This window comes from Engystomops pustulosus, chromosome 3 (assembly GCF_040894005.1).
Source record: "Engystomops pustulosus chromosome 3, aEngPut4.maternal, whole genome shotgun sequence".
Classification (NCBI taxonomy): domain Eukaryota; kingdom Metazoa; phylum Chordata; class Amphibia; order Anura; family Leptodactylidae; genus Engystomops; species Engystomops pustulosus.
The window spans coordinates 146,789,464-146,933,642 of NC_092413.1; the positions used below are offsets into that span (position 1 = coordinate 146,789,464).

Below are 144,179 nucleotides of genomic sequence, written 5' to 3' on the forward strand. Positions count from 1 at the left end.
GGATCACCTAGAAAAAAAAAGATAGAATTAGGAGGCCGGAGAGTGGGGACAAGATGTCCGGCAGCCCTGGGCTGCTAGTTATGCATGCCCTCGCTCTGCCCTGTCCATGCTCGAAATTCACACCGCTCACATTATCATTTTGTGTTGTGTCATGTATGGTGCAGCGTCTGCCACAATTGTGTCGCTTGCACCAGAAATGTGTCTCGGACATATGTGCAAGCAGTTTTACTTTGTTAGGTCTACATTACCTGTAAATACCCATGCAGTGGCTGAGCTCAGCATTTAACCCTTTTATTTTATTTGATTTAAAATATTATTTATAAAAAACTATAACCATGTGAAACTTCCATTAAAAAGGGTTAATATAGTCATGATTGTCATAAGATTTCAAAACATGAAGGATATTATCAGCATGTGACATTTCACTTATTGTGGGGGTATTTATCAGGATTTCTATGGCACAAAAGTGATGTAGAAATCCTGAAATAATCGCAAATGCTAAAGTATTGCCAGCACTAATGATTATTTTCCCCTTTCCGCCACCTTCACGTCAGGGACCTGCCGTACAAATACAACCTGCACAGCCACCCAGGGGATACTTGATGTATCCGGCTGCGCAGGAGGAGCGGCAGCCGGACTTAGATAAAGTTTCTCTTGGAGTTAAAGAGTTCATACCACAGACATCATTCCACCTACATAGACATCTAAGTGTCAATGAGTTCATAGATTGTCATCTACATGTCATCAAGTTCAAATGTCATTCACCTGTTGATTTGATGTCCTTTACTTGTTAAAATAAGTAATGCCACCCAAAAGCAACCAAAAACTAATTGCGATGCAGTTTTAACTGCAACGTGTGACCGTACCCACAGGGTGCGGTCGCACATTGCAGTTAAAACTGCATCACAGTTTTGAGGTGGTTTTAGGTGCAGTTTCTTAATTTAACATGTGAAATACATTAACTCAACAAGTGAATGACATTTGTGGAGCAGGTTTCCCCTTCAAAATCAAGTTCACCCATTCAGTTCATGTCTTTCACCTGTGAAATGAACAAAACTGCACCTAAAAACACCTCAAAACTGATTGTGATGCAGTTGTAACTGCAATGTGTGACCGCATCCACAGAGAGAAGACAGCAGCTACAACTGATTTAAACAATGAGACCCATATCTGCCTGATGGAAAACCTGGTGTGCAGTTGCTACTATGTAGTTATATGTGGAGTATTCAATGCTGGTATATTTTTTATATTTGTGGTATATTTATTGATGGTATATTTTCAGTATTTTACAGAAATATGGGTATTGTTTATAGGGTGCAGGTATATAGCAAGTACAGTGAGTGTTATGGACCCTGATTCAATGTTTGCATCAAGGCTTTTTGGAATCTTGTAACTATAATGTATAATGTAGTACAGCACTATGATACATATTGGGGCAAAAAAAAGAATAATGCTACAACTCCTACTGAACATTTATAGGAATCGAATAGTACTACTTAAGCCATCATGTCTGTATATGGACCAAATACAGGACTATTAGGGAGCTACCACACGTTCAGTTTTTCATATGCTGTTTTTGATGATAAGAAGGAGTAGCACTTTTTAATGATAAGTCTTCAACCTTGTGTCAATAGGTTTTCTCAGTTTTTTGTGTTAAAATTATGTACCTTGGTTTCTACTTGGGTCAACTTATATAAGTATATACTTAATTAAAAAAGCCAGATTGGTGGATATAAATGGAAGTCTTCCCTTCTGTATTTACCAACATGAACAGAAATTTAGGATTAAAAGGTACTTTTTGATGTGTTGTGTTGACAAATTTACAGGTTACAAAAAACCAGGGAGGCGCTTGTATGATAAAAGTGAGGAAATGTGTATAACCAGTAACTACTACTTTATGGATACTATATAGCTGTATATACTATATAGCTCCTACTATATGGGATATAGGAATAGGTGGATGTGAGTGAATCCATGTCACCTAGTCTACGTTAGAGTGGGATCTCACCTGCAAAACTTATTTTGAAGTTTTACCATATAGATTCATATCTGTATATTTTAAACTAGTATAACATTTTAACCGGTTAAGGACCGGGACCTTTCCTGTTTTTTCAATTTCCATTTTTCACTCCCCACCTTCAAAACTCTATAACTTTTTTATTTTTACACGTAAAGAGCTGTGTGATGGCTTGTTTTCTGCATAACAAATTGCACTTCATAGTTATGGTATTGAATATTCCATGCCATGTACTGGGAAGCAGGAAAAAAATTCCAAATGCAGTGAAAATCATGTAAAAATGGGTTTCACTGAGCGCTCCAAATGACATGTCTTCTTTATTCTTTGGGTTGGAACAATTATGGGGATTACCATAAATTTGTATAGGTTTTATAATGTTTTCATACATTTACAAAAATTAAAACCTCCTGTACAATTTTTTTTTTTTGATTTTGCCATCTTCTGGCACTAAAAACTTTTTTATACTTTGTGGTACAGAGCTGTGAGTGGTGTCATTTTTTACGACATTTGATATTATTTTCAATGATATCATTTTTAGGACTGTACAACCTTTTGATCACTTTTTATAGATTTTTTAAATAATTTTCAAAATGGCAAAAAAGTGCCATTTTCCGTTACAGGTTAAATGCATTGAAAAACCGTTAATAAATTTTGATAGATCGGGCATTTATGGATGCTTCGATACCTAATGTGTTTATGAGTTTTACTGTTTATTTATATTTATGTCAGTTCTAGGGAAAGGGGGGTGATTAGAATTTTTGGTTTTTAATTATAATTTTTAAAAAAACTTTTTATTTTTCTTTTTACTATTTTCCAGACTCCCTAGGGTACTTTAACCGGTTAAGGACCGGGCCCTTTCCCGTTTTTTCATTTCCATTTTTCACTCCCCACCTTCAAAAATCTATAACTTTTTTATTTTTACACGTAAAAAGCTATGTGACAGCTAGTTTTTTGCGTAACAAATTGCACTTCATAGTGATTGCATTGAATATTCCATGCCATGTACTGGGAAGCGGGAAAAAAATTCCAAATGCAGTGAAAATGGTGAAAAAACGCATTTGTGTCGTATTCTTGTGGGCTTGGATATTACGGCTTTCACTTCACGCCACAAATGACGCATCTAATTTATTCTTTGGGTCATTACGATTACAGGGATACCAAATTTGTCTAGGTTTTATAATGTTTTCATACATTTACAAAAATTAAAACCTCATGAACAAAAAATGTTTTCTTATTTTGCCGTCTTCTTGTGCTTATAACTTTTCCATACTTCGTTGTATGGAGTTGAGGGTGGTCAGACTTTTGATGATGTTTTCAATTATATTGTTTTTAGGACTGTACGACCTTTTGATCACTTTTTATAGAATTTTTAATTTTTTTTTAAATGGCAAAAAAGTGCCAGTTTTGACTTTGGACGCGATTTTCCGTTACGGGGTTAAACGTAGTGAAAAACCGTTATTATATTTTGATAGATCAGGCATTTTCGGACGTGGCGATACCTAATGTGTTTATGATTTTTACTGTTTATTTATATTTATATCAGTTCTAGGGAAAGGGGGGTGATTTGAATTTTTAGTTTTTTTTATTATAATTTTTTTTTTTTAACTTTTTTTTTTTTAATTTTTACTATTTTTCAGACTCCCTAGGGTACTTTAACCCTAGGTTGTCTGATCGATCCTACCATATACTGCCATACTACAGTATGGCAGTATATGGGGATTTTACTCCTCATACATTACACATTGTAATGAATGGGTTAACCCGAAGTAGCTTCGGGTCTTCGTGAGACCCGAAGCTACCATGGCGACGGATCGCCGCTCCCCGATGCCGACACGGGGAGCGACGATCCTCGGAAAGATGGCGGTGCCTGCAGCGATCACTGTGATAACCCGTGATCCCTCTCCATGCAGCGGGACCCGACCGTCACCGTGAATACACGGCTGGCGGTCGTGAACCAGTTAATATACTTTTTATGCTTTTAAGTATCAGGAGATCATTTCTATGATCCGGTGTGCGATATGCAGATTGGCTCTGCTACAGATACATTCCTGCAGTCTTAACTCATAAGCAAAATTTACTATTGAGCGCATGGGAGCAGGGAACATGACTTTCTATGGATACCACTACCCTATGAATTGAGGGCATTGAGGACACTTGCTCACCTCCGCTCCTATTCATCTTGATCCCGGAGCTGTCCGTTGCTAGTCTTGACCTGCTGGGATCACCTAGAAAAAAAAAGATAGAATTAGGAGGCCGGAGAGTGGGGACAAGATGTCCGGCAGCCCTGGGCTGCTAGTTATGCATGCCCTCGCTCTGCCCTGTCCATGCTGGAAATTCACACCTCTCACATTATCATTTTGTGTTGTGTCATGTATGGTGCAGCGTCTGCCACAATTGTGTCGCTTGCACCAGAAATGTGTCTCGGACATATGTGCAAGCAGTTTTACTTTATTAGGTCTACATTACCTGTAAATACCCATGCAGTGGCTGAGCTCAGCATTTAACCCTTTCATTTTATTTGATTTAAAATATTATTTATAAAAAACTATAACCATGTGAAACTTCCATTAAAAAGGGTTAATATAGTCACGATTGTCATAAGATTTCAAAACATGAAGGATATTATCAGCATGTGACATTTCACTTATTGTGGGGGTATTTATCAGGATTTCTATGGCACAAAAGTGATGTAGAAATCCTGAAATAATCGCAAATGCTAAAGTATTGCCAGCACTAATGATTATTTTCCCCTTTCCGCCACCTTCACGCCAGGGACCTGCCGTAAAAATACAACCTGCACAGCCACCCAGGGGATACTTGATGTATCTGGCTGCGCAGGAGGAGCGGCAGCCGGACTTAGATAAAGTTTCTCTTGGAGTTATAGAGTTCATACCACAGACATCATTCCACCTACATAGACATCTAAGTGTCAATGAGTTCATAGATTGTCATCTACATGTCATCAAGTTCATATTCTCAGCAAAAAAAGGAATTAAGGACAATCATGTAAATGTATCATCAGAAAAAAGCTTGAATCAGGTTTTATGATGAATATATATATTTTTTTAAATATGCAGTATGGAGGGGCTCTGGTAACGCTACCCAGAGCCTTTATGAATTATTAGCAAAATTTTAAAAGTTGACTTTAGAAGGAGGAGGCCATGGATCATAAATATAAAAAGATGACCAGTCATGATGCCTGAATCTGTGAGTTATTGTCCCTGGTTTATCATTCTTGATTTTGATGGTAGATTTCTGTTAAACATTGTGGGACACATTTACTAAGGACCTTGCTCCAGTTTTCTGTCGGACTGCTTCCACCTGTATTTAAGAAGTGTCAGCGCCACATGTGTGTCGTACACAACTCATTTGTGTCGCGGCTGCACTATACCTGAAACAACACAAATTTCTGCACATAAAGGGTTGTTCTGGTTCTCAATCGGAGTGTGCACCACATTTATTATGTAGAAAATCTTGTAGCAATGTGTCACACACTTCAACTCCTAGGAGCTGCAAACAGTCAAGGACCGATCCAAACAATAGTCCGAATTAATAATAAAGAAAAATAGTTCTGACCGAACGTGTGAAGCTGGCGTCCCAATTTAATTTTAACTATACGTTTTGTGAGTATCTTTTATATTACAATTCCCAACTGTTAAGAACATACTTTGCTATCCCGTGTGCATATTTCTTCCAGCGAACTACTATGGTGAATGGTAGCGAAGAGGAAAGATAAAAACGCAAGGGTGCTGGTCTGAATGGTGACTCTCAGTTTGTGGAGAGAAATATACCGAAGGGAAGTTTGAGGATCATTATACCGAGAGGATTAAGGGAAAAAGTTGGAAGATGTGGAGCTCAGGTCAGAACAATTTTTCTTTATTATGTAGAGTCTGAAAGAAGTGTGTCACACGCCCCATGTTAAAGGTGCATCAAATAAAATGTCATGCACTCTGTTGGAGCAGCGCAGGCGGCGCCAGTTTGATGAAGAACGTGCACCATAATTCATAAATCTGGTGCTACCTGCACTGTGTGTAGTGCAGTGTGCACTGTTTTTGATAAATGTGGGCCTGTATCCTTCCTATGGCGATGTTCTTCGCAAATTCTGAGGAGACCACATAATGCATCAATATGTTTCTGGCAAAATTAAATGTATTTTCATTGGATATATATGAAAACATAATGCTATAATAGGATAGATCCCACATATGTAATGCATTCTAGCTAGCCCTAGTGAATACTGTACATAAAATGGGAAAATACACTATGGGGAAGATTTATCATCAAGTTTTTCTGAGGTAATACTGTTCAAGTTGCCCATGGAAACCAATCAGAGCTCAGCTTTAATTTTATAAACAGCTGTGGGAAAATGAAAGCTGAGCTCTGATTGGTTGCCATGGGCAAATAGAACAGTTCTGCTCTAAGAGACTTATGATAAATCTCCCGCTGTATCATTTGAATTTATTTTAGATAATTATGGGATACTTATTGCATTCTTGATGTTCCCTTATTTGCCATTGTTTCTTGCAGTGATGCTCTTTACTTTTCAATAAAACATAGAAAATGATGGATGAGGATGAGTGAAGTTTTTGGGACAAGTGGGTTTGTAACCATTATTGTATGACGGCTATGTTATTATCTTAGTACTAATCTCTTACCACTGTCATACTTGTACCTTGCACATCGTTTTATTCCTATGCTATCATGTTTCACCATTTTTCACCTGAACAATCCAGAGCCTATCTTGTGGTTTCCACTGTTCTATGTAGACTTTTTCACAGTGGTGACAAGCTGTACAACCTCACGAATGAAGAAAATGAAGTGGTCGTGTTGTTTGGCTGTCGTGTTCATGTAGGAAGAAGCAATGGATTCGTAGAGAATTTATCAGCTGAGTTATGAATCTTTTGTTATTCCTACGAATTAGCTGCAATAAATTGTGGCCGCTGCAGGAAGTCCACTCTACATCCAGCTGTAAAGTCAGCCTAGCACATAATAACACATGAAAATGATGTTTTAATTAATCAAGTTGGCAAAATTCCTGGATTATATCCCTCTAATAAAATGTTCATCATGGGGCGTGGCACATAATGATATCAGGCAAATGTTGTAAAATGGAAATGACTTAGTTGGCATTATGTTCAAGGTAGAACTGAGATAGAAGTCCAATCCCACTGAGGGATTGGTTCCTTTTGCAAGTTTGTCAGCCACAGAGACTGATCAAGAGTGAAACAATGGATCCCACTATTGTGAAGCTGGGGATATTGATCAGTGTCATTTCAGCCACTCTCACTGCTACTATTCCAGGTAAGTAATAGTACTGCATTCTATTCTAACTGGTACTCCTCACGAGCAACATTTGAAGATAGAGCATAATAATGTATGACTCAGCTATAGGTAGTGTCAGATTTGAGGAGTAGTATGGATGATAAGCAGTCCGGGGTAAAAAAAACTCCTTATGGAAATTTTGCAGGCCACAGGCAAAGCTCGCTCTACTGGAGATTCTGAGAAGGAAATATACAAATATGTTTTCCTGGGCAGGAAAAGGAAAACTTTGCCCCAGTGCAGACATAATGGTCTCAGTTGTAGATTATAATATAGGCAGTTTGGGTGGTAGCCCAGTACCCAAGCTTTCTATGGGACCCATGGCCAGCCAATCTTTTACTGAGAAGGGTCTTCACCTGAGAAATGTTGATACTCATGTACATAAGAGCCATTTCAGGACCTTTGAAGGCCTACAAAGACCCTGAAACCACAGATTGAAAGCAGGGAGAATCCTCCATACTCCCAGAAGTTTGATTCTAGGAAGTCAATTCCAGAAATGAATGGGCTAATATTCACACAGCCCAGGGACCATGACAGTTGTAATCTGCCCCTCAATGGTGTGGCTACTATCCCATATTATGTTATTAGGCTTTTTGTAAGACATGCATTCATGTATAGAGAGATTCCTCTGAAGGTAGCACTGAGGCATAGTTTTTCTCTTTCCACCCAGGAAATCGTATTTGCATATTTACATTTTAGGTTAAATTGCAAAGAAAACGTATGTGGCTTGTTGAAATGGTACTATTGGGACCTAATGTGTAAAAAGTTATGCCAAATTGGGGCCATTTTGTTTGGATATTGCTTTACCTGATATATAAGCTGAGTGTATGTGTTTGTGTATGTGTGTGTGTATATGTATGTCCACTTAACCCCTTAAGGATGCAGGGTTTTTTTCGCTCATTTCTCACTCTCCACCTTCAAAAATCCATAACTTTTTCATTTTTACATGTACAGACCTGTGTGAGGGCTTATTTTGTGCGTAACAAATTTTACTTTCCCGTAATGTTATTTATTATTCCTGGGAAGCAGGAAAAAAAATCCAAATGTGGAAAAATTGAAAGAAACCCGTCATGTTCTTGTGGGCTCAGTTTTTACGACTTTGAGTGTGCGCTCCAAATAACACCTCAGCTTTATTCTTTGGTTTGGTATGATCGCGGTGATACCAAACTTATACAGGTTTTATTGCGTTACAATATATTTTCAAAAATTAAACAAATGTGTACAAAAAAGAAAAATGTTTTTTTGCCATTTTCTGACGCTAATAACTTTTTCATACTTTGGGGTACAGAGCTGTGTCAGGTGTCATTATTTGCAAAATAAGACTACGTTTTCATTGATGCCATTTTGAGGTCTGTGCGACATTTTGATCACTTTTTATTCCATTCTTTATGTGATGTAAAAAGGTGTAAAAGTCGCATTTCGGACATTTGGGCGCCATTTCCTGTCTCGGAGGTCACCACCGGCAATAACCGGTTTTATATTTTGACAGATTGGGCATTTTGGGACGTGGCAAGGCGCAGAGCGTTAAGGGGTTAAGGAATCTGCACAGTCACATCTACAATCACCAAGTTTTGCACAGCCACTCCCTGCAACTCGGGGAATGTCATAGATTAGGTTTTGAGTTGACATTTTTTACATGATGCTTTCCAAAATCCACTTATTAACCACCATATACAGGAGTCATTAACTGCTGGCTGCTATTTTGCCGCAGGTCATTAATAGGAGCTCTGGGCTTTGATTGGTTACAATAGGCAATAAGTATAATACAGCTTATGTATGAGATAATATGGATAGAGATAGCATGACAGAGAGACTGAGACAGAGAGAGACAGAAAGAGAGACAGACAGAAAAGAAGAGAGACAGCCAAAGAGACAGACAGAGAGAGAGACATACATACACAAATAGACAGACAGAAAGACAGAGAGAGACATATATAAAGAGAGAGTGAGAAAGACAAAGAGAGATAGAGAAAGACAGCCAAAATGAAAGAGAGAGAGAGAGAAAGACAGATAGATAGATATAGAGATATACATAGATAGGTTTAAAATATTTTTTGTTAACCCATTCTATTTTGTTATAGCTAAGAGCAGGTATTTACTATCCCCGTCAATGGGTGGAGCTAGAGCTAGCGAGTTCACTACATATTAAAATAGTTCCACACCTTTCTAATGTGGTTTGTGTTTCATGCAGAAAAGGAATAACTGTATCTCTTTGCATTCTGGACCTAAAGTTTCTCCACATAGGGTCAATGAGCAAAAAAAACTTTGTCTCACATTTACTAAGGGTTGTGTGCCAGTTTTCTGTCAAACTTTGCCTGTTATTTTCAATGCAAACTGCATGCGCAGGTATTTAAGACACATTTCTGGTGCATGCAACACTTTGTGGCGCACCCTGCATTATACGCACTTTTGGTACACTTTGCACTACTCTTAGTTAATGTGCCCCGTTGTGTTTTAATCACATCTACTGGGCTTTCAGCGTCAGGGCAAACTAAGGAATAGAGGAGGTATGATGTTATATTCATATGCTGTCATGTGTAGGCTGCAGCCTATTATGTATGTAATAGTGCACATCATAGTACAGAGCTAAGCCAGAAAAAAAAAATGTTGCGAGAGGACAGCAGAACAGCATCTCCAGCCATCTACTTTCCCAATGTGATCTGCAGCTACTAGGCAGCATGAAGGCAGATCTGTGGCTTCTGACACCACCTGGGATATAAAGCTTGTATGTGGGTATCTGCTGTTTTGTGCATTTTCTGTTTGTGTGAATATGACAGTTGGCAGTTGGACAGGTGTACCTAATAAAGTGGCCGGTGAGTGTATATATATATGTTTTTTGTATATGCTGTATGTATGTATGCTCTATATCTGTGTTTATGCTGTACATACTGTATATACACTCACCGGCCACTTTATTAGGTACACCTGTCCAACTACTCGTTAACACTTAATTTCTAATCAGCCAATCACATGGCGGCAACTCAGTGCATTTAGGCATGTAGACATGGTCAAGACAATCTCCTGCAGTTCAAACCGAGCATCAGTAAGGGGAAGAAAGGTGATTTGAGTGCCTTTGAACGTGGCATGGTTGTGGGTGCCAGAAGGGCTGGTCTGAGTATTTCAGAAACTGCTGATCTACTGGGATTTTCACGCACAACCATCTCTAGGGTTTACAGAGAATGGTCCGAAAATGAAAAAACATCCAGTGAGTGGCAGTTCTGTGGGCGGAAATGCCTTGTTGATGCCAGAGGTCAGAGGAGAATGGGCAGACTGGTTTGAGTTGATAGAAAGGCAACAGTGACTCAAATCGCCACCCGTTACAACCAAGGTAGGCAGAAGAGCATCTCTGAACGCACAGTGCGTCGAACTTTGAGGCAGATGGGCTACAGCAGCAGAAGACCACACCGGGTGCCACTCCTTTCAGCTAAGAACACGAAACTGAGGCTACAATTTGCACAAGCTCATCGAAATTGGACAGTAGAAGATTGGAAAAACGTTGCCTGGTCTGATGAGTCTCGATTTCTGCTGCGACATTCGGATGGTAGGGTCAGAATTTGGCGTCAACAACATGAAAGCATGGATCCATCCTGCCTTGTATCAACGGTTCAGGCTGGTGGTGGTGGTGTCATGGTGTGGGGAATATTTTCTTGGCACTCTTTGGGCCCCTTGGTACCAATTGAGCATCGTTGCAATGCCACAGCCTACCTGAGTATTGTTGCTGACCATGTCCATCCCCTTATGACCACAATGTACCCAACATCTGATGGCTACTTTCAGCAGGATAATGCGCCATGTCATAAAGCTGGAATCATCTCAGACTGGTTTCTTGAACATGACAATGAGTTCACTGTACTCAAATGGCCTCCAGAGTCACCAGATCTCAATCCAATAGAGCATCTTTGGGATGTGGTGGAACGGGAGATTCGCATCATGGATTTGCAGCCGCCAAATCTGCGGCAACTGTGTGATGCCATCATGTCAATATGGACCAAAATCTCTGAGGAATGCTTCCAGCACCTTGTTGAATCTATGCCAGGAAGAATTGAGGCAGTTCTGAAGGCAAAAGGGGGTCCAACCCGTTACTAGCATGGTGTACCTAATAAAGTGGCCGGTGAGTGTATGTGTGTATATGCTGTACACACTGCATGTGTGTGTGTATATGCTGTATGTATGTGAATATGCTATATGGTGTGTATATAATGTATGTATATGTGTATATGATGTCAATATACTGTTTGTGTGTATATGTTTGTATGATATTTATACTGTATACATATATAAATGGTTTAGGTGTATATATATATATATATATATATATATATATATATATATATAGTATGTTTGTATATGGCTGGTTTATTCTTTAACTTTGTGTACATGTGGGGGCATATTTACTAAGATTAGTGCAAACTTCACTAAAAGCGGTTTGCCTGTGTATAATGCGGGGGGCGCTTCCCTGCACTGGCCCGACAGAGTTTACAAACTTTTTGTGGTGCACCTTTAGCATAGGGTGTGAAAAAGACTTTGCATGTTAAAACTGGCGCACGGTCCGACTAAGCACCTAGCTCGTGTTGCATGATGACTAGTGCAGCTGGGCCAAAAAACGGTCGCATGCAACATATTTTTGGTGCAAACTTCTTAAATACCTGTGCAATCAGATTCCACTTGAAAGAACATGCAAAGTCTGACAGAAAACTGCCGCAATGCCCCAAGGCATCCAAGTTGGCGGCGAGGTCTTCTCTGGTGGCGGAGAAGCGAAGCAGCAGCAACAACGAGCGTTCCGATGAGCCTCACGGAGCCTGACTAGGGAGTCGACCCCCCACCTCAGAGCCGGCTACCTGGTTGATATGCTTGTTTTAAAGATTAAGCAATGCATGTCTAAGTACTGACTATTCTTTACGGTGAAACTGCGAATGGCTCATTAAATCAGTTATGGTTATAATACAGGGTATAGAGGGCATATAGTGACATTCCCGGGGTCAACAGACATGATACAGGAGAGTGCAACAATACTGTATGTCTAAGTGTATGATGCATATTGACTATGTGTGTAAAAATGTGTATATGCTATACAGCAGTGATTTTCAAACCTTTTTGAGCCGCGGCACACTTTTTATACTTAGAAAATCCTGGGGCACACCACCAACCAAAATGACACTAAAACAGTCATATTATACATATAGTTAATAATATACACTCACCGGCCACTTTATTAGGTACACCATGCTAGTAACGGGTTGGACCCCCTTTTGCCTTCAGAACTGCCTCAATTCTTCGTGGCATAGATTCAACAAGGTGCTGGAAGCATTCCTCAGAGATTTTGGTCCATATTGACATGATGGCATCACACAGTTGCCGCAGATTTGTCGGCTGCACATCCATGATGCGAATCTCCCGTTCCACCACATCCCAAAGATGCTCTATTGGATTGAGATCTGGTGACTGTGGAGGCCATTTGAGTACAGTGAACTCATTGTCATGTTCAAGAAACAAGTCTGAGATGATTCCAGCTTTATGACATGGCGCATTATCCTGCTGAAAGTAGCCATCAGATGTTGGGTACATTGTGGTCATAAAGGGATGGACATGGTCAGCAACAATACTCAGGTAGGCTGTGGCGTTGCAACGATGCTCAATTGGTACCAAGGGGCCCAAAGAAAGCCAAGAAAATATTCCCCACACCATGACACCACCAGCCTGAACCGTTGATATATGGCAGGATGGATCCATGCTTTCATGTTGTTGACGCCAAATTCTGACCCTACCATCCGAATGTCGCAGCAGAAATCGAGACTCATCAGACCAGGCAACGTTTTTCCAATCTTCTACTGTCCAATTTCGATGAGCTTGTGCAAATTGTAGCCTCAGTTTCCTGTTCTTAGCTGAAAGGAGTGGCACCCGGTGTGGTCTTCTGCTGCTGTAGCCCATCTGCCTCAAAGTTCGACGTACTGTGCATTCAGAGATGCTTTTCTGCCTACCTTGGTTGTAACGGGTGGCGATTTGAGTCACTGTTGCCTTTCTATCAGCTTGAACCAGTCTGCTCATTCTCCTCAGACCTCTGGCATCAACAAGGCATTTCCGCCCACAGATCTGCCGCTCACTGGATGTTTTTTCTTTTTCGGACCATTCTCTGTAAACCCTAGAGATGGTTGTGCGTGAAAATCCCAGTAGATCAGCAGTTTCTGAAATACTCAGACCAGCCCTTCTGGCACCAACAACCATGCCACGTTCAAAGGCACTCAAATCACCTTTCTTCCCCATACTGATGCTCGGTTTGAACTGCAGGAGATTGTCTTGACCATGTCTACATGCCTAAATGCACTGAGTGGCTCATATACTGCAAAATAAAGGGGTACAATGAGAAGTACTATGGCCATGAGGCCAGAGTACAAGTGCCAGCTCATATACTCAGCATATGAGCTGGTACTTGTAGTACTCCAGCACCTTGACTATAGTATTTCTCATTTTACATTTCTCATTGTTATATGCAGTATACTGCTGGAGTACTAAAAGTACCAGCTCATATGCTGAGTATTCTGCCAACAGTTCATATACTCAGGCAAAAGCTCATATAGTCAGCATTATTGGTGGGCATTACCTTGGCGGTGGGCAAATGCGAGAGTCTCTCCGCTCTCAGGATGATGCGCCGGCCTCGGTGACGTCATTTTGTCGCGCGAGGTTCAAAGCTTGCGCATGTGTTATTGTATTGCGCATTGCCAGGAAACAAAACACAGGTGGCACCATAGTTTGGGGAACTTTCCCGCGGCACACCCGACCATGTGTCGCGGCACACTAGTGTGCCATGGCACACTCGTTGAAAATCACTGCTATACAGTATATGTGCATACTTAATGTGTATATATGATATACATATACTGTATTTATCTTTAGGCAGGATTTTGAGCAGTTGTCTATGTGTTAGACTGGCAAGTTTCCACCAGTCTTATTCATAGTGCGGTGAATGTGCAGTGTTAAATGCCAGCTGTCTGCGTGAATAGACTGTACCAGCCACATGTATGTTTAACATCTGCTCAATTTCTGCCTTTTTGCGATGTTTTTGCACAGGAAATTCTCAGATACCTCAAACATAAAATTGAGCAAAACCTTTAAAATTGAGCAAAAACTTCAAAATTGAGCAAAATCTCCCCCCTGTAGAAGCAATGGACCCACATACACCTACTCTTATGTGGCGTAGTTTTGCATTTAATTTTCGTTCTTTTGAAAATTCTCAGTTCATAAATGTGTTGCACACTCTGTTGTTTATTTTTTCCGCCATGGCGTGACTTTGGAGTTGCGTTTTTTTCCTTTAGTGTATCGCTGCAGTTCGACACACTACTAGATCAAATTATCCCTACTTCTTATCACTACTAATAAAATTGCTAACGCTCATACAGCCCCCCCTGGGGGTTTAGTGGTGATAAGAAGAAGGGCTAATTTGATCTAGTAGTGTGTCGAACTGCAGCGATACACTAAAACTAAGGATCAGCCAAGTAGAGAGGATCTAGGAATTTCTTAGGGTTAGTGGAGTATCTAAAGACTAGCGGAGAATGAGTGAGCCGCGTTGAAAAGTAAAAAGAGTGTTACTGTGTGTGTACGGACTTTAGGAGTCATCCTCACAGTAGAGCCTATTACTTAAGAAGGGGGATATTTAAACATCCCACTCATCTAACATACTCTTATACAAACGCACTGGTGTAAATACACTCCTACTCCATCAATACCCGAACTTCATCTCTCCATAAAATGAGAATACAGCACCTACTCCCACCACACTACGGTTTTATCTCACCTTTTTGTTGGCTAGCACATAACTATTGATCAAATATCAACACAGACATCGGCTTCATTTTACCAATATTAAATAATAAAAGTTATATTTTAATTTTGGTCTAAGGACCTCTTTGTCTTGCCGAAATGTAAGTAATGTGAAAATACTTTTGAGAGATAAGCAATGAAGTGTCTATAGTCTTTAGTGCGGTGCTTAAACTTATTCAAAAGTAGTCCACGTACAACATCTTCAAAGCATATAGAAGGAGAAAGTTGGCACTTTTGTAAAATTTCTTTCTTAAAAACGGGCATACATAACAGGGGAGAGTAACTGGAAAGGATGTGTTCTAATGCAGGGACGAATCGTTTCGCGCACAGGTTAGCACTTCATCTTGCCACGTTTCCTTTCCTGTCACTCTCCCCTGTTATGTATGCCCATTTTTTAAGATGGACCAATAAAGAAAGAAATTTTACAAAAGTGGTGAGTGCTAACTTTCTCCTTCTATATGCTTTGAAGATGTTGTATATATTGTATGTTTGAGTGTACAAATGCATATCACAGCATGCATATCAAATGTGTACAATGCAGTGTACAAATGCATATCATAGCAATGCATATCAAATGTGTATCAGGAGTGTAGAACTTTAAGTGTGAATATAAAGTAAGTACATAAAGGTGTGTAAATGAGCGTATAAGTGTAATTGTATAAACATGTGTGTGTGTGTGTGTACAAATATGTATATATTTTTTAAAAGTAGGTAGGGTTCCCTGAAGAAGTCGGCCTAGATATTCCCCCTCGCCAGGACCAATGTCTTACCAGCATTGAATGAGTTTAAATGGAGTTTCTGGACATGACCCCATCACTCCAACTGACCCTGAGACATAGCCTTGGTTGTGAGATGTAGCAAGATAAATACAGAAGAAAAGACCTACGTGTAAAAGACCTTCTGAGAGCCTCTCTTGAGGCCATTCTGACTGTGAATCATAAAGTATAGTTTATTTATGTATATTGGTACAGCAATAAAGTTAATATGGAGGCAATGATAAAACTAAGCTTTTAAATAATTGGATTATGACCTTGGTGATTTTTTTTTTAAGTGGAAGAGAAAACTTCAAAGTTCTGGAATGACAAAATGGCTTCTAGAATAAAGGAAGCTTTAAAACTAAAGCCTATTGAGCACAGGGCCAAGAACATTATTCTCTTCCTGGGAGATGGTAAGCTTGTTATGTAAGTAAATTGTAGATTGATGGCACTTAACGTTAAGAAAAGCTGTATGTGTAAAAAATGTACCAAATTAATGGAAAAACACAATGGGGTGGGGGGATTTATTGATTCTCTCGCAACCACGACAGTCGGCATCTGAGATCTGACGACGGAAAGCAAAGCCCGATGTATTAACGTAGTGCACAGCTCTAAGTAGTTTATGCGCAATCGGAACTAATCAGTCGGGCGCCATAAAAACTGGACTCGACTCGAATGAGATGTGCACCAAAATCTTACATGGGCTGCGCCTGTTTTTCTTTTTCTTTTGATTTCGGACCACTTTTTTCCTGATGGATGATGTGGAAAATATAGGCCATGCCCACTTGCGGCAAAAAAAAAGACGGACGAGTCAGGATAGTGGGAAACATCTGTTCTTTCAGTTTGGAGTCTTTTCCGCACCACATGCCACTTTTGGGGCACGCATCGCTAGATGGGTCGTGAAAAAACGGCTGATACTATATCTAAATTCTCCCCCAAGTCAGACCTGGTTTAAACAGGTCAACCTGGAGGAGATCCCTTCTCGTCCTCCAAAGAGGGCGAACCTTTTAGTAGACACCAACCTGCTGCTGTGCCGGCAGCGGGTTGGGGTTGCTTTTAAAATAAATTCCCCCCAATGATTTCAATTAACAAAAATGCTAAATAAACAATAAAAAGAATATTCTAAAATGTGTTATTGTTGTATTATATATTTCCCACAGGCATGGGGATTCCCACAGTTACAGCAACTCGAATCTTAAGTGGACAGCTTAAACAGATGCTGGGAGAAGAAAATGAATTGACCATGGATACTTTTCCTCATATTGGCTTATCCAAGGTTCTCAAGTGTTCATAATGCTACTTTTCAGTTCAGATATTTCTTATGTACTCAATTTATGTGCATACTGAGGCACATTTACTTACCCGGTAATCAAAGTTCACAGAAAGTGCATGATCCGACTATAATGCACTGTGCCGCGATATCCGCGCCCGATATCCTGCATGTGTCGCTTCCCCACTCAGGTCCGACAGAGTTCACCTTCTTTTTAAACACAATTAGCCACTGTCTATGGCCATAATTGATGAAGCATTGAATAAAGCCTGTGGTCTTACCCATCAAACAAGCATTAGTCCTGGGCCTAAACAGCAGTTGAGATTTATAACAGGAAATTAATGTATATATTCTATGTATAGTATGCTGCAACATAGTGCCCCTACATGTGTGTCTATGTGCCATTCTCAATGCAGGGAATTACAGCACAACTTGTTTCAATGGATGGGGTTGTGTTGCATCTCCTTTAGTGCTACAAAAGTGGTGGCATTTACAAATGATATATCCCTTTGTGGGATGCTTTTAACCTTTTATTCAATTTTTTAACATGTGTTTTCACAGACTTATAACATAGATCGGCAAGTTCCGGACAGTGCAGGCACAGCTACTGCATATCTATGTGGAGTGAAAGGGAATTATGGAACCATTGGTGTAACTGCTGTTGTTAATAGATCTGACTGTAGCAATCAAGCTGGAAATGAGGTGGAATCAGTACTCAAGAGAGCAAAGGCAGCAGGTACATTATGACAAAAGGTTATGCTGCTTTAGAACACCTTTAATCTTATCAGGGGAGAAACAACCATGAGGCGACTAGAGCAAGTTGCCTGAGTTCTCTTTAGCTAGTCGATTATAATCTATAACCCTAAGGAGGATAGAGCCAAATGACTGGAGTTTCAAAGCATAGTGGCTGATATGGAAATGCCATAAAAACCATTACTTCATTGTCTATATAACTATATTTAACAGGGAAGTCTGTGGGGGTTGTGACTACAACACGTGTCCAACATGCCTCTCCTTCTGGAAATTATGCTCATGTTGCTGATCGGGACTGGTATTCTGATGCTAACATGCCACAAAATGCTTTGGATTTAGGGTGCGCAGACATTGCTCATCAGCTGATTTCCAATGTTGAAATAGATGTAAGTACAGGACGTCAATTGTTAATTGCTATCTGTAATTGTTGAACTGTTCTCCAGGATATTTATATTGATGAGGCAATCAACTTCCTACAGTCCCATATTAGCTGATTGATCAGTCTTTTCGGCTCCAAATTAAGACCAAGAGTGGATCCTCTTTTTGTGTTCTCCAATTGTACTCACTTAAAAAAAAAAAAAAAAGCGCTATAAAAATTATTCTTTAAAGAGTTGAAATCTCAAAATTGTAGTTAATTTTTATTGGACCAAAATGTTTGGTGCTAGGTCATTGATGTCCCAAATATCAAATTATGGTATGTGTCAAGGTTTGTTAGACTTCCCTTCTATTATATACAACTCAATACACTGTTCTAATTCACTATTCTAGAAACCAACTGTTTCCAAATGTTATATTGTCTATACATTTTTTTAACATTTATGGATAGGTATTCTATTTCGCCTCATATGATAGTTTGTCAGTCGTGTTTGTTATTATTCGCAAAATCCAGAAAATACCCAGGTAATGTAGAAATGAACAAGCAACAAGGTTATTTGTAATGGCCCAAGACAAATTTGAATGCACATAAAAATAACCATATTTTTCAGACTATAAGCGCACCGTTTATAAGGCGCACCATCAATAAATGCCTGCTAAAATGTCTAGGTTCATATATAAGGCGCACCGGATTATAAGGATGAATGGCCAGCAGGTGGCAGACCTGTGCACAGTTCAAGAAAGCTGTTGCCTGTAAGTATGGTTCATATATAAGGCGCACCTTTGATTTCTGAGAAAGTCAAAGGATTTTTTGTGTGCCTTATAGTCCGAAAAATACGGAACATCTTTAGTTGTGGGTCTGTGGGTGACCACTGCTCCATGAGTATTACCATCAAATGTGGCTTTGTTCAGAGAAAGAAGTTCTTTGTCAAATTTGCACTTGCAAGAAACGAGAGCCAACACGCACCTTCCTACAAAAGGCCCTGGGCTGCTTAAGTCTGCATAGTAAGGCTGTAGCATGGGTCTAGCATGTTGTTAGATTTGTTTGTGTAAAGATAATGGCAGAATAATGCCGTGCCATGAATATTAACCTTGTCTGCACTTTATTGCACCTTTATTATTAGCTACAGTATTCATCTACTCTGAAGAATGACCTTTTTTACAGCCTTATAAGTTAAATTGCTTTGTTTGTATATGTTGTTTTCCCTTGTATCTCAGTCATTCTGCACCCAGGAGCCCTTGTACACAGGTAGTATCTCTAGTGGAACTTGCACTTCATCAGTCATTTAAACCTGAGTTTCACTCCTAGTAATCTTTTCTCCAGATGCTGGAATTGTCTCGAATGTCTGGCTTTATATTGTGTCATAGAATATTTTAACTATTCAGCAGATGATGGGGATCGGGCATCTTATATCACAAAGAATATTATTACCGTATATACTCGAGTATAAGCCGACCCGAGTATAAGCCGAGGCCCCTAATTTTACCACAAAATACGGGGAAAACCTATCGACTCGAGTATAAGCCGAGGGTGGGAAATGCATTGGTCACAGCCTCCCCAGTATATAGCTAGCCAGCCCCTGCCCCAGGGTATATAGCCAGCCAGCCCCTGCCCCAGTGTATATAGCCTGCCAGACCCTGCCCCAGTGTATATAGCCTGCCAGACCCTGCCCCAGTGTATATAGCCTGCCAGACCCTGACCCAGTGTATATAGCCCGCCAGCCCCTGCCCCAGTGTATATAGCCCGCCAGCCCCTGCCCCAGTGTATATGGCCTGCCAGCCACTGCCCCAGTGTATATAGCCTGCCAGACCCTGCCCTAGTGTATATAGCCTGCCGCCGCTGCCGGACAGATCGCACAGAAGATATACAGGGGTCACTGGAAAGGTGAGTTTAGATATATTTATTTTTTTGACTCGAGTATAAGCCGAGTTTGGGTTTTTCAGCACATTTTTTGTGCTGAAAAACTAGGCTTATACTCGAGTATATAAGGTAGTAAGAAATGGACGTTGACTGCACAGCTTTTGAGTGATTATCACCTCCTTGAGGCTGGGGCTACAAATAACTCGTACAGTAACTTTATTATCCTGAGTTCAAAAAGTTACAGCACATGCTGTGTTCCTGTCCTGGTGGCTTGCCCATTGTATTATCCAAAAATATTCCTTGATATTCTCTATCCATCTTATCCATCTCTCTTTTGTGATTGGCTTCCACGGTAATCTGCAGATAGTGCTAGGAAATAGCTCTGGAGAGCTTACTGTTCTCTGGAGTAAGCCTGTCCCCTCCGTTATACATAGGAACTGTACAAGGAATTTGGTTGAATAGTTACAGCAGTCACTCAGAGAAGTGGGGAGGGCTGTGGAACAGATGATTTGAAAGAGCAGAAAGCTTTTCAGTATGAAAAACCCTCTCAGTGCACTTGTCGGAACTGCAAAGCATTCACAGTTCACTTTCATTGCCCTGCTGCTACTTATAACACGCAAAGGTATGGTTACACAGATCTCCAGGGCCTATACCTAAAAGTGCCTGTAGTTTATTGTGGTCCAAACTGATAACTGTTTCCCTTTAAATTAATTTTTTAAAATTCCTCATTATTTATCCCTTTCTAACACTGGATTGCTAGCTCAGGAGAGGAATAAATGGGCGATTAATTATTTCCTATTTCCGTATTGGCTTACGTGTACTATAAATATCATTTATTGTACTGTATATAAAATTGAATGCAGTAATGAGAAAGTAAGCCTTTTTTTAATTCTATAACAGGGTGTATAAAAATTTGGTCCTTAGAAGTTCTTAAAATTATGTTACAAAAACCTGAGACTAACATCAACACAAGACAGTTTACATTGTATTTTTATTTGTTGATATTAAGATGAGTATTTCAAAAAACTTTAGGTGATTTTGGGAGGTGGCAGAAAGTACATGACTCCAAAAGGAACCAAAGATCCAGAATACCCCAATGATTTGTTACAGAATGGGCTTAGAGAAGATAACCGTAATCTTATAACTGAATGGCTTGATAAATATAAGGTAGGTTAACAAACCAGCAGCTGATGTAGTCTATGTTTAGGTTTTAGAATTCAACGCTACCCCCATACTATCTGATTGACCATACACCTAAATGACATTGGAATCAAACTTTTTATGTGTCTCATATGTTTCAATCTTTCACCTGTTTCCTTCCTTTCTGTTTCTATCACTATATGTGACAAAATAACAAAAATGGTTTCTGCTTTCACTTGCTTTCTGTTCTTGACCAATGGAGATGAGAGCCAAACTTCTCATGTACTAGAGCATCCTATGTGATGGATTTTACCAAACAGATTCTATATGGAAAAGACTTATATAAATTAGACAGGTTCTTGTCACAAAGTTGTAAATAAAAAGTGCATAGCTCAGCCTCCCTGACAGCTTTCTTATGGAAAGTGCAACATGCCCCACCGAGGATTAGCCTTTTCTTGTGGCCTGGAGGCAGTCGGGGCCCAGAATACCGGAGTGGCTGGCAGTTGTGGCCTAGGGAGCGCTGATGTCATGGTGCTTCGTATTGGGACTGGAGGGCTGCCCTACAGCCTGGCAGGTCTACAGCAGGTGGTGTGTGCAAGAAATATGGAGGGAGAGGCTGTGGTACTGGTTCTCCCTGGGGCAACCACTGAGTGTCTGTAATATATGTCCCTGGGTATTGGATGGGGAAGCTCGTGGTGGTAGACAGCCGTATCCAGGGATCAGACGGAGGCAACATTGTGCAAATCAAATCACCGTTCTGTATTGAACAAGTCACAGGCAACGGGTCTAAATGGTAACAGCAGATTCTGGTACTGGAGGGTTCGTGGAGAGGGTCCTGCAATAGTGCACCAGCCTGGTAGTAGATGCAGGCTGGGAGAATTTGGATGGAGCTGTGTCCAAGCTGTGGAAGCTGCAGCTCTGGATTGGAGTCTCCTGACTCTGGTCCTGGGATTAGGTTAAGTGTCAGTACTGAACATGCACTGAACACTGTCTCTCTCTGTTCACTCTGTCATGTGGTAAGAGCATGTGCTCAAAAGACCTTTTATGTTCCTGGTCAGGTGGTAACACCTCTCCAATCACACTCCAATTTACAATGCAGCAACATAATTGATCAATAACTTCTTACACCCTCTTAACTATTGCCAGGCAGGGTCTACAGCTGCTATTACCTGCATTATCTCCTGGGTGAGTTGCACAGGCTCACCAAATGGATCCTGACAGGTAGAGGGCCCTATTCACAACTACTCCCTTGCCTATACGTTGGCAGGGGTGTTGTAAAAGTAAAAAAGGAAAATGTAAAAATCATGGCGGAGTTTGTTCTAAAAGGAAACTTACACAAAGCTTTACATCACCAAAAGACCAAAATGCCATGTAAGGTGTGAAATGTCACTTATCGAATTCCATCTTTTATATCAAAACACCACCATTTACCTATGAAGAATTAACTCCACAAACATATAAAAGAGATTTAAAAAGTCACTGTTTACCAAATATGGCTGTTTAGGGGGATTGTCACTTTATATGCCCCTATCTTGGTGTAATTGTACAGATGAGAAAAAACATAATTGTGATTCCATATGCTACAAAATAGGAGATATGGGCAGAAATGAGCATGCACAGAACTCCAGCTTCTCGTACAAGGGCACGCAGCTACGAGGAGCTGCACAACCGAGGATCTCAGGTTAGGAGGAGGAAAAAGAGCTATCCTCACGTCCCATACATGCACCTACCACCCGTTCTATCTTTATAGGTAAAATTGTGGTGGTAGGTTCCCTTTAAGTGATCCTATTGCTCCAGCATCAACCTAGCAGCAGTATGCCAAGTACAATACAGGGTGTGATACAAAATCAGGTGGGGTGCAGGAATAGAAAGTTGTATATAAACAATAGAAGAGGGCTACAAAACGTTAAATTATTATGAAAATTGCTAAATGTTATAAAAATCCCACTGCTGAGATCTCCATAAGGTTCATCTGCACTATATTGCAAGACTGTAAAACATTGTTGTGAATGTCTAGTCCATGCTTGGTATTAGCATAAAAAGCAAATCATTTAGCATTAGGAACAAAATAAAAGGTAAATTTGTAACCAAACAGTATTGCTCTTTCAGGGCGCCCAATATGTGTGGAATAAGGAAGAGCTGAATCAGATTAATGAATCCACAATCACTTATCTAATGGGTATGGATCTACATGTAGTACATGAAATCTACATGGAATATGCAGATTTTAAAATTGCTAAATTAACTATCATTATCTTGCAGGTCTTTTCGAACCAGGAGATATGAAATATGAATTAAACCGTAATGATTCATCTGATCCTTCTATCGTGGAACTGACAGAAAAAGCCATTCAGATCCTTAGCAAAAATCCCAATGGATTTTATCTCTTTGTAGAAGATAAGTCCTGTTCATTTCCTACTTTACCTTTTCTTCTAATTTATTATAATGTTGTCTAATCTGAAGTGCCTCACACTTTCCTATTTTCCTTATATAGAGAGAACGGGTAGTCAGGTAGGTCTCTTGGCCTTTGAGTTATACATTACCTTGAAGCTCTATGCAACAGGGAAGGGGGATATGTGAGTCCAGCTAGGTCTCTTCCCACTCATCTTAAAGGGAACCTGTTACCAGGGATGTATTTTTCACTAAAACAGGTTACAGAAGCCCATCACACCTGCATTGCAAATATGCCTTTCTGCTTTCTTTATGTATTTTCATTACAATATTATTGTGTGTTTTAACTTACCTTACACCCTTAGAGAATCCTCAGGTAAGCCCCATAGGTTGGTTTTGGATTGGATGCATTTAAAAAAAACGACAGATGACTTGTTTGTCCTGCAGACTCCTCAGCTCGTGGCCCCCACCTTTGTGCTCCTGTAAAGCTCCGCCCTCCTGCTCCTTCACAAAGCTCACCGAGTAGTGAGGTCACATCAGTCGGGTAGGAGCTGTACAGGAGCACAAAGGTGGGGGCTGAGAGCTGAGGAGTCATGTGTTGTTTTTTTATAAATTCATCCAAACCAAAGTCAACCCCTAGGTTCCTGTCAGTGTGCAAGGTAAGTTGAAACATACAATTATATTGTAATGCAAATGCTTAGAAAAGGCAGAAAGGCATATTTTCAATGCAGATGTGATGGGCTTCTGCAACCTGTCTTTAGTGAAAATTAAGTTCCAGGTGGCAGGTTCCCTTTAAAGAGACCTCCCATAACAATGCCAAGCATCTTAGCTGTGCTCCTACTCTCTTCTAAGGTCTGCTATATCCTTAACCCTGATGGTATGTTCACTACTATTCTCACCCATTATGATCCACACCTGATTTTGGCTTTGAAAACTGCATCTAAAAAACTGAACATGTAAATGCACCCTTAACCCACACAGAACTCGTAAATTGCTCTGAAGGGATCAGATTTCAGACTTCTGTGCTTGAAAATAACACCCACTGCAGCCTTGATTGACAGCTCCCTTTCAGGGTGAAAGTGTGAGTTTGAGTTTAGTTTGTGTGCAGCTGTAGCTTGAATGATAAACGGCTGAATCAGTCATTATCCATTACTCCCTTTATATTCTTCCCATTCTACTCGTTATTCTCTTTGCTATATCTAGTGTTAATGCTTTGTTTGCTATTTTGTGTATCCCACTTCAGCTATGTATTTTCAACCATTCTATTGCTTTCTGATTCTGTACTTTTGCCCACATCTTGGTTTTGACCCACTTCTGACCGACTCCACTTGTTTGTCTGTATCCATTGTGTGTCCCTCAGTTTCATATATTTCCTTGTGTGACCCAACTTTCCCTGTCTCAGAGGAGTGTTTGTAATTGGCTTGATGCTTTCCTGTGTACTAGTGCGAACACTGGCCTACAACTGATTTCCTGTTATCTGTAAAGACTGCAGTAATGAGAGTTAAAATGACTAGAAACTGTGTTATTCCACATGTACACACACTGGGCTATTGATTTTTGTTGTCTTATTAATTAATTAATTAATTAGATAACGAAATAATATGGCATTCACTTTAAAGGACTATTCCTATTAAGTATAGCATTTCAGTTATTTGTCTTTTATTAAAGTGCAGGCAGTCTCCATGTTACGTAGAGGATAGGTTCTGTAGGTTTGTTCTGAAGTTAAATTTGTATGTAAGTCGGAACTGTATATTCTATAATTGTAACCCCAGCCAATTTTTTTTTTGGTCTCTGTGACAATTGGATTTAAAAAATGTTGGATTGTCATAAGAACCAGGGTTAATAATAAAGCTTCATTACAGACACCTTTGATAACTGCTATAGTTGATTATTGTAGCCTAAGGCTAAAGTACAGTAAATTCCCAACATCCAGAGGTCCGTTTGGAACTATGGGTCATCTGTAAGTCGGGTGTTCTTAAGTAGGGGACCACCTGTACTGTAGATTGTAAAAATTAATGTTTTTTTATATTTTACTAATCTAACCAGACAAGAATCTCATTCTCAGCAGTGAATTGATTGCATTGGGGTATGCTGATTACTTGTCCTAATATTAGGTTTAGAGTTTCCTGATTCAGTTTTTGAAAAATCTTTATAAAAAACTGAATGGGGTCATTACACATGGCAACAAAGCCAAAAGTACATAAAAATTCCATGAAATTTCCATGACAAAGTGTTAGTGTAGTTAAAGTGAGCCTGTCACTAGGAATGTAACTTTTGGCTGGTGACAGGTTCCAATAGCCTATGCTATACTGATTTTAAAAATGCCTTTGTCAGCCTTCTGAATCATTTGAGTTTATTTTTAGAGATGAGCGAGCACTAAAATGCTCGGGTACTCGTTATTCGAGACGAACTTTTCCCGATGCTCGAGTGCTCGTCTCGAATAACGAGCCCCATTGAAGTCAATGGGAGACTCGAGCATTTTTCAAGGGGACCAAGGATCTGCACAGGGAAGCTTGGCCAAGCACCTGGGAACCTCAGAAAAGGATGGAAACACCACGGAAATGGACAGGAAACAGCAGGGGCAGCATGCATGGATGCCTCTGAGGCTGCTTAATCGCACCATTATGCCAAAAGTATGGGCAACAGCATGGCAATGACAGAGTGACCGAATGAGGCTAGATAGCATCTAAAACATCCAATAATTGACCCTGACACTATAGGGGACTATGCAGAGGCAGCGGCAGCAGCGGCAGGCTAGAGAGTGTCTTGGCAACATACCCCAAATGGACTCAGGCTTAAAACCAATGGGTGGCAGAGAGGAACCAAAGGAGGTGAGCAAGAAGCGCTCAAATAATATCGGTAAATGATAAAAGTTTGCCAGTATATTTTGTGGATTACACAGCAGGGTGGCGACAAAGTTAACAAGTTTGATGAGGAAGCCATGAAAACAATCCAAAATTCTGCCTGACACAGCTCGTTTGATAAGGGGACCATGTATGGAGGCAGTGAACTAGTAGTAGATTAAAGGTGCTGCAGTTAAAACTATGTTAGTTGGATCTTGGGATGGAGCTGGCGCTCCGCTGCCAGGCGAGCTTTCGCCAATCCAAGCCCCTGTCTCTAGGCTACTCCCCAAACAGCACTTCTAAGAACCTTTTGTATAAGATCAAGTGTAGTAGCGTTCTTATAAGTTTGGGTTCTGGTGGGTGAGGGGAATGTAAACAGATGCGCAAGAAGCGCTGAAATAATATTGGTAAATGATAAAAGTTTGCCAGTATATTTTGTGGATTACACAGCAGAGTGGCGACAAAGTTAACATGGAAGCCATGAAAACAATCCAAAATTCTGCCTGACACAGCTCGTTTGATAAGGGGACCATGTATGGAGGCAGCTATATGGACTACTTTTGGAGGCAGCTATGGCGATGACGTGTGGAGGTAGCAATGGAGACAACGTGTGAAGGCAGCTAAAAAGATGACGTGTGGAGGCTGCTACGGAGACAATTTAATTTGGATAGTGCCTGTATGTGGCAGTCCAAAAAAGTTTTCAAACCAGAGGAGCAGGTAGCTGGTCCTCCAGAAAAATTACATAGATTGAGTGCCTGTATGTGGCAGTCCAAAAAAGTTTTCAAACCAGAGGAGCAGGTAGCTGGTCCTCCAGAAAAATTACATAGATTGAGTGCCTGTATGTGGCAGTCCAAAAAAGTTTTCAAAGCAGAGGAGCAGGTAGCTGGTCCTCCAGAAAAATTACATAGATTGAGTGCCTGTATGTGGCACTCCCAAAAATTGTTTAAAACAGAGGACAGGGTAGTTGGCCCTCCAGAAAAATTAAATACATAGAGTACTATAGCCAGAGCCAGTTGGCCCTGGCAAAAAAATAGCCAGTTTCCTCTGCTTTAGTGTACAAAGAGGAGGAGAAGGAGGACAATGAGGAGGAGGAGTGCATACATTATTCAGGTTCAGCTTCTTTCACCTGGTGGAGAATGGAAATGCGGAGAAATCCAGGCTTTATTCATCTTGATAAGCGTCAGCCTGTCAGTGCTGTCAGTCGACAGGCGTGTACGCTTAACGGTGATGATGCCACCAGCTGCACTGAAAACCCGCTCGGACAACACGCTAGCGGCAGGGCAGGCAAGAACCTCCAAGGCGTACAGCGCCAGTTCGTGCCACATGTCCAGCTTTGAAACCCAGTAGTTGTAGGGAGCTGTGTGATCATTTAGGACGATGGTATGGTCAGCTAAGTACTCTCTCACCATCTTTCTGTAAAGATCAGCCCTTCTCTGCCGAGACTGGGGACAGGTGACAGTGTCTTGCTGGGGTGACATAAAACTGGCAAAGGCCTTGTAAAGCGTACCCCTGCCAGTGCTGGACAAGCTGCCTGGTCGCTTACTCTCCCTCGCTACTTGTCCCGCAGAAGTACGCCCTCTGCCGCTAGCGCTGTCAGAAGGGAAATACTGTTTCAGCTTGTGCACCAAGGCCTGCTGGTATTCATGCATACTCACACTCCTTTCCTCTCCAGGGATGAGAGTGGAAAGATTTTGCTTGTACCGTGGGTCCAGGAGAGTGAATACCCAGTAATCGGTGCTGGAATAAATTCTTTGAACGCGAGGGTCACGGGATAGGCAGCTTAGCATGAAATCTGCCATATGCCCCAGAGTCCCAACGCGCAAGAATTCACTCCCCTCACTGGCCTGACTGTCCATTTCCTCCTCCTCCAACTCCTCTTCTTCTGCCCATACACGCTGAACAGTGAAGGACTGAACAATGGTCCCCTCTTCTGTCTCGCCAACATTCTCCTCCTCTTCCTCCTCATCCTCCTCCACCTCCTCCGATATGCGCTGAGAAACAGACCTAAGGGTGCTTTGGCTATCAACAAGGGAATCTTCTTCCCCCGTCTCTTGTGACGAGCGCAAAGCTTCCCACTTCATGCTGACCAGAGAGTTTTTCAACAGGCCAAGCAGCGGGATGGTGAGGCTGATGATGGCGGCATCGCCACTGACCATCTGTGTTGACTCCTCAAAGTTACTCAGCACCTGACAGATATCAGACATCCACGTCCACTACTCATTGTAGACTTGAGGAAGCTGACTGACCTGACTACCAGTTCTGGTGGAAGTTGACATCTGGCAGTCTACAATCGCTCTGCGCTGCTGGTAAACTCTGGATAACATGGTTAGTGTTGAATTCCACCTCGTGGGCACGTCGTACAACAGTCGGTGAGCGGGCAGTTGGAGGCGGCGCTGCGCTGCCCTGAGAGTGGCAGCATCTGTGCTGGACTTCCTGAAATGCGCACAGATGCGGCGCACCTTCGTGAGCAAATCAGACAGATTGGGGTATGTCTTGAGGAAACGCTGAACTATGAGATTTAACACATGGGCCAGGCATGGCACATGTGTCAGTCTGCCGAGTTGCAGAGCTGCCACCAGGTTACGGCCGTTGTCACACACAACCATGCCTGGCTTCAGGTTCAGCGGTGCCAGCCACAGATCAGTCTGCGCCGTGATGCCCTGTAATAACTCTTGGGCGGTGTGCCTTTTATCGCCTAGGCTCAGCAGTTTGAGCACCGCCTGCTGTCGCTTAGCGATGGCACTGCTGCTGTGCCTAGAGCTACCGACTGATGGCGCCATGCCCACGGATGGTAATTCGGAGGAGGAGGTGGAGGAGGGGTGGGAGGAGGAGGAGGCATAGTAGGCCTTTGAGACCTGGACCGAGGTAGGCCCCGCAATCCTCGGCGTCGGCAGTATATGACCAGCCCCAGGGTCAGACTCGGTCCCAGCCTCCACCAAGTTAACCCAATGTGCCGTCAGCGATATATAGTGGCCCTGCCCGGCAGCACTCGTGCACGTGTCCGTGGTCAGGTGGACCTTGTCAGAAACGGCGTTGGTCAGGGCACGGAGGATGTTCTCTGTGCTTGTGCAGGGCTGGGGCGGCACATCGGGAAAAGTAGTGGCGGCTGGGGACCGATTACCGAGGGGCGGCCGCCGCCATGAGGTTTCGAAAGGCCTCGGTCTCTACCAGCCTATAAGGCAGCATCTCCAGGCTAAGCAACTTGGAGATGTGGACGTTGAGGGCTTGGGCGTGTGGGTGGGTTGCGCTTTACCTCCTTTTGCGCTCCAGCGTCTGGGGTATGGAGAGCTGAACGCTGGTGGATGCTGTGGAGGATCGTGGAGGCGAAGATGGGGTTTTCGCACGGGAGGTGTTTGGGCCGGGGTCCTGGGCAGGGGGCTGACTAGCAGATGACACAGGGGAAGGAGCAGTGGTGTGCCCGGCCGGAGGTGAACGGGCTTGGTGCCATTGAGTGGGGTGTTTAGCATTCAGATGCCTGCGCATACTGGTGGTAGTTAAGATAGTAGTGGTGGAACCCCTGCTGATCCTGGTTTGGCAAAGGTTGCACACCACAGTCCGTCGGTCATCCGGTGTTTCTTTAAAGAACCTCCAGACTTCTGAAAATCTAGCCCTCGCCACGGGAGCTTGACTACGGGCAACATTTGGCGCTGATGCACCAGCTCTGGCCCTGCCTCTCCGTCTGGCCCCACCACTGCCTCTTCCAACCTGTTCTGGTCGAGGACTCTCCTCCGTCTCAGAAGCACTGTGTTCACCCGGCCTCTCAACCCAGCTTGGGTCTGTCACCTCATCATCCTCCGATCCCTCAGTCTGCTCCCCCCTCGGACTTCCTGCCCTGACAACAACTTCACCACTGTCTGACAACCGTGTCTCCTCATCGTCCGACACCTCTTTACACACTTCTTCCACTACGTGAATAATGTCATCATCACCCACAGACTGCGACTGGTGGAAAACCTGGGCATCGGAAAATAGCTCAGCAGCAGCAGGACAAGAGGTTTGTGACTGTGGGAAGGGTCCAGAAAACAGTTCCTCAGAGTATGCCGGTTCAAATGCCAAATTTTGGTGGGAGGGGGCAGACTGGGGGGAAGGAGGCTGAGGTGGAGGAGCTGGAGGAGTGCCGATTTCGGTGACATGGGTGGACTGCGTGGAAGACTGACTGGTGGACAAATGGCTAGAAGCATTGTCCGCAATCCACGACATCACCTCTTCGCACTGTTCTGGCCTCAACAGTGCTCTACCACGAGTCCCAGTAACTTGAGACATGATGAACCTAGGGAGTGTACCTCTGCGGCATTCCCCTGCTCCCCCATCAGCAGGTGGTGTCTCACCCCGCCCAGGACCACGGCCTCTGACCCCTGCAGTAGTTGGACGCCCACGTCCACGCCCTCGTCCTCTACCCCTAGCCCTCGGGTTAAACATTTTCCAAATGAAAAGTGTAAACTTGAAAAAAAAAAAAAATTGTGTTTATTTTTTTTTAGTTTTTTATTTTTTTTAACAAAACGATGCTATCCTATTGCTATAGATAGTTTCTAACCTACACTGACAGCACACAACTGGATTTTGTGCTTTGCAAGATGAGTTTGAGCTATAAAATGAAATAAAGGTAAAAAAAAAAAAAAAATCAGCAGACTCTGCCTAATTCTACTCAAACCCCTAATAAATTGTCCCACTTCGGTGTTTGAGGTGGATATGCGTGTCACTAAGAGCTAAACACAACGGTGGCAGGTCTCCCAGCAAATTCCTCACAGTATGGTACTAGCTGCACTACTAGTGCCAGCAAGCCCAGCCACAAGCAAACAAAAAAAAGGAAAATATAACGCTATTGTAGGCCTAAGTAAGCCGTTGGGGTTCTCCTATGGCTATTTTGTAGCCTACAATGAGAGCACACTGCTTTGCAAGATGAGTTTGAGCTATAAAATGAAATACAGCTAAAAAAAAAAAAAATCAGCAGACTCTGCCTAATTCTACTCAAACCCCTAATAAATTGTCCCACTTCGGTGTTTGAGGTGGATATGCGTGTCACTAAGAGCTAAACACAACAGACGCAGGTCTCCCAGCAAATTCCTCACAGTATGGTACTAGCTGCACTACTAGTGCCAGCAAGCCCAGCCACAAGCAAACAAAAAAAAGGAAAATATAACGCTATTGTAGGCCTAAGTAAGCCGTTGGGGTTCTCCTATGGCTATTTTGTAGCCTACAATGAGAGCACACTGCTTTGCAAGATGAGTTTGAGCTATAAAATGAAATACAGCTCAAAAAAAAAAAAAATCAGCAGACTCTGCCTAATTCTACTCAAACCCCTAATAAATTGTCCCACTTCGGTGTTTGAGGTGGATATGCGTGTCACTAAGAGCTAAACACAACGGACGCAGGTCTCCCAGCAAATTCCTCACAGTATGGTACTAGCTGCACTACTAGTGCCAGCAAGCCCAGCCACAAGCAAATAAAAAAAAAAAAAGTATAACGTTATTGTAGCCCTAAGAAAGGCTGTTGGGTTCTTGTAGAATCACTCCTGCCTAACAGTAATCTACTAGCACCCTAACGCTGTCCCTGACCAGCAGCAGCTCTCTCCCTAGCGGCATCCAGGCACAGAATGATCCGAGCAGCGCAGGCAGGGGCTAGTCTATTCCAGGGTCACCTGATCTGGCCAGCCAACCACTGCTATCGACGTGTAAGGGTACCACGTCATGCTGGGTGGAGTGCAGAGTCTCTTGGCTTGTGATTGGCTCTGTTTCTGGCCGCCAAAAAGCAAAACGGCGGGAGATGCCATTTTCTCGAGCGGGCGAAGTATTCGTCCGAGCAACGAGCAGTTTCGAGTACGCTAATGCTCGAACGAGCATCAAGCTCGGACGAGTATGTTCGCTCATCTCTATTTATTTTCCATTATCTGGCTCTCTGCCAGCAGCATGTGGTGAGTCCCGAAGAGGAGCAGCTTCAGCCTGTTTGTGCCTATATCTCCTCCTATATTCTTCCTATCCTCCATACCTTCCGCCTCCCACCTCTACCTGCTCATTGGACAGGAAGTGGGTAGGGGGAAAGAGCTGAATGAGTGTGGAGGAGAGACTGACAGACACACACACAGACTGCAGTTGTCCCCAGGCACCCCTCCCCTCACGGGACCCACCAAATGCAATGTAAAATAAACTATTATAAACAACTGAAATAATTCTGAATGCTGACAAAGGCATTTTCAGCATAGGCTATTGGAACCTGTCACCAGGCAAAAATGTCAAAAGAGGTCACAGGTTCCCTTTAACCTCTGGTGCGCATTATGGCTGGCACAGTATGCAATCTATGTATGCGCTTATGGCGATATTAAAATTTATAATAGAAAAGAATAAAACTTTATTTACCCCAATGGGATTTTATTTCACAGAAAAGTAAGCAGTAAATGATGTGCCTCATTGTATACAAGAGATGTGTGTGGGGGGTGGGATATATTCAATTGTCTTTTAAATATCTGGTGATATTGACTGCTTTTGTTGCTCCGTTGGTGTAGGATAATGCTAAGCAATGGGTGTCCGGTGTTTGCAGCTACAGAATTACATTTCTCAATGTAATGTTTTGCCAGATCTCCCCAAAGACACACAGCATTTCCCCTATTGTTCATTGATCCCCCAAACCATTTTAGTAAGGCTGCAATCAAATCAAAGGTGTACTTGCCCAGCCGTAGCCAGTTTGCTCCCCAGGATACGGAGGAAACAGTGCCGCCTGGCCTTTCTTACACCCGAAGATAGAGGAGGCTCAATCTTTTTTGTGGCGGCGGCATGGTACCGTACCGCTCTGGGTTGCCATAGGCATCTATGGGGACATATATACGGCTGCAAACTGCCGGGGTGGGGGGTCATAAAGTACCTGCACTAGAGTACAGTAGGAGGTATATATTAACTCATTATTGACAAAACCTTGCTGAGGTGCTGCTATTGCAAGAATTTATGGTTTTAGTGGCTATGTCTGATACCTACTGGATACCTTGGATATCATAGTTGTACTTTGCTCTACATTTCATAAGATAAAATACTTAACACTGTGCTGCCACAAGTCCCTTTTCCCAGGAATAAAAGTGGTGTCAGGTGATTCCATTACTTCCTCATCAGGAGGGGGACAACCATAACCCCCACCAACTTATAAAAGCTGAGGTGTTGCCACACAGTCATAATGTGATATCACACCATAGAGATGCTTTATCATGTTCTGTGGTTGAAATTCCAGCCCATAATATTTAATCATGCGTCAGTCAACTCTATCCCGTGATTGTCACTTTGGCACTCATCATTGTATACTGGTTTGGGTAGGGCAGTGGTTATACCTAGCCTATCAGAAATAATAATTAACAGATATCTCTACATTATACAGTACAGACCAAAAGTTTCTCATTTAAAGAGTTTTCTGTATTTTCATGACTGTAAAAATTGTAGATTCACACTGAAGCCATCAAAGCTATGAATTAAGACATGCGGAATTACCATATATACTCATGTATAAGCCGAGTTTTTCAGCACAAAAAATGTGCTGAAAAACGTCCCCTCGGCTTATACACAAGTCAATACGTTTAAAAAAATAATTAAAAATGGACTAAAAAAAAAATAAACTATTTACTTACCCTCCGGTGGCCCCGATGCGCAGCGCTGCTCCCCCGATGTCATCGCGGCTCCTCTTCTGGCTTCCCGGCTCCTCTTCTTGCTTCCGCGCCGTCTTCTGTCTTCTTTAATATGGCGTTGGGCGCCGCCATTGTTCTTCTCCCGTGCGGCGCCTAGTATGACGTCAGCAGCGGCGCGTCATACTAGGCGCCGCACGGGAGAGAACAGTTGCGGCGCCCAACGCGATGTTAAAGTAGACAGCGCGGAAGCAAAAAGAGTAGCCGGGAATGGTTACCACAGCATCTTGCAGCGGCATGCTATTCCATCTGGTTTTCATTTGGTTGGACCATCATTTATTTTTAAACAGGACAATGACTCCAAACACACCTCCAGGCTGTTTAAGGGCTATTTGACCTAGAAGGAGATTGATGGGATACTACACCAGATGACCTGGCCTCCACGGTCACCAGACCTAAACCCAATCCAGATGTTTTGGGGTGAGCTGGACCATAGAGTTAAGGCAAAAGGGCCAACAAGTGCTAAGCATCTCTGGGAATTCCTTCAAGACTGTTGGAAGATCATTTCAGGTGACTACCTCTTGGGGCACATCAAGAGAATGTCAAGAGTGTTCAAAACAGTAATCAAAGCAAAAGGTGGCTACTTTGAAGAAGCTGGATTATAAGACATATTTTCAGTTGTTTCACACTTTTGTGAAATTCCACATGTGTTAATTCATAGTTTTGATGCCTTCAGTGTCAATCTACAATTTTTATAGTCATGAAAATACAGAAAACTCTTTGAATGAGGTGTGTCCTAACTTTTGGTCTGCATGTGATATAATTTTTTTTAATACAAAATATAAACAAAAAACAAAATGCCTTGTTTTTTCTGATATGATGAACATTCCAACAGCACAAAATTATCCCTATTTTCATTTTTTATTGGAGTACCATTGAATGGAGTCACAGTGTGCATGTCTATCCTGCCGCTCCATTCATTTGGGGTTCTGTGAATCCTCACTGATCAGCAAGTAATTCCCTGTCCTGCTCAAGGGTATAACCAGTAGCGGCTTATAATATAGGCGGTTTGAGCCGTAGTCAGGGGCCCAAGGCTTCTAGGGGGCCCATTTCAACACAGACCACCCATCAAATTTTATCTGAATTTTATATGAAATCCTCATACATCTGTTACTGTTATCAATACACATGTACCCATTGTATGACCTTTGACGGTCCTCCATTCCGCAAGAAGCTGATTCTAGTACCATATGTCAGAAGTGATTCCAGACTTGTAGGGGCTATAATATTCAAACAGCCCAGGGCTCATGGCAGTTGAGGTGTGTATTATGAGTTTCTACAGCAGCTGAATTATGTATTATGATGCTATGCAGCACATGAGGTGCGCAACATGAAGCACTACAGCAGCTGAGGTGTGTATTAAGAAGATTTGCAAAAGCTTAGGCGTGTTTTTGACAAAAAAACCCAGTAGATATATATATATATACCGTATATAATCGAGTTTGGGCAAACTAGGCTTATACTCGAGTATATATGGGCCGGATTAAAGGAGGGGCTCCTGGGGCTCTAGCCCCAGTATATATATATACCGTATATACTCGAGTTTGGAAAAACTAGGCTTATACTCGAGTATATATGGGCCGGGGCCCCCACCACTTTCACTTTTTAAGGGGCCCCCACCAGTTTCCAACAGTCAGCGAGTCGCTTACTGTCTCTGTGTGCAATGCACAGCGGCCCATGGCCGTCCGCATCGCACATAGGGGTCTAGGATGTCAGCTGTGTCAGGGAGACACAGCTGCCATCACTGGGGAGTTCACTGATGCACTGTTTTGGTGGCAGCAGGTTGTGATGGGACACCGGCAGCGAGTGATGACGTCACGCTGTCGGCATCCGATCACTACATGCTGCAGCCAAAACAGTGCCTTTCTCCTGCAGCGATGGCAGCTGTGTCTTCAGTGGCCGGCGTCTGCCTGAAGAGCGAGGAAGAGCCTGCAGCATCATGGGATCACTGGAAGGGAAGGTGAGGGTAAGTATGAAGTTTATTATTTTGTGGCCATTTTCTACAAGGGGCTGGCGGCTAAATTCTACAGGGTGTTTGTGGCTGTATACTACAGGGAGCTGGTGGCTAAATTCTACAGGGGACTGGTGGCTATATACTACAGGGGACTGGTGGCTGTATACTACAGGGGACTGGTGGCTGTATACTACAGGGGGCTGCAGGCTATAAACTACAGGGTCTGGCAGGCTATAAACTACAGAGTCTGGCAGGCTATATACTACAGGGGGCTGGCAGGCTATATACTACTGGGGGCTGTCAGGCTATATACTTCCAAAAACATTGTTGGAAGGGCCCCCACCCCCCTTAATCCGGCCCTGTGTATATATATATATATATATATATATATATATATATCCATTGCTGATTCCCCGGTAGTACTCCCTAAATGCCACTGGCACCACAAGCACTGGGTATGGTGAAGCTTTACATACTTTCCGTACAATTTTCTGCAATATACTGCAGACATTTAAGCCTAGAGAGTAGTTGACCTCTAATATTTACCAAGCTAAAATTTATTTGGTGAAGTAATAAAAATATTCTTCTTATAATTCTTAGCACGTGGCAGAATAGATCAGGGACATCATGATGGGAAAGCCAAATTGGCGCTGATGGAAGGTGTCTTATTTGATCAAGCAATAAAAAGAGCCGGAGATCTGACAGATGAAGAAGACACATTGACTGTGGTCACTGCTGACCATTCCCATGTTTTCAGTTTTGGTGGCTACACTTACAGAGGAAGCAGCATCTTTGGTGAGGTTTATCTTATATTACATTTACCAGTTTAATTATTTTTTGTCATTAGATCTAATCAATTGTGGTAGGCACACTGCACATGGAGGCGCATGCACAGGAGCTGAGCTCGTGTGATCTCATAAGGGGCAACTATCTGAGAGCTGATCTTCTGCTGCACTAGGCCTCGTGTTAACAGCAGTAATGCTCTTTTAATCCTAAAAGGTTCATTGAACAAGACCCTCCCCCCCTCAACAACTAGCCTCCTTCCCCAGCGTGTAGAGATTGGTGCACCTTATGAAGGCCGCATGCGAACCAATATTAATCCTTTATTAGGTCCCATTAAAATGATTAAAAAGAAAACTTTTTTCGGTATTACAATATCTGTACTAAACCGGTTTTAAAAGGAATCTTTAGTACCATTTGACATCTATTCATCACTACTTCTTCATGGTAGATCACAGCAGCATTATTGTAGACATATGTAGACGATTGCTCTTTTATGAAAATGAACAGAATTGCTTTGTGGGGTGTTACCAGAGCCCCTCCAAGCTCCAGCTTCTTTGGCTAATTCAACCCTCAACCTCCCCATGAAGAGCTTTTACCCCTACTCCTGCTCTTCCATTGCTACTTCATTGCTACAAAATTCCAGCACAGAATGGTGATGTCATTGCAAGGCGTAAGTGTCATGGAAGAAATCAGGCATGGTAGCAGTTCTTCAGGGAGCACGAATTAGCTCCCCAAAGAAAAACTTTATTTTATAAGTACAAAGGAGCAATCCTCTATAATATGCCTGCAATCACTCTCATGGGAGCTATCAAGCAGCAGTAACAGTTACTAGAAGTCAAATTAAATGACAAAAGTGTCAATTACAATTCATTTAACTACCAGAAATAGAAAAAACGTAAAGTAAACATACATTTTTTGTTGGTTGTCTGTAGGTCTCGCTCCTAAAAAAGCATTCGATAATAAGTCCTACACATCCATCTTATATGGTAATGGTCCTGGCTTTTCTATTACACCAGAAGGACGTCCTGACATCAATGAATCTACAAGTGGTAAGAATGGTTAGGAAATGCTGATTTCATTGTAGCATCAGCAGGCTTTTCCGAACAAGCTGGATATGTTACCTCTCCTCATATTTTTTCATTTTGATAAATTATTGTTTTCCCTGTGGAATAACAATGTTAGAATGTATATTATTCTCCAATAGTCTCCAACTAGTAAGAATTTCTAAAAGAAGCAACAACACATAGTTTTAAGGAATGATGTTCCAGAACTGTTATTTCATGGGTAACATGTATTCTTAAAAAATTGTCTATATTTATTTAGTTTGTGAAAAACTATCTGTTGCCAATCATTTATTTTTTTACTTAACTATGACTAAGCCATAGGTTAGGTTTATACAAATAAGGTACATTTTTATGTAATCAGTTAAAATATAGAAGTGAATAATCAAAAGAGAAATGTAAATCAATAAATATTTGGATTGAACACCCTTTGTGTAAGTAATGCTAGAAGATATATGGTCCCCACATTTCTCTGATCTTAACACTGAGCAAATGTTTATTCATTGAAGATTTGGGGTTAGTTCTCCAACATGTTTGGAACAAATTCCCTGTTAAGTTCCTTTTTAAGCATTTATGTTTTTTTTTTTTTCATTATAGAGGACAAGAACTATAGGGCACAGACTGCAGTACCTCTAGATTCAGAAACACATGGTGGAGAAGACGTTGTAATATTTTCTCGAGGCCCCATGGCACATCTCTTCCATGGTGTGCATGAACAAACTTATATAGCCCACGTCATGGCGTATGCAGCATGTTTGCCACCATACACTGAGTGCCCACCAGAAAGACCAAAGAATAATGCATGCTATATCGGTAATAAGACTAGCTTTCTCCTGATGACTGCTCTGTGTTTGTTATATTTTCCACTGTGGAATGTGTGATATTCATCTATGAAACACTGCACCCACAGATAGGTTGCTATTTGCATAAGGACACTGAGCATCAGTAAAAACATTAAACAACTGTATTGGAAAAATAAAGCAATGTCTTAGAGTGTTGATGATACCTGTGTCTTATACAAGCGATCATTACTTTTAATCGCAGAGAAAGAAGTCAAAAAGGTAAAATGTAATTAATTGTTTCATCCAGCTTGTTTGCCCCTGCATTACTGATAATATGATACACAAATAGGAGGAGGCCTGCAATCATTTATCATGCACAAATAGGGGAAAATCAGGCACACCAGTATCTGCCAGAAGCCTGGGGTAGATTTGGACAACAAATCTCCTATCAATGAAGAGCAGGAGCTGAGTGAAGAGATCATATATATGAACAGTCAAGGCCTGATTATGGGTGGGGCATCCAGGGAAAGTGCTCTAGGGCTTCCACCGCTGCCTCTTATTTTGTCAACATGAGCTGAGGGGAGCTGTTGTTATATGGATATCAGGAGTTGAGTTTGGGTATCCTCTAAGCTTTTTGCAGAGCCAACACTCCCATGCTCCTGCTAAAAACAAGTTTCATCATGTTATTGCTATGAATAGTGGGGCAAAAAGCAAGTGAAAGTGTGCCCCCAAATTTGGATGGTTGAATGGTGCTCATAGTAGGCTCCAAACCTCACTTACTCATTGGCAGGACACAATTTCTTTAGATGATCCTACGGTGCAGCACTCACTTTCCCATGTTCCAGCAGCGGTCCCTTCACTCTGGGGGGCGCGCCCCCGATTACAAGGGTGCGCACTTGCTGCCTTTTTGAGATTTAAAGAACCAGCGTGTCGATAGTTGGCGCTGACCGACCACATTCCGCATTCTCGGCCCCTTCCTTTGTCCCCTGCTGGATCTTTGTGCTGATTTGCCTTTGACTTTGATCCTGTGCTGCCTGTCTTGACCTCTAGCCTGTCCCCGACCACAGTTCTGCCTGACGACTCTGTACGTCACCTTGGCCGCCACCGCGGACAAAGTCCTGCCTGTGGAGCAACCTGGTGGTACCACACTGCAGCAAGTTCAACCTGCTTTGCGGTGGGTTTGGTAAAAACCGGGTACCGTAGACTGTGAATGTATTCAATAAGTAAAAAGGGATCATATGAAAACCACCGGATAATACTAAAAGGAGAAACATAAAAAACCACACCAGTTACTTATAGAAACAACGCACAAACAGGAGGGCTAGAGGGAAAAATAGGAAGAAAAAATAAGAAAAAGCGAAAGAGAGAAAAGCTAAGACTAAGGAAAAAAGAAGAGATGATAAAAAAGGTACTCAAGCTATGGTGAAAAAAGGGGGGCAGGTGAAGAGACAAAAAGAAAGAAAAACAAAAAATCACACCAAACGTGCTAAGAAAAGGGGCAAATAAATAAAAATATATATGAGTGGACAGACAAAGCATTGCTGTGAACATGGAGGGATCCCCAGATGAACAGGAAGTGAAAAAATGAGTGTAGCACATACTAGAAGGAGTGAAGTGCATCATTCATATTGTACCAGATATCAAGTTGAAATGTCCAGAGAATCTGTAAAATAACCATAGTGACAGTATACAATATGTGATAAGGATTTGTTTAGTTAAAATGACAAATGAAATTAAACTTCCAAAGTTTTCTAATGATCTCAGTCTCACTCCTTTCTCCATCCCCTAGTATTCCCACATAGTGTAATGCCCTTTTCATGTAACCTAAACTGTATAATGCCCTCCTGCTGACCCCATATAAAAACCCTTTAGTATAGCCCACCATCACATAAATCCTAAAAATTGCTGAAACTTTTCTGAGACAGTTGGGAGCTATGTGAATGTGTCCATGTTAAAAAATAGAAATGTTTCTAGTCCTGTCTAAATTCGAATAAATGAGCCGCCAGATCACACTATTAATTACAGCAGCATAAGCTATTGACCAAGTAGGAGCCAAATATGCAGTAAGAGAAGTTTGAGATTTAAGAGTGTTGAAATATTTGCATAAATTTGCAGTCTCTGATCCTAGTGTACCACGCTGTAAATAAATAGTAGTTTTTAGGGTTCTTTGTCACCATCTAGTGGTAGATTTTATGAATTACAAAGCCCTATGATTATAAACTGAAAAGTAGGAGTCCTCACATCAGATCTTTCTTCCTTCTTATAGAATAAATATTTAGCATAGAAAGGTTAGGTTATCTTCACACAGTCAGGATTTGACCAGGAGTTTGCTTAAGTAAATTTAAGTTAAAACCACATGTGAAATCTACGTACGAAAAAGTCATAATGGAAGTTCTGCATATGTTACATGTTTTGGATGATTCCTGGTTTTGGCTTTAAAATATGCAAAATCCTGACCAGATCTTGACAATGGGCACATACAAGTAGATCATGAAAAGAAATCTACCACCACGATGAAGGACTGTAAACTAAACACACTTACATGCTGATTTGTGCCTCTATGGCAGGATCTGATCTTCTTTTAGCTTCTTATGACCTTGTTTTCGCAAAAAAGGATTTCAAATTATGCAAATGACCCTGAGGGGCTTCAGGTTCGATTTACAGTTATGGAGCTTGGTCCAGGTGGAACAGGCCTAATCCATACCAAGCAGGGCCCGTGATGGAATGCAAGAGGAGGGGGAAGCCGCTATAGGAAGGAGGTTCCCCCTTGGGCACTCCAAGTGTAGGTGTGATGTAGGAATCCCCAGGTAGATGGTAGAGGGGAGGCCCAAGATATTAGGGGCAGTCAGGGATCACACGTGGAGACAAGGTGAAGAACATTAAGCTCACTGTCCCTTTATTCCAAGACTTCAATATAGCAACAGTAATAGGGCTCATTCACATGTACGTCCCCACAGACGGCAATAGCGGCACGGTGCAGATACGATCCGGGCCACACACCGCAAAAAGATAGAGCATGCTCTATCTGTCGGCGTGTGTGTGTGACCGTGTGCCGCTATTCTCTATGGAGGGAGGAGGGGCCACCCATAGGCTAAGGTAGTGGTCCTTTTGAAGTAGCTGGTTGGATGCAATCTGGTATAAAAGTTCAAAGCCAAGATTCAGGAACTTGGGGTGGGAGAAGCTTCTGGGGCAGCAAGTTTAGGTCAGGCTCTGTACGGGGAACCTGATGGAGGGAGATTGCCCTTGGATGGAGACAGCAACAGCAGGCAGCTCTCTCTGCTTTGCATCTGTAGGAAAGGATCTAGAGAAGTCTCCCTCTCAGAACTTAGTTAACTCTCTGGAACACCAGCCAGGAGGGGTATCAGTTAACTTCCACTCTGGGTGGGGTTCCAGGTATCCACCAATTAGAAACCTCAGGGCAGAACAGGATTGACAATGATGAAACATTGGGTATAATTGGTTAACAAGTAAACCCTCCTTGCAGGCAGATAAAACATTACAGCTGCATTACCAGTTATTCACAGTAGATGGCATCAATCACAGAGGTGATCAGGTTCCATGGGACACATGGAGCCTTATGGGAGCACATTATTTCGTAAAGACCCTACCGACTGGGCCATTATATTAGCTTCTATGTTTACTTCTTGTAAAAGGTGCTCATTAGTATCACATAGGTCTGACAACTCTCTGATTGCACCTGTGTGACATCTCATGACCATGACCAGGAGCAAATCCATGGCCCATTGAAGACAATGGGGATATGTGCTAGCATTGTGTACATGGGACCTAGGACTGAACCTCTTGTCTTCCCATCACCTACTAATGGACTAACCCTGACATCTTCCTTTCCGTCTGTGATCGTAAGAAGCTGTATCTTTTTGATTTTTCACTTTAAAAGGCTCTATGAGGACTTTTTATTTGCAAGACAAATTGCACTTTCTAGTTGCATCGTTTAATATTCTGTGACTGAGAAACTGAAAAAAATTACAAATGTGGTGAAATTAGCAAATAAATACAGGTGTGTCATATTCTGATGGCCTTTACTTTTATATACAGTCGAGATGACACCTCCTCTTTATTCTTTGGCTCAGTACTATCGCAGAGATAACAAATTTGCATAGTTTAGTTATGTCTTAATATTAAACATTTAATAAAAGACCTGGCATCGTCATATTCTATCATTTTATTTTACTTTTGTGTCCGGTGTTATGGGGGCTGCCTTTCAAGGTTGTAAAAGAAGGCATTGTTTTCGATTTCCCATCTTAGAAAATGTATTTGCATATTTCCCAGGTTGCTAGATAGTGAGTTGCGGGGCAATTTTTCACTGTAGATATGTGGATACTGTCAGGGTTTGAGGTCAGTGGACCCCCTGGACCACCGCGGGAGATAGTACTAGCGAAACACCTGGAAATGGAATCTAAGTGGCACCTAGTCTTCACCAGAGCCCGTCGAAAAGCGTCACCAGGTCGTTCCACAGGTGTGATTAGCCGTGGTGGCAGCCAAGGTCGAGGTACAGATTCAGACTCAGAGTCAGACACAGGCAGGTAGTCAGGGCAGGCAGCAGAGATGCAAGGTCACAGGTCAGGCCCGGGGTCACGACAGGAGATCAACGCAAGAAAGGAACACAGGAGCAAGGGAATCACAAAGGAAGCTTTCTCTTAGGCTGGTGGCTCAAAGATGTCCATGTTTGACACCGATGTGCCCAGCCTGGCACCAGCAGGATGCTAGGTCTTGTAATCACCTTCTGATGCGGCACCATAGAAAGGCATTGTATCAGAAGCAGTACCTTTAACGGAACAGGGCTCTGTTCAACTACAACATGATGCACAAACAGAAAATATTTTAAACAGAGAGTTCAAAAATATAAAACTTTATTATTTAATCCCTATGTACACAAACTGTAGGTTATACAATCATGCATCCTGGATCGCAGTGGGGTCACCCATACTGTACTTTACAACTCTTATCGTAACAATGCAGAAGATACCTAATACAGTGCGCATGGTGACACAGATGAGACATCATTCATTGCAAATATTGGATAGTTCAGGTATATACACACATTTCTCAACATAGAAATCACGTTCCACTAAGGAATATTTTACTAAATCAATTCCAGTGGAAAATATATTGACAACTTATTGGAAGGTTTAACTCTCCTAGTAAACAAATCCCTCCCTTTAATGAGTTTGCAATTTTTGTACAGTACCACAAATTAGTGGCATAAATATACAGGCGGTCCCGACTTACATACGACCCCTAGTTACAAACGGACCACTGGATATTGGTAATTTATTGTACTTTAGTCCTAGGCTACAATAAACAGCTGTAACAGTTATCACAGGTGTCTGTAATGAAGCTTTATTGTTATTCCTGGTTCTTATGACAAGCCAACATTTTTAAAATCCAATTGTCACAGAGACCAAAAAAGTTCTGGCTGGGATTACAATGATAAAATATACAGTTCCAACTTACATACAAATTCAACTTAAGAACAAACCTACAGACCCTATCTTGTATGTAACCCGGGGACTGCCTGTAAAGTCTAACTTTTATTAGTACATTAAAAAATAAACATTTGTTAAAATCAAGCAACATGGTGGACGGGCAAAGTCTATTACTATCCCAATCTTCATTAATCTATGTTTTAGCCACTGCAATGTCCCGGTGATTTAGACAGAGCTAGCACATTTTTTACATTCTTTTATAATGGACTTCTTGTTTTTAGCATTTGTTCATTTTTTTATATCATGATACAAGTTTTTTTTATACTTTATTTGTGGTGCTGTGCAAAACACTCAATATAGCAGATACATTCCAGTTTGGTAAAGTCCATAAGACATCTCTGTAGTAATTGAATATATTCCATGTCAGATATACCTCCATGTCAGAATATCTTCACATTTATGTGTAAGAGAAGGTATAAAATGTCCATGTAATGACTCAATATGATAAAGAGAAACATAGACTACACGTTAGCATGTGTTCACATATAATAGTAGTGTGTAGCCAGCAGTTTTATGAGTGTGTCTGGAGCCAGACACAACTGATAACATTATGGTGTGCTAGATGCCCCCATCTTGCACCAATAGGAATACTTTAGCTGGATTAAAAAATGTTTTTTTGATTAAGCTTCTGTATAGATATAATGAGATATATATTGTAACACCTGTGGCATCTTTTGAAATAATGGAAATCATGGATGAATATACCCTTAAAGGGATCCTGCCATTAAAAGAAACCCACCCAAAATAAATACTTCATAAAAGCTTTGATTAAAAAGCATTGGCCTGTCACTAGATGCCGCCAAGGCTTTTGATAGTATAGAATGGGAGTACTTATGGGCAGTATTAGAAAAGCTAGGGTTTGGTCCCAATTTCATACAGTGGGTCCGGTTGCTATATAAATCACCGGTGGCGAATGTGAGGGCGAACGGGGGGGTCTCGGAACAATTTCAGTTACAGAGAGGTACAAGGCAGGGGTGCCCCCTATCGCCCCTTTTGTTTGCTCTTGCTATTGAGCCCCTGGCTTGCATAGTCCGACAACATCCAGCCTTGAAAGGGTTCAGTTATACAGGGGGGGAAGAAAGGATTGCACTGTATGCGGACGATGTCCTTTTATTCTTGGCGGAGGCGCAGACGGCAATGCCAATAATAATGGAGGTGCTGGAGCACTTTGGGAGCTTCTCCGGTATCCGGATTAATTGGCCGAAATCGGCGTTGCTTCCTCTATCCAGCAACTGTCCGGAACTGCTGCAGGTGGGGGAAATTCCAGTGGTGGAGGAATTTAAATATTTGGGAATCCGGGTTACTAGGAACATATCGGATTACGTTGAGTTGAATTTAGTGCCACTGCTAAAGGAGGCACGCTCTAGGGTCCAGGTATGGAATAAATTACCTATATCGGCCCTAGGTCGGGCAAATTTAATTAAGATGATCTTAATGCCACAATTTTTATATATTTTACATAATGCTCCGGTGTGGATACCGAAATTTTGGTTCAAAAAGATCCATAGCCTGTTTCGGGATTTAATTTGGAAGCAGGGTGTGCCTAGAATAAAATTAGAGAAACTGCAATTACCTAAGCATAGAGGGGGGTTGGCAGTCCCGGATGCGTGGGCATATTATATGGCAGCTCAATGCCAGCACTTCGGAGGATGGGAGAGACCGGGTGAGGAGTCCTGGTGCCCGGTGGTAGTTAGGCATTATGGGGGAGCGTTGGATCCAGTGGCTGTATTAGAGGCGGGTAAATTGGGGAATAAAGGGAGTCGATACCCAACACTAGTATTGATGCAAAAAATCTGGAAGGTCTACAAACAGATAATGGGGATAGGATCTTGGACAAAAAAGCATTGGCCTTATCCCTAAGTGGCTCCTTTCCATGGCTGCAATGTAAAAAAAAAATAATTTGTAAACTTATATGCAACTCACTTGATGTGAGTCGAATTATATTACTGACAGGGTCTCATTGACAGGTCTCACTTCTACTAGTACTTAGGGTACTTTAGTAAATACTGTGTCAAATGCTTTACAAAGTGCCTTGCTGCAATGATTAGAGAGAACTCTGAAACATCATTCAGCACTTCATGTCATGTGACCATTGTGATGGTCATTTTCAAATTCCACCCCATGTATGTATCTGATCACATGAAATCATAGTATGTGTCCATAGAGGTATTGGGACAACTAGAAGTCAAGAAGGCATGCTGTGATTTCATCGTATACATGAGGTAGATGTTACAAATGTTACGGGGTAAAGGACCTTAGATGACATCACCCTGTTCACATGACACGATGTGCTGGATGGAGAGAAGCATGAGGCATGGAAAGAAGCCGCTAGAATGGGTTGAGGATGCCATACACCCTCTGACTTGCAGCTGTATGCCAGGTAAGAGATCAAAGTTGATTTTATGTGAATATGAGGAAAACATTTTTAGCTAAAAGAAGATTGGCATTTAGTTAATTGGGCTCAATGTAAAAAACTGGCTGTATTTGTGAAAAATGTGCTAAAAGGTTCAAGAGTCAGTTAAAGCAAAACATTCTATATATACAGTATAAGCTGCAGGTAAAGTAATAGACAGAGTAGTATATCACAAGTAGTATATAATAAAGTGCAAATAAAGATAATACAAATGTACTGGGAATAATTACAAAAAAAGCAGCAATATGATCTGGAAGAACAGATTAATATATGAATGTAAGGTACAACTAAAAACGTATTAACTGTATTAATCAGGTATATTAAGAACTGTGCTCCTGATCTTAATACACAAATCTTCAGGAGAACTGGTAGGCTTGTGCCTGACGTGTGCCCTTTAAATCCCAGAATTAAAGGGTAATACTACATTTAGCCAACCACAGTTTCCCCATTCAGCTAGTCACTTGTTGTTTCTGAAGCTGGATTCATAGTGATAACCATCATTACCAGGCCAGCTTTTATTTCAAGGGGTGTTCAAGATTTCAAAAATCTATCACCTGCCCTCTGGTCGTCACTGCTTTTGCCACAGACTTTTCACATGATCAGTCATTTCTGATGAGTTGTGTTTATATTCATTTCCTGCTATGTCTTTCATTTGTGACCTCATGTACAAGATTTTGGATAAAGCAAGCTGCTTCCAGACTCTTCGCATACTAAGTGTATATTACACCCATTAAAACTCATGTTAATGATGTTCACTATAAGATATCAATTAAATGGAACACAGAAGGGCAGTGACATTTTATAGTGAAGTTAATGACATACTGCTATATAGAGAGGACAATAATTAGTATAGATAATCAAGTAATGGTATTAGGAGAGGATGATGATACCTATAATGATGCCACATTGAGTCATATAACGTATGTTCTAGAACATAGAGAGGAATAATATAGTTAATGATAATAATGACATAATAGAACAAGTAGATGCTAAGAAAAAGTTAAAAAAAAACGGTATGTTAGCTAATAATGTAGGGGAACATTGGGAAGCATGGTTATGAAGAATATCATAGTTGCATTTAATTCTTGACTGCATTGCTTTAATAAAACAAAGTATATATTCCGATTGTGTTCCATATATACTGTATGCCGACTACTAGATCACTTCAAATCCAACCTGTCCACAAAGTGCATATTATTACTGTATATTGTGTAGCTTTGAGGCAATTCTTTAATAACATACAACATTTCATGGCCAACTAATATGGTGAAAACATCTGAGTGAACATCAATGGATCTATTGACACACTGAGGCTCATTTACTAAGGGTCCGTCGGACGCATTTTCGCCAGGTTTCCCGATGATTTATGTTTTGTTCCGAATTGCTCCGGGATTTTGGCGCATTGGCGCCAACGTGCACGCAACAGAGATCGGGGACGGGCCATCGGACAGCCCAAAGGATTCAGACAAAGCGCAGGATTTAACATTTAGAAATGTGTCGCAAGACACGCGCTTACATGCATCGGGAAGGAACAGGTGAACTCCGGCGGACCTTGGCCCAGAAGGGACGGATGCAGGAACTGGAGTGCACGATCTTAGTGAATCGCGGCATACCCGAATCCTTACCGGATAAGTAAATGTGCCCCAGTGGGGCAGATTTACTTACCTGGTCCTGTCGCAATCCTGTGGTGCGTTGTCCGACAAGGATTCGGGTCTCCCGCGATTCACTAAGGTCGTGCGTCCAATTTCCTGCATGTGTGGTTTCTGCGCTGAGGTCCGCTGGAATTCACCTTCTTCTTCCTGGTGCATGTGAGTGCTGATCTTGCGACACAATTTCCTTTTTAAATTCCGCAGTTTGTCTGAATCCGTCGGGTTGTCCGACGGCTCTCCCCCTGATTTCTGTGACATGCAAGCCAGTGCCGAAACCCGATCGTGTGTGACAAAAACCCGGGGCAATTCGGCGCAAATCGGAAATATTTGGGAAACCCGACAGAATCGTGGTCCGCTGACCCTTAGTAAATGAGCTCCAATGTAATTAAAAATATATACAGTTGGGGAAATTTATCAAGAGCTGCCTGACATATAACTGCGTGATAACCTCCCGGGCCAAAATATCTCTATATTTTTTTTTTTACGGATACATAGAATATGCTGGTGTCTTATTATGACTTAGAAACCATAATGCTGCTGGTTTATCTGTATAAAATATATCTAAAACTCCCTTTTTCTCTCCCCAAAGATGAAAATGACTACAATAACATGCTCTTTATAGTAGCTAGAAAACACATTGTGGTTTACATTTCTGCAACATATCATTCACTCATATGAATATCATAGAAAGTAAATGTTTATTCTTCAAGTAAATAAAAATAGGCTTTTTAGATGTTACATGTCACCATCACATGGTGGAGTCTTTCTTTTGCTGATATGAAGAGACATGGCACACTACACTACACATATGCAAACAGTGTGGTTACCATCAGTGGAAATGTAGGAAAATTCTGGGTGTAAAGTGCTCAATCAACTCATAGACTTCGTTTTCTCCTTAGAGGGTGGCTATGACCCTCTTGCTACCCGCTATTTGTTCTGGTGGGAAAGCCAAGGACTCTTAGTAGTATATTTCTGGCCTCAGCTTCTGATGTTGGGTTACAGGACAATCCATTATTAAAGGTTTCCAGTTTCCAACAAGGTCATTGAACCAACAGGTAAAGTAGAAAACACACCATCTTTTCACTGCTGTGCGAGTTACTTGGCCCGAATCACTTGTGGGAATAGTTTTTTCCACAAGAAATCGCAAGATATTAAGATGCTATTTTGATACTGATTTTCTGTGTACATCAATGGTCATATACTTCAGGGGGTCAGGGGCTCAGTAGCCGTTAGTCAGTACAGAAGGCACACTTAGACATTCTTCTCCTGTTTTAGGCACAAGGAGCATTTGTGCTGTGGTGGAGCTAATATTCGCTAATCCCTCTTCGGATCACCACACTGAACATTTCTGAACCGGATTCATGGGGGAATTTCTTGGACAGTGGAATACTCTTCCAAATTCTTCAAACTGTGAGACGCTGCCCATAACCCTAAAAGAAGTAGACAGAGCTGGTGAGACACTAACATAACAGACCTCAATTTTGTAGAGCAACAATGTAAGGTAATGATGGTTACAAGGTGAACAAACATGTGAGGTTGTGTTCAAACCTTACTTGCAGTCTCTGTTCCATTACTGAGAGGTATAGAATGGCAACATTCTTAATCCTGCAGATCTTAAAGGGGTTGGCCACTTTACAATACAATTGTATTTTTGTAATATGTGGGGAGCAGGTTACTGGGTAAATTATTAATTCACACCCTTTAAATGTTCTACATCTCTTTCTTGAAATGTAAGGTAAAAATTGCCTGTTACAACATTAGCCAGCTACTTCTGTCCATACAATGAACGGAGATGGAGGGTCATGTGATTTCTAATGTCCATATCCAGCAATGACTGCTGGATGAGGTAGAAGACATTCCTGAAGCAAAAGGATTTACTTTACATTTTAAGAAAGTGATGCAGAAATTTTAATAGATGTATATTGTAAATGACCTGATATCCTATCTCCACACATTGGCCCACACAAAAACAGTGCAAACTGCATCTAGTATAGTGTGTAGAGTGCGCCAGATTCATGAATTGTGGCGGATGTTCTTTGTGAATCTGGCACTCCCCGCACTGCTCCAACATCTTTTGGTGCACCTTTAAATTAGAGTGTGCAACACAATTCTGTTGGACAATGCATAATATATGTGTCGCACGGTCCGACTGTGCACAGGAATGCCATTTTCAGTGCAGAATATAGTGTTGTGTCAGGTATAGTCACTTTATAAATACATGTGCAGGCATTTGACACTAAAAAGAATGTGCAAAGTCAGACAAAAAACTGGTGCAGGGACTTTAATAAATGTGGACCATTGTGACCAGCACCTGTAGGTTTGTATTAGAATCATGTTTTCATAGACATGCATAGAGAAATTGACTTTTGGTTTACTGTTTAGATAAACAAGGCACAAGCAATATTTTTTTAAGGGCATGGTGTGGCAACTTAGACTATGCCCACTTTAAATGAAGCCACAGCAATTTCGTAGCTGAGACAACATACAGAATACCTACAGAGTAAAATGTATTATTTGCAAGTAACATGCAAGACAACCTCACTGACTTCAATACATTTTAGCATTTCCATCAAATACATATTTATATTGCCTATGAAGTTTTGTTACACCTCAAGTGTACTATAGATATTAAGACATTGGGGCAGATTTACTTACCCGGTCCATTCGCGATCCAGCGGCGCGTTCTCTGCGCTGTATTCGGGTCCGGCCGGGATTTAATAAGGCAGTTCCTCCGCCGTCCACCAGTTGGCGCTGCTGCGCTGAAAAGCATCTGAACGCGCCAGAGTTCACCGGCTCGGGCTGAGTGAAGGTAAGCGCGTCCCGAGCAACACATTTTCAGTTCTTAAATGCGGCGGTTTTTCCGAATACGTCGGGTTTTCGTTTGGCCACGCCCCCGATGTCCGTCGCGCGCATGCCGGCGCCGATGCGCCACAATCCGATCGCCAAAATCCCGGGGCAATTCAGGTACAATCGGCGCAAATCGGAAATATTCGGGTAACACGTCGGGAAAACGCGAATCGTGCCCTTAGTAAATGACCCCCATTGGTCCACATTTAACAAGAGTAGTGCAATTTTCACTATGTGCTGTTTTCCTTACGAGTGTGCAGAGTGAATACTGGCGTACAATAATAATCTTGTGCACCCTACAGTGTTTGGGAAGTGCAGCTTTAACATGCACCAGGCACCATTTGTGGCGCAGCGGACACAGTGCAGCCATGGCGCATACACTTTCTAAACGCATGTGCAAGCAGTTTGCATGTTCTTTTCACTGCAAAGTCAGACAGAAATCAGTTGACATATGGTTTTATCCAATTGCAATCCTTCCTTATGAGATTATAGCATACAATGTTATGTATGACTTGATTTAGAATGCTATAAAGGCAGGGGCGCCCCAGCCATAAGGCGACTTGAGAAACTCACCTCAGGGTGGCAGCACTGGTGCTTGATGGAGGGGGCAGCATCTTGGGGCAGCGCTGCCCCCCTCTGTAAAATACTATCTGGCTGCGACCCGGACCTAGGCCAGTGAATTTGCATGTTATCCTCACCTTCGGCTTATTCTCTCCACGGGCCCGTCTTCTTTCTGACCTTGGCGCACAAATCATGACGTCATGCGGGTGATGTTATAGTTGCGCGCTCGCGGGCCGGGAAGAAGACAGTGAGTAGCAATTCTGCCTTGCAGCACTGGGGTCCTGGGTTCGAATCCCAAACAGGTCAACATCTGCAAAGAGTTTGTATGTTCTCTCCGTGTTTGCATGGGTTTCCTCCAGGTACTCCGGTTTCCTCCCACACTCTAAAACATACTGTTAGGTTGTTTAGATTGTGAACCCCATGGGGACAGGGACCAATTTGTCATGCTTGTGCAGCGCTGCGTAATCTGTGTGCGCTATATAAATAAAGAATTATTATTATAAGACAGAGACGCGGAGAGAAGAAGCAGAAGGTGAGGATATTGTGGTTTTTTTTTCAGGGGCCCTGCTATGGATATTTAATTAAAGGGGGAGGGGACTCTGCAGAGGACATAACATTAAAGGGGAGGGTTCTGCAAAGGACATAACATTAAAGGGGATGGCTCTGCAGGGGACATTACATTAAAGGGAAGGGCTCTGCAGAGGACATTACATTAAAGGGGGGCTCTGCAGGGGATGTTGCATTAAAGGGGAGGGCTTTGCAGTGGACATTACATTAAAGTGCAGCTCTGCAGAAGAAAATTACATTAAAGAGGAGTCCTGCAGGGAACGTTACATTACAGGTGGAATCTACAGGATACATTTAATTAAAGATGGGACTCTGCAGGGGACGTTGCATTACAGGTGGAATCTGCAGGATACATTTCATTAAAGGGGGGCTTTACATGGCACAATACATTAAAGTGGGGCTCTGCAAGAGACATTACATTAAATGGGTGACTCTGCAGGGGACATTACATTAAAGAGGGGACTCTGCGGGAAACATTTCATTTAAGGGGGGACTCTGCTGGGGACATTACATAAAAGGGGGTCTCTGCAGTAGACATTACATTAAAGGGGGGCTTCACAGTGGACATTACATTAAAGGGGGGGTTCTGCAGTGGACATTACATTAAAGGGGGGCTTCACAGTGGACATTACATTAAAGGGGGGGTTCTGCACCGAACATAACATTAAAGGGGGACTCTGCTGTTGACATAACATTCAAGGGGGTCGCCGTTGTGGAGATTTCATTAAAGGAAGGCCCTGCCATGGACATAACATTAAAGGGGGAACTCTGCAGTGGACATTTCATTAAAAGGGGACTCTGCTGTGGACATTACATTCAAGGGGGAACTCTTCTGTAGACATTTTATTAATGAGCGGCTTTATTTCCCTTCCTAGGCTTATACTCCAATCAATAAGTTTTTCCATTTTTCTTGTGGAATAATTAGGGGCCTTGGCTTATACTTGGGTATATACAGTATGTATAGTAGTAAGTATATACAGTATGTATATATACAGAATGTATATACAGTGTGTATATATACAGAATGTATAGTAGTATGTATATGTACAGTATGTGTAGTAGTATGTATATATAGTATGTATAGTACTATGTATATATACAGTATGTATAGTAGTAGGTATATACAGTATGTATAGTAGAATGTAGTATGTATATATACAGTATGTATAGTAGAATGTATATACAGTATGTATAATAGTATGTATATATACCGAATTTATAGTAGTATGTTTATATACAGTATGTATAGTAGTATGTATAGTAGTATGTATATACAGTATATATAGTAGTATGTATGTATAGTAGTACACTTAGGTATAGTAGTATGTATATATATACTGAATTTATAGTAGTATGTATATACAGTATATATAGTAGTATGTATGTATAGTAGTACACTTAGGTATAGTAGTATGTATATATACAGAATTTATAGTAGTATGTATATATACAGTATGTATAGTAGTATGTATATATACAGTATGTATGGTAGTATGTATATACAGCATGTATAGTAGTATTTATATATACAGTATGTATAGTAGTATGTATATATACAGTATGTATAGTAGTATGAATATATTGTATGTATAGTAGTATGAATATATACAGTATGTATAGTAGCATGTATATACAGTATATGGTAGTAGTATAGTAGTATGTATATATACAGTATGTATAGTAGTATGTATATACAGTATATATAATAGTAAAAATATACAGTATATATAGTAGTATGCATATATACAGTATGTATAGTAGTATTTATATATACAGTATGTATAGTAGTATGTATATATACAGTATGTATAGTAGTATGAATATATTGTATGTATAGTAGTATGAATATATACAGTATGTATAGTAGCATGTATATACAGGATATGGTAGTAGTGTAGTAGTATGTATATATACAGTATGTATAGTAGTATGTATATACAGTATATATAATAGTAAAAATATACAGTATATATAGTAGTATGCATATATACAGTATGTATAGTAGTATTTATATATATAGTATGTATAGTAGTATTTATATATACAGTATGTATAGTAGTATGTATATATACAGTATGTATAGTAGTATGAATATATTGTATGTATAGTAGTATGAATATATACAGTATGTATAGTAGCATGTATATACAGTATATGGTAGTAGTGTAGTAGTATGTATATATACAGTATGTATAGTAGTATGTATATACAGTATATATAATAGTAAAAATATACAGTATATATAGTAGTATGCATATATACAGTATGTATAGTAGTATTTATATATATAGTATGTATAGTAGTATTTATATATACAGTATATATAGTAGTATGTATAGTAGGTATATAAAGTATGTATAATAGTATGTATATACAGTATGTATAATAGTATGTATACATACAGTATGTATATAGACATTATAGATGGTACAGATCTGTGACATCTTAGATGTTTGGGGCTATAGAAATAGGTGTATTATAGTGTCCCCTTTTCGGTAGACCTTTCTTTTTAGACAAACAACAGAAAAGGGAACACTATGAGGAGGGGCTGCAGGAAAGGGGGCATTTTAGACTAAGGGCTGCTGGAAATGGCACATTATCGGGCGGGGAGCATGTGTCACTGGCTTCTCTAGATATTCTGTGATCCGTAGGTTCCCCAATTCATTATTACCACTAAGCACAGTATATAACTCCTTGACCTTTTGTGAGTGGGGCCTGTTTCTATAATTCGCCTCAGGCAGCAGAGACTCTGGGTACACCCCTCTATACAGGGTAGGAGTAGTCAGGATTGTGTTCTGTAATTTTGCTACCATTACATCTGGCATTATTAGTCTGTCTCTTTCTCGTTCTTTGTATTACGTACTATTATATTTTTGCTACTACCATATTTTTCGGACTATAAGACGCAATGGACCATAAGACGCACCTAGGTTTTAGAGGTGGAAAAATAAGAATTTTTTTTTCCCCCCAAATAGTGTGCTAAAACATTTAATAAAGTAACAGTAAAGTAACAGCGCCATACGGGGTGGTGCAGCCATGTTTCTCTTTGGAGAGGGGTAGGCGAGCAGCCCTCACCCCCTCCTCTCCCGGGCATCGTGTGCCCGCCGTGCTACGTACGGGGGCACACATTCATGTGAATGTAGCCTAAAGGGACTGTGTAGGGGATACTTTTATTAGGGGTCATTGTGTGACATTTGGTGAAGTTATAATAGTGTACTGTGTTCGGGGAGAATAAATGGGGAGACTTTATTAGGGGACATTTTATGGGACACTGTTACCTGGTGCTGAAGGATGACTCCGGTGCCGACACTACAAGTGTTCTGTCAGATTCAGCTCTATACAGAACACTTGGTGGTCGGGGGAGTGTTGTTCCTTTGACCCAACACTAATTGGCTAGGGCTTGGCTAGCAGCAAGCTCAGCAAACCAGTGTTGGGGGCAGAATTAGTGATGGGAATTACAGCTCTTTAGATAGAATTATGCTGACACCTAGTCAGGGGGTCTCAAGAGTTACCAGGGCTGTATAGGTATGAGTATATGTGACAATGGTCACAAGAGCTTACAATCTATGAGGAGGAGGGGACAGGAGGTGACAATGCTTGTACAATGGCCACAAGAGCTTACAATCTATGAGGAGGAGGGTACAGGAGGGGACAGTGCTTGTACAATGGCCACAAGAGCTTGCAATCTATGAGGAGGAGGGGACAGGAGGTGACAATGCTTGTACAATGGCCACAAGAGCTTACAATCTATGAGGATGAGGGGACAGGAGGTGACAATGCTTGAACAATGAACACAAGAGCTTACAATCTATGAGGAGGAGGGGACAGGAGGTGACAATGCTTGAACAATGAACACAAGAGCTTACAATCTATGAGGAGGAGGACACAGGAGGTGATATAGACTGTAAGCTCCTGTGACCTTGCACAAGCACTGTTTGGGAATTGTTCAGTTTCACACACCTGTGAGAACAGCACAGCAGGCACAGGAGCAGAGACTCCAGTACTGGTCACATTTCCTGTCCCATCTTTAGTGTTATCTGATGCCCCTGCAGCACCAGCAGCTGGAACTCTGGGAGAAGACAGTGACCTGTCCGGCATCAGTCACGGTGAGAGCTCCGTGCTGAGGGGGCGTGGCTTCTGCTTCCCTTCATCAGATAACCTGGAAGTGGATGTCACAGCCAGTGTACACTGTGTGGAGCGGAGCTCAGCACTGCCCCTGCGCTTACTGCCATGTGCCGTCCTCCATTCCCTCCTGCAGTGGAGGGCTGACACGCGGGCACATCTACATTCGGACTATAAGACGCACCACTGTTTTTTCTCCATCTTCTGGGGAAAAAATGTGCGTCTTATAGTCCAAAAAATACGGTATATGTGAAATTAAATAAAGATTGAGAGATTTATATACAAGCTCTGTGCAGTGCTGTGTAATCTGTGTGCGCTATATAATTGAAGGAATTATTATTATATTTTTCTAATTTGGATCAAGGCTTCTTCATTTTGCTTTGTTTGGATTTTTTATTTCCCTGCTAAGTCAAGTGCCCCTTTTAAGGAATATTATTTTCCCTCAAATTATGTCAAACTTCTGGCACATTTTGCTTAGTTGATCTTCCCCTGTTGCTTTTTATAAACATTTCTCATGGCAATTATTGTGGGAGTGGAATCATCGTAATCACTGATGTTTTGATAAACCTTTTGCAAGTAGCAATAAAATAATGTGAGTAATCTGTGACATTATAAGGAGACGACACATTCAGTGGGATGCGTTCACTTTCCAGGCATGAAATCAATGATTACTGTAATTGTGTATTAGTCATACCGGTAATGTTCAGGAGCGTGTTTATCAGTCAAGACTTGCAGGTATATAGACTGGGACCTTCTCTTTATACACCAGTTCTAGAAAAAGAATGTTTAAAATAAACTTATTCATTTCTTATTTTTGCTTGATAATCACAATAACCAAATAATACCCAACATTATGAATATACACATCAGAAAAAGCATCAGAATTTCAATCAATGAGAGTCTGGTTCCTGAGATTGTTGTCCCGTTCATTGTGTTTGGCTATACTAAGCTCTCACTGGGGACACAGGCGTTGTGTTACATGATGTGTGTAGGAAGCAGTTATGCTGCCCATAGGAGGACTTACGTTTTTGTTATTTTTTAGAATGATTGGACTTAGTGGAATATGGATACTTATGCATGAGGTATTTAGGGAAGAAGCAGGCACCTGGCATTCTATCTGTAATGGAGGGGCCAGTCCAGTCACCAGATCTCAACCCCATTAAGCTGTTGTGGGAGCAGCTTGACCCTATGGTACTCAAAAAGTGTCCATCAAGCCGATCCAATTTGTGGGAGGGACTTCTGGAAGCATGGGGAGACATTTCTTCAGATTACCTCGGCAAATTAACAACTAGAATGCCAAAGGTCCGAAATGCTGGAATTGCAGCAAAGGGAATTTTTTTTTTGACAAAAGCAAAGTTTAAAGAGAAAAATTATTATTTCAAATGAAACCTTGTCAATGTCTGGACTACATTTTCTATTCATTTTGCAACTCATTTAAACAATAAAAGTATGCATTTTCATGGAAAACACAAAACTGTCCGTGTGACCTCAAACTTTTGAGCGGTAGTGTATATGTGCAGCTCTGGTACAGTGGTGAGAATTTGTTTTCATATACTCATGGGCTTCTGTCAAATCATTAATGTGTGATATGAGGAAGGGATAACACTATCTATCTCTACTGTATTTATGTCACAGGCGGACCACCTCTGTAATAGTGGCTGCTACAGGGTCTGCCAAGTGGGGCCCAGTCCGTATTTGGAGTTGAGTGACCTCTGCCATGGCCATGTATAGAAGAGGCCTTTACCTTTAGTGAGATTAGTGGGAAGCAGAGTCAGACTCTTATGAATGAGTAGATAATGTTTTGAATTAATGAATAAAGTATTTTTATAATTTTGCTCTCAAAAATAATACAAAATCTAAACATAAAACAGGAAAAATAAATAAGTGTATATTTCTAACCTGTGCGAATGCAATAAAAAACAGCTGGTCGTGAGTGTATTTCAGGCGAGGTAATGGACGTTCTGGACCATTTTCTCTAACCCACTTCTGGTATGCCTAAAAAAGAAAGCTGTAAACTGTAAAAACCTGTTTTTGTTGAGTAAACATTGGATAGTGCAAATATGACAAAAAAAAGTGTTCATTTATCATAGGTTTTTTCATTGATGTATTTTGACAGGACACAGCAATTGAGCAGATCAATACATTTGCTTCTCTAGATAAACAGGATATCAGTCAATAATACATTTCAAAACAATAATTACATAACAGTAATTGATGAACATAAAACTAAAAATTAACCCCTTGGCTCCATTTTGCAAGTAACTTACTGCAGACAGATGTACATTTATGTCCAGCATCTAGAAGAAGAAGCAGCAGGTGTCAGCTCTATATCACAGCTGACACCACACTTTAACACTTGCGATCAGCACTGCCTCTCATTGCAGGTGTTAACCCCTTACATGCCATGGTTATGTGAAAGGGGAAACTGACTGTAAATTGTCTGGTCATGTGTCTGCTTGCTTGCTTGTGTGTGTTGGACTTGAACCAGCAATCAGAGCATCACTGGTTGAAGCCAATTGTGCATAAAGTAGAAAAAAAGTGAAAAAAAAGTTTAAAACATTTTTAAAATAAATGAACAACGTATAAGTTCCAAACATTACACATTCCCATAGAAACAGAACTGGCTGGGCACTGGGAGCTAAGGCTAGTACACTCCAAAGTAGCATCTGCATTTAATTTACATATTACTAAAATAAAGTTTTTATCAAGTTAGATTAGGTTCCAGTATTATTAAATTACAGATTAGGGCAGAGGCAAGCAGGAGGAATCTCCATCGGATCTACTTCTGATGGTAGATTCCTCAAGGTAGGGTTCCTTTAAGGCCAAAACTGGCTGAAGAAGCAAGATGTTAAAGTAACAAACACTGTGATAGCCAGCCAAAGGAGACACAATAACTCTGCATTAACATTAAATATTATAGCAATTATGACAATGTCAAGGGGGATATATTCTGAAACATAACATACTTACATAATATGCTAATTTAAGGCCACCCATATCTGCAATATTCTCTCCCATAGTTAGTCTTCCATTTACCTGGAAAACATACAACAGCATTTTATTACTTTTTAGAAAGAAGGATTGCAATGATTCCAATCTGTCTACTGATTCCACACACAGCAACAAACATCTTAGATGATAAGTAATGTAACTGATGGACCCAGGATTGGATTTTCTCCATTTATCCTGCACAGAACACAACAATCATACCCGGGAACATTAAACCATATGTATATTTATTGTGAGATTACAAATCTGGCTATGCTAACCTTATTGTAATATATTAAAATACTAGAATTACTCTTCAGGCAAATGTATAGATTGCTAAACCTATAACTGTATAACTTGCTGTGTGACGATTTACAATACATTGCATTGCTAGTAAGCCATGAATATACATGGAATCTACTCCCCAGGACAAACTTAATAACTGTCTGGCTGTGCGCAAAATATAATATTTGTCTTTGTGTGCTAGATGTAATAATACTACTTTATGCATCATCCTCTTATCCCCAGGGGCTTTGTATTCATGTGTTTGAGGTACCTGGCGCATAATTCTATACCAATCTCGTAATTGGCACTGCTACAGAAAATGTACTTTATAGAGAATTTTAGACCTAATCATGTCCCACAGTTTATGACACTGAAGTTAACCATAAAGTTGAACTAATGAAAGAGGAAGTGAATTTTGCTTATTTTAAGGGGTCTGAAGTACTTGGCAACAAATAAACAGTTATTGATGTTTTAAAAGCAGGAAAATGGGTGTCAGATGTTGAGCATGTTTGACAAGGAACAAACTATGAAGGTGGTCCATGGAATCACAAGCTGTGAACTGGTGGCAGCCAGGGATATTCTTTTGCTTAATTTTAATTTTATCCACAGAATAGATGCGGTTCTTGAGAACGGATATCAGCTGACCTACTTTCGATGACCTTCATTCCTTTCACCTGTCCTAGGACTACCAGGAGAGGGGTGGGAGGAATGTTTTGGTTTCAACATGTTCAGTATAATGGTGAAACATGGAGACATTCTTAGGCCAGCAGCCGTGATATGATGATATCATTGCAAATGTTGGCTTCAGAGCTGCTCACAGAGATGGCAGTGTGGAGAGTAGAGCAGCGGTGAGGGAAGAGGAGGGATGACAATAAGGCATATTTCATGGTCATAAGAATTTAGACCCTTTGCTCAGTATTGAGTAGAAGCACCTTTTGAGCTAGTACAGATATGCGTTTTCTTGGGAATGATGTGACAAGCTTTTCTCAACTGGATTTGGGGATCCTCTGCCATTCTTCTTTGCAGATCCTTTCCAGTTCCCTCAGTTTGGATGGTGAATGTTGGTGGAAGCCATTTTTAAGTCTCCAGAAATACTCAGTTGGCTTTAGCTCTGGGCTCTGGCTGGGCCAGTCAAGAAAAGTCACAGAGTTAATCTGAAGCCAATGCTTTGTTATGTTAGCTGTGTGCTTGGGGTCATTGTCTTGCAGGAAGGTGACATTTGGCCCAGTCTGAGGTCTAGAGCACTCTGGAAGAGACTTACATCCAGGATATCTCTCTGCTTTGCTGGATTCATCTTTCCTTCAACTGCAATCAGTCGTCCTGTCACAGCAGCTGACTAACAAACCCATAGCAGGATGCTGCCACCACCATGTGTCACTGCTGGGATTGTATTTGGCAGGTGATGAGCATTGCCTGGTTTTCTCCACACATACCACTTAGAATTAACACCAAAAAGTTCAATATGCATTTCATCAGACCAGAGAATCTTATTTCTCATAGTCTGGGAGTCCTTTTTGTGTTTTTTGCAAACTGTATGCGGCTTTCATATGTCTTGGACTGAGGAGAGGCTTCCAGTGTCATACTTTGCCATAAAGCCCTGACTGGTGGAGGGCAGCAGTAATAGTTGACTTTGTTGAATTTTCTCCCATCTCCTTACAGCATCTCTGGAGCTCAGCCAGCCACAGTGATCTTGGGGTTCTTTTTTACCTCTTTCACCAAGGGTCTTATCCCATGATTGCTGTCTCTGAGCTCCTTGGGCAGTTCCTTACACCTCACAAGTCGCATGTGCTCTGACTTCCACTGTGAGTTCTTATATAGACAGGTCTGTGCCTTTCCTAATCAAGTCCCATCAGTTTAATTAAACACAGCTGGACTCCAATAAGGAAGACCTTCTCATTACAGTTTAGATGGAAATAGCATGTGAGTTAAACAAGAGTGTCACAGCAAATGGTCTGAACCCCTATGACCATGTGATATTTCAGTTTTTCTTGTTTAATATATTACAGCAAAAATATCTACATTTCTGTTTTTTTTCTGTCAAGATGCGGTGCGTACATAAATGAGTAAAAAAAACAAAACTTTTTTGATCTGACAAATTTGCTACAATGAAACAAAGAGTGAAAAATTTAAAGAGGTCGGAATGCTTTTCGTACCCACTGTATGCTTGATTTACTTAGAACTATAATAACCTATTAAAACAACTTTCATATGATTCTCAATTGATGTCAATTGAATTCATATTTTATGACAACTGAAACCCTGAACTCTTCTAGGCAAGTCATGACATGCAGTGTGTTCTCACCCGCTGGTTGTACACAGTAAAGTTTTCATACAGATCCACAATGCATTCTGCTTTCTTTAGGAATTTGCTATAGGATTCTTCTGTCCACCAATGGATGAGATTCCCAAATGAGTCATATTGGCCTCCTACAATGAGTTAAGAAGAAAGAACTAAAGCATAACACAGCACTTACCGATAAGATGAAATCTGAAAAATGAAATCTATATTTTGGGATAAAATTATCTGGAATTAGAACCTAGATGTATTGTTGTACAATAGGTTTCTGTCACTGATAACTACTCCTAACAAACCACTAAATATACACAAATACAAAAGCAGATGTTTTTGTCTTTTATAACTGAAGTCATATTTTCTACATTTCCTAATCATGGGAGCCAGTCTAAACAACATTGTATGATTTGCTGATGGATGATATCATCATATCTTACTATTTAGCATCAGATAACTGATAACTTAGGTGGAAGGAGTAAATGTATTTAATATCATACATACAGACTAACTGGACCATAAGTATCTGACAGTGAATGGTCTGCTTTATATATTATTGTATTATTCTAAAATCACTGTACATTTAAATTTCTCTATACCCTGACAAAGATGAAAATGTTTCTTAGAGAAAATGAAAAAGTTACCCCAGTCATCATATCCATGTGTGAGCTCATGCCCAATAATGGTGCCTATGCCGCCATAGTTTACAGATCTGTAGATATTTCAAAAGTGACATTGTCTAAAACATATTTTTGCAAATGTGGGCAATTTTAGGACAGATACAGATGGTTTAATTTGAAATCACTTACTGAGGAAAATATGGATCATACAAGGTAGGTTGCAGGATACCAGCAGGAAACACTATGGAAGACCAAGGTGGCATACATTATACAAACAATGCTAGAAGTAGCATAAAATATATCAGGTATTGCATCTCACTACTCACCCATTTGGTTCTTGTTTGGGAGGTAGTAGGCATTAAGGGCCTGTGGAGGGAGAAGCCACCTGTAAAAAATTATGGTGCAGATTTATAAGAAGTCTGGTAAAATAGAGTTAAAATAGACAGTCTTATGCTGCATAAGATTTAGCAAAGCTAACATACAGCAACGCACACTAAAAAACACATAAGACCTGTGAAACCTATTCTGAATTTTGCATTGGGGCCCAGTGTGCTTCTGCCAGTTAGACAGTAACTTTCTCCATCCAAACTGATGATTCTTGGTATTTCAGAAACTGCACGTATAGAAAACTGATGTGTTCTTTAAGATATATTTGTAGGTGGCTTGTAAAAGTATGTGCAGTGTGCAACTTTCCCATTAGCCTAACTAACTTTTCTGCTTTTCCACAGTAGTGGAAGTTTGGTAGTAAAGCACATGCCTTTACAGATGCTTGTTTTTGTTCTATTAGATGAATATCTGTGCTAGTCTGCCAAATATGTATGTTTTCCTCTATGTAGAAGTGTTTTTGAATGAAATTGACCTTCTAGACCATTTAGGCTTGGTGCAAAGATCGTAAGGTATTTAATATGTTATTTAGCAGCCTAGGAACTTAAAAAGCTAAACCTTGGAAGATTTTTTTTTTCATTTTAAAAATGAATAGAGTAGGTAATAAAAGTAAATGTTTTATTATACTTCATTAAAGGGGTTTTTTCCACAAAGACAAGAGATTCGTAAATATACTCAGGATAACAAAATAACACTTTCTCTAATTCACTGTTATTAACAAAAATACAGCATTTCACAGATATAATTCCAACCTGTCTCTATAAGTCCTGATGTACACAATTTTGGTTGCCCATGGTTCAGATTCTTAAACTTCTGACTTTAGGGTCGGGAGGGCATATTGTTCTCCTGTCTGACCTTGCACTGAGCTCATCCCCACCCTTACATTCCAGGAAGAGCCCACACAGAGATTTCCTGTCAGCGTGTGAGGAGAGTAAAGCTACAAGCTGCAAACAGCTAAGGTCTTTATCCAGGGGAAGGGGAGGGAGGCACATCAGATCTGACAGTGTGTGTAGTTGAGATGTCATCTCTCTTTCTATATGTATAGTATATATAAACCTGTACCCTGATCATTGTCAGCACACGGCATCTTACACAACTAGAGGGATCATAATGTGTCTACTTAGAGAATCTCCGCTCACACTCTGGAATCTTACACTGACCATCACTGAGTGATAGGAGCTAAAACAGCAATAAAATAGAGAATTTTCTCTCATGGGAAAAGTGATTTTTTTCTCTGATACTTCTTTGTGCTGCAGTAAGCATCATATTATGTATACATCATAGAGATAATGAAAGAAGGCTAAAGAAGGTGGTGGGTGTCCTTTGTGTACCCCTCCAACCTCTGATATGAGGGTAATCATCACATTAAAGACTGATATGAAGCAAGCAATATACAAGATGGCACGGGAAGTTCAAGAAATACACAAACTGCTTCCATAAGGTAAAATGGGAATGATAAAAAAGGACATAGGAACATATTTCTTCAGTAAAATATATTATGAAGTTTACTGTTACCATCTATACCCGTAATTTAAAAAAAAAAACATTTAATTATCCTTTAATAATTGGAAAGCAAATTGCATTGCCTGTTTTAGTTACTTTTCTATGGAATACCAAAGGGTATACATACGCTGACTTATCCACTTCTTGGCGGATCTTCTTTACTGACTGCTTGATGCTGAACCGTATGCTATTTAGAATGTTCTTGAAATAAGTCTTCTCATGAACGTCAAACTAAGAGATAAAGGTAGAGAGGAAAATAGCGAATCAGAAAATGATAAGAGAGCTGGCCATTAAACAAACAGAGCTAATCAGAATAGACATCGGCAAGTAGAATAGATGTAAGAAATAGTGTATATGATTAGTATCTCACACATTGCACAAGAAACATGTTAGGCAATTGTCTCCATGAGAAATATAAGGTATAAGGGTATAGGGCAGCGATGGCGAACCTATGGCACGCGTGCCAGAGGGGGCACGCAGAGCCCTCACTGCTGGCACGCGGGTCCTTTGAATTTAACTCAGCTTTAAGCAGTATCGGAGCCGCGCTCCGATACTGCTAAAAGCCATGACAGAGCAGGGCGCTGACGCTGCCTGCTCTGTCTGATCACTACAGCGCACAGGACAGTAAGCGTCCCAGTGCTGGCAGCGTAATGATGTCATTACGCTGCTAGCGTTGGGCACCTTACTCTGTGTGCAGAACAGAAGAAGCCGGAGGAACGCGGAGTCTGAGGTAAGTTAATTTTTTTTATTTGGGGCATAATATACCAGCAGGAGGGATGATTTTCTGCTCGCTCCCGCCCCTCCCCTAAACTCCGCCCGCAAGCCGCAAAACTACCAGCACAAACTGTGCCTGCAACCACAAGCCCTCCCCCCGCCCGGACCCCAGCCCGCTATCGCAAACCCACTATTGCGAACCACCATGCCCTCTACCACAAACCCCACCACAGCCCAAACCTCGCCCGCTACCGCAACCAACTCCGAACGCTACCAAACGCCCCCCCCGCCCGGACTCCGCCCGCACTCCGCCCGCTAACCCCCCCCGGCCGGACTCCGCCCACTGCAATTCGCCACTGCAATTCGCCCGCCCGAACTCCGGACGCTATCGCTACCCCCCCCCACCCCAACTCCGGTCACTGCACCCCCCCCATCACCCCCTCCCCTGGAACTCATGCCTCATAAACCCACTGCCCAGATCTCCATATGCCGCATTACCCCCCCCCCCCGCAGCCCTAACTCTGGCCACCCGCCCTCTACCCATCTACCCAACCGACCCCTCCCCCCCTCCCCCTCTGGAACACCAGACACCTGAACTTTTGCACGGCCGCCACCTTGGACAACCAAATAGCAAGTAATATATGTATTTCTATGTTTGTATGTATGTATATACATATTATATTATATATTTATATGTGCATTTATATATAGCGGTGTGAGGACTTATTTTTTGCGTTATTTATTATTCCATGTCGTGTACTAGGAAGCTGGAAAAAAAATGGTAAAGATGGCGGAAAAAAAAATTTGGAACGCTTTCTTGTGGGATTAGATTTTAATACTTTCGCTGTGCGCTCCAAATCATTTGTCTCCTTTATTTTTTGGTTCGATGCAATCGCAGTGATACCAGTTTTGTAGGTTTTATTGTGTTTTAAAACTTTATCAATAATTAAAACAGTGTACAAAAAAGAAAATGGTTTCGCCATCTTGTGAGGCTAATAACTTTAGTGCACGGAGCTGGGGAGGTGTGATTTTTTGCTTAATGAGCCGTTGTTTTCATTGCTACCATTTTGAGTTCTGTGCGACCTTTTGATAGCTTTTTATTACTCTTTTATATGATGTAAAATGGTGTAAAAGTGGCGTTTCAGTGTGTATAGGACTGCTGCCTCTTCCTCAATGTATGAAACAAGTATAGGAGTTTTGAAATGCAAATAAAACGCAATGGGAGGGAAGCTGCCTCTGATTGGGAATGTATCATTTTATTGATTCTAAACTAAACCGTCAGTTTTCAGGTTAAATTGCCGTACTGGCACTTTGCGATAAGTAATTAGGTTTTGGGTTGAAGTTTGGGCACTCGGTCTCTAAAAGGTTCGCCATCACTGGTATAGGGGTATAAAGTACATTCATTAGGGGGTCAATAACTACTTTCACATATGAGAAATATCACATCAGATAAAATGTTGATTGTTAACGACAAGCCCATGGCCGCTGCTCACTTGTACCTGTGACTCATCCACTCATTTCGTATCCCGTTGATGAAACTTTTATAGTTCAAGGTAGACTGAGAACTCATTAACCTATGTAGAGAATGATACAGCGCTGTATATCTGTATTTGTTCTCAGATAATTATGGGGCCTGAAATTATGTTTTACATTTCAAGTTATAATCTGATTAAAAAAATTTAAAGGGGTAGATTTACTACACTCATAAGGTACTCAGCTGATATGAGTCACAAACTTTTTCCTGTTTCGTATTACAGCATAGTGACACAGCTAATACTATATAGACATACATAGATGCAGTAATACCCCATGCACCTAAATGTCCTTGTATAGCTAGGCATGACATCAAGCAATAAAACAGACATAACACACTGTACAGTATGTCTTCTCTAGAGAACCATATTTTTCCTGTAATTTGAGTGGTCATTTACAAATGATCTATTTCACTCTGCAAACCTGGGCAGCTGCCAAGGTAGAAAATATGAACTTGTGAAGTCTGCATTTTACAGGAATTATATTTTATGTTTCATTTTGGGAAATTTAAAAAAATACTTCTGCTGACATTCTCTAGGGTCACTGTATGTTGTCTTAGTTTACTGTAATTATTTGCCACAACTAACTTATTATGGAAGCCTGAGCACAGGGTCCCCCATTTATAAATGATAGCACAGAAGCTCTGATAGACTTATTTTTAAGGTGGTTTAACATTCAGCAATTTTTTTATATCATGCAGTTTTCAGGGTTTATTTCTGGTATGATATTTAGATTCAATATTACAAAAATAAGCTCTTTTCAAACATGGTCTTTTAAAAGACCCCAGAAATACATATCTCATGGGGCAGAGAATACTACTGACTTCATATTCTTTATCCATTGCATCTGGCTTGAGTAGGAAATCAGGATATCCAATCATAACCATCATGTGTTTGAGCTGAAAAGTAAAATGATAAATGTTACCCAAACAAATCAATAAGAACAAATCTGCCACAAAGTAACCCTAAGACTTCTTGCATACAAATGTATAATAGCGCCTTGTGCTAGCTGTTGCCGGCGGCACAAAAAACTCTAGACAAAATAAAGAACACTTAGAAAATGGAGAGAAATTACTTGAGACATTTGTGCGAAATTATTGAGACATTTGTACTAAATGTCTCAAAAACAGATCTGAAAAAAAACCTACTTACACAAGAAAAAGGTGAGATTGATAAATTACCATAGTAGCAGACGGAAAAAAGGCAAAAACTAGCAAAAACAAACAAACAGAGATAAAATAAATGACTCCCTATGTATTTGTTCCTGCTGTGCAGATGGTCCCCTACTTAAGAACACCTGACTTACATACGACCCCTAGTTACAAACGGACCTCTGGTAATTGGTAATTTTCTGTATTTTAGTCTTAGGCTACAATAATCAGCTATAACAGTTATCACAGGTGTCTGTAATGAAGCTTAATTGTTAGTACTTGTTCTAATGACAATCCAACATTTTTAAAATCCAATTGTCACAGAGACCAAAAAAAGTTTGACAGGGGTTACAATAATAAAGTATACAATTCCGACTTACATACAAACTCAACTTAAGAACAAACCTAGAGAACCTATCTTGTACGTAACCCGGGGACTGCCTGTACTGTATATAACTGTGATTTTGATGAGTAGCAGAAAATGTATTAGTTTACTCCATGTCCATATAGCATTTTGGTATACATTTAATATATAAACACTATCATGAATAAATGCCCACATTTATTATTAGTGATGCAGTCAGGTACTATGTTTGCCTCACTAATCTGCAGGGTGCACTGGATTAATGAAGACCGGAGCACAATCATCATTAAACCTGGCGCTCCCTGCAGGTGCCAAAATGCTTAAACTGATTTCAACAATTTTTCCTGGTGCACTCAGTTTATTGGGAGTGCGCCACAATTGTTTACATAAATGTGGTGCACAGTGCGAATACACCCCAGAATTCCCCTTTATGTGCACAGTATTGTGTTGTGGTGTGCAAAGTGCAGCCACGACACAATACTGGTGAAAACGCTACATAAATACATGTGCACGCAGTTATGTATTTATGTGCAATCTATGGCAGAATAATAGCAGTGCAGTCTGCTTAATAAATGTGGGCCAGTGTTTTTGACTGTGTGCTCGCTGTTGTTTCAACGAACAGCATACAGTCCCGTGTATTTCTGTAGGCTTATAAACATGGATGTGGTCTCCATGGACCAATGTACGAGTTTGCTGCCAGAGCTGAAAAATTTAGAGCAGGTCCTTTTCCTGCCGATGTCTGAGACTTAGGACAGCTGAGACAAGCAGCTGTCCTACTCGAACACCGTGTGGTGAGACACCATGTGCTTGCTGGACCATGATTAGGTGTCTTCCATTGTGGCAGTGATCTGGCCACAATTTGTGCAACCAGATCACTGCCACAATTACGGCAATGTAAATAGGCCCTTAGGCAGAGTGGACATATCAATGACATAAGGGCCACAAGCAATAGACCACAAGTCTGTTGTTTGTGGCCTGAGAGCAACCCATGGTTGTGTGTATGTAGCCATGTTGTACAATGATATCCGTCACCTTTGGCCTTTTTGAAAAAGAAGTATCTATTTTGTAAGCTTGGTTTTGGTACTGTATGTAGTTTGCTTGGTTATTGTCCCATATCAATGCAGTAAGCTTGTTGATGATTTATCTATTTAGTAATATCTTTTCTTGTGCTGTATTTATATAGTAAGCTTTCTTCTGTAGTGTTTCCTCGTGGAAAAAGGAAATCTTTGAAAGGCAGTTCTCTAGACATTCTTGAGACGAAATGTGGGATGGTTCAAGTTAGTTCTTCATAGTTCTAATTTCTGTATAGTTCCACTGCTTCCAAGTAATAAATGTCATTCATTTCTGATCTCTAGTTTTATTTGGGTGGTGTCAGGTTGTCTGCTGTAGCCCCGCTGTCAACCATCTGACAGTACACATCCTACTTAGCAAATTGTGGAACATTTACTAAGAACAGAGCAGTGTGTAATTAATGCAGTTTGCCTACGTACTGTGCCTAGGGCGCCAGATTCAGGATCTCTGGCGCACGTTCTTCATGAATCTGGCATCCCCTGTACTGCTCCAAAATAGTGCACCAACTTGCAACACACTTCTGTCGGACTTTGCATGTTAAATTTGGCGCATGGTCCGACTATGCGCTTGAACACCCCCTAATTTGCCTGATGCCTAGTGCAGCCGTGCCACAAAAGGGTCTTGTGTGACACAATTATGGTGCAGGCACTTCTTAAATACCTGTGCAAGCAGTTTGCACTATAAAGAACATTTTCAAAGTCAGATAGAAAACTGGCCCACAGCCCACTGCAGAAGACAGCTGCATTGTAATTTGCAAAAGTGTCTCAAGAAATCCTTCTTTTCTCTTAGTGTTGCTGTAGACTATTAATCACAATATAACCACATTCAGCTAAAGCTGCATGTAGCATTCTATTTTTTCTCTGTTTTGTTCCCCTCCATTTATTGACTTGGAGGAATTTGAAATATGTGAAATATCATTATATACAATATATATATATATATATATATATATATATATATATATATATATATATATATGTATTCCATATATATCACTGGTGAACAGGACTAGCTTGACCGGTTAATCACATAACACCATCTCTAATGATATTGAATACAGAGAACTGCCCCTTTTGTAACTAATTGAGTTAACACACTTTCATTTAAACAGTGATCCATCTGTGGAATTAGAATAGAATAGTAATTCCATCTCAGAGGGAGTTTGCATTTAGGACATGACCTCAGTTTCAAGGGTTAATATTACCAAAGAAGAGAATCTGCTGCACACCAAAAATCCACAGGAACACATTAGTTGACCAAACATAGTAGCAATAATATTAATAAAAATAATAATAATAATAATAATGCTATATTTATTGAGTTACCATTTTCACTTTGATCTGTGCCTTTTTTGAATGCTATGGCTTCTCTTTTCTTGGTGCAGAATAGATATTTGTAAATGATGACAGTACTGCATACTACATAATGAACAGTGTCTATTATATACTTTCTCAGTTTACCTTTCCTCTTGCAGCTTCTTTGGTCTCTATGTCCATCCAGTCTAACTCATCCAGCCTACTGTCAAGTATAAATTTAATGTCTTCAACAAGTTGCTGCACCTGTATGCACAAAGTCAAAATTACGTAAAAGAACAGTAGAAATCCTGCAGGTTGGGAGCAGTAAGCCACGATGGAGGGATAACATTAAAGTTGGGAAATAGTGGAAGATGTTATTTCTTTATTCCTAGTACTGTTTAGCTACTCTACACTGTATGTAACAAAACACTGAACACTAGAATCACTTTCCTTCATGGTATCTAGAATAGGGTTCTGACGAATTGAAGTGAATATTGCAATTCACCATATCTCTAGTTACCTTGGCTTTGCTGGATGATGAGAAATACTCTTCCACAAACAAAGCTCCCAGTGCCATCCCAAAATGCTTATTGGCTTGTGTAAGGCAGACTTTTCCCAGTTCCAGCTGTTTCTCTGATTCCTCCATTTCTTTAGACAATTCATGCAGTGCATCTCGGAAGGGAGTGGAAAGATGCTCACTAAGGACAACTACAAGTCGCCATAGCATGTAATTGTGCAGGACACTGCAAGAAACATACTCTTTATTATATGGTACAATTTTAGTAAATAATAATATCTTAACATGTAATAGTTAAAAATCCCGCAGTCATTTCAATCCTTTCAAACACATCAAGAACAGGACTGGCACATTGTACAGAAGATACAATTTATCACAATTGTCTGGACAATGAAACAATCACCATGAGACTAAAGACTACAGATTCTGGACAAAGGCTCATTGAAATTAAGTCTTTGAGCTACTATTTTGCCAGATTTAATCCACAAATTGCTCAGAACATCTTTAATCCTAATAATTGAAATGATGCATGAGTAATCTCCAGATTCTCAATGACCTCATCCTTGAAGACTCATCTCAGCTCTTTGTTTGTCTTGTTCCAAACAGAATTGTATAGTCATAAGGTGGAACTAAGGCAGGTCATCATGCATGGGCAGCATTTCTTATAAAAAGAGAGTATTTCCATAGAATATAACTTGCATGATGTTATTTATTTGTAGGATACATTGTACCTTACTTTACAAAGAATTGTTATCAAAGTATTCCTTACACATTATTCCACGGCTGCACATCATACATAAGCTATTGCTTTATTTCCAGATCTGCGGGAATATGCAATAGAGCTATACATAAAGCAATGTCTTATGCTGCATTCTAATACCATTGCTTGCATTGACTACAGGTACATTGTGTAGCTCCTCTGCTCAGACAATTACTATAACACACAACATTGACATTCAGGACACAGCAAGCCCTCACTAGATCAATGACCATTAGCTTAATGTTTCAGCCATAGAGTCCAGTCTAGAAGAGGCTGTGGTATGTCAGCCCAGGGCTGTGTATGACATTAAAAGGAAAGAAGAAGATATAGAGAGGAATAATGATTGAGATGGGGCTGGAAAGAGAAAGCAAAAGATGCATGTTTCTAGTGTTAGGTGGATGCAGAATGAATTCATGGGGAAACAGAAAAAAAGAGAAATACATTTCAATTGCATGTTTGTGAATAGACAGAGAGTAGAAAAAAGTGCTTAGTTTCTTTGGACTAGTTTACTTTTCAGGCGTGTTATTAAACATGAGGTCCTAAGATAACCCAGAGATGATAAGATGCTGTAGACCAGTTGTCATTTATTGAACAGCCCTGGAAGTCTTAGTGCAGGATCCAGGTAAGTCATGCATATTGGTTTTAGGCCGTTTGCCATTGGTTCGTAAAGTCGGCTCATAAGCTAATGGCACTGGACACTTGCCCCAGGTGTAAACAGAGTCAGCTCATACACAGGGAAATGGATACCATGGTTAATATGAAAGTCCATTGAAATATATGGGACTGTGTGCCATTAACGGAAACAAAGGTAGTCAGAAAAGCAATGTTGGTGTGCAGGGGGCATAAGGTTAATAAAACAGAGCTAATGTGCATTCAATGTTTAGCCAGAATTTATCTACCATATTTTGGGAAAATATATTAGATATGTGGAATTCCTTAAATGATGAGATAAGATGCAACTTGAGCAGGATGGTGTCTGTCTTATCCTCCTCTCTACATTGAGAGCAAACACACGCACATTCAAAGTAAGTTTAAATGTGAACAGTAATAGCCGATGGACTGATAGGTAAAGAATATGTAAATCCATCAGAAAATTTTGCATTGGGATTACTATTCATCAAATATACTCTTCTAAGGAAACTAAAAGACTTTGTTGGCACATAAGAATACACCCACGTGAAACAGGAAATGGCACATGGTAGATGGGTGATGAATTACAAATGTATGGTGACAACTATTAACAAAAACAGAGAAAATGCCAAAAAAGATATCTATCCAAATAGATATCCTGCTACAAGTAATTGAATATAAAGATAACAAAATCCCCACCCTCACGTGGACAGAAAAAAGTTTCATCCAATCATCTATATGAAGGAGGAAATGCAATCCCTCTAGATACCTTAAAGAGGAAATACAAAATACCGGAAAATTTTGTTTTATCTTTAAAAAATCTGAGAAATAATATTGCTAAATACTCTAAAACACCCTTTCTGGTTCCCTCAACAGTCCAAGAATTGTTCTAACCCCCTAATAGCTCCAGAAAACAATCCAATAATACAGAATACAAGATAAGAAATCATACCTACTACAATGGGAGAAAGAACAGTGGACACAGGATTTCCGTTGATCAAACAAAGCCTCAAAATGTTTGAATCTTTTGGAAGTCCAATCACTAGATGCTACAATACACCAGTTCACCTTGCTAGAATACCCAGGTACATCCTATAGATGCTGGCAAAATTGTGCTTACAAAGGTTTTACTTTTCTTAAACACCTTTTCTATGTCTTCCATCTATAAAAGCTCTGTGAAGAAATAATTTTATTCCTTTTACTCCTAATAACCTAGAAGTGCTAAAGGATCGCCCAACCGGTCTACAGCTATACAAGATATGCTTACCCAATGCTGCATCTTTGTAAAAATGGAGGCTGTGAACTAGCCACAATTTGTGTGGCTAGCTCATGTACATTAGACATTATTGTGAATTTACCCTCTGTATTAAGTTCATTGTTTCTTCACATATACAAAGAATGGAGCTAATACAATATGTTAAAGTCAATGGAAGTTAATTTCTATTTTAATTCAATAAAAATATTTGAAAATAAAATCCTGGATCTTAAAGGAAACCTACCACTTGAAGTGGCAGGTTTCAGATGGAAATACCGAGCACCAGCTCAGGGTGAGCTGGTGCCGGAGCTTATTTTTGTTAGTGTTTTAAACCGCGGTATCGCGGTTTAAAACACTTTTTAAACTTTATAGCCGGTGCAGGGAGGTACGCGCTCAGCGCTTACCATGCGCGCGGCTCTCCTCCACTTCCTATGTAGCCGTGCGCACGGTCGCGCGCATGGTAAGCGCCGAGCGCGTACCTCCCTGCGCCGGCTATAAAGTTTAAAAAGTGTTTTAAACCGCGATACCGCGGTTTAAAACACTAACAAAAATAAGCTTCGGCACCAGCTCACCCTGAGCTGGTGCTCGGTATTTCCATCTGAAACCTGCCACTTCAAGTGGTAGGTTTCCTTTAACATTAAATATCTCGAAAAGTTCTATTTTGTTTTACAGCAAAATATAATTTATTTAGCTATCCCATTGGACGACCTCGATCTTGAAAATACTAACAACCATGTTTTCATCTAATAAGAGAAAAACAGCTGTCAATGGATAGAAATTATGTCCTTCACTTGTTGCCGGCATCTTTGCTCCTATGACTGTATAAATCAGTCTACATCTCCACACACAGGTAATGCCAGAAGGCACAAATATTCTGCTACGCTATCCTTTTAGTTGCAGATTTAATCTTGTATTGTTAAGTTGTTTTTGTCAAAGCTGGCACTGTGAATTTTTATTACCGTGATGTAAAGTGCTGCAAGCCAAAATAGCAGCAGATAGAAATATAACAGTAATTAAATAAAAGTAAATACTACATTCAATAGCACAACATTTTCAGTGTAGGGCTTGGGGTCTATATAGTTATTATTATTAATTTATGCAGCTGGGAAGTCCAACTGAATAATGCATAAATTCTATTTCTAAAGATATATAGTGTTTTTTTCACTATATGATATATGGTAGGCATAAATAACAACCTTGCCATTTCTAATATGGTGATATACACAACATCTGGCAAAGTAGAACACACATGAAAAGGATGAAACCACGCTTAGACAAAATAAGAGGTGCTTAGGTGTGTATAGTGCTTGTTCTATCTCCTAATCCACGTATACAGTACGTCCTTGGTGGGTTTTAAACCTCACAGCATCTTAACATTATTATCATTATGCCATTTTTACTACTACGACTACTACTACTTAGGGATTATATTATAGGTATATATAACATAAAAAAGAAAGGATGTCAGATCAGATGAATTTCATGGATTCTTACAATGGGATGTAAAACTACCCATATTTCATCTCTATATAAGAATTGGTGATAGTGTGCATTTTTTAAAATCAGGTATTACATTTTTCTACTTATGTTGCTCTATGAAATCATCAGCGAGAAATGACTGGTGAATAAAGTACTGTCAATGGAAGGACTCTTACCTTGTGGGTGTAGAATGTATCATATCAGATACCTTCTGCATGTAATCGGTGGCCAACACAACAATTTCTTCATCTTCAGAAAAGTTTTCATGGAATATCCTGTCCAAGAGGCGTTTCCATTTAATCTAAAGTAAAAATAAAATATGACATAAAAGAAAGTCTAACAATTTTTGTTCATCTATGCATACACAGCCAGTCTAAATCCCTATAAAACCTTTTTTCAATTTCAATTTTATTTCCCACTACAGGGAGTCCTCGGGTTACATACAAGATAGGGTCTGGAGGTTTGTTCTTAAGTTGAATTTGTATGCAAGTCGAAACTGTATATTTTATAATTGTAGTTCCAGACAAAATAAATTTTGCCTCAGTGACAATTGGAGTTTAAACATTTTTTGCTGTAATGGGACCAAGGATTATCAGTAAATCTTCAATACAGACACCTTACAGCTGATCATTGCAGTCTGGGACTATAGTAAAGCTTCCAGAGAGCTTCACCAGAGGTCATAGTAGGCAGAGGAATCCGTCTGTAACTAGAGGTCGTATGTAAGTCGGGTGTCCTTAAGTAGGGGACCGTCTGTAATTAAATTCGTTTTTAGTGGTCTGATTTATGGATTGCAAAGATCTGTATCAAGCTATGATCTTGTATCCTCACATGCTTAGTTTAAAGAGATGCTCTTTTACTTTTCTTGTAACAGACTTGTATGGTGTAGAAATAAACACTTTAAAATTATTTAATTTTGTACATTATATTAATATGTGTTATTCTATTATAGAAAAGGGATCAAATAACTGAAAGCATACCTAACCTTTCAAACAAACATTGCACAGCTCAGTAATATAGCATGCATTCATAACACTTTTCAGGCCATTATGTGACTTTTAGCCCTCTTTTAGCTAAGCCCTCTGCAGGCTCTGTTTCTTATTTTCAGTTTTTCCTGTGCTGGTGGGTAAAGATTTACTTCTCTTGCCAAGCTTCTGCTCACTCCTCACCTTCAGTTGAGGAAAGCGTTAATTAAGTGGAGAAAGAGGCACTTTTCTATGATAAGATATAGTACAAAGTTTAGTATATATACTTAATTCATGCAACTTTGTTGAAAATTTAGTAACAACTGAGGCGAAGAGTGGTTACAAATAGCATCTTATGCTGGAGAAAATCTTTTGATTTTAAAGAAAATAGCCAAGGTTAGGCATATGATAACATTACATAATGATAAAGGCCTCCCTCTGACTTATAAACCAGTGAAATATTGCAACATGTATGGGCAAATTCTGTGTTTACCATTACGCTCAACATTTCAAGGAAGTTTTCGATTAATGTTCTGTCACCAATAGATTTTAATGAACCTTCTGCTATCTTCAGTCAGGGGTATAGCTTGGAGAGGCTAGACTTCTGTATGAGGCCCACCTTCCCCTTAAAAAATATACATTTTTGTGCACACATGTTTATACAACTGTGCACAGTGTTGGACTGGCCCACTGAAGGGCCAGAATCCTCCGGTGGGCACCAACACTTTGGTCATGTGACCACCGTCTAACTAGGCCTCTTCCCTGAGTGGACTACATTCTGGCGCAGATGGACACAATATAGTGACAATGGAACCCTATTAAACATAGCTACCAAGGGAAAAAGAGGTAGTGGCTCTGGGTCCCGGTACCTTGGGGGGCCCCGGTACCCATATTTTATCTCTATCTGTGTCTCTAGGACTCTGTAGGTCTAGGATAATGCTCCTATCCTACAGTATGAGTATTTAGTATGTATACATCATATGCTTAGCATATACATACAGTGTATATACATCATACACACATATATACAGACAGTATATACACACACCATATAGCATATGCACACACATACACCATAAACATACATACTGCATATACGTAGCATATACATGCACAAACTACATATCCTGTGTATATGGGTACAGCATAGTTCTACTTCTCTTACTTCTACTTCTCTTATCCTGTAAAACAGTACTACTACCACTATCCTGTACATAGGGGCACAGCACAGTACTACTACCACTATCCTGTACATAGGGGCACGGCACAGCACAGTACTACTACCACTATACTATTTCTCTTAGACAAGAATGTGGATGGATATAGTCAGGGAGGTCACTTCATTGTTTTGTTCTGTTATTTATAAAATGTTTGAGCGCTGAGTAGAACCAGGACGTGCCATATATGGTTACTGTATAGTGGTAATATTGGTATATCTAGGTTTTGCCTCCCCTATACTGAACCCCTCTCTGCTATGAATCCACTTATTCAGGAGCTTTTTCCAGCAGACTTGCAAAGTGGAGCCATTAATAACCTGAACAGAGCCCTTAATATGCCATTCCCTGATATATTCCTAAAAGTATACTTATGTAGTTATTCTCAGAACACTGAAGGGCAGTTTCAAACCATTTTCTTGCTAAACCATTGAATTGTTACTATTTTGAAGTATCTGTTTTTTACAAGGTTTTCATAGCTGTACACTTAGAAAAGAGAGGAAAGGCCAAGTTGTTTATAGGTAATGGAGTGGAATAAATCTTAGCCACACAATCTACCAGGCTGTTTACACAGGCTGTATTAAGAACAGTGAGGACAAAGATGCATTAACCCTTTAGTGACCAGCCTATTTTGGGCCATAATAACCAAACCATTCCTTTTTATGTTACTTTCTTTGTCACATGGCAAGAGTGACAACTTTTTTATTTTTCTGTCACTGTAGACATATGATGGCTTGTTTGTAACTGTCACATTTTTGGGTAATTTATTGATTTCATTTTATTAATTGTTTCTGGGGAGTGATAGGAAATTAACTGAAAACTACCATTGACCCTTTAACATTTTAAACTTTGCAGTGTTCAATCATATGGCATAAATGACAATATGACTTTATTCTCTGTGTTTATTTACATATAATATATATATTTATAGATATATGAAATAAGTGTATGTAGTTATTTAATGTCTTAATGCCTTTAAAAGAATTTAAAAACTTTGCATTAAAAAAACTCTTATGTTGCCATATTCTGACAATCAACATTTTTCAGATTTTGGTAAATGGATATGGCTAAGGTGTTATTCTTTGCCTCATGGAATGATGTTTTAGCATGATCTACGTTTTTAACGAGAAAGGAGAAACAGCATATACAAACAAAATTCTCATAGCATGAAGGGTGGTCTTGCAGGACCCCAGCAGTAAAGCATATCTAGCATCATATTGCAGAATAAGAACAGGCTGCAGGGATGCGCTGGAGCAGGGATCATAATTATAACACATTGCAGGGATACCACCCACCCATTCCGGCAGCAGAACAAGGAAAATATACCAACAATACCAACAAACGAGACAAGACAAATCAAACAGGGCGGGGGTAGGCAGAGGAGGGGTTAGGGTAGAGAACGGGGAAGAGGGGGTAATGGCGGCTTCCAAATCATTCTTCAGACATACTCACTAGGCATGGCCGTACTTCCTAGTAATTGCCAGTGCAGAATTCCTGAAAGGCTGTGGTTTCAAGTAAAGAGACTATAGCTTTAGGTAAAGAGATCCTGGAAAGCTGGGGTAAGCTGATATTCCTCCCAAGGGGCCCAAACCATGGTTGTTTTGCTCGGGTCTATGGAGTCATTGGCCACAAGCTCCTCTATTCTATGAATATAACAGAGCCCTTGTATCCACTCCACAGTAGTAGGTGGGTGGGGGCTCTTCCAATGTTGAGGAATCACTGTCCTTGCCGCTGTGAGGAATTGGCGAAGGAAGCCCTTTTTGATGGATGAGATGGTGCCCGGCAACACAGAGAGAAGGGCAACCTGTCGGCTGAACTGTACAGTCTTACCGGACACCCTGCTGTAGGTGTCAAACTCCATCCGCCAGAAGACCCGTATTACTGAGCAGCTCCACCAGACATACAGAATGCATCCCACCTCCGCACAGCCAGCAAATATCTGAGATTCCCGGATAGATCCTGTGGAGCATGAGGGGGCACCTGTACCATTGTGATAAAATGTTATAATTCTTCTCCTGTGCGCTGAAGGGTAAGGGGAGTTTATGGGGGAATAAGAAGGCTCTTTCCCATTCTGCTTCGGTAAGGGTAGTTGATAGTTCTGTCTCCCATGCTGCCACAAACCCTGGGTTCCCCTGAGAGGATTTAGTGAGTAGTATAGTATATAGCTGAGATAGTACATGGGCCGGGGGGCATGGAGGCTAAAGGAGGGCCTCAAGCACATTGAGGGACGCCTCAAATCTAGAGTTGGAGCCAGAGCTCACAAATTATGCTAGCTGTTGGTATTCCAATCTTGACAGAGGGTTATTGGGGTTAGAGGCTTGTAGGGTGTCCCAGGCAGGCAGAGTGTCTAGCAGTGGTATGAGCACCACTGGCCCATATGGGTACCTACTTCCACTTCCCAGCATAGAATTCTCCTCCTTCCCATCCCCAGGGGGAAAGCTGAGTTGTTATATAGGGAAGTAAGAGGGCCCTGGACCAAGGATCCCCTGGATCCTGGGAATCCACTCTGTCCCATTCAAGAAAGACGTAGGGGGAGAAAAGGGAATGTGTGAAGCTCTCCGTTCCTTGGGCTGGCTGTAGCCATGTGATAGGTCGAATGTGGGCGTGAGTAAGGTCTGTCTCCAAGGACACCCACTGTTTAGATGTATTATGATAATGCCAGTCAGTTATACGCATGAGCACGGATGCCGAACGGTATAGTTTGAGGTCTGGGAGGCCCATCCGAGATGCATATTTAGGTCTGACTAGAGTGGCATAGCTAATCTGGCTTGTCCCTCCTCCCTACACGAATCTCCGGAAAGCCAAATGAAGGCTGGTAAAGAAGGAGCCTGGGGGGCGTATCATGGAATGATTTTTTGGATCACTTTTTATTAAAAATGTTTCTGAATGGTGAAAAATTTTTAAATGGTGAAAAAGTGTCAATTTGGAGGAATTTTCCCCCAAAACTATTATTATTAACCCACCATGTTTGCCACCAATTTACCTGGTGCAAAACATGGTGGGTTAATAATAATAGTTTTTTAAAATATATTTTAATATAAATAGTATAAATAAATAAAATTTAACTGTAAATATTATAATATGTTATAGATTTCCTCTTCTATGACATCATTTAGGACTCTTCAGCCAGGGATATACCACACAGACTTGCTGCTCTCTTCGTTCACTGTGCAGAATTTGTTGAAAAGAACTAATACTTGTCTCATACTATGTCTAGATTATATTCTATATTGAATGCACCCCCCACCCAACATCAAATCTTGTTTGGGAATCGGATCTAGGTTATGAGCATTCTTTGGTGTAATGGAGACATTGGGGTTCTTTTACTAAGGGCCCTAATCGCTTTTTTTTCGGCGGGTTTCCCAAATTTTACTGATTTGCACCAAATTGCCCTGGGTTTTTGGCGCTTGCGATCGGATTGTGGCGCTTCGGCGCCAGCATGCATGCGGCGGAAATCGGGGGCGTGGCCGTTGGAAAACCCTACGGATTCGTAAAAATGACGGTATTTAAAAAAAAAAGTGTCACTTGACACACACTTACCTGCACCAAGAAATAGAAGGTGGACTCCGGTGAAATCCAGCGGCCTTGGCGCAGCAGCGACACCTGGTGGACATCGGGCGCACGGACCTTAGTGGATCCCGGCCGGACCAGGTAAGTAAATTTGCCCCATTGTTGCACCAACCTAGCAAAAGGTTGCCAACAAGTATCTTTACCTGAGACTTCTCTTAGATTTTTACACCTGCCTGCCAGGCTAGTCTTTACCCACATTTATCCGACCACTGTTTTCGTGGATGTGATGCTCTAGGTGTCATGGCCCACATATGGTGGCACTGTCCTGTTGTACAAACCATCTGAAACAATGTGAAGACTCTCATTCACTCCTTGCAGGGGCACATCAGTTGCTTCAGTTTTTTCCTTTAGCCACCATGATTTATATAGCAACTGAATGCAAAAAGCTCACTTGTCATTCACTGCAGTTAAAAATAGAATAAATCTCATAATGTTATTTGAGAGAATTGAGGCCTACAGTATAGATACTGAAGGCACACAGGGCTCACCAGATCTTAAAAGAGCTCTACTATTGTCCCACTGAGATCTATTGGTTCTCTGACATGGCTCATACTTTATAGAAAAGAAGCAATGGAGATCACTGTTGTGAGGTTTTTAGTACTTTGTAACTGCATTTACCTTCCCCACTTCCCCCTTTCCCCTATGTTTTATTATTTTAATATTTCAATGTTTCTGGACGTGTATCTGTTATGCAAGAATTTTCACCGTCCCCCTACAAGGGGGATTTTTTCTAGCTGTGTCCTTTTATAAGGCACTATTGGCTTTTAAAACAATAAAACTCTTGTGAAAGTAAAAAGAACACATACTTACGTATGGTGCAATTTTTTGCAGTTGAGATATGGTGACCTTGTTGTACATAGTGCTGATGTCACGCCTGACGTCATCAAATTCTGAGATCGTGATCTTGAAGGTGGAAAATGTAAAGGACAAGTTGCAGTTAGAATTAAGTGGTAGAAATACCAACTCTTTTCATGTTATAATAGGATAACGGAATGAGCTAAACAGAGAACAATATTAGAATGATTAAAATGTCATAATGATTTTGGGCACTTACATTGGCAAGATCCTGTTCTAGTAGTAGAATTTCTTGGACCTTTTTCTGAACATTCTCAACACCTAGGAGGCTTAGGATCTTCTGCATGAACTGTTTGTAAGCTACTAAAATCTGCAGAAGGTAAAACAATTGTTATTCTACTGTGTAGTCAATATTATGATACACAGCCTTCTAATATCGAATCACACAATAGTAATTGTGATGCAAATTCATTTTTTAATAAAGCTGTTATGCTACCATAGTTTCCAACAATATAAGGCTTTATTTTATTATATATAGAGCAATCATGGAAAATCTTTTCCATAAATAAACTAATTTGTATACATATTAAACCTACATATTTAGCATCAGTTTATCACTTTGAGTGAAAAGCAATGAGTGACTGAAAATGAGCAGCTCAAGATACAAAAGTGTATTTGTGACAAGTGTTTTATGTCTTATACCTTTTCACTGTCTTCATCCTGTCCAAGGTAGAGGGTTCTCTCGGGTAAAGACAGACCATCTTGATCAATCTATAAGTGAAAGACACATGGAGCAAATATATGGGATAAAACGTTTAGTAAAGGCTTAAGCTTCCCATATGTATAAAACATATCATTCAAAGTCTCTTTCTAACCAATAAGGTGAAAATTACCCAGTTGGGTCCACGAGGGTCACGGTCCCAAGATTATGAAATTTATAGCATGGAATAATTAGTGGGAAAAAGATGACATTTTTCCTTTCAACTTTGGTATCATGGAGATATTTTTAGAGAATCAGCACAGATTATCAGGACCCATGTGCATGACCATATTGTGGCCAGTTCAAGTTCCCCATAGAGCACACAGTGGGGCACTAAGGGTCCCGCGGCGGCATTTCTGTCGGGTTTCTCAAATTTTTTCGTTTTGCACTGAATTGCCCCGGGTTTTTGGCGCATGGGATCGTATTGTGGAGCTTCAGCGTCGGCTTGCATGCGGCACAAATTGGGGGGTGTGGACGTCAGACAACACGACTGATTCGGACAAACCGCGGAATTTAACTTTAAAAATTATGTTGCAAGACAAGCACTTACATGCACCATGAAGAAGATAGTGAACTCCAGCGAACCTGAGTGGGTAACCGACACATGCAGGAAATTGGACGCACGGTCTGAGTGAATCGCGGCAGCCCCGAATCCTCGTCGGACATTCCGGATCGGCGGCGTCAACGGTGGCGTCAATGGTAAGTAAATGTGCCCTAGTGTCTCACCACAACATGAACAAGCTCGACCGCCCCACCACAAAATATTGAGCAGATTTTATCTTTTGACCAATTCGAGGCATGGCCGTTTCCTGCTCCTTTGTCTAGATATTGCTTCTACATACTTATTATGGTGTCCTACCTATGGTTTCCTAACTGGGATCCATTTATCATAGAGTCTTTTTCACTGGATCTTTACATGAATGTGGTGAATCTAGGGGAATGAATTCATAGTGAGTCATAGTGAGTCTGCTAAATAGTACACATGGGGTTAGAAATAACATTAAGACACAGTACCTAGACAAAGGATAATTTTAAAATGATACTTTTTTATATCAATTCATTTGTATGTGTTGCACAAACACTTTAAGTATACATAATTTTTATGTGTATATTCCTATCAACTAAGATTTTAACAAATGTAAACTCTTAATCTGGTGAGTACAACTACGTATCATTAATTGATTTTTGTCCCTGAATTTTGCCTGGCAGAGTTGATTTGGAGAATTCCAAATATTACCTGAGAAAATCTACAAATTGATGATGTCATGATGTATTCATTTCTATAATTCAATCATTCAAACAGATGAATAAAATGTAAATATAGCCGAATCACCATAGAATCTCTCATAAACTTTTCCTGAACAAATACTTTGTGGTTGAATTTTGGGCTGTTCTTTTCCTTCTCCTGCTGCTACTTCTCATATTTCCCTGCTGGTGCCTAATTGACCCAGAATGCTTTGCTAACAGTAGGGAGTCAGGAACAGCAGCAGTTTCAGAAAGAAATTACCGGCAGCAATGAAAAAAATTCTTAAAAAGAAGCTAAGATATTAAAGTTAGTGTCCAGACAGAAAAGTCTTCTAGCAAAACCACAGGAAGGGAAAAGCTTGTTTGGAGAATGTGCAGTATTCTGAATATTTTGGAGACCAATTCCATACAGTTCTATTCATTCAGTTTTGTCATATGAAATGTTTCTGTAGTACACTGCATACTTTTCCATCATTCTCCTCTACCTTGCCCACATTTTCTTATAAATTTTGATTTTGTATAATTTATGAAAACATTTTGTTGAGCTCAGTGACAATTTCAAAGAGTAGAACGTTTGTGTGAGCCAAGCGGAAAAAGTGCAATGATTTTGTATACTCAGGAGTGGAACACATCACAGTTTGGAATGAGCACAATAACTGTATGAATGGGGCCTGAATGGGGATGACAAAGATTTTTTTTTATTAATGGCCTATCCTCAAAACCTGATAGGACCCTGTACTGATTAGCCTGGCACAGCACAAGACATGGAAGTAGAAGCCTATGTGTTGTGTCTGTGGGCTATTACTTGACTATAGTTTAGTATTATGGCCACTATACAGTACACAGGCATACCCAAACAGCCGGTTTGTGTGGGCGCTGGTTGTTTGTCCCTAACTAATCAGATATTTATAGCCAATAATCAGGATAGACCATAAAGAAAAAAATATGGACAATCTCTTTACTTCAGTCCCACCTATATTTACACTTCTCATCATTCAACAAGTATATTTACATTTTTTAAAATAATATTATTATGACTACTATAAACTTAAGGGCTGGTATTTATAATGGTATCATCATGCAATCATGTTAATAGGTCATGAATATCACTTCTAGCCCCATTCAGGGATCAGCTAATAAGTATAGAGCCATGACAATGCTGGACTGCTGTTTACTTTCATGTGAGAATTATGGAACTTATCCGGGCCACTTCACATTAGACAGAGCTGAGTTTCCTTCAGCACCGCTACAACCCATTGGATCAATATGAAAGACATAGCATCATAGACATGAAGCAATATGCAGTACCAACCCTAACTTACAAACCATCCGTCTAAACAATGAAAGTGTGAGGTCCTCCACAATGTGGAACTATGACCTATATATAAAGGTCCTGTGTAGAAACTCCCCTATAATAACAGAAAAATGCATAACGGTAATTTCAACTCTTCTAATTCCCACTACAAAATGAGGCAGTAGGGCAGTTGTACACATAAATCATGGACTGACAAAGTGGACTTAAAGTCAGGATATTTGGGAGGCTCAAGATGTTTGCAACCTGCAACTCATGTTTAATCTAACATTGACGGATGCACTTCACAGAAATCAATAGACAATTCATGGACCTGCCATACATCTATGTGAAAAAAGAGATGTACAGAAACGTGTGACACAATAATATTGGATAAGGGACAGTCTGCAGGTTTTAAAGACATATTTGAAGGAAGTTTGAGAGTATTGCTGACCATAAGAAACTGCAGCCTGTGTTAGGAAGCAGTCCTGAAAAGCTGGAAACCAGTGCTGAAGCAGTGCTTTCCAGGGCTAATACCTAACACTGTCTGCATCTTTGTATGATCTAAACACTAGATATAGTTAATTGTTAATGTGTAAGAATGTATATATACTGTACGGTTTGACACAAACCGGGGGGCGGGCCGTCGGACGATCTGACGGATTCGGACTGAGCACGGGATTTAACATATAAACTGGGGTAGATTTACTTATCCGGTCCTTTCGCGATCCAGCGGTGCGTTTCCTGCGGTGGATTCGGGTCCGGCCGGGATTCACTAAGGCAGTTCCTCCGTCGTCCACCAGTTGGCGCTGCTGCGCTGAAGTTCACCGAGGCGGACCTCAGTGGGGAAGCGACACGTGCAGGATATTGGGCGCACGATCTTCATCTTCTTCGGACCGTCCATATCAGGGATCGCAACAGGACCAGGTAAGTAAATGTTCCCCAGTGTGGATGTATACATACTGTATATATTATAGTATATACTTTAAAAATAGCAAAAAAAGAAGCAGCACATGCAAAAATTTATACTCCGGTGCTAGGTCCAGGACTCCATCCAATAACTTACGAAGGAAAAAATGGCAGCACTCCAAGATTCCTAGGCTTGAGAAAAACTCTAGACCTCAGGAGTCGAAACGTTGCAGTGATCACTTGAATGAAAGTACACAATTTTGGATGGAATCTTGGGGTGCTGTCATTTTTTTTCTGTAGTATATACTGTATGTATACACTGTTTGTATATAAGCAATAAATTAAAATACATTTCTGTGATGTACTGGAAGACAACTGGGTGTGTCAGCAAGACACAAATGTTGCTAAGCTCCATCCTCTTAACCTGCCTACAAGCAGAAGATGATCTCCTTTGTTATCTGCAGAATTCTACAACACTGGTTGAGCCTCTGTAGAAAATGCTGTAGACAGATAGTGAAGTGTTACGTATCTATCAATCATTTCTAGTTACCTTACTTTATATGTTGAGGTACAATTACTGTAATGAAGAATATAGTTTTGTTCAGATTGGCTTTGAATATGAGATTTCTTTTATGTGTCTTTATGTTACAACATGGTAGAAGATCATAAACTGAGGGAGCTCTAGCCATGAATTCCTCATACATGTGTTACTGCTCTCAACATACATGTATACAGGAGTCCATTCAGGTCCTTTGAAGGCCCTCAAGGGTCCCCAAATTGCAGAACAAAAAGCGGACAGAGAAACTTATCCTGATTCTGGTGCTATATGTAGAAAGTAGATGGGAAGCCATTAAAAAAAGAAGAAGACTTGAGGTGGTCCCAAAATTGCTATACAGCCCAGGGTCAGTGACAGTATTAATACACCCACGGAGGAGATATATACTATAGAAAGGAAGCAAGCACAAAAGTGGTTTATATTATTGCCATTACCTTGATTGAAAACATACAATAATAGTAAGGCATATACCTAAATAACTAAAAGAACATCCAAGCACTACAGTTTAATGTGGTAACTGCAGGGCTGTGGAGTGACGTGATATTTCTAATGGTAAATATCAGAAGCCATCTCTATGCAGTGGGCTGACAGACGGCGATTATTATGTTTGTGATGGGTGGCAATTGAAGCAATAGTTGTGGACAGGCAGCATAATGCAGAGCCGATAATCTGGGACTGCTGTCAGCTAATATACCGTAGCACCAGGGCAGTTATAGTTTGTGGTTAGTGTAATAGTTCACATAATGTACCAATGCCTTTTTAATTTCTTATATAGAGTGTTTTCTTTTTTAACTTCTCTCTCTCACCATTTCTCTCTGAAACTGAAATTCTACTTCTCTTCCCATTACTCTTCTTCACTACTTGGCCTGAGCTTATGAGGGAAGCCAGCCAAGACATTAGACCAAATTATACAGTATGAAAAAAGATAATCTATAAAGTGATTCTGAAGGTCATGGTGACCTTCGGGGAGCTTGCCAGAACCCCTTCTGAATTGGCTCTACTAGAAATTCCTCCCCCCTTCTTCCTTCCTGGACCTAGCAGCGATGAGCCAGTGCCATAATTGTATCTTCATTTACACACTTTTTTCAGAATTTAGTCTGCAGGTCAATGTCATGAACACGGACACTGTAGCTTTCATGTATAGGTTTCTATTTTAGATGCACATGAACACATGAGTTTTCTGAGAAATATACTATGCATATATATTTTGTTAGCTATGAGTCATAGTATTATTTCAAGATTTCTAACTTTCACATGGTAATAAGCAATATTGAGTGGATGGATGAACGCATTTATGTGTTAAATAATGTACCCTGGACAGACTATCCCCATAAAATCTGCAGGACATTAATCCAGATTACATCTCATCCCATCCCTCTTACAAATGAGGATCTCTAATGGCTCAAGCTACATGCATTTCCTTGTCACTGCGAAATGTAGATGCTCATGTTTTAACATTGTATGTGCCTCATACAGAAAAGCTTTCAGCTGGGAAGTACATCCTTTCTGCAAATTCCAGTAAGTCTAGTATGTGACATTTATAGTGATGGGGAGGGACCTCATGCTTAAACTAATTCTGGGGACAGAGTACTGACCTCTTAAATTATATCTGCAAGAAAAATCAATACATCATCTCTCTAAATGTCATACTTGTCTGCAGTTAACCCTGTAGCGTTCTCCAGTAGTGTAGCTTTATTGGAGGAGAGTATACAGACACACACGGACCATATGCAACTTAACCGATGTGTCATATTGTAGAGAAACAGAGAAATTCAACACATGGGGATGGACATCGAACTAATAATGTAAGATTAAGGACACACACAGTCAAAGGGTATACAGAATACCCTCCCATATATATATATATATATATATATATATATATATATATATCTGCTCCCCTTATACAGGAATGTAGTTACATTCCGGCTTACATGCCACAGGTAGGAGACTTCTGCTAAACCAAACATCTATCAAGCATGAAAGCAAGTACAAGATGTGAAAGTAACTCTAAAGTTGTTGTCTCCAAAAGTTTAAAGGAAATCTATCACCAGGATCAAGGATTGCTAACTAAACACACTTACATGGTGGAGTGTGCACCTTCTTGTAGAACACAAACTTCTTTTAGCTTCTTACGCCCCTGTTTCTTAAAAAAAAAAAGGCTGTAAGAGTTATGCAAATTAGTCTGAGGGGCTCCAGGTATTAATAGCGGATAATTGAGCTTTGAGCCTTTCAGGCTCCTTAGCATATTTTTTTTGTGTGCAAACAAAGGCATAATAAGCTAAAAGAAGAGCAAATTCTGTCATAGGGGGCACACAACAGCATGTCCGTGTACTTGGTTTACAATCCTTGATCCTGGTAGTAGATTTCATTTAAATCCAAGTTTCCAAATCCATAGATAAATGCAATAAAATTAAAAACATCATAATAATGTCTTCACATAACACATTTTAGGCCCTGCCCTTTGTGAAGCCGCACATACTGTACTTGGAAACCATAGGGGTGAAGTGTTAGAGCGTCATGTTAGAAAGTATGTTTGGAAAGATCAGAAGCCGTTATAGTGTGACTAAGGTCAGATTTTTAAGTGAAGACATTTTTTAGAATGTTTATAATTTTATTTGAAATAATTTTCATTTATCAATAATGGATTTGGATGCATGAATTTAAACTTTTGGGAACAACAGGTTCAGAGAAGTGTCCAACATTTGGATATTCTCATGTGAAACCTGCTGGGATTGAGGCCCCCTGTCATACTATATGCTATGGCAGGCATACATCAATTGTTGCACAGGGTGGCGTGCTATTATTTTCAATGGGACGTAAGTTTGCAGGGATGTAAATTAGGGATGAATGAATTGCTGCACGGCCGAAAATGATCTTAACTCCCCATTCATTAAAGTGAAATACAAATCCATAGACCATAGTTTTGCTGATAGAGTTAGCAGAGCTATATTACCATGCATAAACATAGATAGTTACAGTCGGACCGAGCCAGGATTGTCGCTAATTTTATGTAACAATCACACATATATCTCGTGCTGGCCTCCCAGGAATTGTCCAGAAAATGTGTGATGCTATTCCGGGGTTTGTTTAAAGAGGACCTGTCATCCATAGGAAGACACTAGAAGGTTACTAAAGTAAGCAACCGATGTAGCAGTGTTACACTAATAGCAGATAACGCTCCTACAGATAACCTCCGAGACTGGCGCTCTGTAGAATAGGAATGCAGGACCGTGCTTTAAGTGGTCGGGTGTAGTCGTGAGGGGTCAGTCTGAGGCGCTGCTTCTCCCCTGGATCGCCCCTCCCACTCCATAGGCTGGTGTTGACGGCAAGGCTTCATGAAGCAGTCACCGCCCCTAATCCCGCACCCTCATGAATACGCCCGACCACTTACCGTTAACGGAAACCACCAATATTGCTAGCAATTTAACACTGCTACATCTGTTGTGGCACTAGGAGCTGCTTACTTTAGTAGGGTGACAAGTCCACCTTGAAGGATGTGTTTCAAACCCTTTATAATTACAAGGTTAAACATTTTATGTATAAAACAAAAACCTAATTTATATAACATATGTATTACTTCTACATGGTTTGAAGTCATTGCATAGTCCATGCATAGGGACAGCATAGGCCTGTCAGGAAAGCACCAGGATCTATGCTGTCCAAGGGCAATATACAAAGTGCACAAAGATTAACGAAGCAGGGACTGTATTGTAAAATGCCATTCCTAGCACCAAAGAATGTAGATTTTTATGCACCAGCTAATGGGATGTGTAAAGTTAAACTAGGCAGTCTTAAACGATTCCAGATTTATCATCCAGTATTAGACGCTTTGATAAATCTGGCACAATATAAGACTGTCAGTCTACCACTTTTAATATATCTGTCCCATGCACTTCAAAATAGAATACACTAAAACGTACCACTTAGACATCTATAAAGCATATGTTAATGTCTAGTGTAGACGATATCTTAAACTTTTAATGAATAAACCCGATAATCTTTATGTTTTAATTAATTCAACAATTGGATAAAACCATATAAAAACTTATACAGTATGGTGTATACAATATCCCATGTTTGTTAAACGTAGAAGCAGAAATACTGAAATAGGATATTGAATATAAGCTTCTCTCTGCTCTTTTTTAGGGCAGAATAAAGCGGTAATAGAGACCCTTGTACCTTTGCTGTATCACTTTCTGGATGTTTTGCAGTCATTTTTCATATAATCACAGATTTACATTTGTAGCTGAGACAAAAGCTGTGTGACTGACATTCATAAGTGGAAGTCTGTTCCCTCCCTGCAGCCATTAATTGTCAGCCTTGTCCATTTTTCTGCACATATAGAGGAAACTGTCAATCAGCAGCAAGTGGGCATGGGGAGATGGCAACTCACGGATATTGAGAGAATTCTGCTGCAAATGAAAATATGAAAATATGATTTGAATGAAAACTATCGCAATAGAAAAACTAAATGATCTAACACTAGATTTAAGGTCCCTGTGACCACCTTATACTGTCCTTAGATAAAGCAGTATTACACTATGATTCGATTTTGAAAACTTTTGTAAACTCCATGTACAGAAACGTGTACAACCTATGTTTTACATTAGATTTAATATATGTTACTATATATTTGATATGGTACTGCAAGATCTCCCTACAGTCTACGAAAATATAAACCTAAAAGTTCCTTTTGTTAGCTTCTTTGCATTTTTTATGTGATGTATGATAGTGTAACCATGGGGATTACAAATATTTTTCAATAACAGTGAAAGGAAAATTTCTGCTTCTTACTAGGCTTTTATTGTATAGACATGAGAAGACAAAGGAACAGAATGAAGCAGACAACCTGTGGTTTACCGTCTGCTGATCCTCTACCATTCCAATAATATAATGAATAGTAAATGTGATATGTACAATATATTCTAGTGCCTGGGAAAATGTCCAGGGACTGTTATTTACAAAAAGACACTGGAATCATTGGGACAGATCTATAAAATGTCCGTAAAGCTAGAAGGTGTACTGTCCAGTTTTCTTCAATACAAGATTTATCAATGTGTCTGGAAGAGAAATCTAGCATAGGACTGTGAAGTTGTATTCCCTAGTAGTTGCCTTAGTTACCTCCTGAAAACTGTGCCAAAATACTGTCACATTTGCATAAATTTTGGTGCATGGCCTTTTCCCAACAAAGTCATAGCCCCTCGTCAAACTAGTTGTAAAAGTGTCTAAAATCCTCAATAAGTGTCACTAGATTGTTTGTGTGGAAATGAGTATGACCTGTTGTTCTTAAATAATTGGGACATAACACATTAATGTTTTACCTGCATAATTACATTTTCAACAGATTCCTACCAATATACAGTGGTACCTTGCAGACAGTGCAGAAAGAACATAGGTGCTTGTGTTGAGACATAAGGGCGGCATGGCGGCTTAGTGGTTAGCATTACAGCCTTGCAGCGCTGGGGAACTAGGTCCAAGTCCCACGGTCAACATCTGCAAAGAGTTTGTATGTTCTCGCTGTGTTTCCTCCCACACTCCAAAACATACTGGTAGGTTGTTTAGACTGAGAGCCCCATTGGGGACAGGGACTGATTCGGCAAGCTCTGTGCAGCGCTGCGTAATCTGTGTCCGCTGTATAATAAATAAAGGAATAAAGAAAAGGAAGGAAGACATGGCCAGGGCCGAACTGCTCCTCATACTTCTTGTGACACAAGTATGGTGTTTTCCTGCAGAAACAACACCTACAAATAAACAGTATTTTCATTTTCAACATGTATGTCCCATAGAAGTCAGTGTAGAGCCTTGAACATGCAACCAACTAACTACAATGGGGGTCATTTATTATGGCCTTTCTAACTGGCTGTGTATTTTTATCCTTTTTTGCGCCTCTTGTGCCTTAATTAATAAAGTATCGCCACCACAATATTCGTGTTTTACGACACTCTTGACTTGTTTTATTTTTGGGTGCAAAATTTTGGTGCCGCTTTTCAATCCATCGGTTTTCTGGCGCTTCTATTTTTCACTCATGGTGCAAAAAGAAAGCAGCTAAAAGCTGGTTTAGGGAGTTATAAACCTTTTAGTCCATGCGACAACTTATTAATCCCTTTTGCAACAAACTTACATCCCACAAAAAATATAGAACGGTTCCAGCGCCACCCTGCGCCAAAATTAATGTGTTCACAGCTGGTATCTTACCAGTGTAAGGTGTCATCATTAATTATAGTACTGCTTTTATTTTTGTAGTGTAAGCCCATTGCTAACTAAGAATGCAATGCATGTCCATGACGATATAATCAAGTGTTTCTGTGCTCCCCTTTTAATTATTTTTCTCCTGTCTTAAAAGTGTAGTTGATATATTTTAATGACTTAATATAGCATCATTTACCACAGCATCACTATTTTTCCTGGCTCTTAGTTTCTGTCTTGGAGCCACCCCTAGTATGTCTAATAATTAGATGTGCATTTCATAAACACAGCTCAAGATGTGTAGTATTATTATCTTAGTTAATCACTTGTTTACAATCATTTCATTTGGAAACGCTATATTAAAAGATGGCAAATTACCATTCAGCTCCAGTCATGCAGATAACCTTGTTCCCCTGGCTGTCCTAGACGCTGCTATACATTATCCCAGGGCAGGAGGCCAAGCTGGTGGCAGTTTAATGGCTGCCTAATTGATAGGCAGCTGATTGCTAGTCCATATGGCACATTGGTCCCTTCATCCCATGTTAACCAACAGATAAGCATCCCTTTAGATTTTTGTCCTTGTTGGATATTGGAGCCAAATAATCCTAAAATGACGATCCTATACATATATAACACAAATATACAATGGGAAATGTTCCTATGAAGTTAAGCTATTGATCAATACACAGTGCACACCTGAGTCTAAAAGATGGTGTCCTGGGACCGTAGGAGGCCACATGTCCTCTGCAGCTTTATGTTCCACTCATGCATCTCTCAACAGCTGTGAGTCTTCAATGTTCAGTTCATTTAGTGTTCAGCTCATTTATTCCTAATTATCTTATGCCGGTGGCAACAATGACTTCTAGGGGGCTATTTACTTCTGCTTCAACCAGAAATGTGCACCAATATTATTCTCTGCAGTTCTGAAGTTTGTCTTTTTAATTTGCTTTTAAACTATACTTAAGGTGAATGCAAAAGAAGCAGTATGCTACGGTGTATAAGCAATATAATAAACAATCATTTACTCTAGTCTTGCTTAAAGAAATGAAGCATACATTATATATATATATATATATATATATATATATATATATATATATATATATATATATATGGAAAATGTATAACAGTCACTGTCATGACAATTTATTTGAAAAGTGGTTGACTTTGAAGAGACAAAGAACTTCCCTATTATTCATCTATTATTCAGCTTCTTTACTAATTTTCTATAGTTAAAGGACATCTACCATCAGTTTTAGGATGCTGAGAGGTGATCAGGTGACGTTAGACTTAGTGCCTCTGGCTTGTTTACATATTTTTAAAAAGACGTCTTAGCAGCAAATATCCTGTGTCTTTATGCACTGAAAACTGATGAGCATGTCATAAGTAAAGTTGATGGTAGATGTCCTTTAAAGGTGTTTGTCAATGAAAAAAAATTCTCAAATTTCAATCTCCTAGTGGTGTTTACACAATAAGGCTCATTTTCAACCCCTTACTTTACTATTTTGCTCAGTTTTATCACTCCCAAGGCTCTCTAAGCAGATCCCTCTAGTACTGTGAGATAAAGTGTGCTGGAAATGTGGTCAGATTATCATGGTAAAAGGTTTATATATACTTTCATTTACCTTCTGAACACTGTACTAGTATCTGACACATAGAAAGAGAGATGAGACAGATCAGAGATTAGATGATGCAGTCCAAAAGATGTATATAACATTCTCAGCACTGCTACATCTTCCCTTCCCCTCCCTGGATAAAGACCTTATCAGTCTATAGCTTGTAGTTTTACTCTCCTCACACCTGCCAGCAGGAAGACTCTGTGTGAGCTCATTTTGGAATGCAAGGCTGGGGGCTAGAGGCAGAGAGCAGCTCACCCAGAGTCTGACAAGAGAACAATATGACTTCTCCGACCTTAAGTCAGAACATTCCTCGGTCAGAACCAGGGGCAACTGAAATTGTGTACCACTGGACTGATAGAGACAGGTTCGAATTGTATCTGTGAAATGCTATATTTTTGTTAATAACAGTGAATTAGAGAATGTGTTATTTTGAGAACCGGAGTATATTTAAAGGAAACCTGTCACCAGGGACCTCATTTTCACTAAAGACAGGTTACAGAATAGCTGAACAGCTCCTCCCTCTCCCACTGATGTCAGCTCACCAGGCTGTGAACTCTGTGAAGGGGCAGGAGGGAGGAGCTTTACAGGAGCACAAAGGTGGGGGCCAAGAGCTGAGCAGTCTGCAGCACAAGACAAGTCACATGTTGTTTTTTTTTAAATGCATCCAAACCAAAGCCCAACACCTGGGACTACACAAAGACTTTTGTCAGAGGGCAAGGTAATTTATAACATACAATTATATTGTCATGGAAATGCTTATAGAAAGCAGAAAGGCATGTTTGCAATGCAGGTGTGGTAGACTTCTGTAACCTGTCTGTAGTGAAAACAAGGTACCTGGTGACAGGTTCCCTTTAAGAATCTTGTCTTTGTAGGAATACCCCTTTAAGTGCCAAGTCAGTTAGGAATTATAAGGTTGACTTCAATAAGTAATTTTCCTACAAATTACTCCAATTTTTAAATGATAAAATATTGACAACCACCTTATTGAGGATCTCTACCATTTTTCCAGTCCATTTGAATAAGGTAAGGTAAGCTACCTTTTTATCTCTGCGTACAACATTTTCTATTGATTGACATGTGGCAGCTATTCATTCATTCACAATAATAAGGAGGTAGGAGGCACTTGGCACCTCATGTCAGAATATTAAAACCTTGACAATTGTCATTGGACATTATGTGGACATCATCATTGAACATTTATACAGGACACAAAAAAGTCTGAGAAACAATCCCCACAGAAGGTGCAGTAATTATCAATGTATAAGCTTTGCATTTCTCTTTAATGCAATGACAAGTGGGCTTTGGAGAACCATCAGACAGTAATGAGTTCCCTCACCTCACACTATCTTTCATTATCTATTTCCTTTACCCGTTTCCCCTCTATTTTTCCTGTCTCCGTCTGGCAATAATTTACTCCGCATTCTGTGCTAAAATTGCACAATTACACGGATCAAAACAGGTTTTTCTAACTTCCTCGTAGTATCAGTCATGTAAATTTGCACATTAAGAGCCATTTCCAGGTCCCTGATGGATCCACCATTTGCTATGGAAATAAACTGCCATCGGCTGTAATGTCACTTTAGCTTGAAGAGGCAATTAGTGCTAAACATTCAATCAACCTTCGGCACAGGCAGCACCGTGCTGGAAAGAACGATGTACATCGTAGTCCAACTTCTTGGTAATGGGTTAATGTCATCCTATGTGTAGCGGTTGCACGGCCATCTTTGATAAGTTCTGAAAGGGTGACTGCAGTTAGGCAGTCAGCGTGAAACCCATACTTTAACACATTTACTGCTGTCAGCTTCGGGAACAATAAATTCTCAGTGACTCAGTCATGACCTCCCTGGACATTTATGAGCCGTGGAAATGTCACAAGTGGTTGTTACTGTAACATTTCAAATCCAATATCTAGTGTCTCTGATATTTGAGAGGAGGGATCTGCAATTCTGTTTTCAGCTGCTGCAGACAGGTTCATTGTGAAAGGAAAATTTACAATCATGTAGAAGTTAGAATTGAAAAATTGAAATATTAGGAAAAATTCCCACCTAGGTATTTGACTTTCTTGGGTGATCTCCTCTGGCAGTGACAATTGTCCAAAATTAGCAATGGCTTCCATATAGAAGTGTTCATATATATCACACTTAGGCTGCATTCAGACGGCCGTTTGGGGGTGTATATACGTCCCCCCATAGGCCGGCAATAGGCACATGGCGCCGTATGGAGCTGTATGGTGCTGCATGTCCTATGTTTCTCTGTGGAGAGAAGGGGGATGAGCAGCGCTCAGTGATATGGCACGGTGGGCACACGTTCGTCTGAATTTAGCCCTAATATTATTGCTAATTCCTAAAACTGACGACTATTAGGAAAGCCCTGTGTATTATGTGATAACACTGCATTACCGCTTCAAGACACAAGGTGGCGATACCTTTCTGTTCTCTGATCCTATAGTTGCTGAATGAATTAAGAAATAATACAAATGAAATAGAGAAGCTGGTTACTACCGTAGTAGAGTTATTTCTAAGACATTCATCATTAAATAAATTAAATGGTCCCTAAGGAGCATGAAAAGCACATATACTTACCTGTCTAGGAGGAATCTAGACTTTAGAGATGACCATCAAGCTTTTGTTTCACCATCTTCTGACTCTAATAACGTTTTCATACTTGAGTTTACACAGCTGTGTATGGTGTCATTTTTTGAAAGCTGAGATGACGTTTTCATTGCAACCATTTTGAGGGCTGTACGGCCATTTGATCACTTTTTGTTCAATTTTGTATATGTCGCAAAATGGCAAAAAAGGGGTGTTTTGGATGTTTGGGCACTATTTTCCATTACGAGTTCAACTCCAGGAATAACCGTTATTATATCTTGATTGACCAGACATTTTGGGACATGCTGGTACCTTAAATGTTAATGAGTTTTAACCCTAGGTTGTCTGATTGATCCTACCATATCCTGCACATTGAAATAGATCTCCCAAAAGGAGACACTCAGGTCTTTCTAAGACTGCAATATGCAGCAAACCCCATGTCCTCTTCATAGTTTTTCAAGGACCGTTAAGAGGTTAAAAATAATATCTGATGTAAAATTTAGAATTAAGTAAGAAATCACAGCAAATAACTGAAAAATATTAGAATTCCACTCTTAAACATAGTTTATATTATATAGCTGGAAATCTCTGAAGTCTTTGGTTCAAGGCTCTGCTGAGATTTAAAGTCACAACCAGGCAGGGATGAACCTAAAGTCTCCAATGCCAGAGGCAAGGTAAGGTATAGAATGGCGCTCTCTCTGCCCCATCCAATAGTAATGTTTCTGGTTATTTCTTTTAGTAAATGTGTTCTCCATGCAGTGTCTCATACTTATGTTGACAATAGGTGTGAAGACACACTATTTTTAAGTGGGCAGGTCCTTCTTTGTAGCAGATAACCGTGCCTCCCACCATCTTGCTGCAGGTAGTGCTGCCTGAGGCAAGAGGCTCAACTCACCTCATGGCTGGTGCATCCCTGCAAGCAGGAGAGCCAGAAACAGCTCTGTCATTGCGCCCAGTGACAGATCTCATGCTCATAAGGATTGTTGGTTGGTGACAGGTCCTCTTTAAAGGAAATTTACCCTCTGATTCCTACCTTATATAGTAGCATCACTGCAAGAATCCACGTTGCACCCTCATGTAGGATCTGGCCTTGTTATCGTATTTTATGGTCTCATTTTCCTAAAAATAATGTTTTAAAAATATGCTAATTAGCCGCAAGTGCAAGTGCAGTACCTGCATTTTGAGGAAAATAAGACCATAAAATACTATTTTATGGCCAGATACTGCATGAGGGTAAGGATTCAGTCATTGAGACTGCTTTATAAGATATGAATCAGACGGTAGATTTGCTCGTTCACACTTCGCATGTAAAATGCCTAATGGAACTTGCCAGGAACTTGCTTCAAATGAACTAATGCAAAACTTTATTTTTCTCTTTGATGGTCATCTTTTTGGCTTAGAGTAAGTTATGAAGAATGTATATTCTGCAACAATTATAAATGATAGCTTTACTTTTTATGGTGACCCCTCCCTTTATCCAGTATAGCAATATTTCAAAGCAAATCCTTCAGGTGTTTCAAGGTAATAACTCAGAACTGTGAAAGTCTGACATAACTTGGATGATGGTAGGACTACAAAAAATGATGGTTGGTTAGCACTAGGCCCGAAATCGGAGGAGAATCTGCCAATTTTCAGTGACCTAAATCATATGATCGTCGTTTTGAAGGAGACAAGCCTAAGACCGACAATGAGAGCCCTATTTACCCCGACCACACGCAGTGATTGACAGTTTTCTGTGTTCACTCACTGATACAGGCAAGGCTGTCTATCATTTTGTGTGGGCAGGGAACTCTTTCAATGTCTATGTCTCTTCTTTGAGTCCTGTCAGTATTTACCTTGCTTTTTAAAAGCAAAATTCCCCTCCAATTCATATAAACCTGTATATCCAAGAACTCGGCAAGGTGGCAGAAATCCCTGATGGGTCTTTCTTTGTTACATATGAAAACTCATGGTTTACTGAATTTAAAATAAAATAAATCAGTACAGATATTTTTTAAAAATTACATAGTGATCAATATGAGAGAAAAGTGGATAGAACTGGGAACATTCATCACTTTGAAGGTCACATCACAGACTTTGGCCTTGAATGCAATTAAATGAGGCTTAGACCATCAATATGTCCAGGTTCCCCAGTCTTAAATGGCAATAATGGAATATGACCAACCTGAAATGGAATTAATGTTTAATGTATATAAACATATTCTCCTGAGACATAGCTACCCTATCCATCTTCTAGTCAACTGTGCTGGGGATTCTTGCATAGAACTATTTCATACATGCATTAGGTGTACTGTATTGGATGTTTTCTATCAGTTACACAATACATATAGAAAAACAGTTTTATATATTATAAACTAAATTAGGCTTGGATGCTAGAATTCATCACTGATCACAAGAGAAGACATCACACTTCAAAAACGGTGACTTACCCTGATGACATATCTGGAAGAGTTTTTGTCATCTAAGTTAACTGTCAATGAGAAGAAGACTGCAGTGCTGTACACTCCTTGGGTCTTATAGAGCAATTCATTAAAGTCCCACTTATGTTTGGTGTATTCTGGCACATCCCAACCACCACAATCCTCAAGAACATGCAGCATTGGAAGTGCCCCCAAACGGTCAATTTCCTTTAGATTGAGACATGATCTGAAGAACTCTTTAACTTTCCTCTCTGAAGATTCTTTGTGCTTTCTCCTCACGGGTTGTAAAAGGAGATGCTGCAACTTCTCTTCATTCTGTTCCCCAATAGCAGCTATAGTGCCATAAATCAGCTTGTCCTCTGGTATCCTATGCCTTCTTAGCCAACCCCCACAAGCAAATGAATAGAAGTCAGTACAAGGTGAGATGGTGGGATCTATATTGCTGCTGATGAATGTGGTAGCTCTCATGAAAGCTTTCTTCTCCTGGCACTCTTCTAAGCATTGCCCCTCCTGGTCCATTGACAGATACTTCAACACCAACATGCACCCCAAAATGACACATAGACCAACTGCAAAAACCAACCCAGAAAGTAGACAAGTCTCCCTCCTGCTCCAACGTGGTACACCCTTTGATTGCTTTTTGGAGCTCACCTGGATGTTAAAGCCATTAGAAAGTGTGCTGCTGCTATTGTACTTGCTGACATACTTGACTTCCTGGAACTCATCATAGTGGGCTGTCAGAGAATAGGTCTTTTCCATGTCTCTCAGAACTACAGTACTCAGTACTGAGTACTACAAGAGCTGAATATCACTGATATGCCGCGAAGATTCTGGTGGGGGGTAATTTTGATTCAAAGGGAATTAGTTCAATACAGTTTTGTTGCTTGATCCTCAATCCAAGGGGTAGAAACCTGAAAAAAAACAAATTATTATTAGTTTAATTAGTAGAAGTCCCAAACAAATGTATAGTACTGTATATAGTAGTTCCATACAACAGTTCTAGTTATGCCAAAAACTACAAGAAAGTGTATAAGAATAATCGCACAATATAAGCTAACTCCTAAGCATTTCTGTTGCGTGCAATCCCTGGCGCGATGTGGCGCAGAATGGAAATCGTTGGGACACCCAACGAAAATCCGCTCCGCAGCCCCTTAATAAATGAGCCCCATTATGCTAATTAGGTGATCTACTGTCAGATGGGCAGTACTGGAATGGAACAGACAGAGTAGTACATTCCACCTGACAGTAGATAGTCTACCTATGTAGAGTATTGGCAGCTAAAACTGACATCACTGATTTCTCAGGAACAATGGGATCCAGAGAAAAAAAAATCCCAACTGTGTGTATGAATAATTGGTGTAGTGCCTTATAGGAGGCAGATTTGGAGTTGGTCGTCTACATTTCCAAACTGAGAACACAGTAGGGTTCCATGAAAAGTAAGTTTAGATTGCCAACAAAATTAGATTTTTCTCCATACAACTTCTGTTTGTACAGCTTACAATGACAGGTATACAAAATTACCTGTCCAAGGCAGCATACAATGAGTTCACATGTATAAAATGGATAGCTAGTAGTAACAATAGGTTGTTACAGTTTTTTTTTCTCATACAATACATGATTGTGGGTTATAAAATGCTATAATGGGTTAAAACATCCATCTGGTGCCGTTTGCATTTAAGTAAGTTTATATTACTATTGCGTGGACAACTGTAGCGCGGAGATATGTAAATCTCATTCACAGTCACAGTAAGCATAGACACCATACCAGCAGTAAGTGATGTAGAAATGTTATATTGTAAAGTCTCACAGGGTGAGTGGCTGAATACTGTACTTAGCACTACATTCAATGTCATTTATTTGGACATGTATTCAGTTTAGTAGAGTTTTCCTTTGATCAGGTCTGTGGTGCTTTCCTGTATTATATTGATTCTACCTGTTCTTTTTCTCTTGCCAAGGCTGAATCTGGGATAAGCTGCTTGGACAATGAAGTAGAATCATGTCCCCATGTCACTCTCATCTCACATGTCTAGATAGTCTGCTTCTGTGTTTAGCAGTTACCATCAATGGTCCTTGAGTGCTAGTGCAGACCAATCTGTCTAAATAAGAGTCACTGAGCGGGTGATGCTAAGCCATAATATATGTCTGCTCCACTATCATGTCTGGCTGCTCTTTAAATAGAACCTGAAATATTTGATATATAAATGGATCTCAAATAATACTCTTACTGCAAAAGCAACTATTTGATGGGCATAATATTCATGCAAAAATAATTTTGAAATATAATATGAAGCTAATATTGAATAGGTTTTCCAGGACTGTAATTTTGATGTTCTACTCTAAGGATAAGTCAACAAAATTACAGTCATTGGATGGGTGGGGCTCAGTTCCTGTTTGTAGAGGATGCGGAGCAAAGTTATATATGGCGCAATATTATGCCACAATATAATATCAGTCAAATTTAAGTATTTGGAGCAGCAATTCCAATTCCTAGTACATAGAGCAGGGACCTCTGCTCTCGTCCAAATAATGCAGACCCTTCAAACTAATCATCACTGGAAAACAGACCTCACAAAACAGAATATCATGATCCTAGAACCTTTTATCTCATTTTTAGTTCAAACATATGTATAAGACACTATAAAAATCCCAGTAAAAACAGTAAAGTTCATTCCCTGATATATGGTGACGTTTTTTCTGAATTTGGTAGAAAAAGCGATGCACAGATCGCTATAGGATTTTCTATCAAAGTTGATCTGTTGTCAGCTCTTTAATAAGTGGACTCTCTGGATTTCAAAACTGTTGGTGTTGTTTAGACTTGTGAGGGAATCAATGTAATTTATTTAAGATCTGCAAAATGGAATATGAACATTACTATGAATAATTAATTTTTAGAAATTATTATGAGGCTAAGCCAACATGTATTTTCCTAGCTTCTGCAATGCTACAAACATTACCTGTTATCATGGGGTTTTTATTCCTATGGCAGCTCTTCAGAAGCAGCACTGGTTATAAACCAAATAACAAATATGTTGGGAAAAACCATGACTCAGAGTAAGTTAACTCATTTAATTATCACCGAAAATTGGTGGTTCCTTCTATTCACTTATATTACACACTGAGTTATCACATCTGGTTAGAGGATTACGCCAGTCATGTTATTGAGTGCTGCATTTGTAGCTTGACTTTAGTTTTGAATTATTTCAGTTTTTGCCTAATTTGAAAAGCTGTGTTCCTAAATTTCCTACTCAGGGGAGCATCAATATGACTAGTGGCATATTGCACAGCTATAAAGACTTTTAGATGATTGTCACTGGTACGGTAAAAGGAGCTATCTAAATGCCTGAAGGAACTGGGACAACTACGGATTCGGAAAAAAACGCGGAATTTAAAAACCGAAGTGTGTCGCAAAATCAAGCTCTCACATGCACCGAAAAGAACCAGGTGAACTCCGGCGGAACTCAGCGCAGCAGCGACACCTGGTAGACATCGGGCGCACGGACCTTAGTGAATCGCTGGAAGACCCGAATCCTCATTGGAGAACGCGCCGTTGGATCGCGACAGGACCGGGTAAGTAAATCTGCCCCATTGGGATTTGACATCTTAACATTTAAAGGAAACCTACCATGAGGAAATTGGTTTCAGAAGTAGATCTGATGCCAGATGTCTCCTGCCTCCCCCTGCCCTAATCTGTAATTTAATAATCCTGGAACCTAACCTAACTTGTTAAAAACTTTATTTTATTAATATGTAAATTAACTGCTGAGGCCCCTGTAGTTAATTTACATATTACTAAAATAAAGCTTTTAACAATTTAGGTTAGGTTCCAGGATTATTTAATTACAGATTAGGGCAGAGACAGGCAGGAGGAATCTACCATCATATCTACTTCTGATAGTAGATTCCTCATCATAGGTTTCCTATAAATTCTCATGAATATGAGTTACGTGTCCATTTGCAACATACAAAATGTGCCACCTTACCCTGCAAAAAAAAGTTTTGCTGACTTTATAGACTATGCGCACATGCTTTAGCTTTGATTTTTGCTCTTCAGTTTGTCCATACATTTTGGGATGTCCTCAATTTTTGGCAGTGCTGTTGAAAAATGAGAACCATTTGGCTGATCTACAGACGTGTCAACAGCGCAATCAAAAATTGTGGAGAGCCCAAAATGTATCAAAGCTAAAGATTTCAAATAATAAGACAAAACTTACTGAACATCGAAACCTAGTGGATAATGTGGCATACAGTAGCACTAAACTGGCCCTTAAAGAAAATCTCCTGTTTGAATTAATATGGGTGAGTTGGATCAACCCAGCCTAGCCATCACACAGAGAAGAGAGCTGCTGTTTAACCTCCACTGATCTAATATTAATGATATTTATCCATAGCATTCAAAACCTCTTTAAAGGGGACCTACCACCACGATTCTACCTCTAAAGGTAGAACGGGTGGTAGGTGGATGAATGGGACGTAAGGATAGCCCTTTTTGGGCTAATCCTTACGTCCCGGCTATCCTTTTGTAAACTTTAATCAGTTGATATGCTAATTTAATTAAGCGGCTACTGGGGCGTGGAGTAGCCGGACATGAGGCTACTGGTCGCGGCTACTCCACGCCCCAGTAGCCTTGTTCCTCCACCTACCGGGTAATCTTCGGCGCGCAGCTCCTCGTAGCTGCGCGCCCTCATGCGAATATCCTGCGTTCTGCGCAGGACGCAGGCCTACGGGTGCGCGGCCGTAGCTCAGAGGCCGGCGCTACTGCGCATGCGCAGACGCCGGGTGCTCGGACGAGGGCGCGCAGCTACGAGGTGCTGCGCGCCGAAGATTACATGGTAGGCGGAGGAACAAGGCTACTGGGGCGTGGAGTAGCCGCGACTAGTAGCCTCATGTCCGGCTACTCCACGCCCCAGTAGCCGCTTAATTAAATTAGCATATCAACTGATTAAAGTTTACAAAAGGATAGCCGGGACGTAAGGATTAGCCCAAAAAGGGCTATCCTTACGTCCCATTTATCCACCTACCACCCGTTCTACCTTTATAGGTAGAATCGTGGTGGTAGGTCCCCTTTAAAGGAAATGTAAATAACAAGTATTCATAGATCGTTGTTATTCATGGCCTCCCTCCTCCTAATATCAACTTTTAAAAGAATGCTAATGAGGGGCTATGGTGGGTGTTTCAAGAGCCCTTCAGTGATGTCTTTTCACCGGTTGTTACAATGAGCAGAGCAGGACTCCCTTCCTCCTGTACTTCCTGCTGCTGCTAGATTACACAAGCAGAGGGAGAAGGGAGAGAGCAGGGGGAGACATGTTCTGCTCATTGTTACAAACAGCCAACTGAGCCTCTACACCTATTAGCATAATTTTTACAGTTTATTTTAGAAGTAAAGAGGCCATGAATAAGAAATATAAAAATATTACCACTGAAGGTGTTTGTATCTATGAGTAAGTGTTCCTCGTTTATCATACTAGATTTTGATGGCAATTTCCTGTAGGCTACTTTCACACTGCTGGAGAGGAGGAGGAGCGGTGAGTGCCACTGTGGTAGATCATGTTCTATCTTTTCCTTGTGCACTGCCACCGCCATCTATGGGGAACTTATTCCATCCGCAAACCTGTGGAGGTTCAATTCTTGATTTAGGCTGCCTCTAGCGCCACACTGAGCACAGAGAACATTGCTAAAACAGCAGCCCTGTTCTTTGTGTGATTTCTAGGCTGGGTTACTTCCTCCAAATTCATTCCAACAGGAGCCAGTACTGCAGTAAGCCAGCCCATTACATAAACACAAACAGGATATTTGTACTGGCGCAAAGAACCTTAAGATTTACTAGTAGAACCTTTATGACAGACATACATCTATGGTGGGTTTCAGACCCCCACCTCATTGCTTATGTAAGGGTGTTTTTGTGACTATTTGGAATGTGTCCCGTTCTCCCCTGTCTACAGACCAAAGACAAATTATCTCAAATTAAGGATACTTTTGCCTGAACTGAGAATATTTCTGTGACCATATTACATCTTTGAAAGGAATAAAGGGAAATCTTGATACCCAGCAATTTTTCATATTTCAAGAGGTAGCAGTGGTTATGTAATAGGCAAAGCTAAAGGCAAGAGATTAATATTACTAGACCAGATACAAGTTTCTCATAAGATCACTCCATCTTCACTTTTACATTGTAAGCTGCATACTTTTTAAAGAATAACATATAGTCATGTATGACTAATGTCATCCCATACCCTAGGCGCGCTCTCCATACACTCGGTCACCAGCAGTCTGGCTGAGCTGCCTAGAACAGTGCACATCCCTGATTTATATCAGTAATAATACTCTCACATCATTTCACTTTATGCTGTTCCTGTTCCTCCTATAAATATGTAACATTCCCGGGCAAGGCACCGAAATAGAATAACCTCATGGCCCTTCCCAAGAAGACAGAGCTGCGGATGGCTGCCAGAATATCAATGTGAGGTCTTCTTGGGAGGGTTAATGAAAATTAACCTTAACCCATTAAGTTCTGAAGAGCTTTACACCACTGTACTTTTGTATATGCATGGAGAGCATTACCTTATGTACCTTTAAAGAACATTCATAGGAAATTCATTTAATAGCTATGACATAACTGCTTGACATATCCACCTAGTACCCCCATACATTTATTCATTTTTACGGATTTTATCATTGGTCTAAATAATCCTTTGTTATATAGTATAACACATGTGTGTTACAGTAGATGTACCGTCATTTCTAATAATGTTGTTATGTCTTTATCAAGATAATTGTATCTAATCTTCCCTTTGTTCACACCAGTTGGAGTTTTATTGGCATTAATAATGTACAATTTTGTTTTACGGATATCTGAAAAATAAAGGTTTTTTGTGAATTCAAAGGAAATCATTAAAATAAGAAGTAAGGAAAAGTAACACATATATTACATCTAATGATAAGACACATGATAAGAAGTTTCTGAAGGGTATTCAGGAGAAAAACATATTTCCACTGGTTGTCCGCTATGCCCTCATGTCTACTTCTAAGAAATAGGTAGTAAGGGATTATTTATCAAAATTATAGTACATCTCCTATTCTAAAGATTTACGATGAAGTCTGGACTAAGTAGCGGACATGCTGGTAATATATCATGTGCTGAGCTTCAAGGAAGCTAATGCTAATGTAGTCTTTGTTTTCTGCTCCAATATTTGCCATTGTATCTAGGGATTGTGGTCAATTGTACAAGGCTGGAATTGAGAAACACATATTTTATTAATTCTATTAATTCTTTGTCTCCCACAAAAGAAAGGCAGTAGGAAGATCCTATCGGTTTTACTGAGTGACACATTATGGGCAAATACATTGTCCTCAAGTCTGAGAAAAACTGGAGACACAAAAGGCAAGGTTTTTTTCAGAATTCAGAAAAGCTAAAGAAAAGAAAAAAGTTACTTAGTCTTTGAAGACCTATATGGTATAGTGTCATAAAATATATGTCACTCATTTTTATAAAGATACACGTCATAATCATTTTATGTTTTATGCTTCATTTTGTGTATGAAGATGACTGCACCTAGGTCTATACTGCATGTGCATCTCTTGAAACAATTATACCGCCCTGATCATGTTTTTAGATATTAGGCAAATAAGTTAGTTATGCAATATGCTCAAGTATGAATGTAAATGTCAGCTTGGCAAAAATAAACTGGAGCAGTAAATGACATGTTATACTGTGTCCTGTTATTAGATGCCATGGTAGGCACTAGTTTGGAACCAGGTGCGTCATTTGTACCCATTGGTCCCCATAGCAGAACCTAGGAATCATAATATTCTCAGCAGAACATTTCAAAAGTAAACTAACTGCTAACTGCTTCCTATGTCTAAGTTGCCATGGGTCGTGTTTATTAGTTGGCCCCATGTTTGCAACCACCACTTCCATACTTCCTGCAGAAGTCATTGACCACTAAAACAACTCCCTGCTTCTTTTCTTTTCCTCAAGAATTAAGCTTTCCTTTTTGCTCCAGTAGCAGGGAGGAAATGTTTCCTTTGGTTACTCTTTTAACTTTTTGAACATTAGGAAATCAAATTTGCGTTTAGAGAATGTAATGTACATTAAGGTTAAATATGAAGGTAAAATCTGTCTCTATATGGAGTTAATCATATTTCTGCAATCTTTTTATGGAATACAGACTCCAGAAGACTGGCTGATTGTATGTAAGGGGTATAGATGGAAGGTAATTGGGCCATATGTCCTAAGTGTTTAGCATAAATTGGGATAAACAAGTCACTTTACTGTACGATGGAAATTTAAAAAAAGAGGTAATGTATATAAGAAAGCTTTCCTCCAGATTGTATTTTTATACTGTAGGTGGTTGGTGATTGATATTGATATGCTTTAATTACAAATTTAATCACATATTTATGCAGATGTATTTACATAAAGCTTTCATATTAGATATGGTATCTCATCAAATGAGTAATTTGGTTAATTTTAATCATGAGTCAATAGAATTTTGTGCTCATAATGATTAGCTTATATTGGATTCTGTTTTGTTAGCTTTATCAATATTCACAACCCTCACTCATGATGCTGGTGAGATCACATCTTAGTAATGTCACTATTTCCAGAGGACTTACTATTGCTGTATACTTGACAGTTCCTCTTCAATGACTATGACGTTATACAACTTGGCTGCAAAAGTAAATGATAAATCAATATTTTTTCCTGCCAGCCTGGTAAATAAATGTCCCTTTCCCTGAGTTCCCATCTAGTATTCATACCAGTCATACATCTCTGGTGATGGAGCAGTGTATGATACCTTTCCATAATGTGTGGAGTCAGACAAGCAATAACTTTATTCAACTATCTTTAATTTCTCTCTAGAAACTGTAAAGCGCATGTTTACTCAAGCGACAGCACAACTATTATTTCTTGTGAAGAATGGTATCAATTTATATGGCAGCAATTTACACACTCCACAAAAACACATACTGCATACCAATTCCCCTATTGTAGGGACTGGTGAGGTACATGATAACAGGGAAGGCTTAGCCTGATAGCATACCTGAATACTACTTTTACGCCAGCAATAAATATAGTTTATGTGTAGAAAATCTATTTTCATCACTATGTCTCCAGTTGATCTCAGAAACAGAAATGCATTATTTTAGTTTTTCTCTTTGGAGATAAGATCCAGGGAACTGGTAGTTATAGAGTATATGACAAATATACAAGATGCCATTAATGAAACTACAAGCCCAAAGTTTGGACTTGCCACCTTCATGAGACACTAGTACACACTGAAGTGCCTTCAGTCATTGAAAATCATCAGATTCATGAATCTTATATATTATATACATTTTATTGTCACAAATGACATGGTCATCATGTATCAGTAAATTACTAGACTAAGAGCTCACTGTGGTGACAACATGTGCCACTCTTCTGTGAAACTTTTCTTATGCAAAACACAGACTTTGTCACTGGTATCCAGCCTAAACCCCACAATACAAATTCAATATATTATGACCATCTTTGGTTCTATCCAGGGTCTCAGTCCTAGTTCATGACCTTATAAATGATCTGTAGTTCACTGGACAGAAAATTCAACAATAGACCTGAGGAATGTTTCTATCTGAACAGATGGTCCCACTAAAGAGGCTGGAAAGAAAATCAAGACCGGCATTATTCGATTTAGATAATTTGACAAGTTTCTTATGTGTGATATAAATGGAGAGTAGAGAATGTTACAATATCATGAATATATTATACTGGATGCATACATGAGATAGATTACTAAATACATCCCATACACTGTTGGTTTTCCATATTGCATGTACTTAAATATCGACAATGATAGTAGTTAAATTGCTAGGAACTTGCTTCTATATATGTTTTGCTGATGCCTTCTTAGCCTGAAATACTAAGTGGCGGCTTTTCATAAGTCCTTCTGCATAAGTCGGATATCATAGACAGAAATGAAAGTTAACACTCACCCTGGTAGTGGCGGTGGGATGCAGCTACCTCTCCACAACTGGTGCTGATGCTGCGCTGAGTCTGTGGAAGGCACTAGTGTTCCATGCAGACTCCTCTGCTTGTAGGCAGCTGCGCTCTACACCCTTTGGAACCTGTCACTACACAGTCTTTGTGTGCTGTGCTGCAGCATATAGGAGCTTTGGGATCATAGTAGAGAAGGGGAGGGGGACATAGAGGGTGGGACAATGTCGGCACATAACGCTCATTTCTGTCCCTGCAGTTTATACGAGCACTAAAGCAGATTATTCTTATTATTTCCATAATGCTAATCCCTGTTTGTTGGCTCTAAGTAGTCTTACCTCATATCCCAACCTTGGGAAATTACTTGATTTTTAGAAGGGCACCATCTGAGTTGTCAATGCACTTAGAAACATCTGAGCTAAGTTGGTAAATAATACTATATTATTGGTATTATAGTATCACTGACTTGTTATAGTGGATGACATTTTTCTGCAAAAATAATGCTTCAGTTGTCAGATTATTTTAAAATTTGTGTGAAGGCAGGGATCTGAGCTTATTCACAGAACTACGAGATGTCCAAGTTTGCAGTCCGAGTCTGATGGTATAGACTCTGGCTACACACCAAACACTAATTTCGATGGGGCCAAAAGCATGGGCAAAAGATTAGAGCATGTCTTATTCCAGGCAGTTTCTATCAGAAGATCTTTACATGCAGACTTAGATTTCCTTGGGCTGCACACTGAAGAATACTTGGACACATTCAGATTCTCTGTGGTTCTGAGTGAGTCCCCTTTCAGATCCTCCCCATTTAAAATCTGTACTGCCATCGATTCCATTTCCACCAGGTTCCAGAAAAGTCAGAGATAGTACCTGTGATGCTAAACTTTGAATGAAAACCATTTTTGTTTAGTTTAAACAGATCCCTGTCTTTTGAGGGTTGGGTAATCCCTTAAAAGGGGTTATCCAGGATTTTTATTATTGAAATCAAAAATAACAAAAGAACCACTCCACACTAGTTTGGTGCCTCCTGCTGCATTACACTGCACTACAAATGCCTTCAGCCAAATACTTCTGAGGCCGATGATAGGCTGCAGCAGCCATATACTGCACCACTGTAGTCTATGTGTACAAACAGCTACCACAGTAACAGAAGGCATTGGGGGAGACAGTGCAGAGTAGTACTAAACAACTCTCTGCTGCGCCAGGTTAATCAGTGGGGCTTATTTAATAAGGGTTGTGGAGCGCACTTTCGTCAGACTTTCTGACGTTTTTGGGGATTGCACGGTTGTGACAGGCATCTATTGGGTCTGTGCCGGGATTGTGTCTCACTCGATCAGATTTTGGCACAGCTGCGCTGGCTTTCAATCGGGGGGCATGCAGTCGGATGATCCAACTGATTCGGACTGAGCGTGGGATTTAACTTTCAATTTGTGTCGCAAGACAATGCACTTACATGCACCAGGAAGAAGAAGATGAACTTTGGCGGAACTGAGCAGGGAAGCGACACATGCACAATAATGGGCGCACAATCTTAGTGATCCGCAGAGTGCATTTTCTTTGGACAATGCACTTTCGGTGAACTCCGCGGACCTGGTAAGTAAATCTACCCCATTGAGTGTGATGCTGGTGCAGAATAAGAATGGTTGTACGTTACACCTCCTACCGTATTAGTTGGTCTAGTTTGCTGCACCTTAGTATCGAATTTTCTGGCTCACAGGCTGAATTTTGTGGTGCATGGGCAATTTTCTGTCTGGTCATGCCCTTTAGGTACTGAGGAAAACCCTCCTTTTTTGGGAAAGTCAGAAAACTGCCTAAAAATGTTTTAAAACCTTCAATAAATGTGGTGCATGCCATTTGTGGCATATACAGATTAATACATCTTTCTCCTTGTGCTGTACCAGGGCATAGGAGAAAGGTAAGTATAGGTACTTTTGTCATTTTAGATTTACCCCTGTAATAAAAAAAAATCAATCATCCTGGACAACCCTATTAAGTTTCCATATGTCTACTTCAAGAGTATCCCATCTAGTAACCTTTCATTATACATTACATCATTAGTGTGGTACTATGCATGTGAGAAAATTTCATGTCAAAACTTTGAAAGCTCCATAGTATTTTATGTTAAGGGTCAATTTCATAACTTGTACAAGCAATAAACCGTGCAGATGACACCCATCAATTTTTGTCCTGTGACATGAAAAGGCATTATTTAGACTAGTATCCTCTGTTGTGTTCACTCAGTAAGAATACTCATGAAGCCTCTTTTGTTCTGCTTTGTACAATATAATTTCCGTTAATGGGACCATACAGAAAAAACATGCTTCCTCCAATTATTTTATATAATTAGGTTAATGATGCCTCTTGCTGAGATGCCTCCATGTGTCCAATCATCTCTCCTTATTTGCACATCCTGTATCTTCTACAGCTTGCCTGCTGCTGTATAGAGAGGCATGTGACCTTGCAGGTTGGACACCTGGGCTTCTTGTGCTCAAAATGGCTCAAAGGTCTCATTTTGTGAGCACAGTGAAAGGTTACTCATTCCCAAGATGACAATGCAAAGGAGAAAAACAAGAGCTAAGTTTTCTTCATCAAAGCTCAGCTAAAGGAGGTTTTTGCAAATATTATAATCTTTACTGTACAATAACCTACAGTACCTATACAGTAAGTATTATTATTATTGTTGTATAAGTTATGTTGTGTAATTTTTGATGACAGTATGTCTCATTTTGCTTAGGTCCATCTAAAAATATTTTTTTCATAATTGTATGAGCACTGACAGAATTTATTAAAGGAAACCAACCAGGAGGAATCTACTATCAGAAGTAGATCTGATGGTAGATTCGACAGGAAAAAGAACTATTTCCAGCTGGACAACAGACGTCAGTTTTTAGGATAAAAAGTAGCAAAATTTTATTTGAAATCCATTAAAAAGGAGTACAATGGTACGTGACACAGCATAAGGAATAAAAAATAGCATCAAAGCTTACGCGTTTCGGTGATTAAACCTTATTCATAGCTCCATAAGGAGCTATGAATAAGGTTTAATCACCGAAACGCGTAAGCTTTGATGCTATTTTTTATTCCTTATGCTGTGTCATGTACCATTGTACTCCTTTTTAATGGATTTCAAATAAAATTTTGCTACTTTTTATCCTAAAAACTGACGTCTGTTGTCCAGCTGGAAATAGTTCTTTTTCCTGTCTAATGCTGCCTGCACCTGTGACCGAGGTTTGTCCGTGCTGGAGTGTCCAGAGTCAAGACCAAGAGGATTGTTCGAACGGAGAGGGTGAGCTGATTTCACAAGAGTATCTTTGTGATAGTTTTTTCTGTGTGATGGTAGATTCCTCCTGCCTGCCTCTACCCTAATCTGTAAATTAATGATCCTGGAACCTAACTTGTTAAAAAAACTTTATTTTATTAATAAGTAAATTAACTACGGAGGCTACTAGGGGGTGTACTAGCCTGGCCAGGCACTGGGAGCTAAAACTACTCCACATCCCAGTAGCCTCTACAGTTAATTTACATATTACTAAAATAAAGTTTTTTAACAAGTTAGGTTCCAGGATGATTAAATTACAGATTAGGGCAGAGGCAGGCAGGAGGAATATACCATCAGATTTACTTCTGGGGGTAGTAGATTCCTCATGGTAGGTTTCCTTTAAAGTTTTAATTTGGAAATTATTTCTACCAATAAATAGAAGATTATGTTGCCCAGATTGTTTATTTTGGGAACATGCCAAATTTACTGCAAACTGAAAGTCTTGTAGAAATCCTGCAGATAACACAGTGTTTAATCTTCTGATTAACACTGATCTTCTGATCTTCTATTTCAGTCGGGAAATGGGTGTGGGTTGGGGTTTAGCAAAGGTTTGAGGTTTACCAATCTCCTTGTTTTCTTACTACATGGGGGAAAGCTGCTGCTCCAGCTTCTGGTCTTAAAGCCAGACACAGTGGGGCAGATTTACTTACTCGGCCCATTCGCGATCCAGCGGCGTGTTCTCTGCTCTGGATTCGGGTCCGGCCGGGATTTATGAAGGTAGTTCCTCCGCCGTCCACCAGGTGGCGCTGCTGCGCTGAAAAGTATCTCAACGCGCCGGAATGCACCACCTCGGACCAGGTGAAGGTAAGCGCTCCCCGAGCGACACTTTTTCGGGTTTTAAATGCGGCGGTTTTTCCGAATACGGCGGGTTTTCGTTCGGCCACGCCCCCGATTTCCGTCGCGCGCATGCCGGCGCCGATGCGACACAATCCGATCACATGCGCCACAATCCCGGGGCAATTCAGGTACAATCGGCGCAAATCGGAAATATTCGGGTAACACGTCGGGAAAACGCGAATCGGGCCCTTAGTAAATGACCCACAGTATGGTGACATGGCTGAGCTTATGGGGCAGTTAAAGAAGCATATTAGTACTTTTTTGTAAATATGCATTTGTGTTGCCTTACTTAATTACTGGTTTCGGAAAAATCTGAAAAAGCTTCAGTTGGGTTTTGTGATCTCATGGTGACCTGCTGGGAATTTGTCTACTTCAGTGAGCTAGCAAGATAGAGTCCAGGAGAGATCAATTTTAAGAAGGTCAATTTTATTAAGTAGAGAGGGAGAATGAGAAGAACTCGAGTTAGACTGCATTAACACTACAGTATGGGGGACGTATATACGGCCGACGTATATGCGGCCGATATACATCCCCCATACACTTCTATGGGCTCGCGGCGCCCTACGGGAGCGGTACGGTGCCGCACACCTGTCCTATCTTTTCCCGTACTACGGTGCTGCGGCCATACATCGCTATGGAGAGGGCCGGGGGTGAGCTGCGCTCACCTCCTCCTCCTCTCCCCGCGCTGCCGTGTGCCTGCCGTGCTACGGTGCGGCGGGCTCACGGCAGTGGGAATGTAGCCTTAGTGGTGAAAGTGGTTAGTTTGCTCTCATGAGAAGCATGACCATTTAAATCAGATATAAACGTAACCTGTTCAGATGCATCCAAATATATACAAAGATATGGCTGATGGTAAAACCCTGAACTTTTCTAAACCCTTTAAAAATACACAAAAAAGGGGTTACATAGTGCGGAAATGTGGGGCCATAACTGAACCATTGTTGGTGATATTGTCTATAAATTCAGACATTTAGTTGATTAAAAGAAACCTGTCACCACATATTTCAAAAATACAGGTAGTGACAGGTTCCCATAGAGCCCTAGAAACTAACTGACACCTTTCTTTTAGCTAAAAACTGTTCCCCTGAGATTCCCATATTTTCAACTTAATAGTTTTACCTGGTATCTAAGCATGGCTACAGCGAGTCAAGGTGGGCGTGGCCTCCTCGGGCTGAATCCAGCAGCTCCTCTCCATCCCATATCTGTATGCAGCTGTAATGTGATGTGATATAATCGCAGGTCCTATAGCATTAGAAAACTGTACACCAAGTATATCTCATGAAATGTGCATGTGGTACAGTTTGCTAATGTTAAGTAGATGAAGGACCTGTGATGATGTCACCCTGGCCACATGATATTAAGCCACGCCCCTCGACTCGCTCCAAAAATGCATTGATACCAGGCAAGATTATAACTCTGATTTTATGGGGATCTGAGGAAAACTATTTTTAGCTAAAAGCAGGGTGTCAGATAGTTACTGGGGCTCTATGGGAACCTGCCACTACCTGTATTTGTGAAAAATGTGGTGACAGATTGCCTTTAATTCTTCTTTAACTGTACCTGGACAATTCTTAGCCTTATTTTATAGAAGCAATTAGTGAAAGAGATATTCCCATGCCTCATCTTATAGCAGAAGGAGACAGCAAAGCTAAATACAAGAATGAAAAAAGACACATTTTACCCATTTGGAATCGCCCAGTTATTTTATTAAAAACACTTGAAAATAGATGAACCCCCTCTGACACAACAGAGGCCAACTGTAAACATAGGATGGAGTTTTAGTTCTGTTTTTAGTTTTATTTTGTGTTCAGTAAATTTTGAGCCACAGTCATATCTTTACATGATCTCTGTGAATCTTAGGGCAGCTTCTCAGGGGATAAGCACCCTAGCTGAATGATAGAACATGTGAAACAGTGGTTGTTCTAATCCCAGGAACTCGACATGATCAGTCACTATGTATACCTTGGACCATGAAGCCAAAAGGTTAATTGTCACTAAAAGACTATGTATCCACATACTGTTCTGTTACGGGCTGTCAACCACGACCCCCTGAGCTGTAAACTGGTCATGTTGGTGTTTAATGTTATAAAGCAGAACAAATAAAACCTAAAAAATGAACCTGCTGATCTCTCTTCAACCTAACGGCATAAGCCATAATTTTAAGGAGTCATTACAGAATTCCTTACCTCCATGAGAAAGCTGGTCAGTCACATCAACACTGTCAGTGATATTTGCAATGGGTGGTGGATAGTGATGAGTGAACCCAAACTGCACAGTTCAGGTTCCTGCTAAACATTGCAGGTTTGGTCCCCTGAACCCCAACTTCAGCCATAATTAACCGGCTTTTAGCCCCTAGCAACCACTTGGCATGGAAGTTACTGGCCTGTGGGGAAATGTGAACCATTTGTATAAGAGGTGGGGTCACAAGTCCCACCATCAATACAGCCAGTTGACTGATGGGGAGAGGCCTCTGCTGGAGCTGGGGACAATCAGACAGTGACAGTGTAGTGACAATAACTGCGTGTGTATACCCATACCGTCTTCTAGAGCAGTGGCAATAATGGCAACTGTATGCACATACAGTATTCTAGAGCAGTGATAGTAAATGTGTGTTCCCAGCCCCGATTCTAGCCTTTTTGCTGCCCGAGGTGAAAATTTGCTTCTCCCTCAAGCAGCTGACCCCTGATACATTTTCTACTGCAGTGAAATCTTTAAAAAGCATCTATTACCTGATCACAATATGCTGACAACATTAATAATAATTGATAACATCCTAACACAGCATCAATGGCTCACTGACACTACACATTCGGATGGTGCCTCACAAACCAGTAGGTCAGTCAGTGACACAGGCAGAAGTACCTTACAGGTGACGATCTGCTCCATCAGGAAGTGGACTTCATTACAACTTCTCCTGGTCATTAGTTACCACTGCTGAATTTGCAGTCAAATGTCTTCAGCTCCATGCAGCACAACACACTGCAACCCTAAAAAAACGCAGTCATATACAGTATAAGGGGCAGCATGGTGGCTTAGTGGTTAGCATTACAGCCTTGCAGCACTGGGGACCTGGGTTCAAGTCCCAAGGTCAATATCTACAAAGATTTTGTATGTTCTCTCTGTGTTTGTGTGGGTTTCCCCAGGGTCCTCCGGTTTCCTCCCACACTTCAAAACATTCTGGAAGGTGGATTAGATTGTGAGCCCCATGGGGACAGGGACTGATTTGGTAAGCTCTGTACTGTGCTGTGTAATCAGTGTACACTGTATAAATAAAAAAATTATTATTATGATTAATGGACTGTGTTGCTAAATATATATTATCTGTCACGGTTTACAAGGAAGCAGGAAATCGTATAAAGAAAGCAGCAAAAACTAGGGAAACAGGGAAGGGAAAACTGTCCTTAACTCTAAGGCTAACCTAGTCTCTGCCTGGGGATGATGGTCAGCTTACTCAGGCTGGCTCCGAAACCAACAACTTCTCTCTCTCTGAACACAAAGACTTTTCCATATGGTTGGGAAAAGGACTAAAGGATACTAGGTTCTGGTGTGCTAAAATGGGGCCCCCCTCACGAAACAATCCTGCAAGTAAAAACTTGGTGAACAAGCTATCCCTGAATGCACACAAACACACAACCAAGACTGAATGCAGGAAAAAAGGCAATAGAGCGGACAGGAATAGTGGGTAACAACCAGAGCAGGTCCAAATACACAGACAGGAAAGTGGTGAGTGCATACAAGAGAAAAAACAAACTTCACAAAATCTCTCCCCACAGTCAAAGAAACAAGCCTGATACGATAATACAAATTAACGCTGCCGAGAACTAAAAACCACAGCAGGTAATGCAGAAACAACAGCAACAAAAAAAACAGGTAAAATCAGGCTACATAGCACATTGGTAGAGAACCAACTAGAAAGGTAGAACACAGGACACTGGTTCAAATCATGACATTATCCTCACAAGATGACTGAACACACTATTCTCCACATAAAACATCCTTTATATAGTCCAAATAAATACAGAACTCCATAATTAATTTATATACCCATTATTGCTGGGTACACATGATGCATTGTGTTTAAAACCTACTGCATATGCATCAGGCGAAACTCATGATTAAATGCATGCTTATAAGTTACTTATAAAACTACATGTGTTGTACCCTTTAAAATTAATAATAATTAACAATACAAAACTCATTTACTACTTGCATAACACATATTACTACTTCTGTGTTTTGCCTGATCTGTTTGCAATGCGTTTCAAAAACCCAGTTAGTAATTTACGTATAGAACTTTGCTAACTTACGTACACACCCCTGATTTATATATATATACAGTTTGGGAAAAATATCTGTTTGAAAGGAGATAAGATTAAAAAAAAAAGGCAAATTTTTAAAAATTTTATAAATAATTTATAAATAAATTTATAAATAAATGCAAAACATGTCAACCAAAATTTAGCACAGACATGAAGTACAATCTGCCACGAAAAAACAAACAAACAATCTCATAATCACATTGGTAAGTTAAAGTATTCAAAAGTTATTACCATATCAAGCAACACATGTCAGATTACAAAAAATGGGGTTGAGCTTTATCATGTAAAATAACCAAACTGCATAGCGAATGTCATACTCTTGATTGACAATTGGTCAATCAAATTGGTCAGATTGGTAAATAGTTTTGTGGAAAAAGATTTAATATAACTGGTATGTTATAGAGTGTAAGTAACTGAAACATTGCACACATATCTATATATCAAGCTGCTCAGTTCTTTTTGATTTAAACCATGCTGCCTGCAGAGTAGATACTGGCCCACATTTATGCTGATTGCTGACACCATAGTGTGTGCCAATTCCCCGGCGCGCACATTAGAATGTCAGCGTGCAGATGCTGGACCGCGCAGAACATGTAGCCGATACCGGAGCATTGATGGATCGATAGAAGAGAACCTGCCATGGGGGGAATGTCGAAAGGTGTGTACACTATTTGATTTTTTTTCTTGACTTGAGTATTAGCCGAGTTAGGGTTTTTCAGCACATTTTTTTTTGCCAAAAAACTCGGCTTATACTTGAGTTATATGCTACTCTTTTTCTGGTCGTCCTCAGGCAGAATATAATGGGTTAAGTTTACATTCCTTCTATTGGACAGAAGAATACAATTGATTTGTAACAGTGATTGGCAGGCTGACTCCTATAAGATTACACCTGAGACAGAGACCACACATGTTTTTTTTGTTGTTTTATTTTGTGGACAGTGGATTACTTCCGAAGTTATTGGTTGAGCTTGGCTCGCTGTCCGAGAGCTGGATGTCCTTGCTCTTGGGACTGCTGCACTTTGCAGCCTACTGCAAATCCATGAGTGTACAAGGTCCCTGAATATTACAGGATGATTCACTTGCCCAGGATTGTTCTCATATGATCCACTACCACTCAGTATGTAGAGCCTCATTAAAGGGGTATTCCCACAAAGACAAGTTTCTTATATGTAATCAGCAAATCAAAATAATACATTCTCTAATTCCCTGTTATTAACAAAAATGCAGTATTTCACAGATATAAGTCCAACCTGTCTATTAGTCCTGCTGTATACAATTTCAGTTGCCCCTAGATCCGACCCTGTAACATCAGACTTAGTGTCCGGTAGCCGCCATCTTGATTTTTGTGTGAGATCGTGCAGATGAGATTTCTGTGTCTTGTGTCTGTATCCACACCCCCTGCAGTCCTAGCATGGAGCTCACAGACACTGCTTCACTTCCTGGCAGGAGATTGTGAGGAGAGACAAGCTGCAAACAACAAGCTACGAGGAGATAAGTATCCAGGGTAAGGGGAATGCAGGCACAAAGCTGAGAGACTGAGAACAGAGATGTAGCAGAGCTGACTCTGTAATAGGCATCTAATGGATCTCATGCATCTCTGATCTGTCTCATCTCTTTCTATGTGTTAGTGTTTTAGTACAATGTCAGAAGCCAGATGAAAGTGTATATACACCTGTACCCTGATTATCTAACCCCATTGTCACCCCACAGAACTAGATGGGTCATAATGTGTCTTCTAGAGAGTCCCCACCCACACCATGGGATTTTGAAAACTGAGTAAAATTGTAAAGTAAGGGGTTCAAATGATCTTTACTGTGTTAATCACTAGGGGATTGAAATACAAGTATTTTCTTTTGTGGGAAAACCCCTTTAATTTCCAGAATCTCCTTCAGAATCTTGAGATTCTTATCCAATCGGACAATCTAACAGTTGTGTACTACATCAACAAGCAAGCGGGCACCAGAAGTCCAGCCTTTTCCAAAGAATGTGCTCAGCTGATGCACTGGGCAGAGAAGAACATCCTCAACATTTCAGCGGTACACCTCAGAGGGTCATTAAATGTAAAAGCGAATTAGCTGATTTTCATCCCTGGCATCCTCCAGAGTGGTCCTTGAAGAAAAAAGGTTTCAATCTTATTGTTCAGAAAATGGATCTCCCCCAGATGGATATAATGGCAACAAGCTCCAGTGCACAACTTCCAGTGTTTTGTTCCCTGAACAGTTAAGAAGATTTGTTCATGATAGATGCTCTTTCATTCAGCTGGGAGAGCTCGTTCTTTTATGTGTTTCCCCCTATTCCCCTTATCCCAAGGCTCCTACAGAAAATCAAGAGGGAGAGGACTATAGTTATCGTATATTTTTCATTTTGTCCGAGAAGGTTGTGGTTCTCCCTGTTGCTAGCCCTCTCACAAGGAGAATTCTGCAGACCGCCAGACCAAAAAGATCTCCTTCTCAGGAACGGCTGTCTTTACCCCAACCTGTAACATCTTCACCTCACGGCTTGGAAGCTGCAAGGGCGGTATTAAGAAATGTTGCTTCCTCTGAAGAAGTAATAGAAACCCTGTCAGCCTCCAAGAAACCTAAAACTCAGAAAGTTTACCAGCGGAATTGGAAGATATTTAAGCAATGGTGCCATGCAAAAAACGTGTCTTGAATCTCTGTCTATTTTTGTTAAATTTCTATAAGATTGCCTCAGAAAAGGGTTAAAATGTGATACTTTAAAAGTTCATTTTCCGGGAATCAACTCCTCCGCAGGAGGTGTATTCTCAGAAAATCTGCTTGTTTAAAGATTTTTTAGAGGCCTAAAGAGGATGACACCTCCAGTAAAGTCACCTCTACCATCTTGGGACTTCTCTATTATTTTGATACAACTGATCCAGAAACCCTTTCAGCCCATTGAAGCCCTGCTTTCATGGAAGGCAGTTTTACAGGTGGCCAGTTCAGCAAGGAGAATAAGCCAGATACAGGCGTTCTCATGTAGGGATCCATATATGAGAATCATGGATGACTGACTAATTCCACGTTTTATGCCCGGTATCTCGCCTAAGGTTCCGTCTCAGTTTGCTGTTAACCGAGAGATTATTTTGCCTGTCTTGGGTGAAGACTCATCCTTAAAGGACCAAGAAAGTCTTTAAGTCCTGGATGTTAAGAGAACTGTGTTATTTTACCTCTCAAAAGTAGAACAATTTAGACTTTCAGGGGCTTTTAATTCAATATAAAGATCCTAAGAAAGGGAAAAAGGTAAGCAAATCCACCTTGGCTAGGTGGATTAAAAGCATCATCTCCATGTGTTATAAACTAAAAGGCTTTCCGTCTCCTTTGAATGTCAAAGCCCTTTCAACAAGGTCAACAGCAGCTTCCTGGGCAGAGAGGGATCAAAAATGCAAAGCCACTATCTGGTCAAGTCGACTTTCATTAAACACTAAAGGCTGGATGTAGGCTCCGGGTTGACTTAGCCTTTTGCAAACAAGTGCTTAGTTTGACTGCCTTGTCTTAATCCCACCCTTACTTTATCTGCTTTTCAAATCCCATGTTGTGCTGCCTGAGGATGACCAGGAATATAAAAATTCGCTCACTGAAATTTTTGTTTCCTGTAGTCCAAAGGCAGCACATGTAACCCCCCCCCCCCCAATAATTTTTTTTACTATAGCTGCATTAAAATATGGGTGCTCATTGTCTTAGGGTGTAATCTTATAGGGAGTCAGCCTGCCAATCACTGTTACCAATCAATTGTATTCTTCTGTCCAATAGAAGGAATGTAGACTTAACCCATGCTGTGCTGCGTTCAGACTATAAGAAACAAAAATATCGTTTAGCAAATTTCATAATGTTAGCACATATTAAAAGGATTGGAGACTTACTAACTACCAATCCAATATCATTTCCAGAAACAGAAAATAGTGTATCGAAAACTACCCTTTCAGGTGATATATAAACATATCTCCCAACCTGGAACTACTAGAGCGATAGAATCATTCTTGATACACTTTCTCAGTATTTTAAACCCGAGGGTCTCAATAGGATTTTAATGTTCAGAGACTCTTATTATATATTGTGCTTTATAAGTTGCAATTACCAGTCATTGTGCAATATCCATTCTTACTTTATAGTGTTTAATGTATTATACTGTATTATTGTCTATAAATTAGTTTGCAAAGCATCCTTCTTTTAGATTTGGTACGACATTCTGCCATGAGTTTGTGGGTAGTAGTCTTACTTGAGACATACCATGCATTCTACTACTATTTGAACAGCTGATTCCTGCCTTCATGTGGTCTGTCTTTGCTCTATTAATTTGGTTTTCTGATATACTTACCACACTATATACTTACATACTTCAGAATATATTTCATTGTTTACTATCTGGGCACCCATATCACCCACCTCATTTAAAACATACCATTTACAGGTATATCTTAAATGTATACCGAAATACTTGATAGCATCTTTCATTACTCACCCTAGTTACTATATGAGGACACATGCCCTTATTCAATCATTTACATTTGACACTATTCTTCCAATCATAAATTTCTCCTAGTGTGGGCAATGGGTGTCAACACTATCACATGTGAACTGATAATGGTACCTGTTTCGTGCTATAAGGCTACAACTTCACTTTTAAATAAATTAAAAGTACAAAACTATATTAAATTATATTAAATTAAAAGTAGAAAACTTTCCAGAAGAGATAACCTAGAGATAACTATGACAAATGATGACACCACAGCTGGGATTACCCTTTCCATTTGATAATATATGTTATGGTACTGACTCATAGAACAAGTAGTAGATACATTTAGCACTTAATACAATGTTCAATTAATGGAATTGTAATTATTTATAACAAGGATAATAAGAATGTTGCAAATAAATAGGAAGTTTGTTAACATCTCCTCAGACACCTATTGGGCTATTCTGCAAGTAGACTTGGCAGAGTAATTCTGTGCCCTGCGGTTAACACAGCTTTATGTCAATTCCGAGACTCAACTGTCCTCTCTCCAATAAGCTTGTGCCCGGGATACATAAGCAGGCCTCTTCCCTGAAGCCATTTTCACACAGTGTAGATCTTTCACACAAAGCATTAAGTTTAGTTCAGTATATTCCCAATGCACACATGAATGTAAACTGCTCTATAATCCATGGCAATGTTAAACTGCATTGCAGATGAATATAAACATAAATACCAGTGTGTGCTCCTGTCACCAGGGGGTGAGCACATTCCAGATTTATCATTCATCAATTACTAGGAATGTTCACTCCACCTCCTCTATAAATCTAGTGAGTATTAATACATCTGCTGGCGTGCAAGCACAGGGCGCAGGAGAGGGCACTGGAACTAAATGAGGGAAGATTGGAGGGTAATTGAAGAGGCACCTGATGCGGTAATGTCTTTTATCCTCACAATCATATGGAACCGTTAACATTATGAGGATGGGTTGATTTTCTGGCCATTAATTCATTATGTATTACAATATAACCTCTGTTGTCATGTAAGGGTATAGAAATAATCAAAGTACACAGCAACCATTCTTGTATTAGCAGTAAAATAGGTGCAGACAATATAATGAACCAAAGCATGTAATTACAGGTAATCAGAGAAAGGAAGATTTTACTATTCTGTGCTTAGATACATGACTGCATTTGTGATCAGTGTTTGCTTAATGATTTTTTCTATTTGCTAATAAACAATTATTAATCATTTTATGACAATAACATTTCACAATTATAAGTGCAATGTGAGAGGGTGCCTTTACAAGAGAATATATTACAGTGAACGTGACTTAGAAGTCTATTCTTTCAAATGTCTATGTAAATGTGTGGGTTTAGCCTGGGGCTTCCTTCTTCAGGGTCAAAGAAAGAATGGTAACTAAACAAAACAATGGACTACTGCACTACTTTGCCTACGAAATCAGTGGTAGTGACTACCTATTGAGGATAATAATTCCTTTATTTATAAAGCGCACACAGATTACGCAGCACTACACAGAGCTTGTCAAATCGGTCCCTGTCTCCAATAGGGCTCACAATCTAATCAACCTCAGTATGTTTAGGTGTGTTCGAGGAAACCGGAGGACCCAGAGGAAACCCACGCAAACACAGACAGAACATACAAACTCTTTGCAGATGTTGACCCTGGGACATGAACCCAGGTCTCCAGCGATGTACAAACACCGATATTGTTACAAACAGGTAATTTGATAAATGTCCACCTGCGTATTACAATAATAAACATTGGGATACCATGATAGAAATAATTCTATAGGGGAATATTATACTACATAACACCCTAGATTATGTAATAGTGCTGGCAGTAAACAAGCCTTTTTGTCAACAAGGAGAAAAGTGGAGATACAAAACACTGCTGCAGAATCACGTAAGACCCTCAGGAACCCTAAATAATAGTTGAGGTCCCATTTAGCTCGAGGTAGCACTTGCTTACTGTCAGCATTATCTCTCCATTATGGGAGAGGTACTCCCATATGGCCATTCATATTTAATTTCAACCCTTTAGCGCTCTGCGTCCGATATATCGGTAAACTAACTATTGAACACGCGCAATGAATGCTGTAAAAAAAACTGTTAACCCCCGCCCCCGAAAATTAAGAGTTTTACCTATTTAATCCCACAGAAAAAAATATCCCGCATTCAAAAGGGATCAAAAAAACATATGTACTCCAGAGTGATACTGTTGCAAAGTACAATTTGTCCTGCAAAAAACAAGATATGAACCAGCTCTGTAGCCAAAAAAGTTAAAATGTTATGCCACTTGGAAGATTTTTCCCACATTAGGGTTTTATTTGGCAAATTTAGTAAAACGTAAGAAAAAATATTCAAGTATAGTATCGCAGTAATCGTATTGACCCATAGAATAAAGATAACATGATTATTAGGCTATACGGTGAACACCAAAAAAAAAAGTTAAATTTACAGTACAGAATTGATGCTTTTCTACTCCTGCCCTCCAAAAAAAGTTCCTACAATTTCAACAATAAGGGATACCAACCCCAAAATGGTAACACTGGAAAAAGCATCTCATCCCACAAAAAATTGCTGTCACATGGCCTCAATAATGAAAAAACTAAAATTTTATGGCCTACAAAAGGGGCCAATGAGAAAACTAATATCCTGGAAGCTGCAGGGCGCTCTCTCCATTCTGTGCCTGACTGTGGCCCACATGTAGGGGGGTCTCTGTACTCGGGAGGAATTGCATAACAAATTCTATGGTGGGTTTTCTCTTTTTGTCTTTTGGAAATGTGTAAAATTTAGGGCTAAATGAACATATAACCGACAAAATGTGACCATTCTAAATTTCATCTCCAATTTGATTTAATTACTATGAAGATATCAAGGGGTTAACAATCTTCCTAAAACTGTTTATGATAGTTTGAGGGGTGCAGATTTAAAAAGGGGTTGATTATATAGGGGGGTTTTGATGTGAAATATGTAAAATTTCATTCAAAACGGTATTTATCCCCAAAGTAGCCAATTCTGAAAATACGGAAAACCAAAATTCGATTTGTAAGTCGTGTGACATCAAAATAAGTTACCCAGACAATTCAAAACATTATGAAAATGTAAAGTAGACATATGGGAAATGTTATTCAACAACTTAAATAGGTGGTAAATTTATCTGCCTGAAAATGCAATGATTTTGAAAATGATTTTTGAAAATTTCTTATCAAATTATCAGCCAACATTGACCACTAAAATGAAGTACAATATGTGAGGAAAAAACTGTCTCAGAATAATTTTGATAAGTCACAGTGTTCAAAAGTTATAACCATATAAAATGGCTACGTCCTTAGGGGGTTAATTCATCTGCCATAGATACATATATACATTTCTACAATTATGTGTTTCTAAAAATGTACCTTTGTGTATATAATTTCCTATACATGTAGTCATATTGTCCTCTAGAAAAATGATAGCTGTCCTAGGATATGACCACCTCCCCACTCTGGCAGCATTGGCCAGACATGCGCTATTGAGATGCCCAAACACCTGGATTCAGCATTCGTTACCGCAGGATGGCTGTGGGACCTGCAGTAACTTCTGGTCATTTCATATGAGGAAACAATTGCTTTCTTAACAGCAATCACTCCAGCAGAGTTGGTTGTATCTAAAGACAGTAAACTCGTTTCATTTAATTACATTTTGGGGAAATTGTCTTCGTATGGGGGCTTTTTTTTTAATAACATCCAATTTAAGAAATGTGTTTATTTGGCAGGTGAATTGAAAGTGAATGCCCATATGTGAATATCCCTTTAAATCATTTTAAGTTTCATTGGACAAATCTTTAAATTAAGAGTACATGCCCCACATAAGCAATAGAAAGTGTTTTCAGCGTACACCCTTTATTATGGTTTATCAAAGGAGAGCTGAATTGCTTATTCCTTACCCATAATGCTCAGTGGATCAGGCAAGCCTTTAAAGGGGTTTCCCATGAAAAATTCTCAAATCACAACCCCCTAGTGATGTTAACACAATAAAGCTTTTTAACCCCTTACAATTTTACTCTTTATTATAGCTGTTTTAGCTCCTATAACTCAGTGATGGTCAGTGAAAGATTCCAGGGTGTGGGCGGGGATTTTCTAAAAAGACACATTGGGGGTCATTTACTAAGGGCCCGATTCACATTTTCCCGACGTGTTACCCGAATATTTCCGTTTTGCGTCGATTTTCCCTGAATTGCCCCGGGATTTTGGCGCACGCGATCGGTTTGTGGCGCATCGGCGCTGGCATGCACGTGACGGATATCGGGGGCATGGACGAATGGTAACCCGACGGATTCGGAAAAACCGCCGCATATAAAAAAAAAATTGGTCGCACGGGCCATACTCACATGCACCACGATGAAGACTATGAACTCCGGGGCACCTCGGCGGACTTCGGCGCAGCAGCGACACCTGGTGGACATCGGGCGCAGGACCTTCATGAATCGCCGGAAGACCCGAATGCTCGTCAGAGAAGCCGCCGCTGGAACGCGAATGGACTGGGTAAGTAAATGTGCCCCATTGGGGCAGATTTATCAAGTGTCTGAAAGCCAGAATATTTATAGTTGCCCGTGGCAACCATTCACAGCTCAGCTTTCATTTTACCAGTGCTCATGAATATTTTAAAGGGAAGCTGTGATTGGTTGCCATGGGCAACTAGAAATATTCTGACTTTCAGACACTTGATAATTCTGCCCCATTATGATCCATCTAGTTCTGTGAGCTGAAAATTTGGTTAGATTATCAGGGTGCAAGTTTATATGCACTTTCATCTGACTTCTGAACATTGTACTAGTATCTGACATATGGAAAGAGAGATGAGACAGATCAGAGATGATGAGATCCGTTTTGCGCTTCACGCGTGCTTAATCCTGCCTGACTAGCTGGCATCCACACATGCATTTTAATTGCGGATGCCGGACCTGGTAACTGTGAGTGGCTCGCTAATAGAAATAGGAAGTCCTAATGCTATGACACTTCCGGAGCACCAGAAGACCCAGAAGAACAAGCTTGTAAGGTTGTTGGGCATCCGAGGTAAGTACAAAGATAATAGCTTCACAGGCTTGTCATAAGCCCAAATACAGCATTAAAAACCGCGATGCAACGTTAAATCCAAAATTACAGATACGCTGCAGAACATACATATTGAACACTAAGACAGTCTCAAGTAAAAAGAAGAAAAGAAGGAAAGAGGGAAAGGCAGAACAATAAGATGGGGGAACGGGAGCAACAAAGAAAGAAAAAGAAAAATGACAGGAAGCAGGGAAAGAGAAGCAATGTAAATCATTATTTGGACAGTATTACATAAAGGCCCCCATTTCGTTTTTGTTATTCAGACCTAATGGCCCTAATGCATTAGTTTTAATTATCCAAGATGCTTCTCGCCTTAATAGGGTCTAATGTCTATCGCCTCCGTTTGGAGGTATGGGGATGACTTCTAAGCCTGGAAAAGAAATAATATTGGGGTTACTATCACGTGCAGGGCCGTGTCAGCACCCGGCTGACCCGGGCAAGTGCCGGGGCCCCAGAGCTTCCAAGGGGCCCACCACGACCATGTTCGGGTTCGCCAATTTAAAAGGCAGCCCCCGCTGATTGCAGGCTGCATAGGAGGTGGGCGGAGAAGGACCTTGGCAGTCCTGCCCTGCCCTATCCACTTTGCATGTGGCCGCTCCGCCCTGCCCTGCCTGCCTTCCCCGCACGCCCCGCCAGCGCCAATAGCCTCCTGGATGCCCCGTACGCCGAACGGCACAGACTCCGGAGCACCCGCCAGCCCGCCCCTCTGATCCTCTCCGCTCCTCGGGTCCTCTCCGCTCCTCGGGTTCTCTCCGCTCCTCGGGTTCTCTCCGCTCTTCCGGTCCTCTCCGCTCCTCCGGTCCTCTCCGCTCCTCAGGTTCTCTCCGCTACTCCGGTCCTCTCCGCTCCTCTCCGCTCCTCCGGTCCTCTCCGCTCCTTTGGTCTTCCGATCCTCCGATGTAAGTCCCTCTATGTATGTACTGTGTGTGTGTATGTGCTGTGTGAGTGCATGAGCTGTTTATGTGCTGTGTGAGTGTATGTGCTGTGTGAGTGTATGTGCTGTGTGAGTGCATGAGCTGTGTATGTGCTGTGTGTGTTTATGTTGTATATACTGTATGTATGTGTATTTGTTTTATGTGTATGCAGCATGTCTGTATATACTGTATGTGTGTATATGCTGTATGTCTACATAAATGTGTGGGTATAAGTGTATATAGTGTATGTATGTGTGTATATGCATAAACGTGTAGAAATATGTATGTATACACGTATGTGCTACAGTACGGTGGGCACACGTTCGTCTGAATGCGCCCTAAGGGGAAGGGGGGCCCCATGCAGAGGTTCGTCATGGGGCCCAGCCTCTACTAGTTACGCCACTGCCTGTCCGCCCTCTTCTACGTGGTGCCCTTCCACGTCCTGACCGAATGACATCCAGCTGGGGTAAGTATAATTGCTACATATGTAAATGCATGTATATGTGTTTATGTGTATATATGTTGTATATCTGTGTGTATGCTGTATATACTGGATGTATGTGTATATATGTTTTATATCTGTGTGTATGTGTTGTATATACTGGATGTGAGTGTATAAATGTTGTATATCTGTGTGTATGTTGTATATACTGGATGTGTGTATATATGCTGTATATCTGTGCGTATGTGTTGTATATACTGGATGTGTGTGTATATATGCTGTATATCTGTGTGTATGTGTTGTATATACTGGATCTGTGTGTATATGTGCTGTGTATACGGGATGTGTGTGTATATACGCTCTATTGCTGTGCATATGTGTTGTATATACTGGATCTGTGTGTATAGATGCTGTATATCTGTGTTTATGTGCTGTATATACTGGATGTGTGTGTATATATTCTGTCTATCTGTGCGCATGTGTTTTGGTATTTTAAGTTTTTGTTTTTTAATGTTGCTACATAAGTTCACTGTTAAGGGGCCCACTGAGGCTCTATCGCCCAGGGGCCCACTGAAACCTGGAGCCGGCCCTGATCATGTGCCTCTCTAATATGTTCAATAAGATGTGGTGCTCCTTCTCCTGTCCTAATGGAATTTCGATGTTCCCGATACCTGATGTAAAGTTTTCGAATGGTTTTGCCATGTAAGAAGACCACAAACGCAGTTTTGCAAGAAATAAAATGTTTTAGTGTGTGTGCACAGCCTCCAATATTTAGGTGTTTTCCTTTTAGAAAATGAGATCAGAAATTACGACTGCCACGACGATGGTTACCCTGAGGTATGGCTTTTTCTGACCAATCGTAGGCGACTACGAACTATATGATCCTTACTGCGTCTAAAAGTTATCAAGGGACCTCAATCAGCCATCTGTTTTATCTGTGAGTCGGTTTTCAACAGATAACAATTCTTGTGAATCACGGATCTTATCTTAGAGGCTAAGGGAGTGTAATCAAATGAAAAGACAAACTTTTCTTTCTATGTCTTTTTTTTGGACTTGACTCTTACCAGGTCAACTGGTACAGCTAAGAAAGCTTTTTCATGCGCTTGGTTGAGTAAGGGCAGCAGGTAACCTCTTTTAAGCAGTTGTTTTTTTAAAAAACGTTAGTCTTTACCAGACTATGTTCTATATTCACCAACACATCCAGAAATTCTATCTGGGCAGCATCAACATTATACGTGAAGAACATATTCATCGTATTGGCAATAAGGTATGCCATGAATGAAAGAAACTATTTGTCTGTACTGGACCATATGATGAATACGTCGTCCACGTATCTGTGATAGAAGTACATTTTACCGATAAATGGGTTGTTAATAGAGATGAGCGAACATGCTCGTCCGAGCTTGATGCTCGGTCGAGCATTAGGGTACTCGAAACTGCTCGTTACTCGGACGAATACTTCGCCCGCTCGAGAAAATGGCAGCTCCCGCCGTTTTGCTTTTTGGCGGCCAGAAACAGAGCCAATCACAAGCCAGGAGACTCTGCACTCCACCCAGCATGACGTGGTACCCTTACACGTCGATAGCAGTGGTTGGCTGGCCAGATCAGGTGACCCTGGGATAGACTAGCCGCTGGCCGCGCTGCTCGGATCATTCTGTCTCTGGATGCCGCTAGGGAGAGAGCTGCTGCTGGTCAGGGAAAGCGTTAGGGTGTTCTATTAGCTTACTGTTAGGCAGGAGTGATTCTCAAAGAACCCAACAGCCCTTCTTAGGGCTACAATAACGTTCTACTTTTTTTATTTTAATTTGCATCTTTTACCATTTTGTGAGGAATTAGCAGGGGGACTTGCTACCGTTGTGTTTAGCTCTTAGTGGCACACATATCCATAGCAAAGACCGAAGTGGGAAAATTCAGTAGGGGTTGGATTTCTATTAGGCAATAACTCAGTGTCATCTCATCTGGCATAGTAGTGTGCTTCCTTTGATACTTGGCTAGAAAATAGCCATAGGAGAATACAAACAGCTTCTTGAAGCCTACAGTAGCGTTCTATATATTTGATTTCTGGTTGATCTGCTGGTGGCTTTAGTTTCTGCAGTGCATGTACTTGCCAATTCTGAGCAATTTGTAGTGAGACTTGCGACCGCTGTGTTCTGCGCTTAGTGGCGCACATATCCATAGCAAAGGCTGAAGTGGGAAAATTCAGTAGGGGTTGGATTTCTATTAGGCACTAACTCAGTGTCATCTCATCTGGCATAGTAGTGTGCTTCCTTTGATACTTGGCTAGAAAATAGCCATAGGAGAATACAAACAGCTTCTTGAAGCCTACAGTAGCGTTCTATATATTTGATTTCTGGTTGATCTGCTGGTGGCTTTAGTTTCTGCAGTGCATGTACTTGCCAATTCTGAGCAATTTGTAGTGAGACTTGCGACCGCTGTGTTCTGCGCTTAGTGGCGCACATATCCATAGCAAAGGCTGAAGTGGCAAAATTCAGTAGGGGTTGGATTTCTATTAGGCAATAACTCAGTGTCATCTCATCTGGCATAGTAGTGTGCTTCCTTTGATACTTGGCTAGAAAATAGCCATAGGAGAATACAAACAGCTTCTTGAAGCCTACAGTAGCGTTCTATATATTTGATTTCTGGTTGATCTGCTGGTGGCTTTAGTTTCTGCAGTGCATGTACTTGCCAATTCTGAGCAATTTGTAGTGAGACTTGCGACCGCTGTGTTCTGCGCTTAGTGGCGCACATATCCATAGCAAAGGCTGAAGTGGGAAAATTCAGTAGGGGTTGGATTTCTATTAGGCACTAACTCAGTGTCATCTCATCTGGCATAGTAGTGTGCTTCCTTTGATACTTGGCTAGAAAATAGCCATAGGAGAATACAAACAGCTTCTTGAAGCCTACAGTAGCGTTCTATATATTTGATTTCTGGTTGATCTGCTGGTGGCTTTAGTTTCTGCAGTGCATGTACTTGCCAATTCTGAGCAATTTGTAGTGAGACTTGCGACCGCTGTGTTCTGCGCTTAGTGGCGCACATATCCATAGCAAAGGCTGAAGTGGCAAAATTCAGTAGGGGTTGGATTTCTATTAGGCAATAACTCAGTGTCATCTCATCTGGCATAGTAGTGTGCTTCCTTTGATACTTGGCTAGAAAATAGCCATAGGAGAATACAAACAGCTTCTTGAAGCCTACAGTAGCGTTCTATATATTTGATTTCTGGTTGATCTGCTGGTGGCTTTAGTTTCTGCAGTGCATGTACTTGCCAATTCTGAGCAATTTGTAGTGAGACTTGCGACCGCTGTGTTCTGCGCTTAGTGGCGCACATATCCATAGCAAAGGCTGAAGTGGGAAAATTCAGTAGGGGTTGGATTTCTATTAGGCACTAACTCAGTGTCATCTCATCTGGCATAGTAGTGTGCTTCCTTTGATACTTGGCTAGAAAATAGCCATAGGAGAATACAAACAGCTTCTTGAAGCCTACAGTAGCGTTCTATATATTTGATTTCTGGTTGATCTGCTGGTGGCTTTAGTTTCTGCAGTGCATGTACTTGCCAATTCTGAGCAATTTGTAGTGAGACTTGCGACCGCTGTGTTCTGCGCTTAGTGGCGCACATATCCATAGCAAAGGCTGAAGTGGGAAAATTCAGTAGGGGTTGGATTTCTATTAGGCACTAACTCAGTGTCATCTCATCTGGCATAGTAGTGTGCTTCCTTTGATACTTGGCTAGAAAATAGCCATAGGAGAATACAAATAGCTTCTTGAAGCCTACAGTAGCGTTCTATATATTTGATTTCTGGTTGATCTGCTGGTGGCTGTAGTTTCTGCAGTGCATGTACTTGCCAATTCTGAGCAATTTGTAGTGAGACTTGCGACCGCTGTGTTCTGCGCTTAGTGGCGCACATATCCATAGCAAAGGCTGAAGTGGGAAAATTCAGTAGGGGTTGGATTTCTATTAGGCACTAACTCAGTGTCATCTCATCTGGCATAGTAGTGTGCTTCCTTTGATACTTGGCTAGAAAATAGCCATAGCAATAGGATAGGATTGTTTGGTTCTAAAAACTCAAAAAAAAAAAAAAAACACAAAAAAAAACAAAAAACACAAAAAAACACAAAAAAAAACAAAAAAAAGTAAAAAAAAAAAAAAAGTTATAACTCTCATTTTAAAAATGTTTAACCCCAGGGCTAGGGGTAGAGGACGAGGGCGGGGACGTGGGCGTCCAACTACTGCAGGGGTCAGAGGCCGTGGTCCTGGGCGGGGTGAGACACCACCTGCTGATGAGGGAGCAGGGGAACGCCGCAGAGCTACACTCCCTAGGTTCATGTCTGAAGTTACTGGGACTCGTGGTAGAGCACTGTTGAGGCCAGAACAGTGCGAACAGGTGATGTCGTGGATTGCTGACAATGCTTCGAGCAATTTGTCCACCACCAGTCAGTCTTCCACGCAGTCCACCCATGTCACCGAAATCCCCACTCCTCCAGCTCCTGCACCTCAGCCTCCTCCCCCCCAGTCTGCCCCCTCCCAGGAAAATTTGCCATTTGAACCGGCATACTCTGAGGAACTGTTTTCTGGACCCTTCCCACAGTCACAAACCACTTGTCCGGTTGCTGCTGAGCAATTTTCCGATGCCCAGGTTTTCCACCAGTCACAGTCTGTGGGTGATGATGACCTTCTTGACGTAGTGGAAGTGTGTAAAGAGGTGTCCGACGATGAGGAGACACGGTTGTCAGACAGTGGGGAAGTTGTTGTCAGGGCAGGAAGTCCGAGGGGGGAGCAGACTGAGGGATCGGAGGATGATGAGGTGACAGACCCAAGCTGGGTTGAGAGGCCGGGTGAACACAGTGCTTCTGAGACGGAGGAGAGTCCTCGACCTGAACAGGTTGGAAGAGGCAGTGGTGGGGCCAGACGGAGAGGCAGGGCCAGAGCTGGTGCATCAGCGCCACTGTCAACTAGTGAAGCTCCCGTGGTGAGGGCTCTTGCGGCGAGGGCTAGATCTTCAGAAGTGTGGAGGTTCTTTAAGGAAACACCGGATGACCGACGGACTGTGGTGTGCAACATTTGCCAAACCAGGCTCAGCAGGGGTTCCACCACTACTAGCTTAACTACCACCAGTATGCGCAGGCATATGAATGCTAAGCACCCCACTCAGTGGCAACAAGCCCGTTCACCTCCGGCCGTGCACACCACTGCTCCTTCCCCTGTGTCAGCTGCTAGTCAGCCCCCTGCCCAGGACCCTGGCCCAAAAACCCCATCGTCGCCTCCACGATCCTCCACAGCATCCACCAGCGTTCAGCTCTCCATACCCCAGACGCTGGAGCGGAAACGCAAATATAGTGCAACCCACCCGCACGCCCAAGCCCTTAATGTGCACATCTCCAGATTGCTTAGCCTGGAGATGCTGCCCTATAGGCTAGTAGAGACCGAGGCCTTTCGCAACCTCATGGCGGCGGCCGCCCCTCGGTATTCGGTCCCCAGCCGCCACTACTTTTCCCGATGTGCCGTCCCAGCCCTGCACCAGCACGTGTCAGACAACATCATCCGTGCCCTGACCAACGCCGTTTCTGACAAGGTCCACCTGACCACGGACACGTGGACGAGTGCTGCCGGGCAGGGCCACTATATATCGCTGACGGCACATTGGGTTAACTTGGTGGAGGCTGGGACCGAGACTGACCCTGGGGCTGCTCATATACTGCCGACGCCGAGGATTGCGGGGCCTACCTCGGTCCAGGTGTTTCAGGCCTACTATGCCTCCTCCTCCTCCCACCCCTCCTCCACCTCCTCCTCCGAACTACCATCCGTGGGCACGGCGCCATCAGTCGGTAGCTCTAGGCACAGCAGCAGTGCCGTCGCTAAGCGACAGCAGGCGGTGCTCAAACTGCTGAGCCTAGGCGACAAAAGGCACACCGCCCAAGAGCTATTACAGGGCATCACGGCGCAGACTGATCTGTGGCTGGCACCGCTGAACCTCAAGCCGGGAATGGTTGTGTGTGACAACGGCCGTAACCTGGTGGCGGCTCTGCAACTCGGCAGACTGACACATGTGCCATGCCTGGCCCATGTGTTAAATCTGATAGTGCAGCGTTTCCTCAAGACATACCCCAATCTGTCTGATTTGCTCACGAAGGTGCGCCGCATCTGTGCGCATTTCAGGAAGTCCAGCCCAGATGCTGCCACTCTCAGGGCAGCGCAGCGCCGCCTCCAACTGCCCGCTCACCGACTGTTGTGCGACGTGCCCACGAGGTGGAATTCAACACTGACCATGTTATCCAGAGTTTACCAGCAGCGCAGAGCGATTGTAGACTGCCAGATGTCAACTTCCACCAGAACTGGTAGTCAGGTCAGTCAGCTTCCTCAAGTCTACAATGAGGAGTGGACGTGGATGTCTGATATCTGTCAGGTGCTGAGTAACTTTGAGGAGTCAACACAGATGGTCAGTGGCGATGCCGCCATCATCAGCCTCACCATCCCGCTGCTTGGCCTGTTGAAAAACTCTCTGGTCAGCATGAAGTCGGAAGCTTTGCGCTCGTCACAAGAGACGGGGGAAGAATATTCCCTTGTTGATAGCCAAAGCACCCTGAGGTCTGTTTCTCAGCGCATATCGGAGGAGGTGGAGGTGGAGGAGGATGAGGAGGAAGAGGAGGAGAATGTTGGCGAGACACAAGAGGGGACCATTGTTGAGTCCTTCACTGTTCAGCGTGTATGGGCAGAAGAAGAGGAGTTGGAGGAGTTGGAGGAGGAGGAAATGGACAGTCAGGCCAGTGAGGGGAGTGAATTCTTACGCGTTGGTACTCTGGCGCATATGGCAGATTTCATGCTAGGCTGCCTATCCCGTGACCCTCGCGTTCAAAGAATTTATTCCAGCACCGATTACTGGGTGTTCACTCTCCTGGACCCACGGTACAAGCAAAATCTTGCCACTCTCATCCCTGCAGAGGAAAGGAGTGTGAGAATGCATGAATACCAGCAGGCCCTGGTGCACAAGCTGAAACAGTATTTCCCTTCTGACAGCGCTAGCGGCAGAGTGCGTAGTTCTGCGGGACAAGTAGCGAGGGAGAGTAGGCGAGCAGGCAGCTTGTCCAGCACTGGCAAGGGTACGCTTTACAAGGCTTTTGCCAGCTTTATGTCACCCCAGCAAGACACTGTCACCTGTCCCCAGTCTCGGCAGAGTAGGGCTGATCTTTACAGAAAGATGGTGAGGGAGTACGTAGCTGACCATACCATCGTCCTAAATGATCACACAGCTCCCTACAACTACTGGGTTTCAAAGCTGGACATGTGGCACGAACTGGCGCTGTACGCCTTGGAGGTTCTTGCCTGCCCTGCCGCTAGCGTCTTGTCCGAGCGGGTTTTCAGTGCAGCTGGTGGCATCATCACCGATAAGCGTACACGCCTGTCGACTGACAGCGCTGACAGGCTGACGCTTATTAAAATGAATAAAGGCTGGATTTCTCAGAATTTCCAATCTCCACCAGGTGAAGGAAGCTCAACCTGAATAATTGATCCACTCCTCCTCCTCCTCCTCATTTTCCTCCTTCTCCTCCTCTTTGTACAGTAAAGCAGAGGAAAATGGCTATTTTTTGACAGGGCCCACTGGCTCTTGCTATACTTCATGCATTTAATTTTTCTGGAGGGCCACCTACCCGGTCCTCTGTTTGAAACAATTTTTGTGAGTGCCACATACAGGCACTCAATCTATTCCATTTTTCTGGAGGGCCACCTACCCGGTCCTCTGGTTTGAACAATTTTTGGGACTGCCACATACAGGCACTCAATCTATTCCATTTTACTGGAGGGCCACCTACCTGCTCCTCTGGTTTGAAGAATTTTTGGGACTGCCACATACAGGCACTCAATCTATTCCATTTTACTGGAGGGCCACCTACCTGCTCCTCTGGTTTGAAACATTTTTGGGACTGCCACATACAGCCACTCAATCTATTCCATTTTACTGGAGGGCCACCTACCAGCTCCTCTGGTTTGAACAATTTTTGGGACTGCCACATACAGGCACTCAATCTATTCCATTTTACTGGAGGGCCACCTACCTGCTCCTCTGGTTTGAAGAATTTTTGGGACTGCCACATACAGGCACTCAATCTATTCCATTTTACTGGAGGGCCACCTACCTGCTCCTCTGGTTTGAAAAATGTTTGGGACTGCCACATACAGGCACTATCCAAATTAAATTGTCTCCATAGCAGCCTCCACACGTTGTCTCCATTGCTACCTCCAAAAGTCGTCCATATAGCTGCCTCCATACATCGTCCCTTTATCAAACGAGGTGTGTCAGGCAGAAATTTGGGTTGTTTTCATGGATTCCACATCAAAGTTGTTAACTTTGTCGCCACCCTGCTGTGTTATCCACAAAATATACTGGCAAACTTTTACCATTTAGGGATATTATTTCAGCGCTTCTTGCGCATCTGTTTACATTCCCCTCACCCGGCATATCCTAAACTTATAAGAACGCTACTACACTTGATCTTATACAAAAGGTTCTTAGAAGTGCTGTTTGGGGAGTAGCCTAGAGACAGGGGCTTGGATTGGCGAAAGCTCGCCTGGCAGCGGAACGCCAGCTCCATGCGCATCATGCGCTTCTTGCGCATCTGTTTACATTCCCCTAACCCGCCATATCCCAAACTTATAAGAACGCTACTACACTTAACTTGGTGCAGGCTGGGACCGAGTCTGACCCTGGGGCTGGTCATATACTGCCGACGCAGAGAATTGCGGGGCCTACCTCGGTCCAGGTCTCAAAGGCCTACTATACCTCCTCCCACCCCTCCTCCACCTCCTCCTCCTCCGAATTACCATCCGTGGGCATGGCGCCATCAGTCGGTAGCTCTAGGCACAGCAGCAGTGCCGTCGCTAAGCGACAGCAGGCGGTGCTGAAACTGCTGAGCCTAGGCGATAAAAGGCACACCGCCCAAGAGCTATTACAGGGCATTCCACATCAAAGTTGTTAACTTTGTCGCCACCCTGCTGTGTAATCCACAAAATATACTTGCAAACTTTTACCATTTAGGGATATTATTTCAGCGCTTCTTGCGCATCTGTTTACATTCCCCTCACCCGCCATATCCTAAACTTATAAGAACGCTACTACACTTGATCTTATACAAAAGTGCTGTTTGGGGAGTAGCCTAGAGACAGGGGCTTGGATTTGCGAAAGCTCGCCTGGCAGCGGAGCGCCAGCTCCATGCGCATCATGCGCTTCTTGCGCATCTGTTTACATTCCCCTCACCCGGCATATCCTAAACTTATAAGAACGCTACTACACTTGATCTTATACAAAAGTGCTGTTTGGGGAGTAGCCTAGAGACAGGGGCTTGGATTGGCGAAAGCTCGTCTGGCAGCGGAGCGCCAGCTCCATGCCAAGATCCAACTAACATAGTTTTAACTGCAGCACCTTTAATCTACTACTAGTTCACTGCCTCCATACATGGTCCCCTTATCAAACGAGCTGTGTCAGGCAGAATTTTGGGTTGTTTTCATGGCTTCCATGTTAACTTTGTCGCCACCCTGCTGTGTAATCCACAAAATATACTGGCAAACTTTTATCATGTACCGATATTATTTGAGCACTTCTTGCTCACCTCCTTTGGTTCCTCTCTGCCACCCATTGGTTTGAAGCCTGAGTCCATTTAGGGTATGTCGCCATGACACTCTCTAGCCTGCTGCCGCTGCCTCTGCATGCCGTCCCCTATAGTGTCAGGGTCAATTATTGCATGTTTTAGATACTATCTAGCTTCATTCTGTCACTCTGTCATGGCCATGCTGTTGCCCATAATTTTGGCATAATGGTGCGTTTAAGCAGCCTCAGAGGCATCCATGCATGCTGCCCCTGCTGTTTCCTGTCCATTTCCGTGGTGTTTCCATCCTTTTCTGAGGTTCCCAGGTGTTTGGCCAAGCTTCCCTGTGCAGAGCCTTGGTCCCCTTGAAAAATGCTCGAGTCTCCCATTGACTTCAATGGGGTTCGTTATTCGAGACGAGCACTCGAGCATCGGGAAAAGTTCGTCTCGAATAACGAGTACCCGAGCATTTTAGTGTTCGCTCATCTCTAGTTGTTAACCATGTATATATATTTGTCGTCAAAGAAAGCTAAAAAAAAAATATTGGCATAAGTGAAAGCTACAGAGGTACTGTCACGTACTGGGGCTCGCAGGTGCAGCACCGGCGCAGCTAACCCTTCCCCAAGCTTGATTCCCTGCCGAGCCCCGCGCGCGTGCGTCCTCGTCTCTTAGGGCGCGCGCGCCACTTCCAGGAAATTTAAAGGGCCAACACATCGTTAATTAGTGCGCTGGCTGAACTTCCCCTTTAAAAGCCGGCACCTTCCTTACTGCCTTGCCGGATCTTTGTGCCTCACAGCCTGAGAGAAAGCTCTTCTGCGATTTACCTGCGTTCCAGTATCTCCTGCGTTCCTGATTCCCTCTGTGTTCCAGTGTTAACTGAGCTCCTCCTTGTTCCTGTGTACCAGTGTTCCTCCATGCTGCTGTCCTGTGTGCTGCTTGGACCTCCTGTTGCTGACCCCGGATCGGACACTGACGTTGCATCTCTGCCGCCTGCCCTGACCTTGTGCCTGGACTTTGACCACGAGATTGTCTGCCGTCTCTGTACCTTGACCTTGGCCGCCACTGCACACAAGTCACGCCTGAGGAACGATCTGGTGGTACCACGCCGCAGCTTGTCTAACCCGCTTGGGGCTGGCTCTGAAAGCCGGGTACCACTTAGACTCCGGTCCCAGGTAATGTCTTGTGTCATCGTCTGCAGTGGTCCAGAAGATCCACACCCACAAGCCTGACAGGTACCCATGGCAGTACCATCTATGTGCTTGTACCAGGTATTCCCAAACCTAAAGGCATTGTGAGAAACAATGAAGTCTAATGCTTCACAAATGAAATTAATCGTGAGGTTATCTTTTTCTGTGTTCTGTATCATACATCTCACTGCCTCAATACCTATATGCTGTGGGATCCTGGTATACAAGCTGTCGAAGTCGATGGTGACCAATTTAAGGCCGTCTTGCCAGGTAAAATCTTTGATAGTACAGATGGATTCATTGGTATCCTTCAAGTATGAAGGTATGTGGGGAAGTAGGGGTCGAAGTAGCCAATTGAGATATTTGAAAGGGGTTCTGTTATAGAGACAACACCAGCTACTATGGGGTGTCCCGGCGGATTCACAAGAGACTTATGAATTTAAGGGAGGCAATATCATTCTGGCTTTTTTTCTACGGATGCTTTTTGAGTCAGAGCACCTCCTTTTGTTGCAGATGTTCGTGCCCTATACTGCTTTATACTGATTTGGATTGATGAACATGATCTACCTAATCGTCTAGGTACAGTGCCCCTCAACTACCCTTCCTTCTGGTGAAAAAAAACTTATCTGTCTGTAGCTTGTAGTTCTTCTCATTCTGTTGCCCGCAGGATGTCAGTGTATGTGTCTGTGAGCTACGTCCTGGACTGCAGAGGGCGCAGCTAAAATGCAGGCAGCCAACCCTAAAGTCAGAAGTTACAGGGTCATGTCCAGGGGCAACTGAAATTGTATACACCAGGACTGATGGAGACAGGGTGGAATTATATCTGTGAAATGCTTTTATTTTTGTTAATAACAGTGAATTAGAGAATGTGTTATTTTTCTAGTTTTTGGGAAACTTGTCTTCGTGAGAATACCTCTTTAAGACTCTGTGTATCTGTAATGCTGGCCTGCAAAGAGCAATGAGCAATACATCAACCTATACATGGTAGGAAACTATATAGACTATATAGAAAGTTGCTTAAATTTGTGTTTTTTTGAAAGCAAACTAATGATACAAAATGAAGGTGTCCTTAGTTTTTAAAAATGTATGTTAACTTTTTGGTGAATTGTCTCCATTAAAAATATAAAACTAAATTGTGGCAGAATGTGAAATAAAATCTGCAGTGACTTTGAATTGTCGTAGTCTTCTCCTGGTGTGGCAGTGACCTGATAAACTTTTTTCTCACTGATAATTTACTTGCTTGTAGTTTATAATCATTCTGTCCTTGTAACAGAAATCAAACCCTTTATTCAAGACCAAGTGTATAATGCATCTTTCACGGCTATAATTTTAATTTTGCAGTTGAGTTTTCAAGATATTTCCAGACGGAGTATGGTGAACCTGTTTTATTTAATGGAGCCTGTTAATAGTCATGGCAGTGAAAAGGCGGAAAGTTTTTTTATATTAAGAATGTGGTAATGGTAAAGTCATGTAGTTACAAGTACAACTGTTAATGTAAATCTAAAATCAGAATACGATTCTCTTCACACTGACGTATGCTTCATACGGGACACGTGCTGGGAGGAGAGTGAGCGCTGCACACCACTCTCCATTGAAATGCAGGCTGCACGGCCCTGGTGGAACATGTTCTTTCTTTTCCCCGTGTACGGAGCGGATAAATATACGGCTCTACTCCGTGTTCCAGCAATCAGGAGTGGGTCCTTCAGATTGCCATATCATGATGGCCCTGCTGGATTAGGCAACCAATACTTAAAGGTTATGTCATAACTAAAGTGGAAATATGCTCTATCATGCATTGCCTGCTGAGTAGCCAGAACTAGCTCTCATTCCTTCCTGATTTTCACTCATATAGTAATCTAACCTTGGCCTTCTCTCCTTAGCCCCAACATTGGGATTGTTTCTCTTTACCTGATGTGATATTTCTAGGTAGTAGGGAATAATATAACAACTATTCTATTATTGAAGATAGGTAGATATTTTCCTGGTTATTGGAGATACAGTATCAGAGTTATGTATGATTTGTAGCCACATGAGAATGGCACATACTTATTCTGTGGGTGTACACAGCAAAGTTTCCTATCACATGAGAATGTTTTCTTTTTTGATCAAAACATTTTTATTGTGGTTTTTTACAGTTTTTTATAACATACAGTCTATGACACAAAAGACCAAAGTAATACAACATCATAACATTCCTCCCCCCCTCCACCCCCTCCCCTTTACCCTATAGCAGACAAATTAAGGCTATATTTTATAATTGTACCAACAGACCACTCATCTGGATCATATACTTCATACAAGAGATTGTAAGGGACCTGGTCAGAAAAATATTTATTTATTTATTTTTTAATTTTTAAAATTTTTATTTTTTTTTTTTATGTGCTCAGTAGCATCATTTGGTATCGAGTACTATTCCTCAGATCTACGAGAGCTTTGTTTGGTAGTCCCGCCGTATTCAGCCATCTACCCCATATCTTGTCAAATTTCTTAGGACATTTCCTTTTTAGATACACTCCCCATTCCAATCTAATTATATTATTGACCTTGTTTATAAATTCCTGTTCTGTAGGTGCCAGAGCTTGAATCCACCGAGCCGCTATGGCTTTACGAGCCAAATATAACATTTTCTGTGCACATAGCAATGTAACTCCTTCCATGGTGTCACTTTCGATTATACCCAATAAGCAAGCCCTCGGATCCGGTTCTAAGTCTACTGATAATACTTTCCGGATTAAATGGAGAACTTTCCTCCAAAATTCCTCCAACTCCTTACACTCCCACATAATGTGTAGCAGATTAGCATTTGGAGCTGAACATCTAGGACAGCAAGAGTCAGTCCGAAGTCCTATCTTATGGAGCAAGCTTGGCGTCTTATACACCCTGTGTAGAATATAAATTTGCGATAATCTTTGGGCCTCTGACGGAGACAGTGACGGTATACTTTCCAAAGCTACATCCCATTGAGTGTCCGAAATTTCTCCCAGATCTGCTTCCCATTTATCCTTTATATTAAGAGGGTGTTCTTTTAGGTATTCCTCTAATAGTCTGGAGTAAATACAGGATATGATTCCCTTGCTCGGGCCCCCTCCTACTGCTATTTTCAGGACACTGTGGTTTGTAGTTTGAATCCTTTCATCTTTGATTGTCTTTTCGTACGCATGTCTCAATTGGAGAAACTTATAAAATTGTGTATGTGGTAGATGAAAGGATTCTTGCAGCTGCTCAAAGGATTTAAAAGACTCATCATCTAATAGTTGATGAAGGAACCAGATCCCTTTGCCTTCCCATGGGGAAAACCCTTCAAGTCTGAACATCTCTGGAAGCTGTGGGTTGTGCCAAATAGGAAAATATTCGCTATTCCCCTTAACCCCAAGTATACTTTTAATCTTGCTCCAAGTTTTTGCTATGAGGGCTAAGGTCGGACACCTCAATCCAGTTATTGTTCCCACCTTTCCTATCTCTACTGCTGCAATTGGTGGTACCATGCCAGTCATGGTTGATACTAATCTACCATTTGGCCCTGCTCCATCTAAATCCTGTACCCACCCTCTTAGATTTTGTGCTTGTGCAGCCAAGAAATAAATCCATGGGTTAGGTATAGCCAGGCCCCCATTATCTTTGGCTCTTTGAAGGGTTTCCAGTTTAATCCTGGGATGTCCCTTTTTCCACAGCAGCTCCCGGAACATACCTTGTATACCATAAAATATTCTAAAGGGCAGCCATATGGGCGTATTATGCAAAATGTAGAGTATTTGAGGCATAAGTACCATTTTTATTAGGTTACCTCTGCCTATCACAGAGAGAGGAAGTCTGCACCATGTATTAATCTTATGCCTACTTTTATTCAACAAGGGTGTTAAATTGTCTTCAATGTAGTCCCTTGGATCAGGGGAGACTATTATGCCTAAATATTTAAATTTTCGTACAATTTTCAAAGGCAGTGCATGTACCGGAGAGTCCATTGCTAATTCGGTCAGTGGGAGAATTGATGATTTGTCCCAATTTATTTTGAGTCCTGATCTATCACCAAACTGCCTAATCACTTCCATAACTGGTTCTATAGAGCTATTCACATCACCCAAATAGAGCAAGGCATCGTCCGCATATAATGAAATACGTTCCTCCTTGGTACCTAACGGAAACCCCTGAATTCCTGGCATAGTTCGTATCTTACTGGCCAGAGGTTCTATAGCTATCGCGAACAGTAGGGGAGACAGGGGGCAGCCCTGCCTAGTACCCCTCCCCAACTCGAACACCTCTGATAGACAACCATTTGCCCTCACCCTAGCAGTTGGCCTTGAATATAGCAGACGCACCCATGCCATGTATTGCGGCCCAAAGCCCATCTTCCGCATTACTGCCCACAAATAGTCCCACTCGACGCTGTCAAATGCTTTGGCAGCGTCGAGTGAAACAACAGCCGGAACTCCTCTACAGGCCGCACCCCTCTGAATATTCAGATATAAACGTCTAAGATTGACAGCCGTAGATCTGTTTGGCATAAATCCAGACTGATCCTCATGGATCAGGGCAGATATCACTGGCAACAGACGTCTAGCCAACACCTTTGCCAGTAATTTGACGTCCACTGGTAGCAAGGAAATAGGCCTGTAGGACTCCGGCTCCATGCTATCTTTTCCTGGC

The 144,179-nt window shown here is 41.0% G+C and overlaps 2 protein-coding genes across 4 annotated transcripts; one reads left to right on the forward strand and one right to left on the reverse strand.

Annotated features, from left to right (window-relative positions):
* Nucleotides 1-7,156: 7,156 nt before the first annotated feature.
* Nucleotides 7,157-38,997, forward strand: LOC140122072 (intestinal-type alkaline phosphatase 1-like). 2 transcript variants are annotated; one of them, XM_072142476.1, is made up of 11 exons: nucleotides 7,159-7,318; nucleotides 16,203-16,319; nucleotides 17,067-17,182; nucleotides 17,738-17,912; nucleotides 18,143-18,315; nucleotides 21,198-21,332; nucleotides 23,415-23,484; nucleotides 23,568-23,702; nucleotides 36,754-36,945; nucleotides 37,866-37,982; nucleotides 38,592-38,997. In XM_072142476.1, the coding sequence occupies exons 1-11, from the start codon at nucleotides 7,246-7,248 to the stop codon at nucleotides 38,873-38,875; spliced, it is 1,587 nt and encodes a 528-aa protein (XP_071998577.1). In that variant the 5' UTR covers nucleotides 7,159-7,245; the 3' UTR covers nucleotides 38,876-38,997. The 2 variants fall into 2 exon arrangements, with proteins under 2 accessions (XP_071998578.1, XP_071998577.1); XM_072142477.1 differs by lacking the exon at nucleotides 21,198-21,332 and having other exon boundaries at nucleotides 7,157-7,318.
* A 4,656-nt stretch (nucleotides 38,998-43,653) lies between these two features.
* ECEL1 (endothelin converting enzyme like 1) lies at nucleotides 43,654-109,520 on the reverse strand. Of its 2 annotated transcripts, none has more exons than XM_072142478.1 (18): nucleotides 109,374-109,520; nucleotides 99,411-100,312; nucleotides 82,524-82,592; nucleotides 82,081-82,191; nucleotides 81,837-81,929; nucleotides 75,457-75,581; nucleotides 71,160-71,382; nucleotides 70,805-70,903; nucleotides 67,583-67,657; nucleotides 64,640-64,743; nucleotides 62,952-63,010; nucleotides 62,815-62,866; nucleotides 62,650-62,717; nucleotides 62,018-62,142; nucleotides 59,413-59,478; nucleotides 58,342-58,437; nucleotides 57,137-57,213; nucleotides 43,654-49,775 (listed from the first exon to the last, which is right to left on the reverse strand). In XM_072142478.1, exons 2-18 carry the CDS (start codon nucleotides 100,158-100,160, stop codon nucleotides 49,676-49,678), a joined length of 2,292 nt encoding a protein of 763 aa, XP_071998579.1. In that variant the 5' UTR covers nucleotides 100,161-100,312; nucleotides 109,374-109,520; the 3' UTR covers nucleotides 43,654-49,675. The 2 variants fall into 2 exon arrangements, with proteins under 2 accessions (XP_071998579.1, XP_071998580.1); XM_072142479.1 differs by lacking the exon at nucleotides 109,374-109,520 and adding an exon at nucleotides 108,015-108,070.
* Between the last annotated feature and the right edge of the window lie 34,659 nt (nucleotides 109,521-144,179).

Excerpts from the sequence above, each read along its gene's own strand:
- LOC140122072 (XM_072142476.1), top strand. The coding sequence starts at position 7,246 with ATGGATCCCACTATTGTGAAGCTGGGGATATTGATCAGTGTCATTTCA. Across the intron at positions 17,183-17,737 it reads CTCATATTGGCTTATCCAAG|ACTTATAACATAGATCGGCA; the intron begins GTTCTCAAGTGT and ends GTGTTTTCACAG. Across the intron at positions 37,983-38,591 it reads CATCAATGAATCTACAAGTG|AGGACAAGAACTATAGGGCA; the intron begins GTAAGAATGGTT and ends TTTTCATTATAG.
- ECEL1 (XM_072142478.1), bottom strand. The coding sequence starts at position 100,160 with ATGGAAAAGACCTATTCTCTGACAGCCCACTATGATGAGTTCCAGGAA. Across the intron at positions 71,383-75,456 it reads ATACATTCTACACCCACAAG|TGTCCTGCACAATTACATGC; the intron begins GTAAGAGTCCTT and ends TGTTTCTTGCAG. Across the intron at positions 57,214-58,341 it reads TTTTTATTGCATTCGCACAG|AACTGGTGTATAAAGAGAAG; the intron begins GTTAGAAATATA and ends TTCTTTTTCTAG.